The following is a 144,179-nucleotide window of genomic DNA, read 5'->3' on the forward strand; positions in this document are numbered from 1 at the left end:
GAAGTTACACAGTGCAATTATGATTTATTGATTTATATTGTGGAAGGGTAACAGCCTTCTTGGCAAGACTTTACTTTCTTAGTGGCTTGCAAAACATTATTAGGCAATGACTAATATTATTATAGCTCTAATTCAACATGATTAAATAGTTGTATTTTAATTGGCAGTTGCTGGTACAGTTTGGGAAACATGAAATATCTTAATTACTAGAGTGATTAGTGTCTTGGAAAGCCCTAATTGAGGCAGGCGGGAAGTTTCAATACTTTTGTTTCAGTGTGTGTGTATAGCGGATGTTGGATAGTTTCCTTCAATATGGAAATTCATCATGCGTCATTATTCATATTTTAGTTGGAAAAAATAGGTTAAAATCATTTTGACTCACCCATTTCAAAAGAACATGGATATAAACCATCACAGATCTACTACCATGCATGACATCCTTTACACAAATTTATCCCAAATATTACTGATACTGCTAAGAAATGGTAACAGAGTCCAAATTCCTGGAAAGACCAGTATGATCTAATTCAGCATCAATTTGGTTGCTTTTATTGGCTGTCCTCAATCAAAACAAGTTGGTCATCTTCACATCCAGCAGACATATGCTCTCAATGAAATACTTAAGGAGGAACACTGGAGCAGAGAAGAGTTGGAGAGCAGTGCAGCACCCTGCTGACATCCAGGAGTCATGCTGTCCTGCAACGGGTTAGCATGAGGGACTGTCAATGTGCCTTGCTCCCCACTATCACCATCACACCCCCATAGCACTGTGAACTTTTCCAGCCCAGTGGCACTTGTTCAAAGTGAAAAATCTGCAACTGAATGGAAACTGCAAGTGTCATATGGAGTGCCTTTATAAGCAGTTAATTCTGGCTACATTTCATTAGATGTATATGGAAGGCACATAACAAGATCTTTTGAGTTGTTTGTTTTCCAAATTAGTGATTGAATATGCTGACTCCTTACCATGACACAAAACATTTCCCTGCAGTCAAGGGCATAGATAACATCTTCCTTCTCATTCAATCACTAAGTCTAAACAAATATTACACTATTACCTCCAAGCACAAATAAAACCTCTATCTTTAGATGACGTTAAAGACACTGTGTTTGTGTAGGAGTGCACTCAGCAGCATCCACTGCTTACTTCAGTAATAACTTAGTTAGATATAAAAGAATCAAAATGAGGTACAGCCACACAAAACCCCCTCAAAATTAACTACGACTTTTCCTTTTCCTTTAAGAAGCATGTTTGTTTTTAATCAAGATCAGGCATTACTGATCATATGTCAAGAGAGGGCACTAGAGCAAGAGACTGTTAAGCAGACATTAAAAATGAGGTATCTTTCCATCTTGTTGACACATAGAAAAAACCTCATATTTTTATGGCTTTATAAGCAACAACACAACTAATTTGGTACTACCGGTACAAAAATTGCAATTTGTGTTACACATTTTAATTACATATTCTTCCCTGTGGGGGTGGTGAGGCACTGGCACAAATTGCTTAGAGTACCTGTGGCTGACCCATCCCTGGAAGTGTCCAAGGACAGGCTGGATGGGACTTTAAAAAGCTTGGTCTAGTGGGAGGTGTCCCTCCCTGCCCATGGCAGGGACATTGAAATGAGATGATTTTAAGGTCCTTTCCAACCCAAACTCTCCTGCTGTTCTGGGTTTTTGTGTTTGGAAGCAGGTGGTGGGCAGATGGATGAACATGATCTCTTATTAATTTAAACACAGAGTCACAATGGAGTACAGTCTTTCTAAAACTGACTATCATATCCTGTCACATTATCTGGGATTGTACAGATCCCAGTTCCACTTTGAATTCCACACATTTTCTCCCAGGTCACTATTGGAAACCTGGAGATACAGTTTTTCCACCTGAAAGCCAAAAATAACATTTATATTCACAACATAACTCAGTTAAGACCAGAGTTTAATGCCTGCAAATACAAAGTATAAATTCCTATCAGTGAAATCTGATGTTTAGAACTATCATCTGAGAAGCTGCTAGATCAGGATCTGACCTTAAGAAGCAGTAGAGCAGTCACTGCTGACTGTATCCTGTCAGAACAAATGAAAACAGTCACCACGGGAATAATCTTACAGCTGTTAGTAGTCAAGCTAAGACAATGACTCCCACTATCGTGAATTTGTTTTCCGTGTATCCAGTTTTGGCCTACAATGGATCTTAATAGGAAGGCATGCTTCTTTGTTTTTTTCACACTTAATGGGACTAAATATCCCCCATCCTTTCCTGCTTTCTACATTCTTTCTGTAGAAAAGTAGACAGGCATTCCAAATCTCTTTTCCAAAATTCAAGAAGCATTACTTCTTTAAAGGTTTATTTATTTACTTAATTCACAAAATACTGAGCTTCTCACAATAGAGAAGCTGTCTCTGTCTGGTACAAGGAAATAATTATGCCTTTATTTCCCTTTCCCCCAGGAAAGCCAGAAATTATGAACTTAATTTTGAGCAAAACATACATTACCACCACTAATATAAAAATCATAAGACAAATATAATACTTGTATAAGACAAAAAGGGAAAAAAGGACTTTAATTAGTTTCAATGTAAGAATTTTCCTTTTAGTAAGGTAGAGTACAGATTAAAATAAAAAGCAGTTAAGTTAGAGGCAATGAATTCTGACCACTTGTGGTATAGAGGCACTATGAGTCTATGATCTAGGTGTTAACTTACTTTGTATGATATGTAACACACTGATTGTCATCTAGTACTTCTGCAAAAAAAAAAAAAAAATTCTAACAGCATTTCCGAGGGTATAAATATATATAGAAAATGCACATTCTCTTTTTTTGCTAATTTACACAGTTTCACATTTTTAAATCATGGTAGCCTCAATCTTATGAGGAGAAAACCTTAACTTCTGTTTCCTCTGAATAAAACATAGTTTTCATGAATACTCAAGGCTCTTTTCTGGGTTAGAAGAGCAAGTTTTTCCATTTACTTTCTCCTCTAAAGCACACTTATTTCAAAAACAAGGTCTGTATCCCCATGTCAGCTGGCATAACTGTGTATACTGGCTCTGAGGATTTAGCTAGCTGTCCATCTCCTGAGGCTATGTGGAATACTTTTACATGCTCCAAGGATTATCTTCAATATTTATCACCCAGTGTTTGTAATGGACCATTCCTTTACAAGTCAAAAGCCCTGTTAGTAAGTGCCTGACATTTGCGTGGCTCGTTCTTGCTCTGCACTCTGCATAATTTTTAAGATAGGCAGGTTGCTTCCTTGCTGGTGACACAGCAGGGGTCCACATGACTGTCATAGGTCAGACTTTATCTCAATCCTTAGTACACTAAAAACCAGGATGTGGAGTATTCTAATCCTAATGCTTAGTTCTTTAAGGATCAGGATTAGAGGCCTTCCAATGTGCAAGTGGTCTTCCGCCAGCAATGAATTTAATGAGTAATAAACTCTTAACTCTAAAAAGCCTATTAGCAATGCAAAGTAAAATCATTCTTATTAAGTCTGGCTCTCAAGATGCAAGAACAATCCTCAGAGAAGGATCAGAGCACTTGTCTTAAGTACTCTGGGTTGTTACACACTGCTGCATCAGAAGGCAGAGCATCACATTGTAGAAACAGTAGGACACAAGTGGGTGATTAAAAATAAAAAAGGAAGACAAAGAAGCACTCAGAAGTTTATCCTCTTTGCTTATGTTTCTCAGCTGCAATCATTATGGCTCCACAACTGACCATGCATGTTTCAAAACTTGCAGGAAGTCCCAGTTAAAATGGAATTTATTAAGTGCACAACAGATAACAGCTGGACTCAGGATCCACGTGGGTGGAGTCACATCAACCAGTGAACTGGTTTTGCCACCTGAATTGCCAAAACAGGCACATGTTCAACCACGAGGATGCTCTCAAGTGTATTTTGCTGGAGGAGTAGGACATGACTCCTTAGGACCTTAACCAGCTGAAGATACAAAACATGGTAACTGCAGAACAATAAAAAATTAGAAGGAAACATTTTACTTCTTAGAAGACAGAAACATAGAAGATTCTTAATTGGCATTATGTCCTTACAATGGTCTGGAAGGAATAAGTGAATACCGAGTCTCTTTGAGAAGCAATGTGGGTAGGCAGGAGATCAGAGAGGAAGGTCACTTCTTCACCAGAAGTTAGTTGTGGGTTATTTTAGATTTCTGCTACAAGGAGCAAAAAGTATCTGTAATGTGGAGAACAGACTTAAACAGTGCTCATTTAGGCTCTGAAATAGTAGAGACCAAGTCCTGTTTGAGTAGCTAGTGCAGACACTGCTTGTGTGTCACAGCAGAGGGGAGCTAGTGGTGTCATCCTCTTGTACATACACAAGGAGTAACAACTCACTACCCCATTTTGTCAAGATTCTTCAACGATTTGGAGAGAGGTCAGTGTTGGCCATTCTTTCCTCTTGCCCTGTCCCAATCTCCAGGACATGCTGTTCTCTCAAATCAAATAGAATTATGTTCCTGTGTGCACATCAAGCACTAATCCATTCATCTGGTCCTTGCCAGATGGTAAATCTTTGTTTCTCTTCTTCCCTATCATGGGGAACAGACAGACCCAGGGCACAAACAGGCTGTAGGTTGTGCAGCACATCTATCACACAGCCTGTGGGCTATGTGAGGCTAAGATCAAATGGAGATTTGGGGCATTCCCTTACTTTGCTCCCCTTTTAACAACTCAATATCCCATGACTGACTCTTTCACAGTTAGGTAACTAGGAAATCACAAGCTTAACTTTGGTTCAGAAATTGCAAAGCAGAGGCCAAGAAGTTTCCAGAGAAACCACATACATGTTTCATAACCACAATGTTTAGCTGCCAGACTGAAACAGAATTTATTCTTATTATCCATTTATCCATCTATGTCTACGTCTACATCTACATCTACATCTACATCTACTCTACATCTACATCTACATCTACATCTAGCCATATCTTATCTACCTATATCAATACCTGTATCCACATCCATATCTATATGTCTATATATCATCTATATATCTATATCATTGTATCCTACAATTATTTTTTGTCTGTCTGCACATGGTGGCATGTACTTGTTCATGAAGAGTAAAGGCACACTGAAAATGACAGCTTTTGGAAGTTAGAGTTTCACTGGATAAAATCACTGTGTGCTCAGATTAGTGGTGCTATAGCACAGGCATGAACACACTGTCTTCAAAGCCTACCTGCTGAGTTGGGGAAAAACAGCTTCAATAAAAACCCTTCTGTTTTTACCCTGGACATTGTTACAAGACACAGGAATATGTATTTCCTTTCAAATCTGTTCTTCTTGTAAAAATGCTGCATCATGAACACAACTTTGCAAAATCATTCTTAGGGTTTTTGGCCTAAATTTTAGGGTGGTTTACACAAACTGCTTTCTCAGTTTCAGTATATTATTAGTCTCAGGTATTAGATCAATGCTTGAGTATTACATTGCAATTATTTCCATTTATTTATTGTGTACCAGAGTGTTACTGTAATTATTACAATGTATTTATTGTAGAGAAGATGATTCTGATTCATGACATTAGAAATGGAAATTCTTCTTGAATGTTTTTCTGTGAAAATTAACAGAATAACAAATTGAACAAATAAGCCCAAACTTGCATATGCTACTTTCACATGTTACTGTCAGCCAAAGTAACACAGGAGCAAATTTTGCTGCCAGCAAACCTGAAATACATTCTGATTTCTAGTGATTTCTTACACTAGTGCTGGTGAAACAGAATCTACAATAGTAGCTCAAGGGCCAGAGCTTAAACCAAGGTATAGTGAAATGCATCTGACAGCTAGATATGCCTGAATTTAAGTAATTTTCTAGCCTAACCATGATCCTGACATGATCAATCAATTTAACATAATTTTATGTTGAGCACATAGGCATTTTACTGGTGAAAGCTCCTAATATAATCTCATCCTTTAGCAGATCAAAGCTTTCACTGTGGAGTCCTCAGCAAGATGACTTTAGTGCAGAATACTGGAGAGTTATCATTTGCATGGCAGAGAAAGAAAGAACATTAATACATTGGGGCTCTCAGCTGGGTTCTAAAAAAAATAGTAATCTGAATAGATCAGTTCAAGTCACTGACATGGAGCTTTATTTTTGTGATACAGCAAGGAAGGTGAAACCAGTGGCTTTCTCTAAAACATCACCTAAAAGATGTCTGTTGAACTTAGTATTTTTCACAGTTATGCATTTGAATATGAATACATTCAGGCATCTTTCAAAAGAGGTGAATTATATTAGCATGTGAGCAGTAACAAACTCTTGAAACATGTCCTTTCATCCATCTGATCCACATATATATGTAAGCAGTTTTAAGTAAAATTTGTCCGGAAAAGGGACCTCCTTCACACAGTGAACTGTAAAATGTTATATATTAACTATTATCATAAAACATTAAATTATAGCAGTATAAGAAATATAATAAATTATAAACAATCATACAACATCTTAGTATTGCATAGAGCATAGTATCATATTATTAAATAATATTTGAAATATAGATACATTCCATTAAATATTGTAGTAAATGTTTTTATTTACTATATTAAGTATTCATATTAAATATAGTAAATATTAACTACAGCTCCTCCTACACTTCAAGACATGTAAAATGGCTTCTTAGAGAGAAATTATCTATTTTTATAAGAAAACAGAAGAGGCAGCAAGTGTTTTTTCCCTATAGAGGAGAAAAGTAAAGGCTTGTATGAGTCAGTCAGCAGGGCAGGTTGTGTGGTAATGCTTGGTTTGAAAGATACCTAGCTGCAGATTATTTAATCTCATAGAAACAAAGAAATGTTTACACTCTCAATTAAATTTTAAATAATTCGTCAGATCAAGGAGCCACAGGAGGTATTCAGTGTGGTTGGGTTGAGTTACACCAAGAGTAAAGGTACTGGTCCTGCCCAGGTGTGGCTGCTGGGTACACCTGACTCAGAGCACACAGCTGCCCTCCTCCTGGCTCTGTCTTTGCCTGTCCAAATAACAGCAAAAAGGGGCTGAGAGAAACTCTTTTTATTAAACCACTGAATCTCCTACATACAGAACATTTTCTGCTAACAAAAGATCAGTTTTAGAACAATTACAAAATTCATCTCATGACCTTAAACCATGTGAGTACCACCTAGAGATGTAAAGTTCAGAAAATGCTGGCAGCAGATGCCATTCTACTAATGTCATCCTACTGCTGATCTGCTCTGAAAATGCTGATGCATTTACAGTAAATCTCTAAGCAGGCCAGTTGTGCAACAAGCTGAAGTGACATAAAGTATTAACATTTATGGTGATGAGTCAAATCAAACAAACATCCTCTTTATAAACTTTCTCACAGCATGTAGTAGCATGTACTGTGAGTAATGAAACATCTGTTACAGTCCTGACTTGCTCACAACTGAGTAAGTGTTGCAATAGTTCTGTAGGGCCAGGTTTCACATTAAGCCTTTAGTGGGTAGATGAGAAGGATCAACACTCACAAGATTTACTTCATCTCAGTTTATTCAGGAGGAATGAGACAGGTTTTTTGTGAGGTCAACAAAAAGAGTGCAAAATATTGCAAAATATCCAAAACTAATGTTAACTCCAGACTCACATACTTCAATGATACTTGCATTTCACTCAAGTGCTCAGAAAGTCCCTTTTCATCAGGCAAAAAACTGAATTACAAAATTTGCTTTGATGGCTCACTTTTGCATAAATTTCCCACTTTATACATCTGTATGCATCTATGTATGTATTGTGATGTACTGCACTCAATTTTAACCCCCTTCTGCTCAGGGTCTTCCTGCCCATCCTGTGTATTTCCCACAGTAAGGAAAGGTTCATCTACTGTCCCCCACTCCCACCTTCTAACTCACACTAACTTTTGACATTTATCAAAAAGACTTGGCTTTGTTTCCTCTATACCATGATCAGTATAAAAAGACAACAAAATTCCTGTGAGTCAGAAATTTTAGACTCAATACAGCAGATCATATACTAGTAATATACAGACATATTCTTATTTTCCAATTCAAACATACACTTAAAAAGCACTTATTTAAGAGCTTTTCTGACTAAAAATAGTTTCCTGTGTCTGTCAAGGCTTTTGCAGCATTAGACCTTAAAGTTGGTGTCTTGTCTTGGGTACAGATAATGACTATAAGCTGTGCAGTCATATTAGCTGTTACAGAACTGTGACGCAGAAGTGGGATTTGTTTATTTTGTTGGTTTTGGCTTTTTTAAAGCTCAACAGCTAATTCGATACAGCAAAATTTGGATATCATTCTAGAAAAATTAATGGAAAGATTTTTATAAGAAATGTTTTCTTTTAAAGGGAGAGGTGTTGCCCAGCCCTTACCCAGTGTGAAGCATTTAGCAAGTTCCTGAGGAATGCATTAAAGACTTACATTCTCATTTACTGTACATCTATACTACACTGAGAAACATTCACAGGAAAATTCCCTTGGTCTCCTGCTTTAACGTGTTTTTCTTCCAGACTGTCTGTGCACAAGCAGAGTTAATGATTTCTACAAGATCAGCCTGCCTCCCCCTCTCAGTTCTGAAATACCTCCTCTGCTATTTTTTTCTTCCAAGGGAGAAACTTTTCTTGTTCATTTATGGTCCCAGATTATTCATCTAACTCTGTAATGCAATACTTGAACCCTCCAATCAGAACAGGTCTATCAACAGAAAATTCAGCTCTTTGGAATTCCTCCTATTTTTGCCTGTGAAGAGTGAGAGAGTTTCATATATGAAACCAGCAAGGTAAAGAAGCTAAAAGCACATAGCTGCCAGTGGTTTCACTCTTGTTCTTCATCTGCCCTCCCTTCTGTGTGTTTCAGATCACCACATATTTATCATGTCACAATTTAAATTTCAAGCTCTTTGGCTCAAAGCTTGTGTCTGTATTTGAATTTGTTCAAAGATTTGGGTACTCACAAAAACAGTGAGAAGAGCACAGCTTAGGAAACTTAGAAAAACTGTGCTACTAGAATGAAAGGTGTCTGCACCACCTTTCATCTTCATAAACAGTAAGGAGAAACAGACCGGTTTGTATCAAACAGACTCTATTGCTTTATTAGTCAGTGTTAATGTACAGGTTAATTTAAAAAAAAGCTACAGTTTATGAAATGTACCATCTACTTACAAGATACAAATCTAGGCCAATTGCCATAGTATCTATTGATGCTCACCCACTATAAAACCTTTACAGTTTTTTTCCTGATATCCAAGACCTCAAGCAAGCATTCCTTGTTAAACATTCATAAAGGTAATGTTAAACATAAAGGTAACAGCATTCTACTACAGTTTCATATAATGTTTTAGTGCAAAAGGAGGTACAAATATAAAAATATTGAGGCTTGAATAAAAAAAACACAACAACAACAAAAACCCATCAAGCTGTGGAGTTAGAGGTGAGTGTCAGCTATGGGTATTCTTCTAAGCTCTACGATCTGGGAGTTAGCCATGCTGCCACCATCCTGGCTGCCATGACATGACTCATTATCACTGACACTGAGACCTGCACCTGAAATAGAGAAAAAAAAAAAAAAAAAAAAAGAATCAGTGAGAATGAAATTTTGACACAAAAATAGGAACATTCTGTTCCACTCTGTTTTATTCTGATTATTGAAAAGTTTCCCCAACCTGCAACCATGTGGCAAGTTTTCTCATACTAGTCTACCATTCTAAATTAATGGATCATAACATTAGCTGAGATAGTTTTGTACCATCCAGATATGCGTTTTCATAATTCCACTGTCATTCACTTTATTTGTCCCAGTAAGTGGTACAACAGATATTTAGAGGTTGCCTTGAAATCAGAAAAGCATAAATCGAGGCCAGGCTTGGACTGGGTTCATGATTGGCTGTTAGCATCTGGTATTTCCAAGGAATTCTTCATAAATAAATGATTTTTAATGATACAATTTCAAAGTTAAATAATAATTCCAGCTGTCTTAATAGGACAGTAATTTCAACGTGAGAAAACATGTTGACCAAATATTCTTTAAACCCACATTTGACATAAATTGTGGCATTAAGTTTTACTTCTGCCAGAAGAGAATACAAGAATTTGCTCCAAGGGAACCTCCAAAACATGTCTAGAAGTGACCTCTGGAGGCTACCTTCTCCATCCTTTTGTCAGAGGACTTCTGCTAGCTTTCTGCTTCCTATTTGTTTGATGGGGATTTAATTTGGGCTTTTATTGTGAGGGAGGTTTGAGTTGATTAATGTGAAGATTCATAATCCTGCACTTGTTTTTATGAAATGCAAATTTTTTCCAGACCATTGTGTCACAAAAGATCTGTTGAAACTATAAACTTCAGTGCTTTTTCAGCTCCTCTCCTTGAGCTATAGAACAAATTCTACACAACACATGAGTTTTGAGGGCTTAGGGTGTCTAGGCTTTAAATTTGTTGAGAGCTGCATGTCAGTATAATGCGGCATGAGGATATCAATACAAATCACTTTCAAGTATGATCCTGCAATGACGTCATTTACAAATTATTGGGGAATTAATTTGTTTTGGGCAGAAGCAGATCTGTAACTACATGCAGTTCAAGGCAGTTACAAAGGAATGACATCTGGCTCAAAACAGCCCTGAACAGGGTATGCTGGGAGAGGCAGTGACTTGCATTTCATATTGTAAAATATTCTCCAGAGTTTCTATCAGGCATACAGTGCATCTCTTATTTCTATCTCAGCTGACACTTCAGTTTTTGGTTTCTTCGACAAAAGAGTAGTTAAATTTTTTCAGTTTCTTCACCTTTTTCTATGCTCTCTGTTGTTCCACTTTGACTAAGTTTTCTCTTAGCACCCTTCCACCTGCCACCCCCCAGGCAGAAAAGAACTACAGTAAAGCGGACAGCAGTGAGCTGCTGCTTTGCTGTGGGAAGTCAGCCTGCAATCTTGAATATGGAGTTTGGTCCAGAGAACCTGCAGAAGGTCCTGTAGGACTAGGCTTCCCACAGAGGTCTGGACGAAGTCCTGGTAGGGGGCAAACTTGGATCCATGTCCTGTGATCCAGGGGAAAAGTGGGTAAGCTGCACCATGATCTTTCTTACACCTGGTTTTGATGTTTGGGTCGTGGACGGAACATGCATTCACTGACACTACTGAGTCCTTAAGTCTGCATGATCCAAGCTCTTGAGAAAACAACAACTACTGCCAGAGCATGATAGGAGTAAAAATCCATCAAGATACAGAGATACAATAAAAAAGTCAAGATTAGGATCTGAATTATTAAAATACTTGTTTATAAATGTATTGAAGTTGATTTAAATTTGTTTGCACATTCAATCTTTTAATAAGCCAGATCCTAATATCCAAAAGGTGCTTGAAGGTCCTGGGAAAAACAGCAATTTTTTAAACAAGTTATTTTGATTGTTTGATATTTGATTATTTTAATGAAGAAACCTGACTGTTATAGGGAAGAAGAATCAGACTGCTGTATTTACCACATGGAGATGGACGATCAAGTAAAAACCATGAAGTAAATAAAATACTTCAAATGAAGAAAAAACACAACACTTCTTATGTAGTATAAGAAGAATAGTCAAATTCATTCAAGACATTTAGCCAGTCTGAAAACAGTACGAATTTCAAAAACTGAACCCCCATCCCATAGACACTACTAAAAAACATTTGCAATCACACATATGATCACCCTGGGCTCAGATTTCAAGGTGAACACTGAATGTTGGTGTTAGAAAGATATTTGTCTTACCAGTGGCTATACTGGTAATGTGGCAAATTAGCACAGCGTTTCTTTAAGAATCTTTTGCTGGGCACTAAAAAGATCAGATCTTGGTCTAATGCTACGTATATTCTTATGTATTTTCTTAAATGTCATATATGTGCAAGTTTTGTCCATGCTCTGTGAAAAGTCAGAGATGATCTTTTTTGTTACATAGGTTCTTATAAGGAACTTGGTAAGTCAGAGACTGAAACTGGGTACTTTAGGTTTACAAGGGCCTTGCTCCGCTGATGCTGCAAAGACAGACTGTGTTGGAGTTGATCCTTTTTAGGAATAAGAACTGAAATGTAACCAGGATACCAGCTTACCAAACAGTCAGCAGGCTGGAAAGGGTACGACTGTTTACACAATTGAGTTTCACAGAGTTCATTGGTCCATTGTGTTCTCAGATTAGAGTGGAATTTAAACTCAATCAGATCCCAAAAAGCATGCACTCTTCTAGAGATCCTAGAGGTGGATGGTAGGTATGTAGCAGGGAGTATTAATTTCCCCAGTTGGGGAAGAAAAATAAGCAAGAAAATAAAGCGTTTCTTTCTTTCTTTCTTTTCTTTTTGTATGCAAGGACTAGCTGTAAACGGAAAAGTCTCAGCTCAGGCTTCAAACACAGAGAGGTTCCTCCCCTGACATCTGCTGGTGAAGGGCTACACCAGCGCATCCCTACGTGCCCTGAAACACCAGCTGTTTTCTTCTGCTTTCTCAGAGATAGCTCAGACTTTCACTAAAACATTTTAAGGGAGAGCGTTTGTTTTGTAAGTATTGTACTCATATCACTGCGAAAACTTTCTGTCTCTCAAGCACTTATATCTTGCTTAATCAATCATGATTTTATTGTATGTGTGGGATGTGTATGAATAAGCTACACAAACCAAATTTAATTCTTCTTTCAGGGTTTTAACTTCAGAAAAATGACACCAACAGACATCCAGCTTCTATAAATGAAGTTCATATTGAACTAAAAATGCTTGCTGGGTATTGTGCAGTCATATTCAATAGCCATCAGGTAACATATGTGTGACAAACACAGATGAGAAACTGAATGAATATGCAAACTTTCCTTACTTTATTTTTTTCTTTGAAGTGCAGTTTCAAAACAGAGATTATGTAGATTGATAAGGCAGGAACTTTGCCACCTACAATCGATATGCCCTGTAATAGAGAGTCTCCAGGATGCTGTACTGAACACCTTCCAGAACTGAAATTTCAAATGTTTCCTCAGGTTCAGGATGGACATATGAGATGCTTTATTCTTAAACCAGGCACCTTTAGTGGGGTCACCAAGGTTTATAAAATGCTGACTTTGGAACCCTAGCTGTATTAAATTGAAAATCATGAATAATTTTATATAACATTGTTATTGTAACAGCTGTATTTGTGTAGGGTTTTTAACTTCGATTTTTCCAGGTATTTTCCATATCATTAGAATATTTGCATCATATTAAAGAAATACTGGAATATTTCTATAATATTTATCACAATTGCCTCTATTAAGATTAAAAAACCACTGAGGCATGACTGTAGCAGTATTCTGCTTAATATGCATCTGGATACTACCATGATGGGTCACCCGTCACCTCTAGAGGAGTTTGGGCCTCCCTCAAAGGCTTTGCTGTGTTTTGGTTTCACATTTCATCCAAAGGAATAAATTGCTTTGGTTTTGTGCTTCACAGAAAGGGAGAGGACACGAGTACTTGTAAGATATAGATAGAAGTTCAGAAATCAGTAAAGCTATCATGCATTTATTCATGCTTTAATGCCTCTCTACCAGAGTACAAGTCCTCAGGGAATTCTGGTATATTGGGCTTTATCCTCAATTACAATAACATATGACTGTCACAATCTGGAAGGCAAAGGTCTTACTAAATTGACTATCAATATAAAACATGCACAAGAAATCAGAGGGAAAATGAGATCAAGTCCAAAATTGCAGACTTTTAAAATTATTAGTGAAATCAACAAAAACTAATTCACAAATAACTAATTTTCTCAATAGAAGATGTTTGAATAAGAGCCATAAATGAAATACAATAAATAAATACAATTTAATAAACATTTTTTAAAAACCTTTTAGCACATGTCAATGAGCAAGACATGTCCCTAAATTATTTTTCCTACCCTAATTTTTTTATTATTTCCTTCACATAAGCCACCTTGGAGCTGGCCTTTCTTCCAAAAGATCTCCAAAATAAAAGAAATGACACAATGTAGTGAGCAGAGCAAATCCCAGCTACGTATTTCTGTATGGACATGAGCATATTCAATGGAAAGAAGGAATTACTTGGTAAGGCATTCAAATACAATGGCTGTATGATATAAAAAGCCCACTGGATTTCTCACACAAAACAGAAAAACCCTATCACCATGTGATGCTTGTACAAAGCTAGCATAACAGGTAGCTAAGAAACAGCACACTGCTATCCACCTGATTTTCTAGAACTGCAGCTGTATGCCTCCATCTGAGCCAGCCTGTATTTCAGGTTAATCTGTAATTAGGCTCAGAATTAATGACTGTGGAACCAAGGGCTAAATGCACAGTTGTGTGACACATTCCTTTAGCAACATGGCTGAGTGTGCCAGCACAACTATTTATGGGGCTGCACTGCACATTGCAAATTACTAAACACTGACAAGTTAAAAACCAAGTTTTTCTGTAGAGTATTAGTTGATTTTTTTTTAACCTGTCTTCTTTTCTACAACTGAGAGTAACAGAAGGGCAGGAACAAAATATTAGCTTTGCTATGATTACACTCATTCCCAGTGATCCTGGCTGCCAGGTTAAACCTTGTGGCCACAAAATTATTCCCTGTGAGCATAAGTTAGTCACCTTCAGACAGCTCAGAACGACATGAGCAGAAAGAACAGATGAAGTACAAAGGGGCATAAAAACGTTTTTACATATTCCTCTACTAATCAGTGCTGATCCTCAGTCAGGCCTCAGAGTGGGAGTTAACATTTTAGCACCACTATAGATAAGTTTTAGTATAGATTGACAGTTTTAGGGAACACAGATAATGGAAGGTTCTGTTTCAGTTTATCAAAGGTAAAGTTCAAACAATAGTACTTCTAATCTTCCTCCAAAAGCAACACCCCCCCCACATTAGCAGTGATAAAACTAGCTAATGTGGGGGGGAAAGCACCTTCTCCCTGCTCTTCCAGAATGAGGAATTCCCAGCCTTCTGAAATAAAGTCTATTCTAAAAGGGTTTGAGAAGCTCCTCACACAGCAAATTGCAGGCAAGAGCAGTTCAGCAAAAAGGCATCTGAGCTGCCTTTACCCTTTAACCTGTTCAGATAAGAGGTCCTTGTCTTCCAGTTGGCAATGACCACTTCCTTGGAGCAAGGGCTGGTACTCAAAGGGCCTCAGACTAACTCATGTAGAGTGGGAGAGAGAAGGGAGAGGAAAGAAGAAAAGGAGAAATCTATCCTGATTTCTTGTGGTTTCATGTGAGCACAAGCAATGATGCAAGAGAGGAAGAAATGTGGTGCTGAGAGACTAGGAGATAAGCTCATTTCAGTGCCTGCTAGCTTAACTATTATCATAAAACTCCTGTTAGACTGCAGCATAGTGAATACTTTAGTAGCATAGGTCCATATTGCCAAACAGAGAAAAAAAAAAATCCAGCTTTCCACCACCTCTTCTCTCTTTTTATTACTTCCATGTGATTCCCTGCCTCCCTCTCTTAGGCCATGCACTTAACTGAACTGCAGAATATGTCAGGATGAAAATAATAAAAAAGATTTTTAGTTACATAAAAGCTTGCTGGTTTTTTGTTTGGTTTTGGTGGGGTTTTTTGTTTGTTTGTTTTTAAGAATAATATAGGTTGAGCTAGAGGTTGTGTCTGAGACAATAGCTGATAAACATTTACTTTGCTGGTCAAAGATGCTCTAACCTTCCACAGCACCTCTTCAGGTCATCTTGTTCAAATATGAGGCTGAAACAAGATGGGACAACTGGTTTGGTTTAGAAACCATGGGGATTTTTACTCTTGTAACACCATGGGTGACACCATGTGGGCACATGAATAAGCATTGGTGTAAAATTGTCCAGCACTACTCGAATCAGTAATATAAACCAAATATTTTTCTCCAACAATGGCCTGAAGTCACTACCTCAAATCACATTAATATGAAATGCTCATTAAAAATTATGACAAAATTTTAATAAAGAAGACAATAATATAATTTAGGCAAGAAAATCAAAGGTTGATTTTAGACCTATTTTCTCAAAGAACTTAAAACAAGTTAACTAGGGATGGAGCTTGAAGACTTAGGAAAAAGTAATTATATTCAGCAGTAAGTGCTGAATATGTGTTAAATTGTATTATATTTCAGCTATAGCTGTTGCTTTGATTGTTCTTCATGCCTTAAGACTCAGTCTTCTACAGTTTACTGGTGCCAACTGATTTACTTAAGCAGTAAACATTGTGTACTAACAGAAGTGTTAGATGTGGATTGTTTCATGTTTTATTAACTATCTATGAATTTCCTTCTTAGTGTTCAAGAAGTCAAAAAGTAAAATCTACCTTCTTACATACCTAAAAAAAAGGTTTTCAACTGTAACTTCTGCACCTAACTTTGAAAGTCTTGAAAAGTCTTTGAAAGTCTTTGAAAGTATTGAAAAAAAAATTGACAGTTAACAAAGTAGAACTAGTCTGCAAAATGTTTAGAAAAATTAATAAGTATAAAACAGATTTTCACAAAACATGGAATGGTTTGGGTTGGAAGGGACCACAAAGACCATCTATTTCCAAGCCCCTGCCCCTTCCACTAGATCAGGTTGCACAGAGTCCTATTAAACCTGGCCAGGGATGGGGCAGCCATGGCTTATGCGGATAATCTGTGCCAGGGCCTCCCCACCATCACAGGGAAGAATTTCTTCCTAATATCTAATATAAACATGCCCTCTTTCAGTTCAAAGCCATTCCCCCTTGTCCTGTCACACTATACCCCTGTCAAAAGTCCCTCTCCAGCTGTCTTGTAGCACCTTTAAGTATTGTAAGGGACTCAAAGCTCTCCTAAGTGCCTTTCCTTCTCTAGCTGATAACCCAAACTCTCTCAACCTTTCCTCATAGCAGTGACTCTCCAGCCCTCTGAGCACCTTCATGGCCTCCTCTGGAATCAGCCCATGTCCATCACATGTTGAGGGCCCCATAAGTAGGATATATTGCATTATGAACTTAAATAAAAATACCTGTTTATTATCAGCATTCCCAGTCTTCCATCCAGTTTGACTTTTCTTGATTCACTGAAGGGAACAAGCTTCTGAAATTGAGTGTGCCAGGTCACTTAATCTGCTACTCCCACAAATATCTTGCTGTTGTCTCTTGCAAGGCTCAGTGGTCTCCCTAAAGATCATTTAGGTGACCTCCTGCTACCAAGCAAGTTCACTTGTACTTTACCTGAGTGGTAAGTGTGTCACATCTTATCAGGTAGGATTCCTTTCACTCTTTGGTTGTCCTAGCAGACATTCCCATGACAACTGATCTTTAAGATTTTCGTTGCAAATCAGATTATATTAGGAGACCTCTTTAACTGTATCTCGTGGAATGGTGGCACCATTAGGATGAATAACAACATAGCAATACAGCAAACTTTGAAGGGCAAGGGGAAGAGTCACTCACCAGTCTTTAAAGCAAATATTAGGTCATCAAACTCTTGTGATTCCTCATCAGCAACTAATGAGCTGGTACTGAATCCTCCAGAAGGGTGGAAAACATTACCATTTTGTGGACTCTGCTTAAAGGCAGCACCAGCTTGACTAGCAGGCTGCAAGGATGCCCTCTCCCAGTCTGCAGGCACCTGCAGAGTTTAAAAAGACACAAAAATTCAGTAATCATCAAAACTATCTGGAAATTATGACCAGAGCTGAACTGAAGGCCAATACACTTTGGAACCAGCTATTCTGTTACTTCTATAATGAAACAGGAAGCCTTTTTAAACTTTTTAATAAATTGTGTCTCTATATCTATATCTATATCACAGAATCACAGAATAATATATCTATATCTATATCTATATATCTACATCTATATCTAGGTCTATATCTATATATAGATCTACATCTAGATCTAGATCTAGATCAATCTGTATCTCCCGTTCCCTTGCCTTTCCTTCCCTTCTGTATTGGGTTTTCATGACCAAGTTTTGGTAGTGGGGAGGGTACAGGGGGGCCTACTGGGGTGGCTTCTGTGAGAAGCTACTGGAAGCTTCTTCCATGCCTGGTGGAGCAATCCTTGGCAGCTGCAAAGATATATCCACTGCCACATCTGGGCCAATTAGAAATGGTGGTAATGCCTCTGTGATAACATATTTAAGAAGAATAAAAAAAAATAAAATATTATTGTGCAGATGCAACTGTGGCTGGGAAGAGCAGGGTGACAATTTGTGAGAGAAACAATTCTGCAGACACCAGAGTCAGTGGAGGAAAAGGGAGAAGGTGCTCTGTATGCAAGAGCTGGGATTCCCTTGCAGCCCGTGGTGCAGACTATGAGGAAGCAGCTGTGCCCCTACAACGCATGGAGGAGCCCCACGCCAGAGCAGGGGGGTGCCTGAGAGGAGGCTGTGAGAGGTGTTCAGAGGCCACACTGGGGCCTGTCCATGGAGGATTACACCCCTTGGAAGAGAGACCCATGCTGCAGCAGTCTGGGGAGGACTCTTGCCTGTGGGATGGACTCCCACTGGGTAAGTTCATGAAGAACTGTCTTCTGCTCGAGGGACCCCATGTTCAAGCATGGGAAGGACTCCTCTCCCTGAGGAGCTGCCGAAGCTATGGGTGATGAACTGACCATAACCATAACCCCCACTCCTTGTCTCCCTGTGCTACTGAGAGAGGAATTAGACCTGGGAAAGAAGGAGGGTTGGTGAAGGGGGGAAGGTGTTTTTAAGGTTGCTGTGGTTTTTTGGGGGTTTTTTTTTGTTGGTTTTTTTTTTGTTTTTTTTTTAATTATGCTGCTTGGATTTTGTTAGCAATAAATTCAATTAATATCGCTAAGTATATCTCTAATCATCCACTTTAGACGGTGCCTGGCATCCAGGCAGGGTATACCCATGACACCTTCCCTTCCCTTTTCCCTTTTTTTTTCCATTTTCCCTTTTTTTCCCTTTTCCCATTTCCACTCCTTTCCTTTCCCCTTTCCATTCCATTCCATTCCATTCCATTCCATTCTAATTTTATTTTAATTTCATTGCAATTTCCAGAAGTTTTGAACATCATAACTCTGAGAAATTATCTACTTAAAATCCATCTAAAATCTATAGTAAGCTGAAAGAATTAACCTAATACTTTGATTTCTCATGGCCTACTTTTGACACTTCAACTGACCTCCATACTAAACTGAAGACTCAAATGTAAAAGGAGAAATTCTCTAGGTGGGATGTTATCAGGGCACAGTAAGTTCCAAGAATAACATAGATAAAGATAACTATTTTTGTTATTAAAATAAATTAAAAAGAAAAAGCTCTCCCCCTCACCCATCAAACCTATAATATTTAGCATCTTATTCCCATGTATTACACTTCAGAACTAATGCTGAAATCTCTAGGTGCATTTCATAAACAAGTTAATGACTATAGAGAACTACAGAGCACTCTTACCTCTTCCATAGCACTGATGAGGTTCTGTGTGGACTTGCTGATCTCTCCCCCCACAGCTGGCAGACCACTGCCATGTGTGAAAAATGCTGATCCTGGAGTTGTATGCCCATTCATGTCAACAGTGTAACTTGCTTTCACAGGACAGCAAAGTTGGTTGTGCAGGATAAAATATACCACAAAGACGTAAAGACCCTTAAACAGAGATTGAAAGAGAACAGCAGGCTGTGAAATGCAGGGAGTTTGGTTCAGAGCTTTCTGTGCAAAATAATGGATGACATCACTGTCCATCAGAGATCTGAAAGTTACAAGTAAGTTCATATCCTGAGTTCTTCAGCTAAAAAACACACAAGCACACACACAAACACACACACACACATATACACACACACACACATGTACTTGAAAATTACTATTTAGTTTAACCTACAGAGCTGCAAAGGAAAGCCATGACCCCAAAACCAACAAAACCAACTTGAGTTTCACAGCTGTCATAACAGTGAAAATGAGGTTTAAAGGCCTCCCTTATAATAGTATTTGGCAGCTGCTCCTTAGCCACAATTCTTCATTTTCTTCTTTTCTGACCTGCTGGCTTTTTGTAATCTACCTCATGCAAACCACACTGATGCTGTCACAGATACCATAGCTATAATTTAGATGTTCTGTGATATGCACTAATTCAGCACTGATTTTCATTTCTGATTACAACAAAGGCTCTGCTGTATGCTTCTGCAGTTCTTCTTTAAAACCTGCTAATTTTGACCTTTAGTCTGAGCCAAGACAAATAATATAACCATGTCTTGTGCTTATAAAGAAATCCAGTAATTGAACTTCTCAGTAAGAATCACTAAGTCAGATGACTTACTTTAATTTTTAAGTTGCACTAATACTGAAGGAAAATAATCCACTCCACTGTTAAATCAACCTGTTCAATAATTACTAAAGAAAGGGTTACGAAAATAGTACAGAAAGAAGTCTTCTGCATTCTTACCAATTGCTGCAATACAATTCCATTTGCAATGTTTTTTTTTTTTTAATTCACATTTTTCTCTAGAACCCTGAAGCCAATTGTACTAAACAGAACAATTAATTTTAAAGGTATCCACTGACATGGAAGTACTAACTGGGATTACAAATAGTAAGGAGTTTCGTCTAATTATATTAGTGAATTCCTAACAAAAGGAATTTTGAAAATACTTGAAAAGAGACTGCAAATACCCAACAGCACTTGATGATACATAAACTGATAATTTCTTTTACCAAAATGATATGACAGAATCATCTGGTCTCAAGTGACACATAAGAAAAGTTAATGGGATTCAACAGGATTTCAACCTCAGATGGTTAAACACTGGAAATACTCTCACACACCTGCTATAAAACCATATAGCTCTGCATGTGAGTTTTTTTTAACAGAAGACTACCAAACAAAAGTGCTAAAACCACTAAAAAACTGTTTTGAGAAAACATGTTCCTGCTTTTCCAGATTTTTGTTTATTTGTCATGTCAACTCAAGCAGTTCACTGAGAAGAAATTTCTTTGTGATACATACAAGCAAATACATTCTATAAAATAGATGTAAACACGTTTGAGACAAACGTTAAAAGGCACTAAAATATCCTTTCATTCTATAAACAAGTTCAAGGACTCTGATATATATCAAACATAACGGGGCTAGCAAATGAATTTATTTTAATTTAAGTTGTTATGGATATGAAAAGGATAAAACCCCCAAGAAGAAGAGATTATAGTGACAATACAAAATTCAGAGTAGTCTCTGGCAGTTCAGTATCTGAGGGTCTAGCCACAAAAGTTGCATAAACATTTGAAGTGGTTTTGTACTTTTTAAGAAAAACCATTAGCTGAAGATGCTGCACAGCCCTGTCTTTTAAAATTGCAGAGACACAAGGCATTGGCATACAAGGTCCATGACAAATCACTCTCCTGTGTAGCCTCAAGTGTGGACACCCAGTTTTCTAAAACAAATACCGATGGAATAAAATGTCACAATTATCTCCTTAATTTGGTCTGTGTCCTGATGTAACTCTCTGCAGATGGATGATGAAACAACTCCTCTGGGTCCTTCCATAGTAATCACACAGACACAGGGAAGTTATTTTAATACCTAAGAACAGGAGAAGTCAAAGGCTGAGACAGATAGCAGAACCAAAAACTATCTTTTACTTTTCCTGTCTTGTAAATTGTTAGAGCAATGTCTTACAAACAGAAGCTTATACCTAATGAAACCAAACATTCCTAAGAAGGCAATACATTTACACAGGAATTCTTGCTGGTCAGAGAATTCCTAGCTTGGCTGGACAAAGGATGGATCTGTCTTTCACCTATATTCCTCTCCAAATCTAGAATCTCAAGAAGATAATGCTCTGTAGATGTGAGTTTCTTTGTACCATCACTGTAGTTTTGTTTGAAGCACCAAAAGGGTTTTGTGGTCATATTCTGCTAGTCCTGTGTCCTTGTTAAGAACTCCCAGGAAGTTGGTTAGGAAGCTAAAATAAGTCAAATGGTCCTGCTCAGATAGCACTGAGTTCCAAAGACCATACGCATGATGTCATGCAGTAAATCATACGGATTTCTGTTTCTTTTCAAGACAGCAGCTACAAAGGTGCTTACTCTGAAAGAGAATGAACAGCGTGAAGATACTTAGGTAGTTGTCAGGGCAACCACAGCTTTCACAGTTTCAGTGGGTTTTTTCAAAAGCACCAGTCTGAGAATTGAACTATCTCTCATCATGCTTTTGACCCATATTTGTTTTCACTTCAACCTTTAACACTGTAAAAACAGTCATAAATTGCTATGAAAATAAGGTTGTTGGCATTGCAATATATGTTTTTGTGTGTTTATCATATAAACAACTCTAGCCAAGCTGGAACTCCTGTACTTTTTCAGAGACTCACAGACTTTGTCCTTGCTGGCTGGACTAAGAATGAAATGAATACAATAATTAATTTCTGCTGACAGGCCTGCTAGGAACCTACACCCTCCAAAATGATTGAAAAGAGGTTTGTCAAGGTGTGGATATTAGTTAACACTGGCAATGACATCTCTGTTAAATTTATGGGTGTTGCAGTTCGTTTTGGGGGGGGGGGCCGGGGAGGGGTGGTATCCTGGGGAGTCCCCGGAGGGCCCCCTAGGCTGTGAGTTGGCTGGCAGCAACAGGCAGGCAAGGAGAATCCACACGGCTTCTGAGGGTGCGGATTAGATGAAGGTTTATTTGGGGTCCTATCCCTGGGAACAGCATGGTTACTGAGGGAGAAGGGGGAAAGGGGGAGGGGGAAGAAGGGGGAGAGAAGGGGCAAGAAAGGGGAAAGGCTAAGAGAGCAGAAGGGCTAAGAGAGCGGCTGATTTAACTAGCACAGCTTAAGAGGGAGATTGAAGTGGGCGCGGAATCACACTGGGCCAATGGGATGACAGATACAGGATGGTTCAGGGCAGGACCACAGGCTTAGAATATACCATACATTTCGGAGGGGTGAGACAGGGCATACCATTTAAACAAAATGCAATACAACATATGGGAAATATTATTTTTTATTAGAAGTTCTCATCAAAAAAACCTAAACCTAACCTAAAACCTAAACCCTAACCCCAAAATATCAACCTAGTGCCAGCAACCTCTGCTGTTACATATATACTGGGAGCCGTGCTCCTCAACTCACAAGCATATGCTGGGGCACCAGGAGAATCTCTTGGGTCCCAGATTACAATGACTGACTAATAATCTAAGAGCTCAACCTGGGCTCCGTGGAAGCACAGTGAACAACTAAGCTAAAGAACTAGGACTCTGGAGGATTTAATAGTAATACATAAATTCTGTGCATTGGGCCCACAGGACCACTTAGAAAACATTTAACCCTATTTCATTTATGGTTAAATTATGGTAGTAATGTTAGTACAATGGCACAGTAAAAGATCAAAGAAAAAGGCGGTAGTAATGTATTTCCTATAGAGGAAGGTAGGAACTGCACAAACAGGTAACTTATAGTTCTCAAACATGGTGCTTATATTAAAAAAGCCCGCAAGAGACTGTCTGAAAAGACTGCTGGTTATTTTACTGATATTTGCTGATGAAAGACAATTAAGCTCTTACCATTTCATCTCACCAAGATGGTCTGGCTCATAATCTCTTTTGTAGTGCTATGTCAGGGAAAAAAAATATCCATACAAACACAGGTGCAACTGTCTGAAAGAAAGCTCACATGGAAAAGTTTGATGGGATATTTTTGTTCAGTGAGATGTGACCAGCCTCAGTGCTGCTCTAGGTTATGCCAGGTAGTTCACCTTACAAGAGACAGTCATGGAGAAGGCAGTGGGAAGTGACAGGAAGAGAGAGAGTGGTCTTAAGTTGAAACAGGGAAGGTTTCAAGTGGATATGAGGAAAACATATTTAATGTAGGGGTAACTAAGCACTGGAGCAACCTGCCCAAAAATACTCCATAGAAGAAAGGAGTTTTTAACCTTCACTGCACACTAAACACTCAGAGTTTCTCTGCCTCTGTGCTCTACCTCTGTGTTGCAACATGCTGTGATGACACTAGAGTACGTCTAAATTTGAACACTGAGCTAACTCTGTTACTAGTAATGAGTAAGGATAAAACAATCACTGTAGGCAATCAACAAACCTTTTCATCACCTCCTTCATCACATACAGAGAGAAAACCAAGATGTTTACTGCATCACATGATTTTTGTTCTGATAAACACAAACACACCAAGGCATTACACTTATTTTTGAAGCTAATATACATCATATTTCTCCCACAAGTATTTAACCATGTCTGAGATACCCTACCCTGAAAATTGTATAACCTGTTTTCCACAGAGAAGTTCATTTAGATATTATCATCTGTTTTAGAGGAATGGTATTTCTATACATAAAACGAAAGTATCTTAAGAGGATTTTGTGAACAAAAAGTAATTTCATCACTCCATTTTAGCCATTCCTCAACCTGCTTCTGGGTATATATCAGCACTTAAAAAATCCTAATTTAACTTCAATTAAATTAAAGTTGGAAAATTTTGTTTGTTAACTACCATCACATGACTGTATCACTAAAAGCTGCTTTTCTAAAGGAGAATACTTAAAGCAAAATCAAGGCTTCTGAACAAAGCTGACCTCTTGGTCAGACCAGAAATTTCAGTTGCCAGAAATGGCTCATTCTGATCCTTAAAACACAGTGGCTAAAAAACACACTATTATTTTTATAGTTACACCTTTATTCATGCCAGGTGGTAAAAAAAAAAAAAAAAAGCCAATAAAGCACACAAACGTATCTTGAACCACAGAAGAACTGTTCATACTTGGATCAGCTTTTGACACTCTTTGTCATTACTATAATTTCTGTATGCTAGTTTATGCTTTGGTTAGTATTACTTCCGATTTTTAATTTTATCAGGGTAAGATTTAATTTCATTCTCTGTCTGGTCTGTGCTAATTTACTTTTAACAGTTAATTTACTGGCAACCAGTCATAGGAAGTCCTTTCCTTGTTAATTTAGTGGTCACACTGTTCTTCGTGGTTGGGTGTCAATGGTCAGGGGTGCTGCTGCCACTTCTGGTGGTGGACTACTCAGTGCCTTGGTTGATTTCTTGTGAACTTCCCTGGGTTTTCATTAATTTATGGGAAGTTCTGTATGTTGTTTTCCATCACCGGCTGGTCAAAGAGTGCTGTGGATTAACCCTGATTTACATAACAACTGCTTACCTCTTTTGGGAAAATTATCAGTCTGATTAGTATACATAAAATTGCATGTTTCACTAAGTCCAAAAGCTAGTCTCTGCAAAACAAAAAATTACTCACAAAATTAAAGGAATCATACTCAAGGAATCATAATCAATGCTGTTGTGCAATGCATGATATAAATTTGATAATATCATCTTTCCTAATAATTTTTTATTAGTTATGGAACTGAATATTCATACATGCAGTAGTATTAATAATGTGAGCCAAGTGGCAAACACAAAACATATAATTATCTATTTCTGCCAGGAAAGCTTTCCTTCCTTTCTTTCTTCCCTTCCTTCCTTGTTTTTAGAGATAATTATAATAAATTGCAGGCATGGCATTTTTCTATGCATTTTTCAATGTACATTTTATTTTGCCATTGTTTTCTTCAATCATATTTGACTTTAAAAGCAGATTGAAGATCTTTTATTCTTGACATTACGACATCATATTCTTGATATTGATATCATCTTAGTCATATGACACATCTGAAGCCATCACTTAACATCTTCCACTCATGACTCTTCAGAAATAATAACCAGTGAAATATAAATCAAAGATTCTTTGTTTATATGTGGTTCTGTTTCTTAGCATTCAAAGTGATTGTTGTAAAACTGTCTGTAGCAGTGCAACTCCATCAGCTGATGATTGCATTTAGTAAGTAGACTTTGGACCTGCTGTGTATCAAATGTTAGTGTTTATTTGCCGTTAAGTGTCGGTTTTGATGAAACCATTGTAATTCTTATCAGTCCTGCAATTTATCTTATCATGGTTTCAATGGTGAACGTTTACTGCTTATCTGCACTTTGGTTCCTTACGCATTTATACCCCATTTTGCTCTGTACAAGATTTGTGCCAGTTACAGCTGAAGACCTAAAAATTAACATCAAAAGCAAAAACACAATAATAAATGTAATCAAGGATAAATAAATGTAATTCAGGACAGCAAAACCCATACCATGCCAGCAGGCATCACCTGTTGAACCAGCCAACTGCCACCACACACACACAAACACACACACAAGAACAGAAGTCACCTTAAAACATGGAATGAAGAAAAGTAATAATTCAAGTATCTATCATTAAATTGAAAGTGCATTTACAGGTCTGCCCTGAGATACACTTATTTTGAGTGCTTTCAGGTTTTGGTAAAGTTTTAATTTCACAGATAAACAAGTTACAGGTATATTCTGTAATAACAAAAAAAAAATAAAATACTGTGCTTTCAGCATTTTGAACAAGTTTTTCTCATACTAATGTCTCATTTGAAACTTTAGTATACACTGCCATGTTTCTCTTTATGCAGAGCCAGCTATGCCAACAAAATGCTGAATCTTGCAATTCCTGCTCAGAGCCAAAGCCAGAACTTCCTTTCTGGCAAAGTGCAATCATCTCAGATTTAGTCTAAACTTGGCTAAGTCTTATCTGACAGGTTCACACACTTTGCTACATCTTTAAAAAGCAGATTTTCTTGGATATTCAGGATTCACTATAAATATTTTGCATAGCTCTCAGCACACTTGTAACTACTCCTACACAACTGCCATTTTTACCTCTTATTTCAGCACTGTAAGTAGTGGAATAGGTCTTGGGGGCTTTTATTCTGTTTTTTAAAGGTTTTTTTTGGTTGGAATTTTGGGACTTGTTTTGTCAGTCGTTGTTTGTTTCAAGAGCACAGATTCAACGTTACAAGAGGGGTGTTAAGCTTGGAAATGACTGAAAACACAGATGGTTAGCCAAAATTGCCAAATGTGTAGATTAAGATAGAATAAGATTCTGTCCCTTCTTTCTAATGCAGTCATCCTGGAAATACAAAGAAATCCCTATTTTTGTATTTCAAACTTAACTGAGAAAGAAGGAAATACTGAGTTGAATGCTGAAGGTAGGAACTTGGGATAGGTGTAGGGAAAACATGGGAGAACCAGCACTTAGAAGCAGCTTGCAATTTCCCCCACAGCTCTGGCTGCAGCCACTCCTTACAGAGAGTCAGTAAGACTCTGTGAGAGTCAGCAAATCTCAGCAACCACAAATGGTGGCAGGAGGTTAAGAACAAATAAGAGCAGACAAAGCAGACAGGCACCCCATTGCTCCCCATCTCTGTCCCAATTATTAGCCTGTGATTTTTTCCCCCTCTGCTTTTTTTCAATTTTCTTTCCTGCAAAGGCAACAGAAACTGAAGACAACATCCTTTGAGGTCCTCTTTACATAAGTTTCTTCTTGTGCTTTACCCTATGAGGAGGACCCCTCTGGTACCAAAAAGTATCCAGATCACATACCAACGAAACCAGACTATTTGTCCACTGATGAACCTTACACAAAAAAAGAACAAACAGGAAGACCAAACATGGGAAGGTTATGCTCATACATTTTTCAAGTCCTAGAAATATCAGAGGTCATGAGTTTTAACATACACTTAGTAAATATTTTTCAAATGTTTACTCTCATACTTGCTTTCCATGGCAAACATTTATAACTAAACCGACATACCTTCCAATCTAAGCCTACTACTACTTTTATTTCTTTCCCAGAGAAGAAAAGTTTGATGAAAAAGCCTTTGCAACCTCTGCTCCTAGTTCAAGAGATTCTCTAACACTTTCAGAACAATTAATTCTTTAGTTATATCTGAAAGCAAGTTGAAAACTGAAACAAGAAGCTAGCAATTGAAAAAATTGCTAGCTACATTCAAAGACCAGACAAACAAGCATCACAGTGCACAGTCAAAAAAGAACTACTCCTGCAACACATCATTATTTTTATTGCTATTTTTTTGTTAAAACAGTAATTTCTATTTATGTGTATTAATGACTGATATACAGAGATAAAAGAAACAGGGAATAGAAAGTAGGATTTTAGTGACCAGAAGAGTCAAAAGCTAACTTTGTGCTTATGGCTGATCTGTTAGATGGCATTAGAGAAAAATCTCAAAGAGTTAAGCTAGAACTTATAACAACATTTTTCCCCTTTAAGGAATTCTTTCAGTGTTATAATCTCTCTTATGCCTACTGTTGTCTCTTTGATTCTTGTTACTCTGACTGACAGATTGGATAATCTATTTAGGAGCATTTCATTGCAGTGCCATAAAAAGCTGTAACAAGAACTCTGCAACTTCAGAAGCCATAAATGCAAGAAACCATAAAAAAAATTCTGTCTTGGACGGAACTGAAGCGTTGTAGATAACCAGTGTAATTATTTGTCATATCTTCTGCTTGAGTGTTTTAGAACAAGACTGATGGGACTAAGAGTGTTTATGTACTCCAGCATTCTCTGACCATTTGGAAAATCCTTCAGTGACTCTGCAGCCAGTTAAAGAGATACAGACATGCAAGGCTGCAGGGAACCAAACAGGTTCTCACCACGTTCAACCATCCCTTAGCTAAAACTGACCCCAGCAAATATCTTACAATGATGTTTTTTATGACTTTTACATCCAGAATAACAGATGTGTAAGTCATTACAAGAAGCAATTTTGCCAGACAACTGACTTTTTCAGAACTAGAGTTCTTGTATAGCAGGCTTTGCTCTTAAGTGATATTCATGGGAACTGTCAGCAATTTATACTCTGTATTTCCCTTGATTTTAGTGAAAATATCATATAGATACTTACTACCTTTCCACAGATTCAGAGATGACAGAAGACAAGTTTTATAAAGCAGGAAGATAAAATTGTTTTGGTTAGGTATGCTTCTCAAGAAAAGGGAAATGTGGGCAAAAATGAGGACAAAGACTAGATGTCCTTCCATATCTGACAACTCAACAACAAGAGAAGGCACAGGCATAATTTGGCTCTGTCATGGAAATCACCCACTTCTTGGATTGAGATAACAAACCCCCAGTCTGTGCAAGGAGAGAATAAAATGTACCTCAAAAGAGCACTTCACATCTCTTTTCATAGGAGTGCTACTCAGAGTAAAACAAAAAACAGACTCATACAAAATAGGGATTTGATCACAGAATCATACAATGCTAAGAGTTTGAAATACATATTAAAGATCATCTGCTCCTGACACCAGCTGCCATGGACAGGGACACCTCTCATTAGACCAGATTGCCCAAGGACTTATCCAAATTGGCCCTGAACAGTACCACGGTTGGGACACTCATAATCTCATTGGGCAACCTGTTCCTGTACCTCACCATCCTCACAGTGAAAAATTTCTTCCTCATACATAACCTAAATGTCCCCTCTTTCAGTTTGTACCCATTATTCCCCGTCCTGTCACTACAATTCCTGATAAAGAGTCCCTCTCCAGCTTTCCAGTAGGCCTCCTTCAGTTACTGGAAGGTTGCTAGTAGGTCTCTATACAACCTTCTCTTTTCCAGGCTGAACAGCCCTAACTTTGTCAACCTAGGAGAGATGCTTCAGTACTCTTATCAACTTCTTGGCCTCCTCTGGACTTGCTCCAACAGTTCCATGTCCTCCTTCTGTTGGGACACCAGAACTGTACACAGCACTCCAGGTGGGGTCTCCCAAGAGATAGACAGAGGTGCAGAATCACCTCCTTCATCCTGCTGGCCACACTCCTTTGGATGCAGCCCAGAACACGTTTGGCTTTCTGGGCTGCGAGCACACGCTGCTGGCTCATGCTGAATTTTTCATCAACCATCAGCACCAAGACTTTCTCCTCAGGGCTGCTCTCACTCACTTCTCTGCCCAGCCTGTAGGTATGTTTGGGATTGCCACGACCCAAGTGTAGGATCTTTCCCTTTGCTCTGTTGAACTCCATGAGGTTCGCATGGACCCACGTCTCAAGCATGTCAAGGTCCCTCTGGATGGCATCGCTTCCTTCCAGCATGTCAACTGCAACACACGGCTTGGTGTTGCCAGAAAACTTGCTTGGGGTGCACTCAATCCCACCACTGTCGGTCTTCTACTAGAAAACATTGTCTTGAGGCTTTTTTTAGAAAGCTTTCGAGAATTTGCATTTGTGTGTTACAACTGATTTTTTTGGAAATGAACATTGCCACAAAAATTTCCATCAGGATTTTTTAGACAGACTCAGACAGAAACACCAACTAAACGTAAAAAAAAATATATATAAAAGAAGGAAAATTTACAGAAAATAGAAAGCAAAATAAATTAACATTGAGGGAATTCCAATGGCTCTAAATAGGGATCTCTCTGTATTTCTGAGACAAGTACAACACTTGGGAGAGTAATGGCCTATATAACATAACTAAATATGTATAGTACAATTAAATATTATTTAATATGTTATATAGTATTTAGTAATTAGTATTTAGTTATTAATTGTACTAATAAAAGCACAACTTGTACGTCAAGACATACCAATGTAATAAGAAAGGATATATAAATATATTTCAAAACTAAGCAATTGGAACATTTGGTTTCCATGTGTTGGTACATTCATTGAACTTTGCCAGAAAGTAGCTTTACTCATAGTCAGCAAAAGACAGTGTAAATCATGAAATATATATCAAAAGTGTTGGAAAATGAGAAGCTCCCTTCTCCTTCTTGGAAATTTTCCGCAATGGATTAATGCCAGAAATTACCTAAGACATGTTTGCAGCACTTAACAGAAATGTTTTGAGATGACCTGGTCTGTGACCCATTCCTGCTATCTGTGCAGGATTTCTTCAAAGAAAAGAATTATAGGAACTGTTGAAGGATGGACTTTCCCATGTTTTTAAAAGCAATACATTTCTCAGCTGTTTTTTGTTATTTTGTTTTTGGTTTGGTTTCTGAGGTTTGGGTTTTTTTGCTTGTTTATTTTTATTTTAGCTTTTATTTTCCTATTGCTTAGCATATATGTCCTTCTGAGATCTTCTGCTTTGTGCGAGGGCTGAAGATTACCATCTATTCTTTTCCAGCACCTTTCTATGGCCCTGCTGGCCCTGCAGGATCATGTTTCCTCATTGCCTAATTATCCAGTGTTTGACAGAGCTGTCTGTGCTGCATGGCAAGTCCAGTGCAGAGCAAACACAGACAGCCACCAGCTGCAGAGCTGTAGTGTTAGTCAAAGGAGAGTGCATGGCTCTGAGAAGTGGTTCTTTAGATTATTTTGTTTTGTTTTTTACTTTAGTACTTTTTGACTTTGAAATCCTTTGCACTTTTTTGTTCCCAGTGGCAGCAAGGCAGCTACCAGTTCTGCCATTATCCCTCCACCAATCAGAGCTGGGAGAAAACTCCAGCCTTGTTCCCCCCTGCAGATACCTCCCAGACAGAACTGGCTCTGACTGCTGAGCAGGACCAACACAGAGAGGTGAGCTCCATAAGCCTGGAGGTACTAATAAGTCACACCTGATGGGGAATACTGACCTAACTGAATTTCCACCTCCAAAATCTGCATGTTCAGATGTTTGCAGAAGCATTTTGGCTCCTCGCTGAAGTCAGCAGAAGAAATGGGCTGATAAGGAGGTAATGAAAAGCCTCGTGAGATGTAAAAGCAATCTCCTGTGGCATTTGCCAGAAATTCTGAAATGAGACTGGGAAACTTTGCCAGGCAGGTGGATTTTGAAGCAATTTTATGTTAAACAGATTAAACATAATCTATATAAAACCAGTGACATAGAGAACTACTGGAATTCTCATAGGCTGGTGTGGCAGTGACATTTAATGTATTTAATAATCACAATAATTCATATAATTTAATGAATGCAGAAATTTGTAGGGTGATGTTCAATAATCCATTCCAGTGACGACACTGGGAATGGAAAGAACCTGAGCATGTTTTTTCTTTTTCTGCTCTTATATTGGGCATAATGTCTTCACCATCAACACCAGGGTGGTGGTCCTTGATGCAGGGTCCCTCAGAAGACTTCAGTGTAATGTAACATAATGACACTATTTAAGTCAGCCAAGCCAGTTTCTCCAAGGCCTCTCTGTGTAAAACCACAGCCTCTCTCTTCACACATACCTCACAGTCAGTCCATGTTTCTCCTGAAGTCTTTCAAAGTTTCAACAGCTTGTGAGGGTTTTTTACAGTGCTGTCTGCGGTGACTAAGACATAAAAATTATATTCAAATATTTATATTAATATATGTATATATATTTGTATTTATCTGTAATTATCTATAACAATATAAACAAAACTATATAATGATGTTTCTATAAAGGTAATTTAATATTGATAAACTAGGCACAAGGCACAATTGTTCTCTGAACATTCAGCAAAAATGCAAGTTATAACATTCAGATGAACTTCCACCCTAGATGTTAAGTAACTGCTTTCTACACAGAACCTTCCTCTGAATTCAGATACAGAGGTCCTCAAAGCACGTGCATTCAGTTATTTGCAGCTGCACTCACTGCCCTAGGTTAAGGTTCATGCACAATGAATTACTACATGCAAAACTACAGGTAAAATTAAACATAAAATTACATTACCAGAAGTAAAATTTGTGGCAAGGATGATAACACCAATCTCTTCCTTGTAATTTTATCTATTACAAATAATTTTTAGAAACTAAGCCAAACCATGTCAGAAAAGTGGCTAAACAGTGTGTGCTAATGCTCTTTGTCAAAGAAAATGAAGGTGGCAATCTAAAAAGAGACATTTCCAGGAAGAGGGTCTTTATTTAGATTGTCCTGAAAATCGTTCATCCCACAGCTCCTTCTACTTTCTACTGTTACAGGAATTTAATGCTGTATTAGAAATAAATTTGGTTTCCAATTAGAAAATACAATCCAATCCAAAAAATAAAGTACTTGAGGCAATACAGACTGAGAGTTTAGTGGTAATGTGGTTTAATAAATTAAGATCAAACCGGAAATGGAGGAACCATTAAGTTTGCTTCATATTGCAGTTGTGTTGGCCCCAGAAAAGTCACTTATCTTCCCGTAGTTTTTATTCCGGCCATCTATAATGAAATTATAATACCCATCTCTGAAGACTGACAAGCTGGTCAGACAGACATGGCTATCTACAGGTGAACTAAAAAAAAATTGTAAATAAAAAATAATTTAGTCTCTGTTTTTCATATATTATTGTATGCTATTGTGATGATTTGCACAAGCAGAAAATTATTATTTGTGTGTTCCTTGACATTTCTTTACCACACATGAACTTAAAATTTATATTACATTGGTAAAAATCCCACATTTCCAAGTTTTCATTTTCCATATTTATGTTTCCAAATTTCTGTAAATTTGTCTAAATATACCAAATAATTATGTGGTTTACTACAAACATATTTGCTGCAAAACTATCAAAATTTTCATTAATTTAAATATTTCTAAAGTTTAATAAAGAAACTACTCTAAAGAAACTTTTTCAGTTGGTTTTCATGTGTCCTCAAGGAAAGTATGACAGTTAAACTGTTTTTCAAGGGATTAGTATAATAACTTCAGACGAAGTTTAGCACACAAAAATACATCTTGGTTAAAAAATTGTTTAGATTATTTCTTAGAGTTTAGACTATGACTTTAGAGAGTGACTCCTAAAAAAACCCTTCAAGTGGTCCAAGTATCTCATCATGACTCCATGGCCTTACTTGGAGCTTTGTGAAGGACTTCTACACTGTTGTTATCTGCAAAGCAAAGGCTCTGTGGAAATGCAGATCAAAATTATTTTTTTCTCCTTCTAAGATTACCTCTTTCTTAGGGGAAAATAAAAAGGATTATGAAATAACCCAAAAATTATTGGGATAGGTGATTACAGACTTTCTGTTTTCAATGTAGGCAATGTCTAGATTCTATTTTTTTAAAAATCCAGCCAGAAAGGGGCAAAGATGCTTAACAACAGCATTGTCTTTGGGATGAAATCACAGAGCCTAAATACAGAAATGCTATACTGAGTGAAAGCAGGAACATCACATATATCTGGTGAAGCATCTTCTGGAATCACATTTCCCTCCTTACTGACCACATAAAAACTCTTTTGACATCAGTGTGATAAATTAGGTACCCAGTGGTGGGGAGTCTTTTCTGTTCACTAAAAGAAATTAAAGAATTTAAAAGAGAGAATTAGAGAATTAAAAACAGATCTGTAAATACATATTCCTTTTATGAAGTAAAAATTTCTGTCACATACATTGGCCTACTTGGTTAATAATGGGGGAGACAAGCTAGTGTGAGAATAACAAAGCTCTAAAGGAAAACAGAAGTCTCCATGCTGAGAATCAGTTTTCCTGTTACCTTTCAGAAGTCAGGAATGAGGAAAAGGTTCTGCAAGATCTGCTGGTTCTGCTTTACTCAGAATGAAATCCTGCAAGACCTGCTGGCTCTGCTTTACTCAGAATGAAATCACTCTGTGTATTATGATGACAATTTTCTCTTTTCTGGAACTCAAAAGCTTAATCCCAAAGGGTTCTGGGGCATAAGAAATACCAAAATTTCAAAATCTACCACCAGTTATGCAGAGTATTTGAATCTATATAAGGATAAATCACAATTTTCACCTTGCTTTCCTCTTTCATATTTATTGAAGCCCAATCAAAACATTAGCAAGTCTCCACCAGGTGATGAGCTTTATTTACAGTCACTGGCACCCACACACAGAAAATAAAATGGTAGCCCTCTCAAACTAAATCTCCTGATCAGTCTTCTTTAAGAAGATATAGAAAGAAAAATTTTCAGTATGGTTCCTAGTTTTATAATAGAGGATATTTGTCACTAAAACTTTTCATGTCCTGTTGCAACAGCAAAACGAGGTATCTGAAGATTTAAACAAACAATCAGCTGTCAGTATAAGCTGATTTGATGCTTTTTTAAATCAATTTGACCTTTGTAAAGGCAAAAGCAATACTTGACATTTTGCTGAAAATAAAGAAAATAAAGAAAACATAATTTAGCAATTTTCACCCAACTGTGGTTAGCTCCAGCTTCATAGTTGCTCAACTCCTTCCAGACTCAAATTTGCAGTCCTCATATGCATCAGAAAACCTCCTGAGAGGGCTGCTTCTAAGCAGTTATATTCAGACCTCACACCTAACTGTTCACATGTTCCATTTTGGAGAATATAATCCATCATCAAAACTCAATATGGAAAGGAAACACTGACAAGATTACATTCACATACTTACAAACAAACTGACTTATAATTGATTTACAACAGTTAACACTGCAGTTAACACCTTAAATTAATGGACTTTTTTAACAGATGGAAACATTGAATATCTTGAAAAACTCTGTGGTATGAGGTCACACCACAATCAATGTTTCTGAGCAGGTCAGATGTTTAAGTGTTTGTCCCACAGCTGTCACTGCTATTAGATGCAGACAAAGTCAAAGTAACTAGGAAAGATGCTCAATGATTTGTCTGTGCCATCACATCACACTGGCTTCTGAACAGAACCGAGATGCTGGAACTCAAAATGTTGTTCTTACTGAGACTAAATTCTGAAAACAGACTGAAGTCACTAAAAAACTCGGGTATACTATTTTGCATGCAAGACGGCACAGTGTGATTATATAGCTACTTGATCAAGGCTAGTAGTGACACAGGCAATAGATGACAGATAACACGTGAAATTCTTTCAGGCTTCTGAAATAAGATTTTAAAATTCCTCATGGGTTTTTTCCCCTACTGCTACAATATACAGAATTCATCTATTTGACCAATTGCCTTAGACATGTCCACAGGATCCCAAATAATGCATCACCAATACCCTTTACAATAGCATCTAAATTGCTCTTGCTTACAAAGTGAGCATCACATTTGCTTCTTTCAGATCTGTATTATACTGCTGACTTGCATTTGTCCTGAGATAAGTGATACATTCATCCCAGTTTCTACTTCTTATATGTATATACATATATACATAGCCTATCAATTTATAGCAGAAATTCTTTCACTACTTGTATCTTAGCGCATAATTCCGCACTTAGTGTCATTGTCATATAATTACTACTAAGTCATTCTGCAGACTAAAACTCATCCATTTCATTGCGTAGGATACATCAGTCCTCTGAATAAACAATAATACCTAAATCTCTGTAATAAGACAGCTATACTAGCATTTCTACTGCCATGCACACAAGGAAAATTCAAGTAAAGGTTTATATCAAGATCCAGTTACTATTTTTTATACGATCCTCATTTTATTTTCACCATTATTTTTTCATTAAATCTTACTCCTTCAATTTTGCAGAGAAACTGTATTTAAACGCCTGCTATGAGTTAAACAGATCTGCTGCTTTTATTTTGTCCAGGTTAGAAGATAGCTTGGATAATGTCAATACATTGAAACCAGGTATTATTTTTAAGTATCTGATCTTATAAATAAGATGCTGTTGAACTTATAAATAAAACTGCTATTGAACTAACAGGCTTCTAGTAGTCAAAATCAAAACACAGAACAGTGTAGATGTAACTGAATCATTGTAGTACAAGAAGTTTTGCTGATGTATAGAAGTCTGCCAGGCTTATTTCATGGATTCTTTCTTCATTGTGTTCCACACCACTTTTGAGTTAAAGACAACCTATTTTGATATCATGCCACTGTTTCAAAGAGTCAGTTTCTTTTGGCCACTTACCGTATCTTTAGTCCACACCAACAACAAAGACAAGAGGATACAGTCTTAAGCCATGCCAGTGGAGTTTTAGGGAGGATATCAGAAAGAAGTTCTTTAGAGAAAGAGTGATGGGGCATTGGATTGGGCTGACCAGGGAGATGGAGTCACCATCCCTACAGGTGTTTAAGAAAAGACTGGACATGGCACTCAGTGCCATGGTCTAGTTGACAAAGTGATGTTGGGTCATAGGTTGGACTTGATATCTAAGGTTTTTTCCAACCTAGCTGATTCTGTGATTCTTCAGAGGAAAACACTTCTAAAAAATATCAATTGAAGATTTTATTTTAGGCTAATTTTGTCCTGCTTTGGACAACTTCTGATTCCTTATTTCCTAGGCTAGCAAAGTCATTATCAACTGCACTTAAAGTACTACTCTGTCTTCACGTTAAATAAGCATTTGCACTGATGAGTGATTTGTTACAGATACCTAACTAACAGGGCTGTTATTTTATTCTTCACAGTAAGGAAAGTCGATTCATATTGACAGAGGTGGAAAATGAAAAAAACCACACCTGATCCCAAGTCTTTTTCAGCAGATATATTTCCACCAATTGCAGCAGTTGCATTTCTTACTTGTTATGTTCTACATAATTCTGGCCATTACTACACCTCCCATGGAGAACGGTTAAAACTGCTTTTTCACGTTCTGTTGCAAAAAACTGGTGTTAAGAGATTTTTACTGAAATATGTTAATGTAAAATTCTTCAAGAATGAATAATGGAACTTCATAGAGACTGGAAGATTAAAAATGTTATTTAATTACTGTAAAAATGTATAATGGTCACATTTTTCTATTTTAAGCGTATCACTGAAAAGTCTAAATGTTTTTTTGCAGTGATTAGTTGAAAATCCAGTAAATCAAAGCTCACTTCAATACACTTTTTCACTGTGTATTATTTAAACACATTATAAACACAGCTCTAAACACAAAGTACTCTTCTGACATACATTTCTCATGTATTTCAGTTCTATCCTAACAATGTTTTCTGTTTTGACTTGACACTGCAGACTTTGTTTTGTCTTCAGCTATAGACTGATTTGGGGTCCATTATGTATGGACTTGAAGAGCTAAATGGAATCTTCAACTATAATTTCATAATTACAGAAATAACATATTAAAGTATTTTTCAGGTGGTAACTAGGAACAGAGAGGACTCTTCTTCAAGAAAGAAGTTGTAAGCATAGAAAAATGGATATAAAATTGTTGCATTCTCTTGATTCACAGTGTAATCAAGCCTCGTGGAAAACTTATGTTTACACAGCTACTATAATGCATACCAATGCTGCTGTCCAATCAAGATTAAAACTAAGAAATTTAGAAAGAAAAGAAAAGTGTGAAGTCTCCAAAATTACATGTTTTCTTTACTTGCTTTATTGTAGTTATTTTTACTTTAAAAAATTGCACATAGTGAACAACTTTCAAGGTTAAATGAATGGTTCTAAGTATACTATTGTCTTTCCTTCCAGGTAAGAATCCAAGCGACCAGAAACAGCTTTATTGAACAGATGTCAAAATGCAGATGTGAATTGCTTTGGATGTATATTTTATTTTGTATCTTGGGTAGTATTTGAATTGTTTGGCCTGTGTTTTAACTGTGTTTGGTTTGTGCACTTAGGTGACAGAAGATTTGGTTGGACTGTATCTACCTGAACAAGTGTATGTCCTTTTCTTGATAGGCTTGATATAAATTGTAGTTCATCTTATCTTGGCATTACTGTGAGGGCTTCATTGCCTTTTCTTGGGCTAATTTGCAGTGTAGAATCACCTTTTGCAAAATCTGTAGGCAGCCTTCTACATTTACTTGCATCTCATGTCTGTCTAGTACTGGATTCTGTTTAGTTTTGTGTGGCTTTGATAATCTGTACCACTGCATGGGATCTTCTAGTTTACCTCTGACTCATCAGAGCAGAGAAGCTCTCAGAAGACGTCATAAGACACAGGAAGTGAGCCTATATATAGTGGTGGCCCTCTCTCTGTCCCTGGGTTACATCCCAGAGTTGAATAGTATGTTCTAGGAAAAAATACATAATTCATTTGTGACTGGTACTGGCATGAGCTTTATAAACTGTGTACTTTTGCTTTCCTGCATAATGTAATGCAGCAGCTTACAGAACAGTGTATCTTTACTCATTTTTTACTATCACAATATGTGGTACTTTTAAAACTTTATTTCTCCTTCTAAAACTGTTTCATCTTGATTTCTCTTAGTATATTTTCTACTGTTTCATTATAATATTTGGGGTTTTTTTCAACATACTAGTTTTCTTTGATATCTTATCTCCCTTTCTACTCAAGCTAGCTTTTCCTCCCATTCTGGATTGCTACTATTGTCACTATTGTCACTGCTATTTCAATTACTTTAATTAATTGGTTTAATTAATGAAGTTTGGTTAATTTCATCTTCTCCAGTCAATGTCAGGTTTGGATGTGCACCTGTTCACTTGTTTTCTGTATGCCCATATTTCTTGTTAAAGGCTTTTCAGGTATTTGTACCTGAACTTATGAATTTTCTCTTATTGCAATCTACTACAAATAACTTGACTTTTAGAATTTTTTGTGATATTTGTTTGTAAACTGAGACATTACATTAGGCAGTCAGCCCATTTGCCCAGTTTGTAAAACCACCAGTCAACTCTTCCAGATTTTTCCTGTGTTTCTTGAAAAGAAGTACTTTGCATATAACACTGATGCTTATTACATGGACATGAGTTGTCCATTATGCTCTGAGTTGTCCATTATGCTCAAACACAGAACAAGCAGACATTTAACCCTTATGTGCGTCATCCAAAAAAAAAAACACAAAAGGATTTTTTTGAATACTGTCATTAATAATGGGCCACCTACCAGTTGCCATTTATTTTTTCCCCTGATATTCCTGAAAAAATTGAGGTTTTATACTGCTGGTGAGTAGCATCACAGTCTTTCATAAGAGTGAGGTTTCAATTCAAAATTCCTTATTAAAAAATTAAATTAATTAAATTATTGCTGAGAGAGGGGAGTGGTGGGACTTATTGCAAGGAAACTGTGACATGGGTAGCTGTGACATACCTAGTAACTTGTAGTTTGCAGTGCAGATACGCTCTTATGTTATAGAGGATGGAAGTGTATAGAGCAGTTTGCTGGAAATATAGCCAAAGAAATATCTAGATTATACTAAGAAAGTCGGCTGCAGAGAATAGCCTTGGAACAGGCCTGAAGCCTCTTTTTGTCCATTTTGCAAACAATGGGAAGAGATCCACCCACTGCCCTGAACTTTGGATCCATCAAATGCAAATAGGCCTTTGTTGATGTCAGCTACACAAATCAGAAACACGCCCCTAACTGCAGGAAAAACATGGTGATTTTTAGATGGGTATAGTGCATGTAAAAGAGCTTGTGAAATTGCAAATATTTGAGAGAAGTACTCAAGATAGCAGCTTATTCTTTCACTCCTGACCCCAGAAAAACACATTAATAAATCCACAATGACAATTGTGAGTTAAGAAAAGAGGTAAACGTTTTTTCTGTTTTGCAAGTAAAAAGATGAGGAGCTGAGGCTTATCATGCAAGAGCAATGGAGTATGTTTCTGCATCACAGATGCTATCTGGGTAGGACAATTAGGTGCATACTGCTAAGGAATTCAAAATACCCAACACACTTCTTTTTCTTTCATGGTTTTCTAAATGTACTTTTTATTTTGTAAATCAGCTATTGCCCTCCCATTTGCATATTTATTCCTGAAGTTACAGGGAAAGGGTTACTTTCCCCTCCATGTACTAGAATAGCTCCTACTATAAACTTGTCTCTGATGAGAACCATTTCCTGCAGGAAGTGCTTGGAAACAATTTGTACTGAGTGGATGGCTTTTCAAGCAAGTGCATTTCCTGGGAAATGCATGTCATAAAGCTAAACAAACACAATGGATAATATTCAGTGTCCTTTCAATCTCCTGTATTGAATCCGTTTGAATATCCAACACATTTTAATGGATCATGTTCTGCTTCTTTACACTGTCCACAGCTTCTGGACAGCAGGGAACCAGGCCTCTACTTCTTGTAAACTATTTCATCTCCTCTTTTCTGTCATGAAAAAAACTCTTAATGAGCAATGAATTGCTTTCCAGCTGAAACAGAGCTTGTTGTATAACAGAAACGCTCACCTATACATGGTAAACCCAGTTTTTATTGCAGAAAAGTAGGCTTGTTCTAACAATCACCAATTCTGAGAGCTGACAAAGACATGAGAATAAGATGCCAACAGAATGCATAACAAAGACAGGTAGTTTCTACTGTTATCATTATGAAAATGTGTTATCCACTATCAAGTCCCATTTCCTTTCCCAGTCACAAAGAGATTGGCTGAGATTAAATTTTCAAAGAACACTGGACTGTTGGATACACATGGCTCTGCATAGCCTGTGGGTCAGAATGACTTTCAGCAGGAAGTGTGTACTCCCCAAGACCAGCCCCTCATCGGTGAGAACATGGTATAAAAATCCTTTCTGAAGCTGCACCTGCCCACAGAAAAACCTTCATTTTTATTCAGTATTGGTAATACATAATTTTGTTCTACACAAAGACTTTGCATACTGATATTTTCTCTGAGTTTGTTAGTTGCATCTGATTATTTGATGAGCAGCATAGATTAAAGAAATTTGCAGACTTTTCACCTTGTTCCTTCCCTGTTTTTCATTTCATGCTTTATGTCTGATCACTTGAATCATACATCAGCTTTTCCGTTTCTTGACTAGATAAATCGTAACTTTAAAAGAGGAGAATGGTCCGTATGGGATGGTTATTTAAAGTGTGGGGGCATTCCAGGAAATATTTTTAAAACTTCTTTTATTATGGAGATTTACAAAGCAGTGAAGACAAACATCTACTAAAACAAACAAATCTAATAATTGTAGAACTGTGAAAAAACTACTCTTTTTTTTTAACTTCTCCCAGGGTAGGCAACACCAAAAAGCTCTTTTCCTTTTAAGTACATGGTAGCTTTATACTTCAAAAAAGCAGTTAGTAAATAGTTATAAAATGTAATGGATACTGTTCTATTACATTGTACATGACAAAAATACAACAAAGGATAATAATCCACTTTTAAAGCACAGAGTATAATTTATTAAGCTCCTCATAGTTGAAAATAAAGTTTTTGTTTGCTACTGTTTGAGTTGGAGCTCCAGCCATGCATGTTTTAATTTAAAATAATAAACAGGAAGAGACTATGCATTTGAAATGTTTTCACCTCCTTTGAATAAAGAAAAATATTACTATATATTTTAGATTTTACTGATTCTCTTGGGCCAGAAAGAACAAAAGTAAAAGGTTTCTTTTCCTCATGTGGAAGATCAATACTGACATAATGTGAATAGAGATGCTGCATTAACCTCTGCAGGCCTGTTGACATATACACTTATTTCCCAGATGTTAGGAACTATCATTAAGGCAAGATGCCAAAAGAGACCACATCTACTGCTGAAGCAGAGCAGAAGCACATATTGATATGTCAATATATATATATATAACAAATAAATGGCAATATATAGAGAAAAATCAAATATATTCCAGGGAGAATAAAGTACATATTTTTTCTCAATTAAAAAAAAATTATTTCTGAGATGTAATTTTAAAAGTATTTTAACACTGCCTAAGGAAATGCTCACATTTTCAATTTCAAATAAATCCATTTTGTGAAAATATGCCTTTTTAGTTAATTAATTTTTATTTTATGGGGTATACAGATTTTTAATATTGGGAAATAAAAGTTGTCACAGAGTTTTCTGTTCAAAAAAAAAAATAACAAGGGCATACTGGAGTCCAGAAGTACTTGTCCTCCAAAGTTTTTTGTATATAACTTTAAATCTCCCACTAATTTCACTGTTTTCAGACATCAGAGGTATTTTCCCATCTCTGATACAATAACCATTATTCTATAAATAATTCAGCAATATGCAGTACGGTATTAAATGCAGTGTAATGCACTAGAGAACCCAGTGCACTGGGTTCTCCAAACACTTATATGGGTAAAATTTTGGAAAGAGCTATTTACATTTTTTATTATTAATGATGAACATTTAGTATTTATTTGTTTCCTTTTTCAATAAAAGTTATTTGCTGTATCAGAAAAGATAAGCTGTGGTGTTGCATTTTAGTTAAATGGTATGCTCTGTTCCCCCTCAAAAATGTACAGTTTATCTCAAGCCTGTGGTCCTGCCCTGAAGTCTCATGTATCTGTAATCCCATTGGCCCAAGTCTTACTCCATGCCCACTGCAACACTAAGCCTCAGGCCTCACCTCTTACAATAGAAAAAGATTCTTTCTTAGGGCTAAAGAATTTAAAATATTTGTGTGATTACTATTATTATTATCATCATTATCATTAACATCTACAGAAAATTGAAATAGTGATTTTGCAAAGGCTGCAGGTACTTCATTTTTACTGGTATAATTATCTCAGTAGCATTATACATACAGAAGCAAGCAATTTTCTTTCTGAGTGTATTAGCTATGACATGAAATCTCTGCAATTATAGTGCTATTGTTTAAAAACAATGCTTTAATATGCATTCCATATGTCAGTTTGAGAAATAAAGAGAATACACACTTCCACACTGTGACAGTGAGTTACCGGATGATGTTCAGCTGGTGAAGCCAAAATGACAAACATGAGAAAACACCCCCAGGTCAGCAAGAAGACCAAAGGACCAGATGCTGGCTCTTACCTGCAGGCTGTTGAAGATGATGAAGAAGACTAACATCCAGAGGTGCTGGTAAGCCATGTGCAGTCCTCCCCACAGCCAGGTGATGGAAATCAGGGCAAAGAGGTACAAGACCAAGGGGATCTCTGCAAACCACAAACACAGTTTCAGCTGCTTCACGCTCGGAAAAAAACACTTTTTAACGAATTACTGACACAGAACATAGTTTTGCTCTGTGTGGCTAACATTGGAGCTTGTTCTCCCGTCGTGGACAGACCTTGTCCTGCTCTAGTTGGGTGGGGGTTCCAGGGCTTTTATGACCCCACCCTGGGATCAGAAAACCCGCAGAAGGATGCTGTCAGGGGTCTGGGAAGTATGAAGGGCAGAATGAGCACAGCCCAGCTCAGCAAACCAAGTGGTGGGAAGAACACACATGAAGTCAAAAAACATGCTGAACTTTGCAAAATTATAGAACTCTTGGCAAGCTCTAGAAATTTTGAGAGAAAATGGATTTCTAAGAATTTAGAGGAAAGGGAAAAGAAGAAAAGTATTACAGTGTGTTGGTTTTGCATGACTTGATTTTTTGGTGAGGAAGGAAGAAGCAAGTCACAGAAGTAATTTTTCCTGTGGGAAGCTGCTAGAAGCTTTCTCTATGCCTGGCAAAGTCAGTTGTGGGCTGGGTCTGAAAATAAGCATGCTGCTAAGCCAATTAAAGGAGCTGGTAATGCCTCTGTGATGACATACTTAAGACGGAAAAAAACCACATGCAATTCCTCCTTCTCCTCCTCGCAGGGGTGGCAAGGCAGCCTCTGGGGCCCTTCCCAATGTGGCTGGGACCGTGTGGCCAGGGCTATCTCAGCAGGGTCCACAGCAAACCATGCTTGCTTGGCTGCTTTTAACCATGCTGAGGGCAGAAGGGCAGAGGCAGCGGCAGCAGCTTCTCCTTTCAGCGCCTCGCATGAAGAGAGGTGCTGAATGGAGCTGGCACTGCGGCAGCTGGCACCACCTGCGCTCTGCCAGTGGGGACCACGTGGCCAACAGCAAGGGTCATGAGAAGCAATTCCCCAGTGCGGAGCCTGGACAGGATCAACCCCATAAGTACCTTTCAACTGACAGAACTTGGTAACAACCAAACCTACAGACACCAATTCTCTCCTAAGTCAGAGAAAAGGAAAAGGTGAAGACACATGAGAACAACATGGGGACACCAAGTTCAGTGAAAGAAGGGATGAGCAGGACGTGCTCCAGCTGTCAGAGCTGAGATTCTTCTACAAGCCATGGTGAGTACTATAATACAACAGTTTTCCTGTAATTTGTGAAGTACATGCAGGGATGCAGAGGTCCACTCACAGCCCGTGAGAAAAGGTGTTCATGCTGGAGCATGTGGATGCTGAAAAGCTGTATTCTAGTAGGAAACTTGAAGAAAGACAGAAGACAGTTGCTCCTAGAGATAGAGAAAGAGGATCCTTGCTTTCAAAGTAGACAGCTCATCCTTAAAAGACTACATCCCATGAACTAATGACCCATGCAAACAGTTGTGGGAAGACTGCTTTGTCCGTGGGAGATACTCACTTACAGCAGGTCGGGTGGGACTGCTACTCATGAAAATTAGAACCATGTTAGAGAAGTTACAAAGAACTGTTTCCTGTGAGAAGGACCTCACAATATAAGAGAAGAGACTCCTCTCCCTAAGCAAACTGAAGAAAGATTTTTTAAAAGTAACGGATGGACGAAAAAACTGACGAATAAAACTGACCCCATGTTTTGTCTCCCTGCACTGTTGGTAGGAGGGAAGGAAGGAAGAGCTGGGGTGGGGTGGGGAAAGGGTGCTCTCAGGGTTTATTTTAGTTCACATTCTCCTCTTTTAATTCTGTTGATATTTTTTCCTTTTGCCTTTTAAGTTTCGAGCCTATTTTGCCCTTAAAGTGTTTTCTCCTAATCCTTATTTCACCCCATGAGCCTTTCAGGTTTTTTTCTTTCCCCCTTCTCTGCTCAACTATAGCAGAGGACAATGAGTGAATGGTTTTTCATGGCAGCCTGGCATCTAGCCAGAGTCAAACCATGACATATGGATACGTAAATGGTCCCAGCTCCGGCCACTTACAGGGTTGTAGAAAATTATAAGAATAGCTTATTCTTTGATTTGTTGTTATTTTCCTCTTCAAGTAAAACATAAGACATCTGACCCCATAAAAATTAGAGTGACAACCTCCTCTCAGCCCAGGAGACCCACAAGATAGACTTTGAAACAGTTAATTTTATTCACCTTCAAAAATATGTGCAGAATCTGTCCTTAAGGATGCACACATTCTCCATTTTATGTTCTCCAGTGTATTTACAGCATAAAAGATTTAGGGAATGCTGGCAGGAAGATGTCTGCCTGGACAAAGTTTGCAATACAGAAAACAAAAGTAAGTTTTCACGCCCACATGTTTCTCCTGAAACTGACAAGAGCCAGCCCCTGTGTTACCATGTTTGCAGCAGAATTCAAAGTCCATGTTTGCCAGGTCTGCACACTCAGGGGCAGAGGTGCTTGGCCAGCCATTGCCCCTCTCCACATTAGTTATGCAGCATCAACAAAGAGTGGGGATGTATTTTTACAGGCATTGCTCCAGAAACAGCAGTCTGCGAGCCCTTTAGCCATTTTTTAAAATATTGTACAAATAGTAAGGGCCTTCTGAATGTAGGCAATACCCCACATCAAAAAGACATAACATTTTAACAAGAAAAAGTGTAAAGATACTGGCTTTTTGCCACATACTGAATATTGGTACAGTTTATGGTTCTGGTTTTTTTCTTCACTGGTAACAACTGCCTTGTTATCAGTATTGCAAAGAGCTAATACAGAGTTGAAACTTTGGCATCATTTAAAGCCTTGGATCTTCAAGTTCTGTATACCCATTTGTTGGATTTTTGATCCAACAATAGCTCAATAATTAGAGCAAACATTTCTGAAAAAAGCAACAAATTCTTTTTAGTTTGTAAAATCAGAATTGCACAAAGGAAGAGAATGCCAGAAAATAGTTTTGATATGGACCAAAATAGTCTAATTATTTGTAGTTTTCTTCATAAGAAAATAAAACCAACAACCCACCCTCAAAGAAGTCCCAAAGGGTTAATCTGAGCCGATGAACCCTCCCTGATATGACTTTTACTCCTAAGTCCAAGTGTAAGCAGTTACCTCTTGGCTACCTGAATAAACCTTAGTAGATAAGACTGACTGTGGAGAAGTCAGCTCAATATTACTGTGATGCAACTGAGACACTGACAAGCAGTTCTGCTGGGTATTATATAATCCAGCCATGCTGGTCCCCATTTTTGGTATACTTATCACATGGTTTTTTAATCCTATGAGTGATGGAAGATTTTATTTAAGCAACAGGTAGTCCACACTCTCCTTAAATACATATAAATGTATATATGCATGCATATGTCATGTCCTGACTGTTCAGGTCTTTCCTTGAAATATGTCCCTGTTTCCTTACTGTGGTGCTGCATTTTAGTTAAATGGTATGCTCTGTCTCACCCCTCAAAAATGTACGGTTTATTCCAAGCTGTGTTCCTCCCCTAAAGTCTCATGTATCTGTAATCCCATTGGCCCAAGTCTTATTCCACGCCCACTTTGAATTTCTCTCTTAAGCTGTGCGAGTGCCACAAGCTCTCTCTTGGCCTCTTCTGTCCCTAGGCTCTCCCTCTCTCCCCCTCCCTCCCCCTTCCCCCCTTCTCCCTCACAAACCATGCTGCTCCTTGTGGGATTACCGAGTGGGCGGGGGAGAGTGCACTTGACTGTCCTGCTGAGCGGACCTCAGCTGGGCAGAGAGAAAAACTTTGTAGATAAGAAATAATAAACAGGACTGAAGACCGAAAATCTGAGAGTCCAGACTCATCCTTCGAAATCGCGGCCGCCCAGAACCACCTTTCCCCATGTCGGGGCAGAGACATATAACAGCGGACCCTGACACTCCTGAGGGTGGGGCCCCCAATAAACCCTTATTTAATCAGCACCCTCAGAAGCTGTGTGGAGTCTCCTTGCCTGCCTGCGGCTACCAGCCAACTCACAGCTTAGGGGGCCCTCCGGGGACTCCCCGGGGACCCCCCGCAATGGAACTGCAACAAATGGCGACCAATGTGTGGCAAGAACACTGACAACCCTAAGACAAAAATGTATCTCCATCACCCTGCTGGCACAGCGCAGAACCCCGCAGAACACTGCCTCAGCGCCACCTTCGGTACCATGAGGCAGCCGCGTGGGGCCACATCTGTGGCCCTGAGCAGCCTCTTCACCACCATGCAGAGTCTCCGCGAGACACCACACCGCCATCCCACCACCACCAGCCCGCTGTGGCCCCGGCCCTGTCCCCAAAGAAGCCGCGGAGCACACTCAGCCCGCCGCTCGCGGCACCGTCACCACGTGGCTGCCACATGGCTCCTCAGAGCTGCTGCTCGCCAGGACCCGCCATGGCGGAGCCAATGCCACCTCCCCCTGCCCAGAGGTGGCAGGGGGGAGGGGGGTCCCGCAGAGCGAGTGGGCTGCACGGATCAACGAGCCCCAGCAGCTGATGCCCTGGACCACAGCAGTGGGAAAGAAGGAACCAAAGCCCATCAGTTTCTGTGGAGGAGCCACCAGATGAGGAAGAAACAGTTTTCAGCTTTGCCCGATCCCCGCACCTCCCCAAAACTACTTTCATCATTTCTGTGACCTCCTTCCTTGGTCTTACTCTCTCTCTCCTCACTGCTCCTTCTCCCTAACTCACCTTCCCCTTAACAAACCCCCAGGAGTCCATCCTGCTAAGCCCAGCACAGCAGCCACACGGCTAAGGCTCAACATTTCGTTGAATTGAATTTACTGGGGATGGGACTCCCAATAAACCCTCATCTAATTAGCACCCTCAGAAGCCGTGTGGAGTCTCCTTGCCTGCCTGCTGCTACCAGCCAACTCACAGCTTAAGGCCCCTCCGGGGACTCCCCGAGGAGCCCCCAGTCGAACTGCAACACCTTACTATAAGCTTAAGAAACACTGACAGCATTGACAAATTCAATTCAGATACATGCAGTTTATTCAGGTCTAGTTACAGCTTGTTAGAGCTTGAAAACTCACCATAGTCCAGCTTCACATTTGACTAGGTGAAATTGCATACATTCAATTTACCAAACAACTGGAAGTGTCCCTTGTTTGTCATTCCTTCATTGTTGATAAAAGATAAAAGATAATTTCCTTGTTAATCTGTGAAATTAATTTTCTGTTCTGTGGGCTGAAGTACATTGTAATAAGTTATTAAGGGTAATAAAATTGTGGTTTACTACAGTAGGAGAGTCCTTAGAGTGAACACAAGATTTTGTAAGTGATTCACAGAAAACCAATGACTGTGAGAATTTGAAAGATAGGCTGCAATATTTTCATTATGAGTTTGGATTAGATTACAAAATTCATTAACCAGGAAAAATATAAGGATGATGGAAAAATTTAATCACCTCATCGAGAACCTAAAAGGAACAGTACTAGGTACATAAAAAAGTTTGTCTGGCCTTGCCTTTAAGAAGGGTCAAAAAAGTTGTATGGATATGATACCTCTCCCAGCAATTCTCCCAAACTCAGGAGCTTCCCTAACCATATACAGGGCTTTATTTTCCTATTTAGTAATCTTCAGGGGACTTTTCTTTCACAATATCAATTTGAACTTTGATAGTTCAGAAGAACTATCAGCACAAGGAACTCTACAGTAACATCATAAGATTCAGGTAATAAAATGCCAGATTGCCCAGCTAAAAAAGCTGTAAGCCTTGTGTTTGTTGTTTGGTTTCCTCATAGTAGAAACAACAAGAAACAGTAGGAAACAAAACATGAAACATTTCCAAACAGTTATGATTTCATCTACAGTGTTTTTAAGATTGTAACAAACTAAACCCTTACAATTCTGTATTTCTGAAATAAACCTCACAAAGAAGAGAAAGACTGGCGACAGTTTAAAGTTTCATTCTCTCTTGCACTATAAGGCATCTGAAGATGTCTCTGCTCATTGCAGGGAGGTTTAACTAGATGACCTTTAAAAGACCCTTCCAACCCAAGCCTTTCTATGATTCCATGGTTTGTAATGACCTACTGAGAAAAATAATTTAATGATCTCCTATATCTACACCCACACCTACTGCAGCCTAAGCAGGATGCTTACTGATGTCCACAAAGAAGTTCAGCCCCAAAGGACTGTGGTTCCAGTGAGCTTGTGCACACTTCTTCAGAAATAAGAAATGCAACACTTATCACATTTGTGTGCCTGAAAGGACTGTACAAGTGGTGATAGATACTGAATTTTAGAACACAGGATGAAACCACCTAAAAAAAAAGAGACAAATTATTTTTCAGTACTCAGTGTATCCTGTCCATCAACTCTCTTCGTATGCATGATACACCTCTTTTGGAAACCATGGGAAGGGGATGTCTGCAAGCCTCTGCATGTGGATGTCTGCCAGCATCTGCTCTTAGAGCACTAAGAGCCAGGCCTCTTGGTAGTCCAAGACTGGGCGGACGAGCAGCATTGAAGAAGAAAGAAGTGGAAGCAACTGTGAAGATGAAAAAGATGAGGAGGAGCCTTGCATCATGATGCACTGTCATACTTTCAGTAGCTCACGTAACAGCAAGCTGAAGATTGAGGTGGATTCAAGTATGGCATTGTAACTTCACTAATGAAGTGACAGTTCCCATTCTTAACCTCTCATTCCTGTGTAGTGCCTATTGATTATGAATTAATAGTTTGATGCTGTCTACTAAAACCTATTTTACCAGGCAGAAGATACTTACAGAATCACAAGGTTGGAAGAGATCTTCAAGATCATTGAGTCCAACCCGCTCCCTAACACCTCAACTAAACCATGGCACCGAATGCCACATCCAGTCTTTTTTTAAACACATCCAGGGATGGTGACTCCACCACTTCCCCAGACAGACCATTCCAGTACTTTATCACACTTTGCATGAAAAACTTTTTCCTAATATCTAACCTATATTTCCCTTGACACAGCTTGAGACTGTGACCTCTGCTTCTGTCAGTTGCTGCCTGGAGAAAGAGACCAATCCCCACCTGACTACAACCACCCTTCGGGAAGTTGTAGAGAGTGATAAGGTCACCCCTGAGTCTCCTTTTCTCCAGGCTAAACAACCCCAGCTCCCTCAGGCGTTCCTCACAAGACTTGTGTTCCAAGCCTCGTTGCCCTCCTCTGGACATGCTCATGCGTCTCAATGTCTTTCCTAAACTGAGGGGCCAGAACTGGACACAGCACTCAAGGTGTGGCCTCACCAGTGCTGAGTACAGGGGAAGGATGACCTCCCTGCTCCTGCTGGCCACACTATGCCTGATACAGGCCAGGATGCCATTGGCCTTCTTGGCCACCAGGGCACACTGCTGGCTCATGTTCAGCCAGCTGTTGAGCAGTACCCCCAGGTCCTTTTCTGCCTGGTCACTATCCAGCCACACCATCCCCAGCTTGTGATGTTGCAGGGGGTTATTGTGGCCAAAATGCAGGACTCAGCACGTGGACTTATTAAACTTCATCTTGTTGGACTCTGCCCATCTGTCCAACCGTTCCAGGTTTCTCTGCAGATCCATCCTATCTTCCAACAGATTGACATACGCTCCCAGCTTAGTGTCATCTACAAATTTACTGATGAAAGAGTCAATCCCCTCATCCATGTCATCAATAAAAATATTAAACAGAACTGGCCCCAGCACAGAGCCCTGAGGGACACCACTGGTGACTGGCTGCCAGCTGGATGCAGCACCATCCACCACCACTCTCTGGGCCCGGCAATCCAGCCAGTCCTGAACCCAGCAAAGAGTGCTCCTGTCCAAGCCGTGGGCTGCCAGCTTCTCCAGGAGTATGCTGTGGGAGACAGTATCAAAGGCCTTGCTGAAGTGCAAATAGACATCCACAGCATTTCCTGCACCCACCAGGTGGGTCACTTGGTCATAAAATGATGCCACGCCTCGCTCATGGGAGGAGCGGATGACACTGGTTGCTGGTGAGCTCTGACCCCCCTTTCCCCTCGGCACGCATCAGAAGTGGCTGCTCCCCTCCTCAGCCACCAGCAGGCAGAAGGTAGTGGTTTGGTCACAAGCTGAGGTCCCATACTGACAGAAGCAGCCAATAAGTGTGGACCCATGTTGATGGATTCAGGCAAAGGAAAGAAGGTAGGACCCCTTGCTTGAGTTTCTGAACTGTCTTTATTCCTCCCCATGAAGGGAGCGGTACAGGTGACACAGCATAGCAGCTCAAAGGGGAGGTAGAGGCAAAAGGGCATGAAATAGAGAAAAACAGCAACTTTTAAAGACAGGCTATCCCCCATGAGGACACAGCCTAACAACAAATCAAGGGCTAGATAGGAGGAGTGTGAGGGGATATACATAAACATAGGGAAGAAGAAGGAAAGAGTGCATAGGAATGAGTGAAGGGAAATATCATAACTGACAACAAAGCTTCTAGATAAACAGGTGTAGCAAATAATGGCAGACAAGCTGCAGGGGCAGGGTTTGGAGGATGGACAGGGAAGGATCTGGAAATACCAGGACTGACATAGAGGAAGGCGGGAAAACAGGTGGTAAACAACTTTAGGGAGAGACTATTAGGAAAACTGAACAGGGGTGAATAGAAACAAACCATTACAACATTTTAAACAATTTCTTAAACTCATAAACTTCAAAACCCCACTGCCACAATAAAAGGAGACGAGGTTGGTCAAACAAAACCTACCCCTCCTAAACCCATGCTCACTGGGTCTGATACCCTGGCCGTCCTGTAGATACTGCATGATGACACTCAGTATAAATTGCTCCATTATCTTGCCAAGTACTGAGGTCAGGCTGACCTGTCTATAGTTACTAGGATCCGCCTTCCCACCCTTTTTGTGAATGGGTGTCACATTGGCCAGCTTCCAGTCATCTGGAACCTCGCCAGTGAGCCAAGACTGTTGGTAAATGATGAAGACTGGCTTCACAAGCCCATCTGCCAGCTCTCTCATCACCCTGGGATGGATCCCATCTGGTCCCATAGATTTATGAACATCCAAGCATATCAGAAGTTCTCTGACTGCCTCCTTTTGGGTAATCGGAGGACCATTCTATTCCCTGGCACCACCAACCAACCAGGAGGACAGTTGTGCTGGGGACAAGCCATCTTCCCACTAACGACTGAGGCAAAGAAGGTGTTAAGCACGTCTGCCTTCTCCTCATCTGCAGTTACTAAGTTCCCTCCCTCATCCAGTAAAGAACAAAGGTTTGTCTTACCCTTCCTTCTACTACTAATATATTTGTAAAAACATTTTTTATTGTTATTTACAGAAGTTGCCACTTTAAATTCATACTGAGTTTTGACCTCCATAATTTTTTTCTTACATGCTCTAGCAGCCCCCTTAAATACTACCTAAGAGACCTGACCCTCCTCCCAAAGATGACACATCCTCCTTTTATTCTTAGGTTCCTTCAAAACCTCCTTACCCATCCAAGCTGGGCATTTACCTCGTCGACTCATCTTTCAGTACACAGGGACAGTCTGTTCCTGTGCCCTCAAGATCTCTGTTTTGAAGCTCACCCATCTTTCCTTAACTACTTTAAGGGCTGCTTCCCAAGGAATTCTCTGAATAAGTCTCCTAAGTAGGCCAAAGTCTGCCTTTTGGAAGTCCAGTAACAGTCTTATTGGTGTTCCTCCTCATTTCATCAAATATCGAGAACTCTATAATTTCATGATCTCACTGCCCCAAGCAGCCTCCAACCACTACATCTCCCACCAGCCCATACCTATTTGAAAACAACAGGTCTAACAGGCCCCCCTGGTGGGCCCACCCACCAGCTGTGACAAAACGTTGTCCTCCATATACTCTAAAAATTTTCTGGACTGCCTCTTTTCTGCTGCATTAAGTTCCCAGCAGATATCTGGCAGGTTAAAGTCACCTACAAGAACAAGGGCTGATGATCCTGAAATAGTATCTAGCTGCTTGTAGAATAAGGTGTCCACCTTTCTTTCTGGTTGGGTGGACGATAACAGACTCCCAGTAAGATATCAGCCTTGTGGGCCTTCCCCTTAATTCTCACCCACAGGCACTCAACTCCACCTTCATAAGTTTCAATACCTATGGCATCAAAAGCTTCCTTAATATAAAGGGCCACCCCTCCCCCTCTTTTCCCTTTCCTGTCTCTTCTGAAGAGTTTGTAGCCATCCAGTGCAGTGCTCCAAATATGTGAGTCATCCCACCATGTTTCTGTGATGGCAACTACATCATAGTTCTGCTGCTGCACCATGGCCTCCAGTTCTTCTTGTTTGTTACCCCTGCTGTGCACATTGGTATACATGCACCTCAGCTGGGCTACTGACGTCTCTCCTAACTCAGGCTTACCACCCTTGGGCCTGCTTCCAGATAGCCCAGACACATCCCCTTCCCCCTTCAGACCTAGTTTAAAGCCCTCTCAGCAAGGTCTGCCAGTTTATGAGCTACAAACCTTCTGCCCTTAACAGAGAGATGGAGCCCATCTGGTTCCAGTAGAGCAGGTGCCATAAAAGTTGCCCCATGATCAAAGAATCCGAAATTTTGCCAATGCCACTGACCCTTGAGCCACTTGTTAATGTGAGTTCTCCTATTTCTTTCATCATTTTTCTCTGCCACCAAAGGGACTGAGCAGAACATAGCTATGCCCCTGTCCTATCAACTACCTGAACAAGTGCTGTAAAGTCTATTTTAATCACCTTGACACTCCTCTTTTCAATCTCATCACTGCCAGCCTAGAGTATCAGCAGTGAGTAATAATCAGAGGGCTGAATCAGCCCAGGAAGTCTCTCAGTGATATTTTGTACCCAGGCCTCAGGGAGGCAGCAGACCTCTCTGTGGGATGGGTCTGGTTGATATCTGGGGCCCCCTGTTCCCCTCAGAAGGGAATCACCCACTACAATTACCCTTCTTTTCTTCCTGATGTTAGAGGTGGTGATCTGTTTTACAGATGAGTCACAATGGGGAGACTCACTGGGCAGATAATTTTCTTCTACATCATCTGACTGGCTCGCTACATCTAGGGCCTCATACCTATTTTGAAATGGCACCTGGCTAGGGGATGGGGGTCAGGAGGAATTTTTATTATTACCTGCCCAAGCAGGGATCCATTTCCACTCTCCTTCATCTACCAGGTGCCCTTCTATTGCCTGAGAGTGAGAGGTATATGAGTCCTCTGACCCTTGGTGGGCCTCCCTTAAAGATGTAAGGACTGAATTCCACCAGTATATTTCCCTTTCACTATCCCTGATACTCCTTAATCTTTCAACTTCCTCCCTAAGCTCGGCTACCAGTGAAAGGAGGTCGTTCACCTGTTCACACCATAGGCAGGCCTCCTCCACAACACCCCCTGAAAACATCGATAAGCTCATGGCAGGAATGGGTCTGTACAGACACATCCTTTTTGGAGGGCTCCACTTGGTCAGATACACTTGTACGAGACACAGTTTTCGACCGTGTTAAAATTAGTAGCAGAAAGCCCAAAATCAAGGAGCCAACAGAAACACCTCAAACAACACACAGCACACCTTATTAGCAAGAAAACCTGCAACTCTACCTGCTTACCCTGCCTGCGCAAACTGCTGCACAAACTGCTGTGACCATGCCCCAGAGACGTGCCACGCCCGTTTGCCTGCTCCTGGTTGTCGCGCTCCCCAGAGGCCTCTTATAATCAGTCGCTCAGGAACAAAGGAAGCTCCACTTCCCATTCCTGAACAGCTCTCAATCGAAGAAGCCACAGAAAACCTCCTATACAATTTCAGGCAACAATAATTCAATTATTTTTCACTATGCTCATAGTTGCATAGTGAAAAATTATTGAAAAATGCCTTCCTGTTAAAAGGGGCTTTTTTCTTTAAGGTTAGGAAAAGCAATGGGCCAGCACTTAGAAAATCTACTAACTGAATTAACCAACAACTCACTTAAGCAAAGGCATAAAAACAGAAGTCCTTCCTTCCTTCCTTCCTTCCTTCCTTCCTTCCTTCCTTCCTTCCTTCCTTCCGACACTTCCTTCCGACACTTCCTTCCGACACTTCCTTCCGACACTTCCTTCCTTCCTTCCTTCCGACACTTCCTTACGACACTTCCTTCCACCACGTCCTTCCTTCCTTCTGCCACTTCCTTCTGCCACTTCCTTCCTTCCACCACTTCTTTCCTTCCCTCCTTCCCTCCCTCCCTGATATTAGAACAACAAATATGAGCAAGGAAAAATATTAAATCAAATAGAAATTAAGAAAACTGAAAATTATTAAATAATATTAATGCTTTGATGTATATTGCAGAACGTATCTTTGAAGAAAATACCTATATGATTTAACTGTGAAAAATAAAGTAAGAACTGTGCTTCCATAATGTATTGAGATATCTGTATTCTCACCACTGTGCTGGTCGACATTGTTTTTTAATTTTTTTCCATTTTCTTTATTCTTTTTAATAAATAAGAAATTCAATAAAAGAAGCAATTGAATAATACAGCTTTAATTATCTTCTGAGTTTACCTATAAATATTTACTATGTGTCCTCTCCTTAGGCTGTTAAACTGCAACTGATAATGCAAATTTAATAGTTTTAACAGTTTTTAGCCAAACATGAAGACCAACCTAAAAGATCTCTATAAACTTTTTTTTCCCAGATGACTGGGGAGAGTTGCTTCACAGAGTTTCAACAATTTGTGGGAGACCTAAATTAGTAAAATATTTACAGGCTATTGCTTAAGAAGTCATCAGTTAAACTTAGCTATGTAAATATAAAAATGCCACAGAAACATTTTTTTTAAATAAGCTTGATAAACAGTGTTACAAATCCTGCTGGCCTGGTTTTCAATTGGTTTTGACAGCTGCAGAAAAAAAAAGGAAAAAAAAAAAAAAAAGGGGGTTTGGTAACAGGATTTTGTGGCCAAAATAAAAACCAAAACAAACAAAACAGATTTCTCTCATAAAGTTCAAAGAAGGAAATACACAACCAAGAAAATGCAATCAATGAAGCATAACAAAACCACTGAATCCTGACTGGGAATGTTAAATGTGCAGAAATTAACTGTACCAGATACTGAAAACAAGAAAGCTGGTAGATGCATGTCCCTGAAATTGAACTAAAAAAAAATGTTCACTGATAGTTTGCAGAAATAGGAAGTAAAAAATATGTGTCAAAATACTTTGTTCAGTTATATTTTTTGATCTGCTGATCCTTGTGGCAAGGAAAATTTTGAAATTAAAATATACTTTCTAAAAGAAAAACACATGTCCCATTAAGTGTAACAAATACCTCACTGCTCCAAAATCATAAAAGACTAGCCTCTCTAACTGTTGCACTAAATCTCAGGGTTTTGGCAAACTTTCACATACAGATTTAAGACACCTTGTGTTTTAATAAAAGGAGAAAAAAGGGGCATTTTATCATAGCTTATGCTATTACTGTTATGCAGGGAACATGTCAAATCCCAGAAAAGTAGCAAACCAAAAGAGTAAAGAAAAATATGAGTCTACTTTTTTCAACATAAAATTATTTAAATGCACAGTCACAAAATATTAAATGAGTGCTAAAATTGCAACTGTGCAGTCACAACTCATGGACATGAGCTTGCTTCTGCAGATTTCTTTGAAGGAAAAAAGCTAATTTGGACATGTGAAGCACAGTGCAAACAATCTAAATTATATGAGTGAAGAGGATGCATTTATGTTATTACCTTATTCAGATCTTAGTTCTTTATTCCAGTTCGTTATATCTAATTATGCTTGTGCATTTTGTCCTAAAAGAATTTGTAAAAAATCTTGAAGGCAAAAATTTGTTTTTCTCCTAATCACAAAAAAGAAAAGCTTCTGGAGCATTATGAAGACTAAAATATTATATCCAGTGTGTGCGCTGAATACTGTGAATGCTCTTAGTAGGTGTAGGCAGATTATTCAGCATGTTCTGTTGTGACTAGGAATTGCATACTGCTAACACAATTGATATATCTGGAGACTGGAACTAGATGATCTTTAAGGGCCCTTCCAACCTAAATGATTCCATGATTTCATATTAAAGAAATTTATATGAAGGAAGATGAAAATAGGTAGTTAAAATTTTACAACTAAATATCCATTATTGAAGTTCTATCTTGACAACATGAAGTTTAAATCTTTACATTAATTCTGGCACTTTTGCAATTATGATATCTGATTCAGGTAAGTTGTACTGCATATTTATGAGCAGGGCATGCTGGTGAAAATTATGTCAGTTCAAGATTCATTCAATAAATGAAGCTTATCTTATTTACCGTTATTGGGGGGGAGGAACAATCAAGTTGTTCTGTTACATTTTTAAATCTTTTTGTGAAATTAGGAAAGGTTAGCAAACAGAAAATAAAACTATTTATATTAGATTGCTGTCCTGTTACTATTCATTTTCTGTATTTGCATATTAGAGCCTGTCACTAGTGGCTCCATCCTCAGCCGTGTGCACTTCGACATCTTCATAAATTACTTAGATGCAGGACTGGAAGGTACACTAAGCAAGTTCACAAATGATACAAATGTGGGAGGATCTGTTGAGTCTTGAAGGCAGAGAGGCCCTGCAGAGGAACCTCAGCAAATCACAGGAGTGGGCACAGGAATGGGCAATCACCAACCGTATGAAGTTCAGTAAGGGAAAGTGCCAGATTCTACACCTGGGGTGGGGCAACCCCGGATGGATTGACAGACAGACTGGGGAATGAGATGCTGGAAAGCAGTGCGATGGAAAGGGACCTGGGGTCTTGGTCAAATACAAGCTGAATATGAGTCACCAGTGCCCTGGCAGCCAGGACGGCCAACTGTGTCCTGTGATGCAAACTTAAATATTAGTTAGCCCAAAGGCTGTTTATCCAATGAATGCTCTGACTTGTCTCCTGTCAAGGATAACTTTTGAGAAGGCAGTTTCTATATATAGGAGGACAGTCAGCCAACAGAACATGGCTGCTGAAAGGCTGGAAAACAGAACGAATACAAAGGGAGGATGCTTTTTAAGCAATCTCAAAGGCTACTTCTGAAGAACCACAGAGATAGAGCTAGCATTCCTTGAAAATCATCTTTCACAGTTTTTTCAACCTGTCACACTTTTCTTTCCAACATTCACTTTTGAGAAGGAAAAGGTGAGTGCTTTAAGAGAGAACTAATTCTTGACTCTCCCACTGACCTTTCTTGAGCCCTCTACTGTTGAGGAAAATTCCCTGAGCTAAGTAAACTATATCAATCACCAAACCAACATGACCAGTAACAGAAATTCTGGAACAGTAAAAAAGAGCATGAGAGGGCAAACTCACATATTTGGTGCTGCACACTGGGTACTGAGAAGTGTGCATACTGCTCAAATTAAGATTTGGCAAACTATTTACTCGTGTTTATTCTACACTAAAACCTTGTTTTAATTATATTCTTTTACAGTGATAATCTAGTCACAACTAAAGAGTATAAACACCTTCTAGGAAGATTGCAGACCACTGCCAAATGAATTGACACCAATTACTAAAAGAGATTTTTCCTGGGCTAGCTGTCTATACCATAGCTGGGCCATGGTATTTTCTTGAAACTACCAGAATAGGGTATGAAAGTTGAGAACTTACTTAAGGGTACCCAGGAAAAATATAGAGGACTGGGAAGAATATATGCATGACAGAAAAGGAGGTACAATAAAAAATGGGCATTGTATAAACAAAAGTAATAGAACCTCCATTTATACTCTATAGTTTTCCAAGAAAATATTTATCTGCCTAGAAACAGATCATCTTTGCAGCTACCAAATTTTCTTTTAGGCATGTATCGTGAAACCCAGCATTGTTATTCTGCTCTCAGGAAAGAAAAAAATACACAGGAGTCTCCTTTAGTGTGGGTAGTAACAAACCCTTCTCCTAGGACAGAAAAAAAATAGTAAACCACCATGCTACTGCCTAAGTTCAGCAAGATGTTTTATAGAATTTACAGAGTTTAATCTAATAGCTATAGAAGAATAATATGGTGGCTGTCTATAATGGAGTGAATGTATTAGTAGAAAAGGGAAGAGCTGGTGTCATCTGTCCTGAATTCTCTAAGGCCTTTGATATAGATAAACTGTTCCTTGGTGGCTCCACCTTTCCTCTGGTTTTGGATGAAAAGAGAGATGGCATATTCATATCTTATGGCATATTCATTGCCTTCAGAAAACAGAAAAAATAATGCACATCTGTGCAACTTAAGGAGGGAATATTGCCAAAAGACTTACCTAACACATAGCATCTTGTAAGCCAGAATTTAGTGCAGGTAGAATACAAGTGCAGGTACAATACAACAACATATTGTTTTTTAAAAATATGTTTAAAAAGTAAAATATCATCATAAAACTGACTGCAGACAAATTCACTGATGTAAAAAATGTTTTTTTCCTGGAGCAGCCATTTATGTGGTTACAATAACAGAAGCAGGAGCAGTTCCCAGGAATTTTGTAAGGAGATAGAGTCAGCTGAGTGAATGTCAAGATTCAATATGTATTAGTGATACTAGGCCTTACCACTGCAAACTGCCTTTGACTACATCTTACAAGCACAATATACACAGAAGGCATTAAAAATTGTGTAAATATACTGCCAACACCTTTAATTTCAGAAGACAAATATTCAGTCAAAAAAGGCAGAGACCTTCATTCTACAGTTAGCACTGTGTTATGTAGTTATAGGCAATGTTACAAACTACAGAAATCACCATATTTTCTCTCTAGAAGCTTAAATCATAAACACAGCTATATGGAGTCCCCTTATACAATTACAGACACCATAAATTGCAGGAGACAGCTTGTTTTTCTCTTTAAAACAGCCTCTCTTCAACCTGCTCTCACTGTCACTGTATGCAGTATTCAATTTGTGTTTACAAAAGCTCTCTGGTAGCAAAACAGGAGTTTGCCTTGCAGGTGCAAAAGTAAGTGACTTAAAAAAATTTTAAAAAAAGGAAGGGATCTTACTGAATTTTTCTCTTTCTGATTTTTTTTCTTCTTTTCTGAGACTGGCATTCTCCACCCTATTTTCTAGATTCTACTGAACAAAGAAAGAAAACACCCTGAATTCTACGCTAAATCAAATATTTGTTTTAATCCCACTATTTCATGTCTTTATGTCATGCAGTTATAATTTCTGTTAGTACTTTCTGCCATTTTGCATGACAACTTTATTTATGGTATTAGTCCAATATTCTGTTCTGTTTTTCCTTTAGTTTAACCATTCTGAGACAAGTCTTAGCCCTAAACGTATTATTAGGAATATCCCTAGAGATACCCAAATAAAGTTAATTATAAGTAAATTTACTGAAAGACTGACAAGAGGAGCCACCCCTGTGCATTTATATCAGAGAGAAATGAAAGAATGCAACTAAGGTCTTGAATATCATCAGACCTTATCTGAATTCATACAGATCTTAGTCAAGCTAACATTGTGTCATTAAAAAGGACAGAAATATTTGCAGAAATGTCCAGATTATAAGTACAGAATATGTATTATAATTTTATCAAGAAAGGAATATATCTCTGTACCCCAAATATCAAAATATTATTTATTAGGTTATAAAGCTCATTTTCTTTTTACTACATACTGTGAAGACAACAGAAGTATTCTAAGCTTCCCACAGAATGTCCTATTATTATTACAGTATTGGTCTAAACTGCCACAACTTTATTTTGGGAACATTGTAGTTGAAATTGTTCTGATAGAGGAGGCCGACTGAAACTTCCTGTTTTTGCACAAGACAGATTTTTCCTTTCAAGCACGTTTCAGTTGCAAGTAGCATAGGAAATATCAAAACAGAGGCATTAACTCCAAATAGCCCAGTGCACAGAGCACCCTGTTCATGATTTCACAGCCACTGCAAAACACAATGACCAAAGCTGTGCCCATCACCTGGGGTTGAGCAGGAGGTACAGCCTGCATCCATAGGTGATCATGCTCTGCAAGTGGGCAATCATTGCACCTGAGCAGCCGCAGCCCTCCCTGGGATATGATGTTCAGTACCTCCAGCCAAAATCTAGCATGAGGACACAGTGCGCCAAGGAGGGCAGGGCATTGTTTGATTTCTGTTCTTCTCTTTAAGTAGACTAAACTTAGTCACAAAGCCAGTGATACTAATTTCTTGTTCTAGGTTTTACGTATTTTTAACCCCCTCAGACCATTAAGTATCTGCATAGCTTTGATCATCAAAGTACTTTCACAGACTTCAAAGGGACTTAGCAGGTGTAATCTTAAAGTAAGTGCGTAGGTATCTACTGAACTATGGTTTCAGGTGGGGTTCTCTGATCTGGCAAGAACAGTCTGTAACATTCGAAAGTACAACTTGTTTGCATACATGTAGCTGACAAATCATACCTGCTGCATTTGTTCTTCCTCTGAAAATATCGTCATATGCCTTCCATTGAGGAGTCACCTGGTAGGCGTGGATGAACACCACAAAAACCACCACCAGGCACATTAATGGCACCAGAGCAGCGGTGAAGAGAGCAGCATATGCATTTGGAATGAAACACCTGATGGAAAAAAATGGAAAAAAATGCTGTTGATGAGCATAAGAGACTCCTCAAAAGGCCATACATAGAATACAGAAAAAGGATGTGCTTTACAAACCACAAATTCTTTAACTCTGTTCCCAGAATAACCTTGATAGGTTCCTTTGTGTTCTGTTGGTTCTTATCTCATCATTATATCTTAAGAAGTATAGCTTTTACTGTTCCAGTATGCATGTTATATTTAACTTAACCAATTTTGAAACACTTTAAACTTGAAATGAAAAATACTGCATTTTAACCAACTACATGCTTCTATATTCATTTTAAGTGATCATTCTTAGTCACCAATTTCTAAAAGGACATTATGCAATGCCCTATACTTAGCTCCTGAAAGAAGAAATTAAATTTTGAACAAGATATTTTTAAAATAAATTTACAGGTCCTAAAGACAACATAACTATTCCTTCTCAAGTCATTTGCTCACAGAAACCAAGTGCTCACTCCCTCCCCCTTCTTTTCTCCCCAGTTGTTCAGTCTCTCCTTGGCCTTCTCATTTTTGTAAGTTATAATTATTTTTAAAGATGTGTCAAAAATATGAATTATTCCTGAAAGAGTCAAATTAGGCATATATGATGGTGACTCGTAGAAAATGGAGATCGTTAAAGAGAGCTCTCAGGGGTATGAGAGATCAGGGTTTTCTGTACTCTCCCTGGAGACCAGAATGTGCTTTACAGCCACTGACCCACTCTACAGATGATGCACAACAGAGCAGCCCAAGGGACTGTGCAGGAGTCAGTATGTCTAGAAATTATGTAATCACGGCTATCCCTATTAAGAGGGTGTAACTTACAGCCCTTCTGTTTCTCAGATCAGCTCATCTAAGTAAGCTTAGCATTGATGCTGATATATGTCTGAGAGAGGCCTAGGTATGTGTTTCACTGATATAATTGGTTGGATAAACCTTCTGGGTTTGCTTAGGTGTACTTTCATATACTGCCAGAAAGTCAAGATTGCATCCTGTGTTGTATCTTTCAGAACAGCAGTCATGCACACTCAGTGAATCCCAAAAATAATTTCCAGCACAATCTAGACACCTTTCCCAGCTCTCTGCAGAATATAGAGGCTCGATCAGACACCAAGCTTAGATATCATCTGATAACATAACTGAACAACTACACATCAGGGAAAGTAGGAACTCTGCATTGCAATTCATAGTGTTTGTTCCTTTCCTCATAGAAGAGATACTTCAGTCCTTTGCTCATCTTGGGCGGCCTTCACTGGACTTTGTACACTCTGTGCATGTCCCTTTTGTACTGAGAAGACCAGAACTGAACCCAGCACTCCAGGTGTGACTTCATGACTGCTGAACAGAGGGCAAGGATCGCCTCCTTTGACCTGCTATCAACATGGTTAATGTGGGACACAACATCCCATCCACTTAATCTTTCTAATTTTTATTATTTCTTAGGTATGAAAGTTATCTTTTTTCCCCAAACGCATTCTTGAGTTGGCACAATTAGCACTAAGAAATGAAATCGTATTACCACAACCTATGCTGCTTTTAATGATGATACTGAAGGCAAGAATCTTAGCATAAGAATACTTCTCTATAAAATCATATTTATGTTCTCAAATCTGTATTTTTTTCAACTTGATGAATTTTTATGTTTCAAAGATAACATACGCTCTGTGGTTGATGCTTTGTGTGAGGGGGCTCCCGGGACGAGTGAAGAGACACGAATCTTGACTCCATGTTTCAGAAGGCTGGTTTGTTATATTATGATATATATTATATTACAATGCTATATTAAAAACTATGGTAAAAGAATAGAGAGAAAAGGATTCATCAGAAGGCTAGAAAGAACAGGAATGGAATGCAATAACAAAGACTTGTGACTCTCAGAGTTCGATGCAGCTGCATCTGTGATTGACCCTTAATTAGAAACAATGTACCAATCACAGATGCATCTGTTGCATTCCACAGCAGCAGATAGTTATTGTTTGCATATAAACAATATATATTTATATATATTGTTTATATGCAAAACATATAAACAATATATATTTGTTTATATATAAAAAATATAAACTGAGGCTCCTCAGCTCCTCAGGAGAAAAAATTCTAGCACAGGTTTTTTCATAAAATGTCATGGCTACACCACTCCAAAAAACTACCAGAGTTTTTTGAAACTTTATTGTGAACACTCCTTTATATTCAGTTTAAAAAAGCCTGTATAAAAATGAAAATCTATAAAGACAGATCACTTTTACTAATAACCTCAGGTATTTGCTCTAAAAAATATACTGGAAAGTTATGTAAAGAAATACACAAAGCTTACTTTGCATTTTCTTCTTGAAGAATGACAATGACAATGACAACCACATCATTCTGTAAGATTTATTCATATATGGTCATGTGATGACATATGTTGACAGATTTTATAATACAAAATATATTTTATTATAGAAATCATATGGGATTACATTATAGGGACCAACTGCAATTATTTATTGTACTTAATATTGGGGACACAGCTATTATTCCATTACCCTGACACATTTGTCACATGGAACTACTGCGTCTTGCATATTCCTAGCACTGGATAAAAATATTTTCAAAAATCCCAAAATATCAGCTAAGTCAAATTCAGAACAAAACTACTCTATTTTAAAAGGCCTAGAAAGACTGATGTAGAAACTTGAAAAAACTACATAATTATAAACATTATTTGTCTGAAGATGAGCATTATTTCCTGCAGTACAGCTTTCCAGCAAGTTCCTTTTTTTCTTTCTTTTTTTTTAAGACTCTAGATTTCTGTAAGTATTTTGTTTTGTTTGTTTTGAATTTCAATGATAGTAAAAAAACCAACTAAACAACAAACAAACCAAAAAAATCTATCAACTGAAATACTGCCTTCTGCAAGAGAGACAAAAAACCAACCAAAAAAAAAAAAAAAAAAAAAAAGCCAAAAAATCAGAAAACCAGCATTTTTAGCTTCTTCTTCAGTTCTCATTTTATTACACAGATACCATGACTTCCTAGTAACACTCCTTTTTATCAAAATGTATTTTTTTCCTCACCATTTTGAGAATTTTTGATCCCAGCTTAGGTCTCTTCTAGCATTCGAAAGATAGCTATTTAGCTTTTGTCCCAAGCAGACACAAGTCTTGCCTTTCTTGAGTATTGTTATCTGACTGGAGGGCTCAACTTTGGTTCTGTGCTGATTGCTTTGTTTTGATCATTGACTTTATTGATGTCTAATTTTGTTTTGATTGCTATAAATTTCTTTAACTTTGTGCAAGGACTTAAAGAATGCAATTGCATGTCGCAAAACACTGTCCCTATGAGAAAAGCCATCAACAGGAACTTGAGATAAGTACCTTTTTATAGAAAACTGATAACAGAAACTGATGGAACATTTAACTGGACCCCATAATTCCTTGTACTTTCAGTTTATAAATTTTTCTGATTTGTTTGTGTTTTAATTGACAGGAATTTATTGGGAGACCAAGTATCAGTGAGATTACATAAGAAAAAAACACCGAATGTCCTGTTAGTTTGATTTTTGCTGAGGTTGTCTTTTTATTAGAAAATAAATTGTGTGGGAAAAGCTTTTACTTTTATCTTATGGATGTATTCTTTTATTTCAACCAGTTAAGAATTAGAAAATTCAACCAAATTTAGCATAGGAGTTGGTTCAAGAATTTATGCATATTGGAATCATGCAAACCTTCCAAGTTCTGCCCCAGAAGGCTTTTATTCATCATGACTTGGCATAATTTTTCAGAAACATAAGAAGTATCCATAAGTAACCTAAACAATCTTAACAAAACAAAAGAAAATATAACATGGGAAATAATTGAGTCCTCCTTCCTAAATTAGAATGATGGACAGCCATGGACTAAAAATGGGTCATGGATAAAATTCAGAAAAGACTTCTACCACCTATCAAGACCTGTAACTGTTTTTGAAAATACTTGTATTCTCAAATTAATATGCGAGATCTACTGTTAAGTTTTCTAGCATGTGTCCTAAGAGATTATTTTAACCTCACCTCACTTCTTTTATCTATTCCAATCAATATGGTAACTATAGTACACTGTGGACTACACGCTTCCAACTCATGGGTGCAATTTCCTGTAGTAGTAATTGCAAAGGAATGTAATGAGAGTAATTTTCCCCCTGAAAATAAAATTAAAAAAACAATAATAATTTTTAAAAAGAGAGAAAAAAAACCCAAATAAATTTGAAAGGGAATTAATTTCACTTATGACGCCATCAACAGTAGCCACAGCTTTTGTTTTGTGTCAAAATTAAATCACAACAGAGCTTTAATCTATCCTCTGGAGAACTGAGTATAGGCTCAATTTGATGATGCATTTGTCTGAAAACCTTTTTATATAAGAACTTTTATTTATATGAGAACTTTCTGTATTTTGTATGAGAACTTTATGTGCTAAAACTTAATTTCTCATGGTGTGTAGAATTACACAGTGGGACAGGAATGTGAGTCCCTTTCAAGTCTACAAAATTTCTCAACTATATGTTGATGTGATTGAGAAAGAACCCTATTTGGAAGCCTTTAACGTATGTGAAGACACATCCTCAACAAACACATTCACGCTTGTTTCCGTGTGCAAAGGTAATCATCAATTGTTCTGCAAGACCTGGTCATCCCCTTGAGTCTTGGCTGACTTAGAAAATACATGTCATAATATGTAACATGTATTTGTTTGGGGTATCTCTGTATGGAATTTAAAAATCAACACTTGCTGTGTAATTCTATGGCTAATTTCAAGTCTTGATAAACACCTGAACTTACAAGACAAGCCACTATAGTAGATCACTTGGATTAGTCTGGGGATATTCTGATGAAAAGTGACTGACCCTAACTCTGCATGCTGGTCTAAGGTACAGGATAATAGTCCCTCCCATTTGCCCAATGTGTCTTTCACTATTCATGAGCAGAAAGGACATGACAGGAACTTAATTCTCCTGAACAAAGCTAAGAATAGATCAGTAATATATGTGCCCCAAGTATGATGGGACAAAATATAGGTTTTAGGTTTAAGGTAGCTTTTACACAGCACCAGCAGGTCTAGGAAATGTTATGTGGCAGGTACATTCCTTCAGTAATGGACCAGATACGAGTTATAGATCTTAACTTGCAATTCTAACAAGTGTCAAAAATGGTTTTGCAAAGTCAGTTGGCATTAGATATGTTACTAAGAAAGGAACAAGGAATATATGGAATAAAACTTACTGAAACTGAATGCACTATTACCATTTGCAATATCATCAATTGAAAAAGCCTGAGCCACAGAAACAGCTAATCAGACACCAGAACTTTTTCAATCACTCTAAGATTGGCTTCAGGAAATTAGCCACAATACCTAGCTAAGATCCATATTCTAATAGTTGGGACTCAGAAATTGGGAGCTGTGTCTACTGAGAATTGGGTTGATGATTGCAACTGGATTTGTATATTTAGTTATTGAAATAGCTGTTGTACATTTTATGATTACTGGCATTATTAATTCTGTTGCTTCTGTCTTTTCTATGTATGCATCACACCCATGGAAAATGCACAAACTGAGGAACAAGTCCCTGGAAGACAGTACTTGAGACATGGGGTGGTGTGAGGGCTTAAAGAATGCAGTCACCTAGCCCAGGACACTGCCTCCATAAGAAAAGCCACGACAATGGAATTTGAGATAAGCACAGATGGCAAAACAGGAAGACATTAACTCCAGGCCTGACGAAGGTGAAGATCTGGAATTAGTATACCAGGCAAAATTCTGATGTACAGACTGTGGGGACATAAGACTTATCTGGACAAAAAGTACACAAAGTGAAAACTGTGGGAAAGGATGCATATGTTAGCCAAAGTTGTGGAAACTGCATCTACACCCTGTGGACACCCTGAACTTGGACTGTATCGAAGTGGTATCTCCAGGTGAGCAACAGGGAGACCCCCACCACTGAAGATAGGGTGGAGAAGGACCAGTGGGATGCTGCAGGAATCCTTGTGGTGAATATGATATCTTTTCATCTTCTGCTTAATCTCTCACTCTATTTCTTTCCTCCCTATCCCCATCCCTCCCACCTTCCTAATTTTTTCTATCTTTCTACTTCACATTTACTGTTAAATTTAATTTGTACTACTGACTTCAGCATAAGGTCTCATTTACACCTTGATTTGGCCAAAAGCATCTCTTATAATCAGATCATAATACTTTGACAGTAAGATACTCCCATTGGTTTCTCTTGCACTACTCCTATCTAAACCCAATCAATTTCATCATCTTCAAGACTTCACCCTTGTATCCTCCCAGACCCCTATTTCATGCATGGTATCACTTTTTTAAAAGTACTTTATTTCCATCTCAAATGTTTCTATCATAACAGAACAGGACATAAAGTATTTTATTTTCAAAAGCTCTGTGTATGTCTGCGTCTGTGAAAGGTCTGTTCCATGAAAGAGGCTAAAAATAAATTTAGAAAGAATTGTCTGTAGTATGCTTCTCCTCCAAGGTATAACTCCATACTAGTATGCAATGACTTGTTAATAATTTTACAACTGGAAAAAAAATTTTGAAACTAATCAGATATTTTTCCTTCAATACAAATCAGACATTTGATTTATATGTTGTTTTTTTCAGGCATAGAATGATGAGAAATAGCTTCAGTATATAAAATAGTTTTCTCATTGATGACTACTGCAGACGTTAATTTAATTTAAATTGCTACTTTCAAATACAACAAACACAGAAAGATTAGGGGAACTTAAGAGACATCTTTCCCATTGGAAAAGATGTAACTTTTGAAAATCATATACATTTAAAATCTACACATTGATAAAAATTACTTCACTTATTGGCCAGCCAGAATCAGTGTTTTACCTTGATTTTCCTTTTTTCCCCCCTCAAATCTGTTAAAGCAGATTCTTCTCAAGGGGGTGAAGCATGTTATCTGACACTTCAATTGTTTTTGTAAAGTCTTCTGTAATCTCTTAAAACATCACACTTCCTAAAATCTGGAGAGGTATTTCAGCTACATATGATATGAAAGGCCATTCTTTCTCTTTGTTTTTCCTAACACTTTTAAAGGAAACACAAGAAACAATTGACAACATGTATACAGGAACTACTGTTAGCACAATTACATAATTAATATTAAAAAAGGAAAACAAAAATAAATAACAAAAAACATTGCTAAGGAAATAACAATTGTTAAAAAATGGAAGGACTGACATTATTTGTTCCCTTCTGAGCAACAAATATTTAAAATTGTAAAATTTTACAATTGTTCAATGTGGTAAAAATGGTTTCATTCCATTATTGCATTGCCTTGAATTCCAAGGACAATCTCTTTTGACTGGTTCTTGAAACTATAAAAGGCTAAATTTGACAAAAAATTACAAGCATCTTTATCAATCAAACATCAGGTGTTCTGAGACACTGAGCTTTACAGCAAAGCATTTTACAGGAAAACAAGAACAATATTTATTTACTTTAAAATGGCATTCAGGAAAACAATGGGTTTAACAACTATTTGAGACCAAGTCAGTGGTGGACAAACCCTCCAAGGAGATAAACTTATTGGCTCTTGCAGTGTCAAAGCCTATTCAGCCTGATGAATCAATTTGATCAGATTATGGAGTTTCACTCTACTTTCTTTCATGTTGTAATAGTTACCCTTTCCCATAAATACATGAAACAACAATATAACAATAGATTCACAGAATCCTAGAATGGTTTGCATTGGAAGGGATCTTAAAAGTTCATCTTGTTCAACTGCGCTGCCATGGGCAGGAACACCTTCTATTAGATCTAGTTGCTCCAATTTGCATCTAACGTGGCCTTGAACATTTCCAGGGATGGAGCATCCACAGCTTCTCTGGGCTATGGGTTCCAGAATGTGTTTCAGTCCCTTAACAACCTCACAAGAAATAATTTGTTCCTAATAACTATTCTAATTCTCTTTTTTATTTTTCCACTCCCCTGACAGAGAATGAAATGTGGACATTTTTGTTGTGCAGGGGTGTTTTTTGGTGGTTTTTTTTTTTGTTGTTGTTGGTTTTTTTGGTGTTTTTTGGTGTTTTGTTTTGTTTGGGGATTTTTTGATCGCTTGGGGTTTTTCTGTTTGTTTGGTTTTTGTTTCTGTTTTTGTTTTGGTTTGGTTTTGTTTTTGGTTTGGTTTTTTTTAAAGAAAAGCTTATGCATCTGTGAAATGATGTGAGAAAACCATAGGGAAAGGGTATCATTTGGGAAGGTAGTCATTAGTTTTTGAGGAATTTCAAGCCACATGAGAGAAATTTCTGTTTCGACAGTAGGCAAGATTCTGGAGATTTCTACATTATAAAAAATTCATACTGCTGAAAGCACACAGGTTTAGACTCGTAGTCATCAGTCAACTTCACACAGTCTTTTATACACATTAACAACAGTTCACGCAACACCCTGGAAAAAGACTGCGTACTTTTTCATACCGAGTGAAACTGAATTAAAGAGTGTGGCCAATTTGATATCTTTATGGCTTCCTTGGAGGATGGAAGGTGATCTAGCATTAATTGGAGGTTTTTATGAGCTTTACTACACAAATAAAAACTAAATGTTTCATCAAGGCAGATGTTGAAAAATATTTGAAAGTGACTTTAAAGTAATTATTCCTTAAAACATTTCATCTAAGATTTCTGAAAACCTGAGAACTGTTGACAGTCTTTTTCAATATGTCTTGGACTATAGTGCAGAATTTGAGATTACTAGATGTATATTAATATTTCACTAAAGTCAGAAACCAAAAAATAGGAGACATGCTAAAGTGTTCAGCTCATGATCAAGATTTTTTTGGACAATGGACTACATCAGGCAAAATTCATTTCATTATTTCATGAGTTTACAGGTTTGGTTTATAAGTGGACTTGAGACTTTTTATACTATTTAAATTACAAAGAAGGAGGCAATACAAAGAAAGTAATGCAAAACACACTGCATACCTAGTGCACTCACTAGCTAGTCTTATTTCTGCAGAATAGAATCTGGAAATTACTACGGACTGTAGCAGCGTGCAGCTACAAGATCGTATCCAGGGAGGCCAAACCCAACAGTGGGGGAAACAGACGAGACAAGTCTCTTCATTGTTTAGAAAGAGAGCCCATTGTATGCCCCCCATCCCATGCCGGGGGAGGTGGGGGCAGGAGGCAGAGGCCCGGGAGCCTGAGCAGAGCCCCAGAGAGCTGAGAGACAGAGACCCGAGGCCGGGGTTTTACCCGGAGTCCCAGGGCAGGAGTCTTAAACTCAGATTACAGCCTCCTGAGAACAGGAAGGCTGCACAACGGACCACATTAACAATGACAAGAGTTGTAATTTTACACTGTTCCAAAGAAGTAAAGCTCATACTTGGATCTATAAAAAATTGTCTACTCTGCAACACACATGAGGTAAATGTTCTGCTCTAATCAGTCTTACAAATACAGTGGCATGCTGAGCCTGCGTTGTGGTTTAATCTTAGTTAGCGGGTAAGGACCATTGCTCACTCCCCCCACCTGCCCTCTCAGTGGAGAGAACTGGAAATTAAATGTAAACCTTGTGGGTTGAGTTAAGAACTATTTAATAATGAAAATAAAATAGTATTGTAATATTGAATATGATGATAATGACAAGACGATGATGATCATAATAAAGATAATAATAGAAATATTAACAATAATAATAAGAATGACCGATAGTAACTGAACCTGGAAGAAACAAGGGATACACTATACAACTGCACATCACCACTGACTGATGCCCAGCCCATTCTTGAGCAACTATCTGCCCCCTTCCAGGTGACTCTCCCTGTTTATATACTGAACTTGTTGTTCTGTAGTGTGAAATATCCCTTTGGCCAGTTCCTGTTACCTGTCCTGGCCATGCTCTCTCACAGCTTTTTGAGCAGCTCCTCACTGGCATTAAATGAAACACTGCAAAGTCCCGGATTTAGGGTGAGGACTATGCAGCAACAGCCAAATCATCAGGGTGTTAACAACATTATTTTCATCTGAATACAAAACACACAGTGCTGTGTACTAGCTACTATGAAGAAAATTACATCTGCACCAGTCAAAACCTGAACAGTCTGGTTTTAGCAAATTTCAAGAACCAAAATTGAATGAAGAAAGCTCACAATAGAGCTATGAAAGCCACCAGAGGTCTTATATATTTGTTCTGCTCTGAACACATGGGAAAAAAATATTTCTGATATGTTTTGGTTTGCTTGTTTGTGGGGTTTTTGCTAATGGGAAAGGACAATTACTGGAAAACTACAAGTAGGCAAGGAACTGGCAATCTACAAGTAGACAAAAAGAAAAATTAGAACACTCCATGTTGTAATATATTTTGCTTGCTGGAAAACACAAGCTGAAGAGCTTAAACTATAACAGTATTGGCAGATGGCTATCAGAGTAGTCACAGGAGGGATTAGATGTATTTAGCAGACTGAAAATGATCAGGATTGGGCACCTTAGAAGAGCAACCAAACAAAAATTAGAAATGTACTTCCAAGCCCAAAAACTAATGCTTGGAGGAAAAAAAAACCACACACACACAAAAAAAAAAAACCTTAAAGCACATGCCTTACAATGAAAGATGTCAGACAGCTCTTGTTTCTTCACTTGAAGCATTTTTTTCCAGTGTAACCTCTGAGGTTCAGTTCTAAGCTTTCTTTTCTGGTAGATTTGTTAAACATTTCCTAGGTAATAGAGAGTTAAGACTAGAATGAAAATCAGCTGAGCTTTCTTCCTTTCCACTGTAGATATTTTCTCAATTTTATTCCTTTTCTTTTCTCCTTTCCTTTCTCCCCTTCCTTTCTCTCTTTGCCCTTCCCTTTTCTTTTCTTCATTACCAATAACTGCAAGCTATGCACAGGCATAGGATGGACAAGATATGCACCTGCACATACACACAGAACTTGTCTAGTTCTAGTTCTAGGTTTTTTTAACATACTTTTTTGCTATTTGTAGCCCTTATCAGCTAAAATATTGCACAATCCAAACTACAAAGTAGAAGATTAATCCTTCCAATGTCCAAGGATCAAAACCGCATGTACAGCTCCAGTCTAATGATGCAGTATTTATTTTAACAAGTACCCAAAATAGCATTTACCAGAAACTTTATTTTCACTGCTAATATGTATTGCATTCTGATGCTGGTTAGACAATCTCTCTCTAAAGATTGACGTAAGACACCAGAATTCTAAAACAACCCATCAGCAAAGATTTTCTTCTTTTAGTTTCTTTTGAAAAGAAACTAAAAGAAAACTATTGAAATTGTGTTCCAATACAATAGCCACAGAGGCATCCGAAGCATTACTCTTCCCCCTACCCCAAGCCTTCAGAAAGCAACCATTTCTTTTTCAAATGTGCTTTGAGTAACAGCATCATGCAAATAGTAGCACTGAGTAATAATTCTGTTATTTATACTTGTCATACATTAAGCATAGGCTAAAGAGTTTAAAATTACCAATTTGCATCACAGAAAGAAAACTTAGTGTTGTAAAATAATTTTTACAAGGCTTTTGAGAATGTTAGTATAAGGTCAAAAAGTACAATAAAGGGATTACAGCTACCAGGAAAGTACTTAGTCAGGTCTCTCTGTTTCTATGGAAGCATTTGCATACAGTATAGCTTAAAACAACATTTTGCAACCAAATGTTGGTCTAATGTTGGCACAATGTGTCTACTCAGGGAAGTGAAAAGGAAAAACAAGACTCTGACTTGGTGGGGGACACCCACTAGAATAGATCTAAGGATCTTTGATCAAGCATGGATCCTCTTCCTACCCAAAATTCCTAAGTCTCTTTTGCATCACTCCAATTTGATACTTCTAAAACAATGCCAAGGCACAGGCTCTAAGAGGTCATTATGGATGATTCTAGGTAAGTTTTGACTCCTCCTTATCTTCTACAGCCTGTCAACACTACTCAAACCCTATTCCACGCCCTAGAGCTTGCTGGTAGATTCCCTTTGGCAGTATGTCAGGTGCTCTCCAAGCTGCTCTATCACTCCCCTCCTCAGCAAGGCAGGGAGGAAGGGTGGGACAGCAGATAAAATGAAAAAAATCCTCATGGGTCAGATAAATACAGTTTAATAAAACAAAGGACAAGGTTGCACGTGGAAGAAAAAGGAAAAGAAAAGACTTGTGGTCTACTTCCCATCAGCAGGTGATGTCCAGTCAATTCCCAGGAAGCAGGACTTGAGTATGTGTAGCATTTACTCCATAGGACAAACATCATAACAATAAATGTGTCCCCTTCCTCCTCCTTTCTCTTAGGTTTTACATCTGAGCAGACAGGATATATCATGGAATACCCCTTGGGTCAACTTGCATCAGCTGTTCTGGCCATGTCCCCTCCTAGGACCTTGCTAACCTCCAGACAGAAAACTCCAGCTACTATAGAAAAAGTCATAATGATATAATGTACTGCATTTACATAATGACATGCATTAAAAGGAAGGCTACGGATACCTTGATCAAAATATGACTAAAATGCCATGTAACTGAAGCTGAGCACTAATGGTCAGATGTGTTCTGCATTTCTCACGTCTCATTATTCATAGCAACCTAAGTTATTATATTATGAATAACCCTGGCAAGTTTTAGAAAAAAAAGTGACATCTTGAGTAAATTGAACACTGTAAGGCAAAGCACAGTGGTATTGTGACTCAGGAAGACACAATATGCCCTCTTTCGTGACTCAGTACTTCAGTATGAGTGCACTTAGCTAGAACCTCTCACTGGGATGATTTTCTACAGTTCTAAGCAGGGAAGAATGATTTTTCATTGGTCAGCAAAAACTACAGCTGCATAACAATACTCTAAATTACACTCGGCAGGCTAGAGAAGTTGTCCAAGCAATGGAGGCTGACTGAAGTTTGTTCTGGGCTTATATTTTCATTATATTCCAATACACAAGGGTTTCTTTCAGCAAGAGGTTCCTCTCAGGAAATAGATTTCTTTTTTGTATACTCAGCAACAAGACAGTAGCTAATAATAACAGGAGTGAGCTATGTGATTTATATTTGCATGAGGTAACTCCAAAAAATGGTCTGATAGGGAGCTGAAAGGAGCACTGGTTTATGAGTGAATCAAACATGATGTGGGAGCTTTCAAAGAGGCACGACACACTGACATTGCCTCGGCAGGATATGGTTGCCACAGGCTTTCTTACATTTCTTGGAAAATCCCTGACAGTTCCTTTTTTAAAAAAAAAATTATTTTCAAACAAACAGCATGCTTATCCGATGTTGGTCAAGTTATATGGACTGTATCAAATTTTGAACTGCAGTCTGATTTTCCTAATTGGAGTTGCAGTACAGTATTATAAACAAGTTCAAATCCCAGATTAATTAGAAAAAAATCTTAGAAATGTATTTGTTACACACTGGAAATTTCTAATGTGACAATTTAAGACTTTTAAGTGCTATCTATATATGTACATGCTCTTCTGAGAAATTGTTTCCTGATCTCTTTCCATACAGTTCTAAGCAGCTGTGAGAACTGGGTCCAAAACACAAGGAATTGGATTCTAAAATCTGACTTCACTGGAATTAAGAGGTGCATGATGATTACAGAAGTTTAGGGGGGGAAAAAAACAACAACTTGGTACTGTGGTGAAGCTACATTTTATGAAGAAGAAAAGTTTTCTAATATTAGTGGGTTCAGTCATTCCTAGGAATGACCTACTGTGTGTAAAGCAGCTCTGAAATTTAAGGTGACAGAGAAAAAAGGTGCACATATTACACTTGTCTCTGTATTATATGTATCGGAAGCTATTAAAATGTCAGTTCCTTTTGCTTCTAGTCCTGAAAAAAATCTTATTTGCAATTTACACAGTGAATTTGCTAAAAATAAGTAGGTTTTCTACCAGACAGACATGATATTTAGGAAAACTATTAAAAAGTCAGGTAAAAGAAAATAGAAATTGAACAAAATGTACCAAGCATTTTAAAAGATGTCTCAGAGTTTTGGTTTTTTTAACCTAAACAATACAGTGTTCACTGAACTTCTACCATAAACTCATGCTGGTGCTGTTACTGATAAGCAAAGAACACTAATACAAATTAATGTTCTTGATGATAAGTGTTTTTTAAAAATCTTGTCTCAATTCTTAACATCAAACAATGCTACAGAACCTCCATCTCTGGATGTTACCAGAGGTTTTTTTCAGCATGTAGAGTTATGTATGTTTAGGGTTTTCATAGTGCCTTTTTTTCCACTGCTTTACAAACAGACATATCTCTCAGTACAGGGTGTTCAGGACACAGCACAGGGCGGAAACTTGTGGTATCTCTGCTTTGGAGGAAGTACCAGTTTGCTTGCTCATAACCAGCCTCAAACATTTAAATTTGTGAGCCTGCAGAGTGCAGAGGTTGCACCCCACATGTTACAGTTTGAGTGCTCCTGGACCCACCAGCTCTTTTTTAAGGGGGTTTTCCAAAGCTGTGCTTTGCTAGCCACATTGTTGTGCTGCAGGAACAGACTTGGAGCTAAGCTGCTCCTTGAAGCTGTTTGTACAGATATGTGAAACACCCCCTGTGCAAACACAGCCTCTGCCCCAGAACACCTGGCCAGCTGGAGCTACAAGTTCACTTCTGTGTAGCTTCACAAGAAATCTGTGTGAAGAAATCTCCGTATGATGTAATAAACACATAGCCATTGTGTTCTACCAGCTGTTTCCCATGCTATCCATCTTCCTCCATGGTAACAGCAATACAAATTTTGGTGTGAAAATGTTGAACATTTCTGATTCAATTTGCCCTATTTACATAAGAGAGAGAGTGCTTAAGAACTCAAATCAGAGGGAAAAAATCACTCTGTAATTTTAGCTAAACAATTCACTGAGGAAGATCATACATACCTAAGGGATTATTTTGAAATAGAAAGTGAAAAGGTGAGTGCTTTCCCTGCAGCTGCATCTAGAGAATTCTAGCATGATGTTACTCTTGGTTTTGTTTAATCACTTTTCCTCAAAAGGAAATGGGGATTTTCTCTGGAACACTGAACACCATCTGCTCATGGGTCAAGATAAGCAAATCTCAGCAGACTCATAATAGCTGCCCCAAAGAATCCCACGCAGCTGTGAAACAAGTCACACCGTTGTACAAATACATTTTGAAATGCCTGAAATCAAGTACTACTGCCCGAAGCTGAACACAGTTAGACTGATTGTTTTCATTCAGTGCTGCACTCAGCCTCAGTCACCTCACCAGGATGATAGGAAAATGAACAACTCAAGAAGTCTCTTACTGCCCATAAAATTGTGAAGGTTGTTTGGTAAGAAGAAAAATTAAAAAAAAAAAAAGCTGCATTTTTATTCAATTAATTGAAATTAGTTTTTGTCTCACGCAGATTAACTCAGAGATTGGTCCATATGTTTTATTTCATATATAATTCCACACTCAGAAAACAATTACTTTCCTTATTTTGCAAGTAAGTTTCAAGTGAAATACAAAATGTTTAATAATGGCTGTCCCGGATTTTATAGAGTGAAAATGTGGCATCAGCTGTTTGGCATTATTTAGTTTCCTTTTAATTTCTTTTGTCTATGCAGCAAAAGAAGGAGGAAAAAGAAAGATGGAAAGAGGAGAAGGAGGGAAAAAAAGTAATGAAAATACAGTTAGACTGTTTTGGTTAAGAAATGTAAGCTCAGAAACAACAGAATTAGAATTGCCAGGAATAAAAACTTGCCCATTCTTGTTCATGTTTGGACAGACTGTCCCAGCAGTTTTTTGAAAGCCAAATCTGCATCCATAGGAATTACTGCTAGAAATTTGATTCTATCATCTTTACTGACGTGTCAAAATTTATCATAAGTAGCACCATACTCATTAATGGAGGTACCCACAGAGTAAATACCAACATACAAAACATTGGGGAAAATCCAGTCCTCCATGAACAAAAGATGAAGAAATGCCAAGATGTTGTTTTGGAACAGCAAATAACAGAATCTTTGGAAGATTCAGTATGAGTCAGTGTGTGCAACAACGGACTTGTCAATAAACCAGACCTATTGCATAACAAAGCAAAAAAACAATTTCCTTGTTGCTCTCTCCTGCTGCTGTTATTGTAGAGCTAAACAGTTGGAAAAGGGAAAAATGAAAATGTCTAAACAATGCTTTTCTATAATGAGGACCCAAAAAGTCATCTGCTGTTGTTTTAGACCCCAGCTTATTTTGTTTCAGTCTTCTCATTATACGATCCTCTGGAAATTTCTCTGAACAGTTTTATACCTAGTTTTTTAACCTTTTTCTTTGTTTTTGTCTTTTTTTCTTTTTTTTTTCTTCCTGCTGTGAATGTTAATACTAAAGAAATACAGTTACCAAAGAAGAAGCAGCAAAGACCCTGCATAAGCACTCCATTAATACAGTTGAGACTTCAACTGTACTTCTAAGGCACTGGAAGCTCTGGAGTTCCCAGGCAGCTCAGTCCAGAAGTCCCAGAAGATTTGCAGCCCTCAGCTGCCTTCAGTTTGACCAGCAAACTAAGCTGACAGAAACCTGCTTGAAATCTCTCAGAGCATGGTTCTTGTTAACACTGCAATTTTAAAATGGCATAAGGAGTTATGTGTCTCATTTCAGTTAAGCATCTTGCTCCTGTTTAAATCTAAGTCTTGCTCTTCATGTGCATGAGTCATTATCAATGACTTTGAAACTACAATATATTGTAGTGGCTATATTCTTGGTTTTTTACTATTTAAGACTTGTTACAGTTTCTCCAGCACCAGAAAATATTTCCGTCGTACTATGTTTTAAGGCAGATACTCTAATGTTACTTTTCTTATGCATTCTCTAAGCCAAGGATTTACTACAAATCTAGCTAAAAAAAAAGACACTTCCATGTGCAAACTGTCAAACATAAATGAAGGTCATGTTCATAGTCCTGCCCTTTGGCAAGACAAATAACATCTACAAAATATGTTTTTTCATACTGACAATTAAATGTAGTACTAATAACACAAATCAGTCTGCTAAAGCTGCATTCCTTTTAATCATATGCATCTTAGTACAGGTCAGTGAGATATGCCTTTATTTACTGTGGCTTTCACATTGGGCAGACAAGAGTTTGCCTTCCCAAGTACAACTTATTGCACTAAATACACTAAAAGTTACTTAATGGAACTAAAATCTGAGTACAAAATTGAGTGGTTGTAGAACAGCCCTGTGGTGAAATTAAAAATACAAAAAAAACCCCAACCCAAAAAACCCCTCCACCCAACCATTTTTTTTCACCTCTTTTTAGAAAGATTAAATACAAGAAGGTATATATATACATATGGACTCTGTTTGTCAGTATTAATGGGGTAGTCAGAACTAGTGGTTGGTACTGATCTCGCTTTTGCTTATCTTAGCATTTCTCAATTTATTCTGGCATATTAGATGAAGGTTTTTCTAATTTGGTGGAAAACAGATAAACTGGGAATGATTTGGTTTAGTAGCAGTAGACTGCATTGTAATGATTAAAGATGACAGGGTAGGAGGGATGAAATTACTAGTTACTTGTACAACTTCAAAGAAAATATGAAGCTTTTAAATGCTATCAATGACAGGGATGCAAGCCTTCATCCTGCAGATGTTCTTTGATACTCCTGTTATAATACTACAGGGGCTTCAAAAAAGTTCCTGGGTGTTTTTTTTGGGGGCACAAAAAATGCCTTCATCTGAACCTCTTTGAAGGATCAGGCCTCACAGGCATTAGAGAGTGCAGCTTTCACCTATAACAACCCACCTTTTTAACTCTTTACCATGACAGCATGATACCATGATTTGTCAGAAATTAACCATCCCATAATGATTGGAAATTTTACCATAACAAATATTCTTTTCTACTCATGTTTCAAAATTCCATCAGTCAAAGCAGCCAGAATTTATTTTTCTTTATTTTAGTTTTTAAAAAGCATAGTACAGTGATTATGCCTGATTCTGATGTGCTACAAGAAATATTTGCCAATATATGAAAGACATTCAATGCCCTACCACTGTACCCAACAATTTCTCCTCACTGAAAACTTATCTTGGAATGAGGTATAAGTGAAAGGTAATTAAAGCCATCCCACCTAGAAGTGAGGGATTTTTAAATAATCATTAGAAGTTGGTAGCACATCAGACTACCTGTGTTTCTTTGGAAACACAGGAAAAGTTTAGAAAATTAAGCACAAGTACAGGATACAAAAAGGTCAAACTTTGTACTTTTATTAACTTTTTCTGTAGGTTTTTCCCTATATAAATATGTGTGTATATATATGTATATGCATGTGTATGCATATGTGTGTATGTATATATAAGAATGCCAGTAGTGTGGTGCTGTGTCAACATAATTGATGTAGCTCTGGTTCATCAGAAACATTTATCTTGCTGCTACACACTACTGCTGCTACTATCCACATTTATACTGCTACGACAGTAGCACTAGCAGTAGCAGTAGCAGTAGCAGTGGCTCAGGATGGTTAAATTTACTATGCAGAAACGTACAGAGCACAAATGGTGAGAAATCAGCAGTGAAAACTGCAGGCTTTTTGCCCCCCAGCTTCAACTGAGTGGTTCATGAAGCACTTGGCTTTGCATACAGAGAGTCAAGCATCATTCTGTGCTGAGGGCTAGCAACAGCAGTTTGGAATAGCTTTGAAATCCTAGATGATGTGCCAGTGAACTGAGGAGAGAGGAGGTGGCAAAACTGGGATAATAGGAAAAAGAAGCTGGAGAGAGAGGGCCATGCAGGGAGACACTTCTAGTCCAGGCAGAATAAAAAACCAGGCATTAGAGGATGGTAATTCCTCATAGATTTGTCACACAAACCTCTTTTCTTAGTATGTCTTTGAGTTAAATTAAAATCCCTGCAATTCTTAGCTATTTTCTTGCCTAGTCCTGCCTGTAAAAGTCTGGTAATTCAAACCTTGCCCATGGCTGAATTCAGCACTTTTGAAGTAATACAGAAAAGGAGACATGAGACTTAATCCAAATGCTTGGACAGAAATTAGCTCACTAAAGCTAAAATATTCTTGTTACTGGTCCTTGGTATAAAGAAAGCAGATTTCCATTTTAGGGAACAGCTAGTAAGCCTGTTCCTGGGATGTGTGCCAACACTGAGACAGTCATACAACTGGGTGAGACCCAAAGCAGCACCCAGTATATTTTTCTGACTGCGTTAAGGGTCAGTGCAACAGACTGACAGACTTTCGGTCAGACAGAAACCACGGCACAAAGTGCCCATGACTCATTGCAAAGGGCCTGGTACCAAGGCACATTTTCTATGGAGTTTATTATCCTAATAATGTTAACAATGGCTCTGCCCTGGTTTCAGTTAATTTATTCTCAGTAGATGGTACAAGTGCTGTGTTTTGGATTGGAATGAGAATTGTATTGATAAGACACTAATGTTATGGGGTTTTGCTAGTCATATTTACCCTAAGTCAAGGACTTTTCCTTCCTTGTGTCATACTCTGACAGTGAAAAGGCAGGCAAAATAAACTGGAAGAAAACATTGCTGGGACAGGTGACCTGAACTGACCAAAAGGATATTTCCACACAACAGAACTTCATGGCCAGTACATAATATGGTAAGTGCAGCCAGTCTGGGTTCAGGAAGGGGTGTTTGGCAACAGCCAGCCATATTGGAGAGACAAATTGCACTGTGCATCACTTTAAAGAAAAAAAAAAATCATTGTTATTATTCTAATTATTAAGATTATTATTATGATTGTTTTCAATTATTATTTTATTTTATTTTCAAACAGTAAGCACTTTTTATCTCAATATACAAGTTTCACTTTGATTCTCCTCCCCATTCAACTGCAATGGAGGAGGAAGAGAGGAGGAGGTAAAGCATGGTGTTTCATGTCCAGCTGGGCTTAAAACTATGGCAGGCTCATCTGTTCCCTGAGCTGTCCCTATGCATAAGATTCAGAGAAACTGCAATGTGAGCAACAAGAAGAGCTGTAACCCTTAATCACAGCAGAAATTTCACAGGTCGATCTTTCTTTAGCTTCTTTTCCCTGTCCCACAGATGTGTCTCCATAATCTCAGATTCAGTGATTTTCCTGCCAAAAAACTCTGCTTTGAGCTGAGCTGGACTGTAGAGGACATAGAAGTATTTTGGGTTTTTTAGAAAGGAATGTCACTGGAAAATCTTTTCCATTATTTCTCATAGATATTTCATGACAATGATACAAAGAAGGCATTTGAGAACATTTAGCTTAACCCATTTTTTGCTATGAGAAAATATGAAGCTGAATCCAAGTGAATGGATGTTTGTACAAATTTAAAGAGGAAAATAAATGTGTGGCAGGGATCCTCCTGACAAAGGAGATCAGTCCTCCCTTGGGCAAATAACAAGATTCTGCTAAAAGAGAGACATTTCTAGAAACTGGAGAGATTAACAGAGGGAAAAGAGCAAGCAAAAGACAGCCAAGACACAGACAAAATCACAGAATTAATTACGTTGGAAAATAGCTTTGAGATCATTAAGCCCAACCTATGACCAAACACCACGTCAACAAGACTATGGCACTAAGTGCCACACCCAGCCTTTCCTTTAACACCTTCAAGTGACTTCACTACATTCCTGGACAGCCCATTCCAATATCTAGTCATTCTTTCTGTGAAGAACCTCCCCTGGTGCAGTTTGAGACTATGTCCTCTCATCCTGTCACTGGTTGTCTGGGAGACTAGGCTGATTCCCACCTGACTACAGTCTCCTTTCAAGGAATTGTAGCAAGTGAGCTGAGACTCATTTTCTTGAGGCTCAGCCTGTCTTCACAGGACTTGTGCTCCAGACCCTTCCCCAGCTCTGTTGCCCTTCTCTGAACAAACTCAAGCACCTCAATGTCCTTCCTAAACTGAGGGGTCCAAAACTGACCCCAGCACTCGAGGTCTCACCTCACCAGTGCCCAGTACAGGAGGACAGTCACTGCTCTGGTTCTACTGTCCACACAGTTCTGACCCAGGCCAGCTGGGCCTTCTGGGCCACCTGGACACAACTCGCTCATGTTCAGCCAGCTATCGACAAGCACCCCCAGGCACTGTTTTTGCCACTCTATTCCCAGCCACTCCATTCCCAGCCTGCAGCTCTGAATGGGATTGTTGTGGCCAAAGTGCAGGACCCAGCACTTGGCCTTATTGAACCTCATGCCATTGAGGTTGGACCATCAACCTAGCCTGTCCAGGTCCCTCTGCAGAGCTTTCCTACCCTCCTGAAGATCAACACTCCGGTGTAACTTGGTATCATTCACATATTTGCTAATGATAGACTCAATCCTCTCATCCAGATCACCAGTAAAGATAATTAAATGGGACTGGGCCAACACTGATTCCCGAGAGAATGTGAACAAAAAAACTCCAACTTTCTGGGAACTAGAGGAAATTATAGAGTTGGTCGCAATTGGGAAAAAAAAAAAAAAAAAAAAAAAAAAAAAAAAAAAAAAAAGGTAGGGTACAGCAATATAGAGTATTTGCAAAGATACATTGGGCAGGGAGATATTTGCTTATAAAATTTTAAATTTTTATTCTGTCAAGTGCAATAATTTCTCATTTTCTCATTTTCAAAGGCTACTGTTTTAGCTTATACTCTAATAAATAAAGTCCTTTGGCCTTCTTATGCCAATTTGATTTCAAGGTCTACTCAGACTCAAGGCTTAAAGCAGCAACAAGAGTAGTTCCTGAGCTTTTAAAAGCATGCTACTGTAGGTAAGAGATTTAAAATACTCAAGTAGTTAAAAGATCAAGCTCACCTTTCAGAAGAATTTTTTTTGTTAAATAAAGAAAAACTTATGAACAGATGAGTTTACAACAAGACAAAATTCACCTTAAAATCAAATTCGAAAGCTTACTGTGGTTCCCAAGCTCTAGAGAGTTCAGCATTTGCTGCATTCTTGGTATATACAGCTAGTCCTCATTTCTGAAAATCTTTCCATTAAGGTTCTGAAAAGTTTTATCTCACAGTTAAACAGAATGGTGTTTTTTCTAACAGATCTCTTAAAGTACAAAGACACAGTTCACCTAATATGGTGAAAAACATAAGGAGGTAAATTCAAACTGTAGATATTGACAAAGAGATGTGTAGCACAATGGAGAGGTAAGAAGAAAGAGAAATCTGAATAATTGCATAAAATCTAGCTCTCTCCAGTTTCATCCTAGAAATCCAGTTGTCACCCTCTAACACTTACAGCACAAAGATGCAAGTAAAAGAGCTAAAGCAGAAATCTTTGTCAGTAAAGTAGCTTTCTAATTTCTCATGTGGCCCTGAAAAATTCAGTGCTGTTGAAAGTTGGTAAACTACACATATTTGCAAGCTTTGCCCTAACTCTGTTCTGCCTGATTGCTGTTTCTGAGATCAGAAGCCAGAATTGTTTAATGACAAGCATCAGCTTTTGTTCACAAACACAAGTTTAAATGTTAATTGTGCTACACTCACTGAGGGGGCCAGAGAGGGCCCAGAATTCTAAAAGATGCTATAAAAGTACTACTTTAAAATTGTACAGGATCAGCATCTTTTCTAGGCTCATTCAAAGAGACTTCAACCTTTGCAGCTGAGCAACAGGGGAATCAGCAAAGGGAGGAGTGAAAGAGCCCTTCTGTGTCAGTTAGGTCTTTCACTTATCACTAAATTCCAACCTTAAAAAAAAAAAAAGGCTCTTGGTGGCATTTATACAGACAAATATACCAGTATTAAATAAAATCACACAATGCCAAAGAGAGAACTGTTCACACCATATATAAACACTGCTAATTATTAAAGTAATCAACAGTATATTACTAGATTATACTGAGACATGAGAGTCATAGTATAAAATACAGGCATTTTTTGTCATATCTGGTGGGAAACTCTATCCTAATACTTCCTTTGAAGCATAAAACCCAACATGGCTGAACTCATTTTTTGTTCAGTGCAAGTATAAAATGAACTTCTCCAAATACAGCTATATTGTTGGCTATTAATTTTGCCCATGGCATACTGGTTAAGAACAAAACAGTTGGTCAGACACCACAGTAATGCAAAAATGGGTTGTCTGAAGGAGTGATTGCTTAGGAGAGAGTTAGGATAACAGGCTTCACTACTTCTGTTACTTTAACCAATTTTCCAGCTCTCATATGTGAGGAGTTCTTACCAGCACACTACTGTTTTCAAACTGTTTCTGAGGCTGATTCTGAAGTCAGTAAGCAATGAGTTTGGATTTGGAAATTTCCTTGTCACTTTTTCCACTACTGCATTCTGGCTTGGAGAAAACAAACCAAGTGCTGTAGTTCAATCTATCCCCTTTTCTACATTCTGTCTTTCAAAGTTGTCTTGTATAAATAAAAACAATCCTTACAGTGCTCTTCAAATCAGGAATTAGCATTGATGCTATTTATGAAAATTTTTTGCAGATATCTCTCAGAGTGTTCATGTTGACTGAGACAAAATAAGCTGCACATTCACTGAGCTTGGGATGATTTCTGGCATTTTCCCACCTTAATAAAATGCTGGAAAAGTTCTATATTTAATTTTGGCAATGGTTGGACTGAATAATTTTCGTCTACTTAATAATTTTATCAGAATTGTAAGGTTTTTCCTTGTTTTTCAAAGAATGAGACATGGACATCAAAAGAAAACAACTGGGAAACTGTTTCACTACATAATGATACCATCAACTCACAGTATGGCTTCAGTTGGAGAACCTGATTATGTTACACACATTCCTTGTGTGCACAAAGAAGCATTTTACCATAAAGAAAAAGACATGTTCTGTGAAGAAATATTGATGTGCATGGCATGGTATACACCTGTGGAGCACTCCCTGATATAACATGAACATCAGCAATGGTTTGTTGTTGTGGACCTCAGTCATATTTCTGAATTGAGCTGGTGTCTGTGAATGTGGGACTAAACTTCAGCCAACATGGTCACAGAACTTGTGGTACTCCATGTAACTCATTAACATCAAAATCAGGTATTCCTGCTTACCATGCACAGTACAGATTCACACACAGATATGCATATACAATTAACATTTATAAGGACATGTGTATGCATGTATATACTTGCATATATTTAAACATCAGGACCAAATTCAAGTATCTACTCACAGGAATTCCCTTAGTGCAACAAAAAACACAACACTAAATTTTGCTTTCCTATAATGGAATAATGCACACTGTATCTTCCTCTTTTATTAAAGAGAGATGAATATTCTCCTGCTGTGAGTCTACCCTGAAAGCAACATCATATGATGTTTTCATAAAAAGAATTTGTACATTCATTTTAAAAAGAAGATGTGTGTTTATTTTCTGCACATGAAGCATGTAATTGTGATAAAAAATCAGTACGTATATTATCCTTATATCCTAGAAGAGCTATCACCACAGATTAAGTTTGCCAGAAAAGAAGCCAGAGGAAAAAAAAGGTATGAAAGAGCAAAAATATTTATCTGTGTATCTCCACTTAAATGCATCTGGTTCTATGAAGATATACTGTTTTAATTAGGAGAGTTTTCTATGTTTATATATGACTCTCCACATGGAAGAAAAATTAATACAAACCAAAATAGACAGTACAATGCCTAGTTCATGGTTTTAAGGAAACACTTACAGATCACTGTAGACAAGGCCATAAATCTGTGCTGTGCTGTGATGGTAGATTCCTCTCAGGATAATTAGAAGGAGGATAACAACAAAAGCTGGAAGCCCCCAGCTCAAAAGGAAGTAAAGCAGATAGCGCCTTTCTGTGTGTTCATCATTCATCACAAGGACATACCAGAAATTAACTGCCTGGAGAATAAAGCACAAAAACAATCAGTAGACTTGCTGATTATAAACTATGCTAAAAAATTAATCACTCTGAAGGTCACAATGCAATGTATTTCTGCCCCGGTGCAGGTGTATGTATAAACACCATTCAACAAAAATACTTTGTCCTCGCTCTTTCTCCTTAAGTAATGAAAAGACATTATAAAAACAATATGCTTATTTATAAAACTATTTTGAATTAGACTAACGGAGAAAGAGACACCCTGTTCAGTAGAGAACACTATTTTTGAGATGTAAAAATAGCTTTTTGGGGCAAAAGTAACTTTTTTCTCTAGATATTCATACCTTCACATAGAAGACTGGCATATAGTATTTCTAAATCTTATCTGTATTTAATATTTTTATCTTATTGTTCAGCTGTATGTATCTTGTAGGAAACACACTTCGCCCCTTTGATGGTTCTGTTATCCTGTTCTGGGCTCAGCAGTACAATACAGACATGAAGCAAGTCCAGCAATGGTTCATGAGGATGATAGAGGGATGAAAAACTTCTCCCATGAGGAGAGGCTGAGGGAGCTTCGGCTATTCAGGCTGGAAAGAGGATGCTCAGTGGGATCATATCCATATGTATAAACATCTGATAGGAGTCAGTGACTAAGAATGAGACACTCTCCTCAGTGATACCCAGTGGTGGGGCAAGAGGCAATGGGTCCAAATTAACATACAAAAAGCTCCATCTGCATTAAAGAAAAAGCTTTCTTATTGTGAGGGTGGTCAAACACCGGGTCAAGATGCCCAGAGAGGTTGTGAAGTATGCATCCTTAGATAATCAAAACCAAACTGACCATGGTCCTGAGCAACCTGCCCTAGCTTTTTGAGGTAAGGTGTTGCACTAGACAGCCTCAAGGTACCCCTAAAACTTCAACAGTTCTATGATTCTGTGTAATATATGCATAACAGTTTGAGAATAAATTGCAAATAAATGAATGTAAACTCACAGGCATCTCTAAAACAGTCTGGGTTTTCTTATGATCAACTTATCATCAAACAGCACAATGTGGTTTAAAACCTTATATTAATCAAAATAGTGGAACAGCTGAAACCCCTTGGCGGAATTGATAGTATGAGTAAGGAAACCCTTCAAGTAAAACAGAATACTTAACATATAGTTTGGATATTTGAATTTTCTTCAAGATGTTCATAGTAGAAACAGTGTCATGGGTGAGCATTTTTTTAGAGCACATCTACACACTACTGTCTGATAAACAACTAAGCTATCCATAATACTTTTTTAAATTTTTCTTCACTTTCTCCACTTCAAAAATGTTATACCACCTACAGGTCCACATGCTATATTATGATTTCTGGCCTTTTGTATGGGGGCATAAGGGATTAATTGCCTTTTTCTGCACATAAGGTATCTAATTCGAGCTTGTGCCTTTAAGCATGTCTTGTCAGTCAGTGGAGACAGGACAGACACATTCAGGCACTGATTAATTCTAACCCAAGCACAATCATCTCTCTCTATGGCTCACACAAGGGTTTCATATAATAATGTGGATTTACATGCTTCATTTTCAGCCATCTATTGTAAGGATAAGTAAAAATTAATATATTGTGGCAAGGCAATGCAACATGATTATTTTATTGAGGGAAATTTTACACATTTTCCTCAGCCAGGGGCTTGTCTACCTCTTTGTTCAGGAATATCTAATTTTCCCATTAAAGTGCTTAATTAGTTGTTTCTGGATTCCTATGTAGGTCACATTAGTTACCTATAATTTCAGATTTTTTTCTGTGATTTATATGGTATGAATATGCAATAGTTTTTCTCATTGACAATAAAGCACACTGCATAGTAGCAACTTGTTTAAAAAAGTATTAGTAACTGTTTTAAATGCCTTTTTTAGAGAATGAGATTTCATAGTAATATCCTGTGTATACAATTATATTAATTATATAATAACTATTATGCTTTTTTTGGTTTTTGTTTGGTGATTGGTGCTATATGAACAAAGGCAAAGTTTATTTTCTATAAAAGATCACAGGTAATCCCACCACATAATTGTAACTATCCTTTGTACGTTGAAAGAACACAGAAAAACTATTAATTCCATTGCTGGACATGCATAGGAAGAAAATATTAAACAGATGAAAATTGTATTTGGACAAAAAATCCACAGCGTGTGGAAAGATTTGGCTGTTCTGTTCTCTTTTATGTGGGACTGAAAACACATTGAAAATTCTGTTTGTCACTTCATGTCAGTAAACACACTTCAGTTACATACCTTTATAGTGCTGGCTAGGCTGTGTCTCACTGAAAGCACTTCCAGACAGCAAAATGCTTGAACTATATAGGCCATTACACTCAGGGACTGTTGGTTCTAACAATTCTGACAACCCGGTGAACATTGTTCTCAGTCACCCAACTGAAATTGCTTTCTATGAAGTCATACCTCATGTCCTTGTTCTGTGTTTGGTTAGCCATATTTAGTTATCTCACCTCATTTATCACAGCATAAACTTAATACCACAGCTGCTGTAAAGGTGTAAGTGAGGTTGGATTATCCACATTTTCTGCACAGTCACATATGTACTTTGATAATTACTAGTTCTTATATTCAACCCTTTTTGATACTTCAAAAGGTAATCAATTAAATAATACAGGAGCTAATTTTAGCAAATCCTTTCCTGTTGCCATGCTGCAACAATTACCAGTTCAACAGAAGAATAAAATGTACAGTCCATTTTCCAGCTGCTCAGGTGGAAGAACAAATGAGCAAGTTGTGATTTGTTCTGATATAGAATGCAAAATAATTGTTTATTCAACACTCTAATGAGACAATGTGAACTTCAGTGAAGGCTTTTTCTTTTAAAATGAAGCAATTAATGGAAATTACATTCTCAAATCTGGGGCACATTTATTTAACTGTTTAATCATTCATTCATTTATCTTTAGTAATAATCACAGAATTTTAGAAATTTTTTTGTTGGAAGGGGCCATTTAGTTGCCCATCTCCTACCTTAGGACATTTTCCACTGGACCAGTGTCCTGCTACCAGCCAGAACAGGGATAATTTTTGCAGTAGTCATGGCTGGGACCCAGAGGTTATCCTGTATCACCTCCCATCACTGCTGGGGGTTGGGGGAAGGAACTCTTCTGGGGAGAAGGGGCTTGTTCTGCGTCAGTGTAGTGTGGTGGAGGGAACAGTTGGGTGGTGCTGTTTCTGTGTGAATAGTTCACCTCTTCTTGTACCCTCTGTCAGTATTGTTGTTGTACTGTTTGTTCCCTTGTCTCATTGCTGTTTCTAGCACATTGCTGTTCTCTCAACCCATGCTCTTTGCAGGGCAGAGGGAGGGGGAGGCTGGGAGCAAGAGAGCAGGGCATGGATTCAGTGGGAGAATAAAAATTAAACTGGAGAATACCAGTCCTAAATGAGGACAACAAAGTTGCTCAAAGTCTGATCTCCAAACTGCCCTTGAACACTTCCAGGGATGAAGGAGCCACAACTTGGCAACCTGGGCAACCTGTTCCAGTGCCCCACCACCTGTGATAATCTGTAGATAGCTGACAAAGAACAGGTGCAAAATACTTTATTTAAAGTCATTTCCAATTCAGCAGGAAAACTTCTATTTTCCTTCTTTCTTCTTTTTACAAATAGTTGGGGGTGTCATTTTATAATAATTTTATGCTTTTATATAATTCCTTTTTTGAAGCTGTTAAGCAGTCTACAAATTATTCTTTACAAAATAATTATTATTTACAAAATAATTTAGAGTTGTTAACCTACAAGAACATAATTTGCCAAGCAAACAAGTTTCTCTATTGAGGCCATCTACATGTAAATTGCTAAGGCTGATGAGAACATCTGAGCTGTTGGAGAGGCCACTGGGGCCTATATGAGCCTGACATATCCCAGGAAAATGCCACATATCACATGAATATAGGGAGAGAAAGCTGCTTTTAGATGCATAGATATATAAAACTATATGCTATAACAACTGTGCTTGGGGCAAATCCTCTTAAATTAACAGAAAAATAAATCACTTAACTCAAATACTGGTGCTAAATATACATTTCTAAATGAGAGCATAATAATGTATTTTTTCTAGTAACTCCACAGCTTGTTACTTTAACTAACTTACAACTAGTAATTTTCCATAACTAATTTGAATGTTCATGGAATTCCATATTAGTTCAATTTTTTTTCCACCATTTACTTTTCTAGAATACATCAAATGAGCAACAGAGCTGTGAGTAGTCTGGAGCAGTAGACTGATGAGGAATGCTGAGGGAGCTGGGGGTGTTCAGCCTAGACAAAAGGATGGGGGGACATAGTTTAGTTGTGGACTTGGCAGTACTGAGTTAACAGTTGAACTTGATGATACTAAAGGGCTTCTTCTAAATGATTCTATTATTCTATTAAAAAATGGCGATAATTATGAATACATATATTGTATATTTTAATGCAAACTTGTGAAGGAATGTTTGTCATTTATACAAGTTTAATGACTAAAATACCACTGACTCAACAAACTACAGTGTAGTTTACATTTACACTTGACTTGTAAGAGACTGCTTCAAAAGACCAAATAAGAGACATTTAGAAAAACTGTTAAGAGTAAGAAAAATAATTCTTCCTTGCTCTGAGACAATTCTTTGTTGTTCTGAGAATGAATAGTTGTAATGGAAACAAGAGGAAAAAGTCTTTATAGTGTTTGTATATTTACCCTTGGAATTGTGTCACTGTAGATTTAATAAAAGTCATCTAAAGCTTTGGCCTTCCAGTAGCATTGAATTTCAGTGCTCTATATCTCTCTTATATATAGATATACAGATATGTGTATACATATATGCACTAAAATAAAATAGAAATAAAGTCTAAATAAATCAGTTACTTTTACAGGTGTTTTGGGAAAATTATAAAAAGGACTAAGAAACCAACCTGAATAAGCATCCAGCTGAACTGGCAGAGGTAAAGGTAATGGGTAACAGACGCGAGGGCAAAGCAGCTTTCCTCTGAGATATGCTGGCTCATGTAAGCAGAGGCCAGAAATGAAACCTGCCAGGGAAAAAAAGAATACATGCATATTGGAATTAAGCAGAATTAATTTAATATTAACAATAAGGGGAAAAAAATAGTTTGGAAGTAAAACATACACTAAATTATTATTCCAGAGACTCAGGAAATATATCTTGAATATCTTGGACATTTAATATTCACCCAAAAGAAGTTACGCTTAAGCACTGTCAACCCCTAAAGCAGCTGGATTTGCTGAAGCCTTAGTTGACAAGCTGTGGTCTTACACCTAGGTATATTTTTGGCTGGAATGGAAAAGAATATTGATACTGCACTGATGTTCTTGTTGTTGCTAGATAATGTTTATCTGAAGTCTAGGGCTTTTTTAATTTTCCATGCTCTCCCAGATAGCAGGTGCTATACCACTCTTAAGTTTTTGTTTTTTTTTTTTTTACAAATCTGACACCTGAGACTATGCTATGGGCAAGGGTCAAGCTTGAAGAATGAAGAAGCACACCTGAGAGGGAGGGTATGTGTGGGTAAAGAGTCAGGAGAGGCACCCATGGGCCCTCTGGAGCTGCCTGCTGTGACGGTACCCCAGTCCCAGCAGTGACAGTCTCAGGTGGCACATGTGTAACCCCTTAAGTGGTGTGAGAATGTTCAGGCAGTGGCCTCTCCACACACTGTCCCCTTATATGACAAGACTATGAGAGACTAAATATTTATTGTTTAAAATTGTTCCTATGCAACATTAGACAGGTTTTGCAATTGGGGTGCAGATTTTCCTGTATAAGACTAAGAGAGATGTTATCTTCTGATTTTAATAAATCCAGCTATTTTATCAAGTAAACAAACAAACTCGAGGCATTTACTGTCTTCAGGCTGTCAGACTTGTAGGAATATAATACATCAGCCCCTAAGATAGGGGCAATATCTTGTCCAATACTGGACAAAAGGGAAGAAGCAACTATTCCTTTGTCTAATACCATACCAGGATTTCACATAAACAAGGCAGTTACAATTTGGGTTTTTTCCACAGATATGCCAAATGTCAAAGGACTATATGTTGGCTGGATAAGTAGCCAATGCATTGTCTAAGGAACAAAGGTATTCCAACTCTGACTGCAAGGAATGAAGCTAGACAATTTCAACATAGCATTTTAAATTAAAACACAACTCAGAAACCTTAAGCTCTGTCTTCTGTAAATTTCTTTACAGAAGAAATGGCTCTACAAGCAAAATTCATAAAAGACTTAAAGTGTTCACATAAAGAAAGGTTCTACTCATCCACTGTGCTGATAATTTTCTCTTTGCCTGACAAGAAGTACTACTTTTTTGACCAACAGCCCATTGACTTGTTAGTACAGAAAGTAATGGGCTCTGGAGACAGATTTTATGTACAGTAGATGGGATAGGTGAGAAAGTTAAAGTAAATTAAGTGATTTGGGATACATGTGGACACTGTATTCACAACAAAATACTCATATGGTACTGAGTAACCCTTACACAGTCTCTTTATCATAAAAATACCCTTATAAAGACAGTATAATGTTACCTCACCATGAAATTGAAGAATAACAATGAACAACTGGGGAAGAAGTGGACTAAAAATAATTATGAGAAGCATTTCAAAATCTAAAGACAAAAAATGCATGTTCAATATTTTATGTGGCATTTATCAGCTTCTGCTGGGAACTGGCATCTAAATCATGGCCACATAATCATTCAGTTATTAAGAGGTTAACACACAGATTTGTAAGGACTAGTCTTTGTGAAATTCAGACACTGCTGAAAGAAATCCCATCATCTGGAGTAGGTTACACACAATTGAAATATGTCTGCAATAGCTGCCATCCATAAGGGATAAAAAAGAAGTGTTTGTGGAAACAACCCCACAGTACCAGCTCTCTCGAACACTACCAATAGTAATTTGTGTAAGACTTGAACAAATACTGCCTACTGACAATAAGCATCTGGGTGGAAAGGCTTTATAATCTTTTGCTCTCTGAAGGTTTGTGTATATGTCAAGGACAGACTGCTAGGCTAGAGTCAAATAGAGGATGCAAACACAAAAGCAGACTGATGGAGTCAGTCTTTTGGACTGAATGTTGGCTTGAAAGCATTTTGCATTTATAACAAAGAAACACTCCTAACACTCTCCTGTGCTTCAAGAAAAATAAGGTTTTGCATATTAAAAAAAAGGAGTATATCACTATATCAAAAGTTTTCCAATTAAAACAATGCAAAGAGTCTAAATATGTGCTAAAAGCGTATCTTTGTCTGTTCTTAAAGGAACAAGACAGCAATGGCTGGAGTAATCCCTCAGCTAAGAATTCACTGTACTTAGTGGCCTTAGAGTATTTTAGAAAAAAAAAAAGGCAAAAAATACAATTTTCATAGACTTGCTATCTTGTATCTTGGTTGGAAGCTACAAGTAAGAGTTTATAACACAAAAAAAAAACCACAAACCAACAAATATGCCTTCCCAATAAAGTGTTCCTTAGACTAATTGCCTCATGTCTTCTGTGCCTCACTTAGTTGTTAACTGTAGGATTCAACCTTTTATAACAAGGAACTTATTACTTTAATAACAAAAATATGTGCCATCTACTGGAACAAGTTGTTCACTCTTGGATCTTTAAAGTATATGCTTATTATATTACCAATTGTCCAGAGCTCTTTTTACAGAGAACTTACAGTTTAAATAGCCCTTTTCAATCTTTATATACTGACATTTAGTTCTATGCTGAAAAAATAACATAATACTTCTTCCTCATTCTTTTCAAGGTGATCAGTTGTGGTGGTTTTTTATTGGAGGCACTCATAGAAGTGACTTTCTAAGAGAAGCTGCTAGCAGTTTCCTCCATGTCTGACAAAAAGACCAATCAGTAATTAGCTTCAAGAATTGACAATCCATTAAACCACTAAGAAAACTGCACATGCCTCTGTGAATACGCATATTAAAGATGAAAAAAGTGCAGGAGGGTTTCTTTCCCTTCCAGTCTGGCAGCAGGTAACAAGGCCGGCCTGGCCCCCGTCTTGGCCAGCCCAACCCAGGCAACCCCTGCCCCAAGGCAGCACCCCTTCCTGGGGAGCCCATTGGGCCCCATGGCTCTCAGGCAGGGGGAGGGCAGGCCGTGGGGCCGAGGCCAGGCTACAGCTCCCAACATCTTGCCACTACTGAGCCCTGCCTCGCCACCAGCCCAGGCCGAGCTGGGGTCCGCTGGGCCCCCGGAGCAGCCAGGGCCAGGGTGGCTCAGCCAAGATTCTGCCGCTGTTAGGGTTTGCCCGCAACCACTGGGCAGGGGAGGAGAAGCCATCAGCCCTGGTGTGTTGCTGCTGAGTTCTGGCCTAGCTGCTAAGATCCTAGCTGCCAAGATCCTAGCTCCTGATATCCTAGCTGCCCTCCCCACGCCAGCTGCAGCTCCAGCCGAAAGCTGCTGAGTTTGGCCGGGGTCAGGCACCCATCTGCAGGCCCCAGGTGAGATATTAACACTTTCAGTGCTTCAATCCTCCCTTGAGTGAGAGAAAAAACAGACTGCAGGCACGTAGAGGAACAACATGAAGACACCAAGGTCAGTGAAGAGGAAGTCAAGTCCCAGATGGGAGAGATGAGGAGATGCTGAAATCCTCTTGTAAAGCTATGGAGAAGAATGTAATTGACACATCAGACCCTTTTTTCCCTATAACTCATTGAAGAAATATGGGGGAATGGATTGTTCGAACCTGTGCTGAAGCAGGCAATGTTGAAATAGCTATGAATTTGAGAAGTTTGAACAGAGAGAAGAATTATGAAAACCCTGCGCCCCCAGGGAGAAAAGAAGATCTCTGTTCACAGAGTTGAAGATAATCTCAGAGACAGATAAAGAGAACCTTTGCTTTTGAACAGTTCATCCTTAAAACAGTCCCCCATAACTTGACAAGGCCCATAAACACAGCTGTGGGGAAAAACTGTGCAAAACAGGAGGAACTTCACGACTGCAGATTTTCTGGGTGGCTACTATTCGTGAAAATTAGAAACCATGAGAGATCTATTTTCTGGTGGAGCAGTCTCCATAAATTAACAAGAGGGACTTCTCTCCCTAGGTGAACTGAAGAAAGACTATTCTAGAAGTGATAAACTGACTGAATTGTTTCTGTATGTTGTTAGTGAGAAAGAAAAAATTGTAGGAGGGAGGAAAAGTGTTTTAAAGGTCTTATTCTGATTCTTAGTATTCTTTCTTTTAGTCACTGTTAATAAAGCTTTCTTCATACCCTTTTTAAGTTTTGAGCCTGCTTTGCCTTCCTCCTAATTCAATCTCTCACAGTAAAAAAATAAGTAAGCATATTCTGTTGAGTGCACTGGGGTTCGGCCAGCACTGAAAACTTCCAAATCAGTCTTGACCCAAAATTACTTAAATGTTAATCCTTTAAATAGCTCAAATAACAGGCTGATACTTTTAATAATCTGACTGTGATGGTTCCATACCACATTGAAAATTATGGTGATAGCATATAATTCAAAAGGTTCCCCTTGACAAAGTAAAAAAAAAATAAATTAAAAATTAAGATAAATAAAGGCACTTCCATAAAACAGCAAAAAGCTCCTTGACAGGGACCCCATCTGAAAGTCATTTACTCAGTTAATCAAAGGACACTGCAATTCTTTTTAAACTTTAAGACATTTATCTACCAATTATTTGAAGGAAATTATTACCAGGCGATTCCATCTAAGTCATCAACACCAAACTATAAATGAGTAACATGAGATGATTTACAAAATTATATGTTCCTATATTGTCTTAGTTTGCAAATGCAAGATGTGGCCGGTGGTGTATATTCTACTGCCATCTGTTAGAGATAGGGCAGTTATCTTCTATTAACTGGGCCACCTGTTAAAACCAGGTGGGGCAGTTTTCTTTATCTCTTCCAGAACCCATCTTCCCTCCAGGGAGATATCTTCTGTTAATGGGCCACAGAGTGTCACTGCATGACTGACAAAATTACATCAGTCCATTGTGAAATGCTTCACCCAGGGGGAAGAGCCAAGCATTCCTAACTGGATATAATCTGATATTTAGAACACCACAGGATTTCCCCTGGATTTCCAGAGCAGTCTTTTCCTATTGGATTGCCAGAGGAAGACCAAGCCCATCTATACCACCACTGGACCTTCAGAGGAAAATTACACCCTTCTACAGGATCACTGCTCCAACAGAACCTGTCACTCCAGGAGGACTGCAGCCATAATTTAATTGGACTGCTACCAACACCCTAACCCACAGGGTGTCAGGTTGTAATCTCACTCTGTCAGTGTTGTTTTGTATTACTGCATTTTTATTTTTATTTTTCCTGCTCCCATACCTTTGTCTGAGAGCCCCCTTAATTTCAAAGTTATAATAATTCGGAGGGAAGGGGGTTTATATTTTTCATTTCAAGAGAGGGTCCTGCCTTCCTTAGCAGACACCTGTCTTTTCAAACCAAGACATATATGAAGAGTATTTTTGCACTGCTGTTTCCAAGTGATAAGCTGTATCTGAACATCACTCCTCTGCTAGCTGAGATCTGCTTCTAGTTTGCAGCCTACACTTTTTTTATGGTCAGCTTATATATGTTTTTATTTCTGTTTTAAATTTCTCAAGTTACACAGGATTTCCTCCTCCTTGGGGTTTGTACTGTCATGAATTTACAGAAAGCAGTAGTACTCTCCCTCAGGCTCCATTTTTCAAGGTTAATTGAGCCAGAACAAGTACTCTGTAGAGATGCCTAAACTGATCTGGACAGCAAAAGCAGTTTAGCTCCATGAATACACCATCTACCTAGATCAATTTACCTTGTTTCTCACAGTAAACCTACATACTGAAATGTATGTGAAAACTTGTGAAAACTTGTGAAAAATGTGAAAACTTGTCCTTGTGAAAAAAATCTTTGCACTTATGCTCCAATTTCATTGTCCTTTTCTTTTTTTCTTTTTCAGGTGACACATTGATTCTATCCTTCATGAAAACACTTAGGGTTGGATGGTGAAAAGCTGCAGAGGTTTCACAAGATTCTCATCCAGCACTTTCCTTATCTCCCTATATACCATGAAAAAACTTCTGATCACAGTCATAGATTCACAGAATAATTGGGAAGGGACCTTAGATATCATCTAGTTCCAAAATCTCTGTCATGGGCACTGACACCTTCCATTATACCAGTTTGCTTTAAACCCCATTCAGCCCAGCCTTGAACACTTCCAGGGAAGGGGCAACTACAGCTTTTCTGGACAATCTGTGCCAGTTCCTCACCACCATCACAGCAAATAATATTTTCCTAATATCTAAACTTACTGTCAGTTTTAATCCTTTCCCCTTGCTCTGTCACTACATACTCTCGTAAACTGTTTCTCTCTATCTGTCTTGTATGCTCTCTTCAGGTACTGGATGGCCACAATGAGGTTACCCCAAAGCCAGACTGAGCAGTTCCAACTCCCCTAGTTTTTCCTCGTAAGAGAGATGTTCCATCCCTTTAATCATCTTGGTGGACTTGTCCCAATAGGTCCATGCCCCTTCTGGGCTGGAAACCTCAGACATGACTGGGGTCTCATGAGAGCAGAGTGGAGGGGCCAAATACTGTCCCTCAGCCTGCTGGACACACTGCTTTGTGCAGCCCAGGATGCAGCTGTCTTTTTCGGCAGATACATAGTACTACCTCAGTGATCATCACTCAGTGATCATCCAGTGATCGCCAGTGGTACACACAGCTTTCTTTCCTATTTTTAATCAACTCCTTCTTGGTGCAGAATTTTGCTGGTAAACCACAAGTTATGACTGTTCAACTTGTTCGAGAAAATATTCCTTTATTTCATTCTCCAGTCTTCAAAGCTATTCACAGCTTTCTATATTCTACCCCACTACCCCTTAGTGTCAGTTCTTCTCTACTTCCCACCATTGGTGCATTTTGCCTGGGCATGTTATTTTCTGTCCTACAAACCAGAGCTTTAGAACCAGTGCAATACCTCTCTTTGTCACACTCTCGTTGTTTTCTTTTCCCCTCTCAGATCTGAGTTCCTAGACTAATCCTCCTCCATTATTATTTTACTAATGATGTGACACATTCCTGTCAAAGAAAATTATCAGATTTGTATGGTATGATCTAAGTATAAGCACATGTGAGTCCTATTCCCTCCATTATTGATCACTACTGACTTTTGACAGAATTTTTTTAAAATTCTTTGATGCTTCTGATATTGTATTAATGGGCCTCTGTCCTGCGTTTCCAGCACCAGAGAGACTGATCAGAAACTGAGTGAGCCGAGCTGCAACCCGGGGAGGGGACTGTTCTGAGTTTGCCATTTTTTTTTTGGAGCAGTGAGAAGTTTTATTGTTTAATATTGTTTGGGTTCTATTGTTTAATAAACAGGTTTCTTTCCACTTTTTCTCCAAGGAGATATTTTCTCCCGAACCGGTTGTGGGGGGAGGGGCAATTGAATCTGCTTTTGTAGAGAAGCCCCTTTGGGGGTTATTTCCCAAACTTGCCCTAAACCAGGACAGCCTCCACTTGCCAATATTATTTTTTTTTTACTATACATTACTCTTAATTTCTTATTTTCCAGTCACATACTGGCACTCAGAAACAAAATATTTTTTAAAAGCACTTGCTGTGAGACCTGCAAGATATTCTACAAGTCTTGTCAGTTAGGATTGGGAGCTATTCTGTTTCAAACTATGAATGCACCTATCCTTTGAATGTTCCTTCTCTCTTGGTGTCCATAACCTTCACTCCATGCTACTAACTCTACACCATCTTGACTGTATCTCATTGGTGACCTTTAATATCACTATCTTCACTCACAGTGTGAAGATTGAATTCTTTTCTGATTGGAGTCAAATCTAATGTATTTACTTTTCCTGCCTCACTGCAAATTTTTAACAGAATTTTACATTATTCTCTCTTCATTTATATAAAAGAACCCCCACTCAGCTACTATTGGGGCACACGAGACAGATAGCACTTTGGACGTTATTGGCATAAAAGATTTGGTAATCAGGATGCCTTGGCAACAGCAAACAGAACTTTGAGGATTTAATCAAGACTAGTTGAAGATTACATCACGACTTACTGGAAAAGAAAATTACATCCAGACTTCTGCAAGCAGGAGATGTTGTAAAATGTATGCTTGTTTATGTGGCAATTAACCCAATCATAGTAAAACATTACTAGTCTTCCTCAAATAGTCTATAAGCATATGTAGTCTACAACAGGATTGGATTCTTCTGACCATCTCAGAGTCTCCCCATCTGTCTCATCATTGCCAATAATTGGTACCGCTATGTGAGGAAAATTACTGGCCTGGCTAGCAGCAGTCAGCGAGCCCCTGGAACTGATCATCATGCTGAGAGAACTGTGTTTGAGCCCACAATCACCCGTCTGCTGCAACATGACATGAAACCATGCTCACCCTTCTGGGCAAGCATGGCTCCTCCATCCCAAAGCACGACCTTAAGTCATTTTTACGATGGTTGTCACACATGCTCCCCAACACCACCCCTTCTTCTGTATTTACTCTCTGCTTCTGGGACAAGGTCAGTGTAAAGCTCTATGACCTGGCTACACTGTGTGGCCATGAGCCAGAGCTATGAATGCTTCCTGCTTAGAGGGCAGTCATGGATGCGATTAAAAAAGAGGGAGGGAGCAAGGAAGCCTGTGAGGGTACTGCTGAGATGGTCCCGGCAACCATGCCGGATTGAAATCTGCCCAGGTCCTGCTCCCCATCCTCTATCCTCATGCCCTCCCTGAGAAATGCCAGGGATAGAACCTGGTCGCCACCTCCAGTCCCACCGCCACACCACCAGCAATCCCAGAGCCACCAGATGCTTATCACTTATGTGGCAGACACTGACTCTAGCAATGGAGGGGAGCTAAAGCCTTTTGAGCCCAGCCCCAAAAAAGATCCGGACTTATTCCCTTTGGATATGCATAATAATTGGCTACAGATAAAAAAGAAAGCCCTTAAGGACAGGGACTTTGACACGGCAGCAGAAATCTTTTTGGCCCCCGTGTGACTTATCCTAAAGTGGGAAAATCCACAATGGGAGCCCATAGGTCACTTGGAAACTAAGGAACTGCACTGTACCATGGTGGAATATGGACTGGGGTCCCATTACTTTAGTAATTTCTTAAGAGCAACTTTTACTACTCACCTCATGACTCCTCATGACGTTAAGTTTTTGACAAATCTTTTGCTCACACCAACACAATAAGCAATATTTATGGTGCAATGGAAAAAAGGACTGGAGAGTTTAATTACATGCAAACCAAGCCCTGGCTGCCTTAACTATTGATCACCTTGTGGGGAAGGGGGTGTATACCAATCCCAATGGCCAAGCTGCCTTACCATGAGAAGCCCTGGAGGGTGTCACAGACACAGCTCATTTGGCATTCCTTAAGGTTTCTGAGCCAAAACCCCACAACAGTCCTTCATAAATATCAAACAAGGTCCACAAGAGTCCTATATGCAGTTTGTGGACAGATTAAAACAAACACTGGAGAGAAAAATGGATAATTATCAAGCAAGGGAAATTATACTCCTCAAATTGGCCATAGAAAATGCTAATGAAGACTATAAACACTTTTTGAAATCTCTGCTCTCTGAACCCACTTTACTCCAAATGTTGCAAACATGCAACCATGTGGGGACACTAAACACACCACAGCAACCACATATCAAGCCATGGGGCAAGGCATAGCGGACGCTTTTGCTGCCCTAATTAACCTCTGGAAAGCAGGTGGTTTGTTTTGGCTGTGGGGAATCTGGACACATTAAAAGAGACTGCCAAAAAGCACAAAACCCCCTATACCCTTGCTGTTGGAAAGGCCCTCACTTTGCTAGTCTGTGCCACTCTAAATTTCACCAGAATGGCCAGCCTTTACAGGGAAACTCATCTTGAAGTGTGGAGCAGCACCATGCAATGACACAAATCCCACAGCCAATGCAGCAACCAGGAGCAACTGTCAACTTCCAACTGGCCCTGCCCCCACCTGCCAGACCACTGAGCTACAACCAGACAACACAGACAATACAGGAATGGACCTGGCAACCTCCAGGATTAATCTGCTCATTTGCTTCCCACAGGAGTTTTCAGACCACCAGGACATCATATGCATGCTTTGCTTTTGGACTGATAATCCACTTCGATAACAGGGTTGGTTGTTCTCCCTGGGGCTATTGACTCTGACTCAGTCAGGGAAATAAAAATCATGGCTTGGAGACCCCAGCCACCCTGTGTAGTCCCAGCCGGGAGCAATAGTTCAACTCATACTTTTCCCAGCAGCACCCCTATCTGCACCCCCAATAGCTGAATAGAGGGAAGGGCAGGTTTGGTTCCACAGGGGCCCACAGATTTTTTTTACACAATCTATCACATTTCAGCATCCCACATACAACTGCAAAGTGACTCTGTCTCAGGGCCATCATTTTAACATAACTGGTTGATACTGGTGCAGATGTGACTGTTACCTCAAAAAGGCAATGGCCCAGTGATTGGCCATTAACGACTGTGCCTCAGGTACTCTCAGGGATGGGTGGGAATAGTCAAAGGTTGCAAAGCCAACACTTGGTGCAAATAACAGGGCCTGATGGCCAGATAGCCACAATTAAACCATTTGTGCTGTCAGTCTCCCTGGTTTTGTAGGGTGGAGATATGTTGACACAGTGGGGAATTTTTATGCATTCAGATTTTCATATGGGGGTCATTGGGATACATGGCACCCCCAAACTGACTTGGAAAACTTCTGACCCTGTGTGGGTGAACCAGTGGTCCCTGTCGTTAGATAAACTGCATGTATTACAAGAACTTGTACAGATACAGCTGGAAAAAGGGCATATAGTCCCATCTAATACCTCTTGGAATTCCCCTGTGTTTGTGATCAGAAAGTGATCTGGGGGGTGGAGGCATGACTTGTGGAAAAGAAATGAAGTAATAGAAGAAATGGGAGCCCTCCAACTGGAACTCCCTTCCCCTTCCATGATTCCCCAGAAACTGGCATTGATTGATTTAAAAGATTGTTTCTTTGATATTCTGCTGCATCCGGACAATGCACCAAAATTCAGCTTTTCTGTACTGAGCATTAATATGTAGGCACCACTGATTTAGTATCATTGGGTGGTATTACCCCAATGCATGTGCAACAGCCCCACTACTTGCCAATGGTATCTTGCAAGGACCCTAAGTCCAATCCGGGAATATATGCGTGATGTTCTATAGTATCATTATATGGATGATATTTTTATCTCTGCAGAAACTGTGATTTGAATGGAAGAAGCAGTGCTGGCTGTCAGCCAGGCTGTTACATCAGCAGGTCTGACCATTGCTTCTGAAAAGGTTCAAAGGACATCCCCATGGAAATATCTGGGCTGGTGCATAGGAATGCACTCTATTTCAGCACAACCTTTGCAAATTGTAACTGAAACCAAAACCCTGCATGATGCACAAAAATTGCCAGGGACCATAAACTGGGTTCGTCCCTTGCTTGGAATCTCAAATGTAGATTTGGAGCCATTGTTTGCCTTTTAAAGGGAGAGCCTGACTGCTTATCACCTAGACATTTAAACACAAAAGTACAAGCTGTGCTTCTAAAAGTAACTGATGCTATCTCACAGAGCCAATCGGCTCACTGGGCTCCAGAGTTACCACTAAGGTTAATCATTTGAAATCCTGACAGGCAACCACGCGCCTTGATATTTCAGTGGGACTCAGAAAAAATCTTAACTCTGTTAATTATCGAATGAGTCTTTTTGCCTAATAATATGTCCAATACTATTTCCATGCAAGATGAAATGGCCATGTTAATTGTCAAAACTCATCAAAGAATGACTTCATTGGCTGGAAGGGATTTTGACCATACATTTTTACCTCTTACAATGTTCTATTTGGATTGGTTGCTACAGAAATCAGAGAAATCGCAAGTTGCTTTAACAGATTACCTAGGGCAGATATCTATCAATCCACCTAAGCACAAAATGTTAAGCTGTTCTTTTAAGTTGCTCCCAAAGCCAAGGAGAAGTGAGATTCCTTTGGAAGCTATGACAATATTCACAGATGGTTCTGGGAAAACCCATAAATCCGTGATTGTATGGAGTTATTTTGGAATGGGAGCTTATCAATGTGATATTGCTGTTGTTGAAGGGTCTCCCCAGGTTGTAGAATTAGCTGCTGTGGTCAGTGTTTCAGAAATTCAGCTCACCTTTTTACCTAATTACTGACCCTAACTGCTGCCTACATCACAGGAATTATGTCTAGAGCAGAAGCTTCTGTTTTAAAACAAGTTAAAAATTATCTTCTTTTTTATTGGTTGAAACTATTAGTTTTTCTTTTAGATCAAAGGACTGCTTCTTACTTTGTTATGCATATAGGTCACATTCCAATCTGCCCAGATTTCTTACAGAAGGCAACACCCAGGCAGACTTGTTAATCCTACTGGTGCAACATGTTTTACCAAAGAGAACAGAGCAGGCTCAAGAGAGTCAATAATTTTTTCACCAGAACGCCGGGGCTTTAGTAAGACTTTTTGAGCTCACTCCAGCCCAAGCTTCTAGTATTACTGATTGTCAGTGTTGCTCTATTCCTACTGTGAACACAGGGGTCAACCTGGGAGGTCTACAGAGCCTGCAGATTTGGCAAACAGACGCGACACACGTTCCTGAATTTGGCCATTTGAAATTTGTGCATACTTCTATTGATCACCTTTTCAGGCGATCTGTTTGCCTCAGCCCACATAGGAGAAACAGCAAAGGATGCTTGCCATCATTTCGCTGCTGCCTTTGCCACATTAGGAACAGATTAAGAGAGATAATGGCCCCACATACATTTCCCATAAAGTCTTAAATTTTTTCTCCTTATGGGGAATTACCCACAAGACAAGCATCCCTCCTCACCCATCAGAGAGTCCATTATAGAGTTGGGGCCATGGCTCCCTCAAGCATCTCCTGGTCCAACAAAAGGGAGGAGCTGGAGAAACACCCACTGAAAGACTACAGAAAGCCCTATATATTTTAATTTTTTGAACTGTTCAATGAAGGACTTAAATCCCCCTATGACTAGGCATTTTGCATCATCCACATTGCTTTCCTGCAAGAGGAAACCACCAGTACCCAGAATCTCGTAAAATCCTTGGCCCTTACCATTTAATCACATGGGAAGAGTTTTTGTTTTTATCTCTACAAAGGGACCACACTGGATCCCCACAAGGAATATGAAATCGTTCCAGGAACCTCTACCAGCAGCTGACAGAGGCCAGGACACTACCAAGACCTCAGAAGAGGGAGGAAGGGAGGGACCACACTGAGACTGCAATTCCTGACTAACATCTTTTGTCCCACCAGTAAAGGAAACTGTGATCCTTGGGTTTTGTGTCAGTGTAAAAAGTGAAAATTGGTGGTATCACAGAGCCCTTTTGGCAGAAGCATTTATGATGTGGAGTTACAAATGAGGCATAAGGCCATTGAATTTTTAATTGTAGTAGGCCAAGAGGAAAAGGATAGACCTTGCCTCCCTATTCTCAGGAGGGAAGTTTTGAGGGAATCTGAAAACAGCCATATTTGCAAACAAAACAAATCGGTTCCTTATATCTGGCCACTCCCTGAACGAGCTAGGGCAAGAATAAAAAGGGAATGTGCTAAAAGATATGCTTGGAAACTAAAATCCAAAAAGGGGGGTTTTGCCACAACATAGTAAAGAAAAAAACATGTGGCTAAATTGTATGCTATGCTTATGCTTATTAGAACTGCTTGCTTTTATTTGCACAGCCTGGCCTGTTGACCAACACAAAACAAATGTTTGGATAATGCTGGCTAATGTAACAAAATAAGATATTCTATGCTTGGCTACTGCATGCCCAGAAAACCCACTTTCACCCTGTCTAGTCAGCTTGCCATTAAATGACTGGCCAATACCAAAAAATAATGAAAGCATTGTGTGGAGCTGAAATCCCATTGATGCATGGGATCAGTGGGCCTCTTACCTGCCTGAAGCACCCTTGGAGCCTCAAGAATTAGAGCTCCTGTGTTCTGTAAAAATGTATTTTTGTGTTAAATTTAAATACACGGGAAGAAATCAGTCTAAAGCTTGGGATATTTCTCTCTATCAACCCATGTATAAGAATCAAAGCTTTTGGTACAATTATACTTCTGGCAGCCCTTCTAAATCCAGTAATTCCCCCGTGCAGCTGCCATCAGGAATGCTTTTGGTTTTTGGAGATTGGGCCTAAGCTATTCTCCCTTCACATATAAAAGGAGGTCCCTGTAGTTTGGGACGACTAACTGTGCTAACACCTAATACATCCATCATTTTACAGCACAAATATCCTCACAGAATAAGGCACAGTTTACATGCATTTGATGAATACTGCAAAGATGAATTGTCTTTGTGGTCTGAGACCCAGATGAATTGAAGCAAAGAGGCTTTGGCCAGGCCTGGCTGTAAAAAAGGCTTTGAGTCAATTAAATAAGGTAGTTTGCTGGCTGGCAAAATAAATGAATGCCACCAGCTCTGCTTTATCAAACCTGTTAAGAGATGTTGACAGTGTAAGGCACACTACTTTACAAAATAGGTCTGCAATAATTTTTTGCTTTTAGCACAAGGTCATGGCTGTGAAGATTTTGATGGAATGTGTTGTATGAACCTTTCTAATCACTCGGAATCTATCCATAAAAGCAAAGAGCAGCTAAAGGATAGTGTGTTTAAACTAAGAGTAGAATCTGGATCTTGGCTAGATAACCTATTTAGTGGCTGGGGTCTAGCACCCTGGCGAAAGGATTTTTCTGGGATAGGTATAAATGTGATAATATTGCTATTAATTGTATTAATCATGATACCTTGCTTGCTTCAATGTGTGCAGAGATAAATGAATAAGACCATTAAAGGAGTGTTTTCAGTTGACACACAGGGGGGCTATTGAGGCACACAAGACAGACAGTATTTTGGGCGTTATTGGCATAAAAGATTTGGTAATCAGGATGCCTTGGCAAGAGCAAACAGAACTTTGAGATTAAAACAAGACCAGCTGAAGATTACATCACAATTTACTGGAAAAGAAAATTACATCTCGACTTCTGCAAGCAGGAGACGTTGTAAAATGTGTAAGTTTGTTTACGTGACAATTAACCCAATCATTGTAGTAAAACATTACTAGTCTTCCTAAAATAGTCCACAAGCATATGTAGTCCACAATAGGATTGGATTTTTCTGACCATCCCAGAGTCTCCCCATCTCTCTCATCATCACTGATAACCTACCAACCAGCTAACCAACCAACCTTCACAAAAATTCCACACAAGAAGACAACACTCCTGTCAAACAAACCAAATGTACAAAGTTTATTAATTGATGCCAACTATAGATGATGTGAACAATTCAATGAGCTTTCTAATGATTATAGAATTTATTAAACTCCAAGTTCAAAATTAGGAGATCTTGGCCTCAATTAGTAGAACTTGGCCTCAAACCAGAAATTTACAGAGAAAACAATGAACCTAAGTTTTATTTTTAATATTGTACAAAAGAGAAAAAGGAAAGACCAGAAGACTGAAGAAATTCCATACCAATCAGGTAAAAAAAATCAACAAAGAAGTAAGTAGTCTGAAAACTGAAATAAGAATTATGTACGAAAAATAAATAAGTGCAATACAAAGCAGTAGTAATTCCAGTTTGTCATGGTTAGTGCTGAAATGCTACCATATATTAGATTTTAAAATAAGGATATAGCACATGACACAAGGAAACAAGTCTTACCTTTGCATTGCAACAAATGTGGAAATACTAAATGTGTTCTTTGCCCCAGACTTTTCTAGTAAGACCAGCCTTCAGGGATGCCATGTCCCAGAAACTGGGGGATAAGGCTGGAGCAAGGAAGATATACCCTTGGTGGCAGAGGGTCAGGACAGGGAACAATTTACACACAGGACCATGGCACCTGATGGGGTGTTCACATGAGTGTTGAGCTGGCTGTTGTCATTGCAAGGCCACTTGAGATAACCTTTCAACAATCAGATGACTAGGAAGTGCCCAAAGATTGGAGGAAAGCAAAGGTCAAGAAGTGCAAGGAGGAGGATCAGGGCAACTACAAGTTGGTCAGCTTCACCTCCACCCTTGGGTATGTGACGGAGCAGCAAATCCTGCAAACAATTTACAGGCACATTAAGGATGAGACAATTGCTAGAAGTAGCCAGCATGGTTTCAGTGAGGGAAAGTCATGCTTGACCAACTTGATAAACTTCTGTGATGAAGTCAGTGGCCTGGTAGATGAAGAGAGAGCACCATATATTGTCTACCTGGACTTTAGTAAAGTCCACCTAGACTATTTGTCTACCTGGACTTTGACTTTTTCTCTGGTAAGATATTCATAGATGAGCTGTTGACTTGTGGGCTGGAAATGCAGACAGTGAGGTTGACTCAAAACTAGTTTGAACTTGCTTGGAAAGTACTGATTTTAAGTGGTTTATGTGACAACATTTCAGAACTGTTCAAAGAACTGCAATGAAGCTGATGAATTTGAAGCATCGTGACAAAAGAAGGAATATTCCTTAAACAAAACAAAACAAAACAAAACAAAAAAAAAACCAAAACCCAAAAAACCCACAAAAAACTAAAGAATATATTTTTCCTTGCATTTTGCGGCAAACCATATCACAAAATGTATTTCTATTCAGAGAATGAGCAACACTCAGTGAGAAGGACCAGAATGTTTGTCTTTTAAAAACTATAGGTAACTGATTTACCATGTTCCAGACAATTCAAACCAGTCTGTCTTAATGTTCTGTCCCAATTTTTCAGCCTGACAATGCAGTAAATACTGGAAAGTATATTTTACAAAGAACCAAGTCTATGCGCTATTAGCCATACAAGTTGTAAACCAGAAAGTTTCAGCACTGATACTGCAAGTGTTAAAACCCTGAGAAAGTAAGTAAAATAAAAGGTAAAAGAAAATAATAAAGCAGTAAAACATAATTTATGGTTTTAAGAATTGAAAAATGTTTTCACAAGGGGAGAATAAATCTGAGAGGAATAATCTTTCCCAATTGCAAGAAGTGACAAAAGGGCAGCATTTTGTGATGGGACAAGAAAAAAGAAAGAGAATGTCTTGCAATACTTTAGGGGAGGAGCTGTGGAGAATTTAACCCTGGTGAATATAAAAGCATCAAGCAGCTGAACAAGCACTTAGCCCTGGAAGAGGGCACAGGCATAAGGTCTGACAAATCTGCTCATAATAGCTTTACTTTCCCATTCCAGCAGGAAGCACTCTGCCTCCTGCAGCTGAGACACCTGATCCTTCCCACCTAGACAAACCCATAGAGCTACTGGTCAACTCTTTTAAAACACTTTGGAGCATGCCTATGAGGAACTTGTCAGTATATTTATGCCACGTTTTTGCAATTTATGTAAAATGCTGTTTCACAGTATGAACTTACAAAGCTTTAGACCTTCTCTTCTTCTAGACAGAAATGGGTCTTACTAAAATGGATCCCAACAGTGGCCATCTAATTTCTTTTCACATTAAGTAATTTTTTGTCTTTATCAATTTTATTAATTTGTCTGAAATGATTAATAACGTAGGAAAATAAACATATTTAAACTCTCATGTCCTCACTGAATTGCTCTCTTATGCTTTGATTTTACTTTATACGGCTAAAATAGGGGTTCCCTCCTTGAACACAGGGACACTGCTTAGTACATATGAATCATACTTTTTGTTGCTGCTTCATAGGACTGGACAGCACTGATGTGAGCCCAGTATTCTTGTGTTTTGTGTTCTGATATTAAATGCCAGGAGAAAAATACCAACACTATGGGATGATAAAAAAACTGGAGAGATTCATGGCCACCAGCAAATATTCTAAATCATTCTTTCTGGAAGAAGTAATAATACAACATACAGCATGTATCAGAGCACAGAGGAAAAGGTTATATAAGTTAGAAGATTCAAAACACAGTATTTAACTGTGTGAAAAGTTCCATAACTAGCTTTTCATTTCATATTTATTCTGCATTAATATTTTTTAAATAACCAGGTAAAGTTCCTTTGAGAATTTATGTGAATGTTAAATGACTTCACTGATCATTAAGAGCTTTATTTGAGAGGAGTGCTTTGTAATTGACACCACAAAAAAACCCCATATATGTGGGTTAAGCTTGTTTGTGTTTTCAGTTAAGTCAATGAATATAGATATTAAAAAATAAGTACCTTTTAAACAGCATCATCATAGTCGTACTCTATAATTTGTATGCATTTTGTATTTTAGAGCTATTTCATGTTTATAATTTATTTGCTTAGATTGTTTATTCTTTATCACTGTAAACTGACATTGTAAGAAAAACCAAACAGCTAACTGAAATAAAATACTTTGAAATGCTGAAATTATATTTACAACAGTGACCCACAGTGCTTTTGTAAAGATGTTTACACTTTATTAATCAGCAGCAGAATTGGAAATCATTTTCAGTAGTGATTAGACATCAGTAACCACCTCTCCCCTAGCTGGGCAGGAAGGTAGTTGGTTTTATGCTGTCCTCTTTGCTTCCCATTTCTAGGGACATAGACTTTTTTTTTTTCCTCTCTGAGCAAGGAGGTAGCAATCTGAGGGTGCAGGATAGAGGTAGGAAGATGTGAGGCACCATGATGCAGAGCACAGCAGCACACAGCTGGCTATGCAGTAGAAGTTAGCTGTTGGGGAAAGACTGGGGCAGCTCACACCCCCCTCAAAACAAGCCTGACACAAGCACCCAACTGCATGAGGTCCTCTAACACAGTTTGTCTTCTACTCCAATCGAACTGTATCCTATGAATAACATGTTGAGGAAAAATAAATACTAACATGCTCTTAGAAGTTCCTAACCCATTCAGTTTTACAACCAGATTCAGAAAAATGTATCTGGCATAGTACCCTATAAAAAGTTTTTGTTATCACCTTCATCTAGATCTGCAACAAAGACACATGTTGTTTTCGTTACTCATTACAGAACAAGGGCCAGACATCCTGTCCTGCTGCAAGATTCACAATAACATAATAGTTTTAATGTAATGATGCAAAGAGAAGCTAACAAATCTTCTTTGTGAAACTAACAAAAATTTATCTACCTTCTCCCAGGTTCAAGTACTCATACAGAGTATGAATGTGCCGATTTGGCAGGTCCACAACAAGATCCTCTGATGGACTTTGATTTTCTACAGTAAGATCTGTGTGACATTGTTTTCTATCTAGAAGCTCAGATAAGACCCTAAGCAGATCTGCCATGACATATTAATTTACTTTAGAGGTTTCTCAAGTTGGATCTATATTCACTTTTGGGGTTTATCAGGAAAAACTTTCAATAATATGCCTTCTCACTTCCTACATTTCTGGATGGAGCTTTCCTTGAAGTTCAGGTATAAGTTTTCAGCAAAAAGTATTTGCCAAACAAATTTGATGACATGACCACTTATGAACTTGAAACTGAATATAGGATTCTATCCAGGTCCAACGAAAGGTGATGTTGGGAAAGTAAAATACTGCAAGAGAAAAACATCTGATGACCTCTGATCCTTTGTGTAAATAGTTCAGAATGGTCGGTGCCCCATGTCCCATGGTCAATGCCCCAAGCCTGTCAGTGTTTGGGAGGCATTTGGACAACACCCTTAAAAAAATGCTTGAGCAATTACTCGTTCTTGAAGTGATCAGGCCATGGGACTCGATGATTATTGGAGGCCCCTTCCAATCAGAACTATTGTAAATTTTTTGTAGTCTACCAAATTTTCTATTTCTCATCTGAAGATGAGAAATAGAAAATTACTCCACAGAAACTAGACGGTGGCTGGAGTAACGTGCAACTCTCCACCTGCTTGCCTGTAGGAGTCACCCTGTAGGAGTCATAGCACAAGGTAGGTAGGGCAGACTCACCATAAACTAGGGTCAGGATACAATCAGCATACAGCCATGCTTAAATTTGTATTTTAAGCATTAAAAAATACCATGTATTTTAAGCATGGTAGAAAAGGAATCTCATGTTCCTCCACAAGGCTAGTCAATCGTGAAGTATAAGCTGTGTGCTGTAGCCACACACTGGAGGATGCAACCAGCTATAATGCAGGGTGTCTCTACTCACAACAGTGGGGTTGAAAATAAAAGAAACCTTAAGGTCCTTCTAACTCAAATTGTTCTATGAGTCTATAACTATTTATTTGTCTTATTAAAAAAGAAATAACCAAGATGTAATTCCAGACAAAGAGTGTCTTTTGGTTTCATAATGCTTCAGTAGCAAAACTCTGCCTAAATATTAGCTCCTCTATACAGCTCTGAAATCTTGAGTGGCTTTTCCTTTCATTTTTCAGTTAAAAGACAATGGGTTAAGCAAAAACTCCTAATTTGAGGTAATCTGAGACATTTATAGAACCAGTGGCTGCATACAAAGATCAAAATGCAGGTATACTAAAAATGCAACCCCTAACAGAAGGTTGGTGTTAGTAAATTACTATTATTCTCAGCAGTACCTCTGTTGGTAGTGTGCATGCTGTCTACAGCCTCAAAAAAAACCCCCAGAGGTTTACATACATAGAAAGAGATCTTTACAAGACCATGGGATCTGTCTTCATCTATTAGTTAGAAGAGCTTCCCTAACATTAAATCTGGTGTGGAGGGAAAGAATATTTAATTGATGAAATTCAGGTTTTGCCAGAAGCTTCTAAAACATAAGCACATTTACTTAACATTTACTTACAAACAAAGCATTCTTCAACAAGGGCTAATAGGTAATTTACCTAGTTCTACTATTATTTTTAACTTATGACATCAAAGAAATGTTCACCCAGTCAACCAATTATGACAAGAGACAGTCTCAAACTCCAGCAGGAAAGGTTTATGTAGGACAGCAGGAGGAAGTTTTCCACAGAAAGGGTGATCAGACATTGCAATGGACTGCCCAGGGAGGTGGATGACTCACCACCTCTAGAGATGTTAGAGAAAGACTGCATGTGGCACTTAGTCCCACGGTCTAGCTGACACAGTGGTGTTCAGTCAAAGTTTGGACCTGATGATCTCAAGATTCTCTTCCAGCCTAAATGGTTCTGTGATTCTGTGAATTCAGTGATCTGTAGAATTTGTTTTGTTTTGTTTTGGTTTTTTGTTTTTTTTTTTTTTTTTTTTTTTTTTTTAATGATACAGGAAACTTTATTTGCTGTTTTCACTGTGCAAAAGACTTCAAAATTGCAGAGCAGCAGAAGGTTTCCCTGCCTAACAGAAACAGAAAAAAAATCCCTCTAGATTTAGTTGTGCTAGTGGAAAGATTGAATTTTTAATCCATAATAATCAATGCCACTTAGAAATTGCAAGAGCTTTAACAAGCAGTAAAGATTTAAGGTGATGCTACTTGAAGACAGGGGTTTTCAGATGTGTCCCAAAATCACTGGGACCATGCCAGCTAATATAAATTATTAAATAACATTAAATAATGTCTTGGTAGACATAGTTTATCTGTTCTTTACAGACTCATCTCTAAACAAATGCAGGAAACAACTGGGTCACTAGTGCTCTGAGTATTAACTTAGATAAAAACAGACAAACAAAGACAAATACACAACATATGCCAAAAAGATAAGGATCCTAGAATTGTATCTACCCCAAAGCAATAACATTGATTAGGTATTAAGAACAACTTTTAGTACACACACATTATTGTAAAAATAAATTTCAGAAATGGTTCAAGTATTTATAGAATTCAGAAGGTGAATCCTCCTGCCACGGACGTTGTTCAGGGGTACAGACTGACTGACTTTTTCAAACACAAACACAGAAACTTCCTCATCTAGCTAGAATCTCTGCTCTGTGATTCTGCCAACACGTGAAAATGAACTGCAAAGAAAATCAGCTATTCCCACAATCATTGTTATTCCTGTTGTCTCAACACAATAAGTTATTTAAAATACACTTGTGTTTATTCTGGGATAAGAGCACAAGCCTATGAAATTGGTCTGAAAAATTACTCTGTAGTGTCTGCTACATGATTTTGATATTTAGGGGCCAGAACTTCTAATGAACACTACAGAATATAATGTTTTTATAATAGTTTCCATAGATGTAATGAGAATATAGAACACATTGCCACATTATCTTCTTTTTTTAAGTAAATGGGCTTGCAGATAATAGTCCTGCTCTTGTTCGGGTTGCTGGTGGCTTGTCAGCAGTGCCCAGTAGGGGACAGAAAGCACTGAATGGGTCCAGCCCACTTCTTCACCCGCTGTGCCCACTCTGCTGTTCCCCGGTGAGGAGGGTGCTGACGCTGGATGAGCTGTCTTCATCTGCTGCTGGAACTGCTCTGTAAACTCCTTCCTTCCTGGGAGGGATCTAACACCACCTTTTCCCTTTGTCTTCAAGCTACGTGGACACACCTGTGTCAGGTGCAATCTTGGGAAGGGTATTTCCAGCATTTCGGCTCTGACTCATATCCAATTTGTCACTGACTAGGACCCCCAGGTCCCTTTCCATGGCATTGCTTTCCAGCATCTAACTTCCCAGTCTGTCCATACATCCAGGGTTGCACAGTCCTGGCCAGGAGGTCTATAGCAGACTCTTGCTTTATTTGTTTGCCCCTTGGTTCTAACCCAGAGGCTCTCGACTGCACTACTAACTGTGAGCTCCATACATTCTAACTCTTCTATTACACACAGTGCCAACCCCTCAGCCTCTTCTGCCCTGCCTATCCCTCCAGCAGAGCCTGGAACCATCCAATAGGGCACTCCAGTCACAGGACTCATTCCTTCACTTATTCCAGAGATGTCAAATCTCTGGGACACAGAAAAGGCCTTGAGCTCCTCTTCTGTGTTCCTCACCACTCTGTGCATTACTGTAGAAACATTTCATGTGTAGTGCATTGTACCCAACACCACCTGAAGCAGATTGAGAGATCCCATTGCTCATCACCCTTGAGCCTGGTATTTCCCTTTCCAAGCTAGAGCTCCTTCTTCCCTCTGATAAAGATGTACCCCATCACATGTCAGTAGACTAGATGTTGAATAGATCATCCCATGATAAAAAAGCCCCATTTTTTTTTCCAGTTACATCAGCCTCAGAGCCACACATTGCCTATTCCTATCAATATTATTCCTAAGAGGGCAGCAATTTCCGAACCACTTTCTGTTTGTGTCAAACTGAAACCAGAAAAAGAAACTGAAAACAATTCAAATTATTTTCCAACCAACCCTCTTGCACAAAAATTGGTTTTAGATAATAAAATATTTAACAGGTGATTAAAACACTAAGGTATTCTCAGGTTCAAGTATTATATCTTCTACTGTACATTCTACAACAGTGAGGAAAGCTTGCCATATGTAATGATCATACTGTATTTTTAATTATAGTTAAACTGGTATCCAGACCACCCCATGTGCAACTAGTTGAGTGCCAAAAAATGCCCCAAGAATAGAAAATCTTCTGTGACTTCATAGAATGCATATTGTATACTGCTGTGCACTGGAAAATTTCTCTCAAATCAAAACTCACATACAGCATTCAACATGAGAAGGATAAATACCCATGGCTTAATAATTTTTTCTGGGATCGTTTTAAATACTGGATACGCTCTTGCAGCTCATTGCACAAAGACTACCTTTTACTTGATACAACAGAATCAAAGAACTTCAGATCTATGTTCTTTAAAAAAAGAGCTATTTGTAAACTGATAGCTGCCTAGCCCAGTTTACATTCCTTCTCTCAGATGACTGCAGCTCCTCTGCAGGTCAGTTGCTGTAAAACTTATAGCTGTTAAGGTTCAGCAGGCCCAAAACGATGAATATTTCTCATGCATGTGTGGTAATTCTGCAGGCAAAAAGAAGTTGACAGAACACAGAGTTCTGAAAACCAGCTTTGCACAGTGTATACTTAGATTATATATACAATGAAACCAGGCTGAGCAGAACAGCTTTGTGTATGGGAGCACATGTAAGAAAGCAAACAGCCTCTGTGCTTAACTGATAGCTCTAAAACAATGTGGTTACATTTACCTTCAAGACAGGAACAAAAGCACTTTTTCTGTAACCTCTCTTTTTCTAGGAACGTGCTATTTTCCTTATCTTTTATGCAATGCCAGCCAAATACAGAGAATATTTTTCTTAAACACTCACACGTCTCAAACCTGTCTCCATATAGAGTTCATTCCTGTACTTAGTTTCAACATTTTTCTTGTTCCTACAAAAACAGGGATGCTTTTGCTATGACTAATTATTTCAAATGATTCCCATGCTTGGCTATACTAATAATAGCAACTGCTCTCTTCAGACCCCTCATGTGTTAAATTAATCAACACCAGAATGTCAAATGTACATAAAGGAGCTCATTCATTTATTAACTGAAATGACCTCATCACCATGTTTTGGTTTTCTGTTTCTTTTTATATGTTCATGCAGTCAAATACTATTACAGAAATATCATCTGAGCTCCAAACTTGCATTGATTACATGCTACTTGCTTTTTGACACCATAGTAAAACTGAATTTTGTCATTTCAAAGAAAACAATTTCCTTAGCTCCTCAGTTAATCTCATCTGTGGAGGCACCTTCCAATACTCTCACTCCCTCCACCTCCCCATTATGCCAACCCCCTGCAGGACATGTTTGCAAATAGCCTAAATGCATAGACTATAAAAATTCCACAGGCCCTTTGGAACAGTGAGGAGAGAATTTCTGCCATGCATAGTCATTGCCCATGTTGTGTAAGATGTGTTTTAATTTGTACTGTATCTTCTACACAGATGTGACCTATCTGCCTTATGCTTTAAGTCAGCTGAATATGAGCTAGCTCCAGATCAAAAGCTGCACAGTTTGGCTAACACTGTGTAATACTTGAGAAGATAAGTCTTGTTGAGAGGCCAATCCATGTCATTTTGAACACAAAGCTACTCTTAAGATAAACAGAGCTGCCCTGACTCCGGTTTGAAGCAGGTTATACACTTTCTGCCAGGAAAGGACTTCACAGGCATATCCTTGCTTTCCAAGGCCTGATGAATAAAATGTCCCTCTGTAAGATTAGGTTCATATACTTCATTTTTCACATTGCATGGCCACCTGGATGGAAATTTTTAGGAAACCAGGACTTGTTCAAAAGAACCAGGTGGGAATTAGGGGAGGACAAGGGTGAGCCCATTGTTGGTGGGATGGCCACTGCTTGTCTTGGTCCTCTGGTGCCTTAAATGAGTCTCTGGTCTGGGCCAAAATGGTGCATGCTGACCAAATGGCCCTGCTCAAAGCATTAAAGTGCAGGTGCATGCCTGGAGGAAAGTACTAGTGAAGAGGAGCAGATAAAAGAATGGTGACACGTGCTAAATTTGGGTGTTCCACTGCCCTGGGCTTAAAAGCAGCTGAAACCACACTGGATCCTCAGGTAGTGACTATCTGTGGTGGCAAACAGCTGGCCTGAAGGCCTCACAGTTATAAGTAATCCTAACTATAATTTTATAACTGAAACATAACTCATTATATAACTAATTATGTAATTACTTTGATTATATAATTTGACCAGTCTGGGCTGTTGGGGACACAGACAGCTATTGACTGGTTGGTCAGGTGGCAACTAGTTCAGCCAATCAGGATTAACCATGAGGATCCTCAACTGTATATAAGGAGAATAACACTCAATAAAAAATGGCTGCTGTCACATGATCCTTGGTGTGTTTTGTTGCATGCCTGTCTCAACTATCAGTGAAAACTAAATGCATTTCTCTCTACTTTTTCTCTCCTTCTCTCTCTTCTTTTCCTAACTTCTTCTTCACAAAATATACTGTAATCTAGACTATAAAAATTCCAATCAATGCCTTGTTAAGTGCCTTGTGTTTCGATAAGTTAAAGTTTGTGAAGTGCCTACTTTCTCTGGGTTGTTTTAAAATTTGCCAAGTTACCTTATTCTGCCTCAATGTTCTAAAGTTTGCAAGTACAAATTTGTTTTGAACCTCCTGAGAATTTTGTTGGTTTTCCAGAAATTCTCAAGAATTTTGTTGTTTTCACCTGGACACAGCCCACAGTAAATCAAACCACTTTCTTCTAAACCTGCCAAGTGGACCAAGACATTACAGAGCTCAAGAACAATTGGTTAAAAAAAAAAATATATATATATATATATATATATATGGATTTCCTAAAGTTTCCCAGCAATTGTACGCTTCCACAATGGCTCCTTTGGACAAAACAGACAAAACTGGCCATTTGGTGAAGTAGCAAATTTGTGCAATATACCTAACCGGTAAAGAAATGAAGAATTTGGGGGATGCTATCTGCTGCTTCAGTTCTTCATCACTAAAAATGTTGGCAAATTAAAAGCCTTACCTAGTTTGTCCAACTGTGTTGCTGGTGTAAAAAACATCGTGTCCTACAAATTGTGCTGTGAGCAAAATATAGCTACAGCAGTATAGCTACAGTAGTATTACTGCAAGAATCGTTTGCATATCTCTCTGAATGCGTACATCTCTGCCTTTGACTGGATGTAAACATACAACAGTCACATTCTGAAAATACAGAATTAGGCAAATGTTTAAAAGACCTGGTGTACAGCATATGCCAGGCTAAACCTTTCCTACACAGACCCAGATCCCTGGCTGCAGATTTTCCTTCGCTTCTCTGATTTGCACACAGACAACAACAAAACTCAGAGTCTTATTTGGAAGCAATGTGAATGTAATCAAAAAACATAAGTTCTACTTTTCACTCTACAGGATTAGTCATTTAAACCTTCTGTCACTGTGAAGTACAAATTTATACAATTGATAAAGGTACTATTTTTCTATGTTTCACTGAATTTTTGAGTCTTGAGTAGAAATGTAAAGCTCTAAGGTTACAAAAATTAGTATCAATGCAGAACAAAAGATCCCCAAATCCTGTTCATAGTTTTTCCCTTTCACAATCTCAACCCCGTTACTTACTTTGTTTGCTAGTATCTGTACCATATTAGAGCTATTGATATGACTGCTTAAGACAGAGCATCAATTCAAAATGTTTTAAAGACTAAAATATCAAGTTCCCTTTCATTATCTCCTTAGTCAAATTACTTGTAAATAAAATCAACATGGAATAAGTATAAAAATCCCACATGAGTGAAATTTAGGAAATGTCAGTCTTGTGAGCATTTGGATTGGAGTGTGGGTAAAGACTGCCTCTCAGTGGGCACATTTCTGGGCATCAAAGTGAAAGTCACGTAAGTAACTGTAAATCCGTCACCATATCAAACTCTAGTAAGTTTGTCACTAAGCAAATAAACCTGAACAAGACTGCCATCAAGCATTCCCAAGAATTTCAGGAATTCCTATGATTTACTATACTTTTGTGCACTATTACATGTGTCATAATAGGATCACAGAATCACACAGAATCACAGAATCAATTAGGCTGGAAAAGAACTCTGACATAATCTGTGACACCAGCCTCTGACTGAAGACTACTATGCCAACAAGACCATGGCACTAAGTCCAGTCTTTTCTTAAATGATTCAACCACCTCCCTGGGCAGCACATTTAATGTTTAATCACCTTTTCTGTGGAGAAATTCCTCCTCATGTCCAACCTGACCCTCCCCTGGTGCAGCTTGAGTCTGTTTCCTCTCATCCTATTGCTAGCTGTCCAGTAGAACACACCTGGCTAGAAACTGGAGTTGCAGAGAGTGATAAAGTCACCACTGAAACTCCTTTTCAGTGGTGACTCCACTCCAGTTACTCCAGGTTACTCCAGAGTAACCCCAACTTCCTCAGCCATGCCTCACAGGACTTGTGCTCCAGACCCTTCATCAACTCCATTGCACTTCTTTGGACCCACTGAAGCACCTCAATGTTCTTCCTGAGTTGAGGGTTCAAAACTGAACCCAGTTCAGTGACCTCACCTATGCCCAGTACAGCAGAACAGTCACTGCCCTGCCACATTATTGTTGACCAGGATGCCATTGGCCTTCTGGACCACCTGGACACAGCTCGCTCATGTTCAGCCAGCTATTGACAAGCACCTCCAGGCACTTTTTTGCTAAGCCACATTCCAGCCACTCCATCTCCAGCGTGTAGTCCAAATGGGGTTGTTGTGGCCAAAGTGCAGGACCCAGCAATTGGTCTTGTTGAACCTCCTACCTTTGGTCTTAGTTCATCTTTCAAGTTACAAGAAATGGAATTCCTGCACTTAAAATACAGGAGGCTTTTCTGGGAATAAAAAATATTTTTTTTCCAGCTACACACATAAATAGTGACCTTTCTTTTGTATTCAAGTATACTGTGGCTAATTTTATAGCCTTTTTTTTTACCCCCAGAAAAGATTACTGTCAGCAAAGGTCTTGAAAAAAACATCATGAACTGATCATTTTACCAGGAGTATTAACTCATTTCCCCTCTACCAAGACCATGGGTAAATAGCCAGTACTCTGCTTGCAGAACCCTTAACTTACACTACATGTCTTTCAAACAAAATTAAAGGATGTTTGCTTTGACTGGAAAACTAAAATAAAAAACAACAACAAAAACAAAACAACAAAAATAAAACCACCATAAAAGTCTAAGGAAGTAAATAAAAGAAAAGAAAAAAAATTTTAAAAAATCAGGAGGCAATCTGTAAGGTATTCTGTAATACTCTGATGACAGAGAGTATGCGAAAACAAAGACAGTTCTGAAGAGAATACTATGAACTAAATATAGACCAAAAAGCAGATTATTATCATATTCTATTATTTGACAGAACAACATATTTTATTTTGTGTTGAAATAAGCAGTTCAACAGCAATGACATAAAAGTGAAATTAGTACGTTTTTCTAATTATAGGGTTATTTTTCTTTATGCCCCAATTTTGACTTTTGCTTATAGCAACTTTATTGCACTAATCTCTGTCTTCTTCCAGAAATGTAGTGCTTTGAAACTTTCATGATATTTGATTCCCTCAGTTGTCCCTGAGACAACTTCTTAGTCTCAGGAAGCACTTTTACAAATATCTACCTTCATGCAAAGGTGTTTTTTTTTTACTATTTTTAAACAACATGACAGAACATGCCAAGCAAAACCAAAACTGCTGTTTGCTTTGAGATGAGACTAAATGGTTGGTACAGAAGTGGGAGAGGAAAGAGGCATTAAGAAAAAATTAAAGGGTGAAATGAAGTTGCAGAGGATTGGAGGAATGCTAATTGGAGAGTTTGCAATACAGTATTTCTAGAAAGTCTAAATCAGAGCACAGAAGGAGAGGAAAAGTCATAGGTTATGTCCTTCAGAAGGAAATCTTGGAAGCCCACCTGTTTTCTTGAAGACTATGTTTCTAGGTTCAAGTCCCACGGTTACAAGACATTTTTGAAATGGAGTTTGGTTACGTTCTTTGTGCAAGACTGACAAAATCAGTTTGTGAGCTGGCTGCACCTCTGAAAGATTGGCAAGCCACAAAACTTGGAGAACAGCACAGTTTTAGCATGCACTTGGTATTAGGACACTGCTGGGGAGTGAACTCTCACGATCTATGCTCCAAGACCAGTCAAGCAGGTTTCCATATTTTTTATTCATCTAAAAGCCTTTTTCCTCTAGTCCTGAACTAACCCTAACAAAGGAATTAAGTCAGACTGTTGAAGTATGAGTCACACAGAAGCTGACTTGAAAATGAATATTCTTTGGCTTCTCCTTTATTCTCTCTTTTTCCACGATCTGACTTAAAGTCCTTGATTTCTTTTCTTCCTGATATCCAGTTTAACAATGAAAATATTTTATTAAAATTAGGCATAGAAGCAAAATACTTGGAAGTATAAAAACACCAGACGTAGATCCAGGAAAGGGCTACAAAGAAGTAAACCAGAAAGGGCTTCAAATGACACTGAAAATTAATATTATTCATGTTTTGAGGAACCATACATAAAAGGTTACATAGCCCTTAAAAATTATGATAGAAGTACTACCATTAATTAATAATGGTTAATATTGTGGAGTTGGGACAGCTACTTTTCATGTTTAAAGAACCTAGTAAAGAATTAATTCTCAAGCTGACTATCCTCTAAGACAAAAAGCCTTTTGCAATGTCATCGAAAGTTCAAAACTGTGTTGTATCTTAGTTAAAAAACACAACAGACTTTCATCCAAAACCAAATATTACTAATTATTAAATTATTAGGTGCAAGATAAGTTAAGATTTAATTCCCAATATATATATATGGGCATATATATACAATATATATGACAATATTATATAAAATTATTCCAATATTTTTTCCTTGCAGGACAGCTGAGAATAAACATAGCCATGCTGTGAGTCTGCACTTGGCACCTATGCTCATCAGAGAGGTGCTAGTCTTTCTATATGGAGCTTTAAGTTATTTTTATTTGAGAATCTTTTGTGTTCTCTGTAGAAGAACCACTAGCTACAGCCAAGGTAAATAATTTTCTCTTTGTCTTAAATATTTTTGCCAGATAATCAGACAACTATGGTACAAAATATATTTGAAACTTTCAGTATAGAAGCAATATTATTAGCTTTATCCAGTCAGTACATTTAAATGGTTTTCATACTTAAAAATGTGTGCCACTAAAGAGAATTGCTTCACAGCTAGAGGCTGGTTTATCAGTTTGGAGACACTGTAATAAATCTGTCATGAATGCCACCACAGAGATATCTTTCATGCTCTTGATAAGAATGTTCATTTTCTTTCATTTATAATTTTCATGTATTTACAGTTGAAGGAAAGACAAAATTACGAAGACCAGTTACAAAGGACTTTGGTATCATTTGCAAGCAGAAGGTGGAGGTGAAAAGATTATTAACTGCTAGCAGACAGCACTTTCCAAAGGAGTGGGCACTGGGTCTGTCAGTGGTGCTCTGGGTATAAAAGAAGAGCCTAGCTGTCAGCAACAGACAGAAATTAACAAAAAGGAAGACAAGTACAGTTTATCAGTGATTGGTAAAAGTGCAAATATCTGAAGTACATAAGCTACATGGCATAGTATTGTGTGTTTTGGTATTGTGCAGTGTAGTGTAGTATACTGCAGTATGTAAGGAGGTAAGATATATGTTCTACTGCACCATCTTCCATTTCTCCCCATGAGTAAACTGAAATGAATGTTGCTTTACAAAAGAAATAAAGAAAGACCAAGCAACTGAAAAATATTTTTTGCAGCAATATGCACTGAGTACAGGTATCAAATTAGGAAGTGAAATTATAACAGCAAATGCTGTCAGTGCCAGACAAGAGTTCATCTCACCTAAAAATTCAGTGATGAGTGAATTTTCTCAAATTCCAGTAAAGATTAGCATGGAAGTATAATTGGTTTATATCTGCACTGTGACTTCAAATATGGATTTTGCTTACCAATTTACAAAACATAACCCATAAGTCTGCTACTTTTTGCACAGGCTGGTATAAACAGTAGATTCCTTATCACCATTTTCCCCCTGACTAGTTTTTTCTGCTGCAGGTAAGATATGGCATCCACTTACTAAGGAACAGAGTAGTTTGGTGAGCACAGTCTACCTCTTTATGTAACCTGAAAATAAGTCTTAAATATTCAACAAAACTCCATCTCATCCCTGCCTTTATCCTAGTAAACTGTATTTTTTCCCAAGAAGGAAAAAGTGGAAGAGCTATTTCTGAATCCAATGTTAACTAAACACTCATAGTTTCTGATTATTATTTGCAGAATCCATAGGGAGAAATGTTTTTCAGTGTAATCAGACAATTATTTTCATAATTTCATACCTTCTCCTACTGTCATGTAGTTTGTCTGGAGACTGGGCACTATGGCTGTTTCACTCATTAATTACCTCCAGTCTTCACAACTGAAGTTGAAAATATGATTAGTTCTTAAGATGGATAAATTTTTTAATGGAGTAGTTTGTATTTTCCAGCATGAAAGAAGAACAAGAGACTATTTGAAAAATTACGCTTGTGGACACAAATTAGCATTCCTTAAAAATTATTTCCTCCTGTTCCTTTTGCCCCCTTTCCCTCCTCTGGTTAATGGAAAAACTACCAATGGAACCACTGCACCAATTCTTCCTGCTTCTGTTCCAGTCACTAAGAAAAAGGAAAAGTCTTTTTTCCTGTGGAAAAAAGATTGAAGCTTCTGCCTCCAACATAATTTTTTATAGCTCCATAAATATTCAACTGCTCACTTCAGTCTCCATAAATTTATATGAAGAAACAAAAGGAGATATTTATATGTAGCCACAGCATGTTTTTAGCACAGCAGGGGCTACCATAAGTAAAACCTCCTGGGCTTTATGGTTTCAACTTCTTTCTCAATGGAGAGCTTTTTCAGGAAAATAATTCACTACTTGAGTGGAGGTTAATGGCATTGTTAATTTATAGAAAGTCATCATCAATATTTTAAGAAATCTTTCCTTACCCAGGTCAATCAGTAACAGCTAAACCACATTATGAGACAGAACTGTATAAGTGATTAATTCCAAATCTCCAATAAACTTCTCAGTAGCACATGGAAAATTACAAAGTGTCTGCCCTGCGGTAAGAATTTAGCATCCTATCTACTGTGTAAAAACCTAGGAAAATACACAAGAAAATGAGAAAGAACTCAGCAGGCAGGCAGAATTTTAGACTTTCAAGTGAACTGTTTTGAAAAACATAAAAACTCCCCTATATTTACATTAACCTATATTAAATTTCAAAGTGGCTACTATTATTTAAGGAATGTTGTTTAATTATTAACATCTTAACAACAAATATATAACATTGGTTTAAAAACAGGCAAGAAGAATACTGCCTGTTGAATAACAACCCTGAGTAAACCTTCAGAGACTTGAGTTCCAGCAGATAGTCTCAGAGGGTGAAACTACTTCTTAATGGAAAATTTAACAGAGAATTTGAGCTCTTGTCAACAGCAGTCTTTTAAAGTATAAGATGGAAATGCTTCCTCAGAGTGAGATCTTCCAAAGAAAATCCCAATTGACAGAGAACTAAATTTCTGGAAAAGTAATGCAGAATGTAGTATAGATCTTAATTTTGGTTATTATCTCAAAGTGGGATCATAGACTTGGTAGACAAAAATTGAGATTTTTTTTTTTCCTACTAAGAATATTCTTATACTGTGATTCTTTTCACATTATTAAACAGAACATTGGACTGAGGCTGAAGGAACCCAGGTTTGAATCTATCCAGGTTCTGCCCTATCCTAATGTAAGGACTCACAGAAGCTAAAGAATGCTTCTCTGCCTCTCACTGTCTCTATCTGCAACACAAAGATTTCAAATATTTTTTAAGCACTTTGCAGTGGGCTACAAAAATTACACCAAGTACTACATGCTGTAGCTGTGCTTATTTTTAAAGCCATCTGTCACTTGAACTGAGAGACAAGTTGTCATGTTTGAGCCATGCAAATCTGTATTTCAGACCTCTACTGACTTAATGCTCCAAAACTTTTAAGTAATATTATATTTATGAACAGTGGCTAAACAGAGTCTAGATTCCAAAGGCAAAATATAGCTCTCTTTCATGTATTCAAACTTGCCCCAAATTAAACAAACTAACTTCAAAGGTCTACAAGACCAGAACTTAACATTATCTCCTTTGAGGGTCACTTTATGGACGTTGTTCTTGATTTGTTAAAGTTCACTGAGCTACATTCATACTGTTTGTTATTAAACATGAAATCTGATTCTGTGAAAAAAAAACCCCTGTATTTCTGTAATGCTAAACCCTGTGCTAGAAGCTTACAGCTGACAGCTCTTTTGATACCATTTAGAACATCAGCCTAAAAAATTAGCATACTATTTTCTAGTGGTGCTTTCACTTCTGTTTTTCCTGCCATAGCAATAGAAGATATCAAGGGCCTTCCATCCTGGGAGGTTTTCACTTATCTTCCTCATAGTATTTGACTCAAGAGATGCCCAGCTGCATCTAACTTTTTATGCCAAAACATATCAACTTTTGTCTAGAGTTATCTTTACCATGGATACCATAGGCATACCTGCAGAAGGTCTATGCTGACACAGCAATATCAAGAAAAAGGTATTTATGTAATGTATTTTGAGTTTGCAAGGTGTAAGTAGAGCAGAGATTGCCTGATTGATTGATTCATTGATTAACAAGGGTCAGCAGAGGGAACGGTCACACACTATAAGGTAAGTATCTCAGAGAGGGAGCTGAGAAGTGGTGCATCTTGCTGGCCAGTGTTGTTACCATTGGTGCTCCTACCTAATGAGTTCCCCTTTTTAAGTAATTTTATCAGTCTGGAAAGCTCAGATATGGTTGTCTTGTTTCATTCTGCTTAGCTATTTACAGCTCTATAGAGTAAGGGTGCTAAGCATTTTTTTAAAATAATTTTTCTTTTCCTGTCTGAGGAAAGTACCTTAACAAACCACAGTGTATATGATCATTTCACACATGATCTAGGTTCACTAGATAAACATCAGAGTCTCGCCATAATGATACTTTCTATAGAGTTGAAAAACTCCAGATTTTCAACAATGGCTGGTTTGAATCAAGTAAAAAAACCATCCTACCCATTAAAAACTTTGACTAAAATTTTGGGCACAGCATTTTGATAAGAAAATTACTAACTTTTTTTTTTTTTTTTTTTTTCCAAAGAGCCCTACTTTTAACCTAGAAATGTCTCCTGGAGATAATTAAGCAGTGGTGCGCTTATGCTGCAGAATGGCTATTCAAGGGTGTCACAGTGTGTCTGTGTCACACATCCCACACAGAAGCTGCTGCACACTAACAGCCGTTCACATGGGTGAATGAATCCCCTTGAGCAGGCAGGTCCTAGCCACCACACAACACAAGAAAAGCCACAGAAAGCAGGAAAGCTCTATTGGAACCCAGGACATTCCTCTGACTGCCCTGGAGGACTCGAGACCCTGGCAAGGGGCTCAGAGACCTTGGCATGGAGTCAAAAACACCTGTGCTTTTGATTTTAACCCATGGAATAAATTACCAGCTTTGCATGAAGATGTACAAGCCATGAGAGTTTAAGGAGAATGATAATTAACCTGTCACAGGGCGAAAAAAGTAGAATTTTGAGGTTTTTATAATGGGGGTTCCGGAGGCAAGATGGAAGGATTTGGGGGTGCCCTGTCCTTCCTCTTTCTCCTTCTTAGCCTCCGTCTTCTATGAGATGGTGGCACTTTCAGATTGGTTTAGAGTAGAGACAGACTGTCTAACATAGATGATAGATATTGGAAAATTACTGTAAATAAAGTACACATAGTTTTTAGTATAAAAAGATAACACTGCCCCAAGGGTGGTCAGAGTGCCACAAACTGATCTGCTGGACAGACCTCCACAGGTTAGAAAAAGAATGTTGTGGATAAGGAAAAATAAACAACCTTGAAAACCAGAACCGACCCATCTCGGCTTCTTCTTTGGTCGTGGGGCTGGGAAAAAGGACTCTTTAATACCTCGGGATCCATTTCAGGAACACAAAACCTGAGAAACTCCATCAAAAAATCTCTGGTGCTAGACTGAAGGGATTTAAGCAAAACTTGATTTATTATCCAGTTATTCCTTTTATTATTAACCCAAAAATGCTAACTGCTGTCTCCTACTTGTCCCCATGCTTCTATAATTCCTCTTTTTCTTCCAGAATGACTCACAGAAAGACATTCTCTTCAAAAAGCCACTCACATACTGTATCCTCATTTGACTTTTAATCTTATCTATTTCATTGCTGTTAATCACTACTTCACTGCTTTAAATCTCTGATTTTCACTGTGACTTTCTGGTTTTAGCAATCCTGAATAAATACATACCTGTTTCCAAGCAAACTGTGTCCAAGTATAGATGGAATTTATACATAATCAAAATTTCAGTTTATGGAGTAGACACATCCTTCTTTCTATTGTTATTTCATTGTTTTGACAGTGTGAACAACCAGCTAATTTCTGGTCTCTTCTAAAATGATAAAAGTTCTTTGAACATGACCACAAATTCCCTGAAAAATGGTCTGTTAAGATTCAAAACACTGCACTCTTTTTAACTACCCTGGTAAACTTAAAAAAAAAAAAAAAAAAAAAAAAAAAAAAAAAAAAAAAAAATTCAAAATCCCTCCCTCAATAATCTCTGCTTAGTTGTGAAGTACAATTTGCTTCTTATTTACCCTTGCCCTTTATACTCTTATCTTCATATTCTTTTTGGAAACATAAAGCAGAATCATACAAGGAATACAGGTAAGGCAACATCTGCCAACCACACAGGAAGGATTGGTGGCATATTTTTGGAAGAGAAGTCAAAATGGAATTCTGTGTGTGCTTAGTGAAAAAAAAAATCCTACATTTCTCCAGAATTCTAACAGAAACAGTTATTTGGTATTTTCAATCTATAAAAAGACCCTTCAATGGTGCTTATACAGAGCCAAAGAAAAACAACATCATGGGCATACAATGTAGTTTACCATCAATCACGGTTTGGGAAAATCAAGCTGTTTAGGAAAATGCTATTATTCTACACTGTTCCTGTTTCTCAGGAAACACAATAAGACTGAACACAAAGCAGAGTTCAGCTTGAACTCTGGAAAGGTACAGAGGTGACTTTCCCATGCACTCAGCACATGACTGCTGAATGAGAATGTTTGGGTCTGGACACACTGTCACACACCTGTATTTACTAATGATAGTAATAAAGCCGAGTGTACAGCTTCCAACCTTTCTGCCTGTGAACAATTACCTACGATGCTCTTTTTAATATTTTTTGTTTGTTCTTTTGAAAACTGAAATATTCACGATGGTGAAAATTAACTTTATGCCCCATTTTTACCTCTCTCTCTGTGATGCTTGCAATGGAAGTATGACAAATAGGTAAGGCCCTCAGGTCTAAGGTGAGGCCTGTTTGTTTGACTCTTAAGATTAGGTAACTTCTTTCTTAAGGAGCAGAAGTGTTACTGTTGTGCAAAACAACAGTGTCCAACTTTGCCTTGTTTGTGAGAATGCCAGGTAACAATCTCCAAAGTATTAAACTGTAGCACCAGAGAACATATTTAGTAGTGATGGCAGCCTCATACTCATGAATACACTCATGTTTTATTTGCAGATTCCTGCTTCTATCTGCCAAAACATGGGAAAATTCTTGCTCTTTGTATTTAATAAGTAAATCTAATGCTATGGCTTAGACCTATTAAGTTTCATCAAAAGCACCAGGGACAGAATTGCAAGAACAAATTAGAAATATTTGACAACAAAATAATGCTATTGAAGTGATTGAAAAAATACATTTAGTCTACAGCCCACCCTGCATTTGCCTGTTGTCTCCAAAGCCTATGACTTTGAGGCACATAACCCAGAAATCAAACACAGCAAATTACTTTCCATACTGGATACTTAAAATTGTGTTCACAACTCTAAAACATTAACACCAGAACTGATCTCCTTCATAATGAAGAAGTGCACCTTCATTGAAAGATCAGGCTTTTCTCATTAGTGAAAAACAAGCTGAAACATACTGTTGTAAACAGTTCTAGTACTTCTGTTTATCACAGCCACCAATGTTATCACACCTAATCCTCAGAAATTCATTCAATTTACTATTTCTGATTGCAGAAAAATATCACTAACAATTGTAATCCCCCCCTTCTGGAAAATTCCACATGCGGGAATTTTCCGTTATTGTTTGCTGAAATTAATACTTAAACTAGAGCTGGCAAGAAAATAAAATCTATTCAAAGATAAGTGAATCCCATCTGTGGAATATTTAATAACCTAGTAGATGTTCAGCTAGGACACAGTAGTCAAAGGTACAAGGATCTTGCTCTTTCTCAGTAATTAGCACTAATTCATCTAAGATTAATATACCAATAATGAGGTGCAAAACATTTTATGCAGAGTAGAACAGCTTAAGCTCAGAGAAGGAGAGACACTTCAGCTGTACATGTCACTTCCATGAAAACTGACTTCACTGGAAAAAAAAATTTCCTTAAGCAAATTCTTAAGCTAAATACAACTTTTGCTATTATACAATAGAAATGCAGTCCAAAGGGAGAAACATTTTAAGTCACAACTGTGAGGTTCCAATGAATGACTCTCAGCTTTAAACAACTCTTTCAAACTTTAACTGGAGTTCAGACTCTACTTTAAACTTAAGCTAGTCACATCACAATTCAGTTCATTTGCAGCTTTACATGACTTTTTTAGAGCTACATCACCACTCTGCAATTGTAAGTATTTCAATACAGGAAAGTCCAATCTGAAGTCAATTAGGGCCAGACTTTCACTGCCTTATTTCCCTGTGTGAGTCATCCCCTTGATTTTAGCAGCAATAATATGATGGATATATTACTAGCAAAAGTATGAAGAGCTTAAACTGTCCTTTACTGCTTTCTTTATGTGATATGAATATTTATTTGTGTGTATTTTACTATCCTTATATTTACTAATACAATACTTAAATTACTTAAATTAATGTATGGGATTGTACCTATATGCTAGAAAAGGATAAAAGTTGCAACAATAATGATTTTAAACTCACACATGTTCTAAGTCTACTCTAATTTCCACCATCAGCTATTTCTAGCTACCTTTCCTGTTTTCTGTATTTCTATACAGAAACTGCATCTGGTTCCTATTAGTTATCAGAATGAGAAGAGGTAATTTTATCATGCTATATCATTTTTTTATGCACCCCTGCACCAGATTAGTGGATTCATCTTGGTATTATTCCTTATGACTGGAGTATAACTGTGCAGTAAGCCAGACTCTATGGTAAACCAACATGCATTGATTTTCAGAACTAAGTGCCACATTTTCTGATACTCCCTCTATCACAAAAGTATTGAAAGTCTGCTTTGAGATACTGTATACTTTGCAGGAAAAGCAAGGGTGCCATTAAATTTCAACATTTTAAATTAAATATATAATTATTGATTAATAATTCATCATAAGTTGATGAAATACAGATTTCAGGAAGCAACTTTAGCCACCAAAAAGATTAAGTGCTTTTCTTAGCTTTCTAGAGTTTTTGTTAGAAAAACCAAAACAGAAGCATATTCTACTTCCCATCTTCAGCAAGACCAACTAACATGCCAAGAAATTATGAAATTACTATATTTATGTTTTTATCAAATATATTTCATAAATCTAATCAGCTTATTGCTACATAGTGTCAGAAAAACTGAGCATATCCCTTCTACTGAGCAGGGTGTATGATAGTCCTACACAGGTTTTTCTTCACTTTGAAAGAGAAAAGCCATCCTAAAGCTCACTCAATAAATGTCTGCAAGACAGGCAGCTTGGAAGCACCATGCAGGTCAAGGAAAATTTCAGAGTAACAGCAGAGATAAACATATTTTGTATTCAGATAACCATGTTCATAATTAAAGCAAAGTGTGCCATCAGCTGTCATTTAGGATGCTGTGCTACAGTGGCTGAGCTAGAAGTGGTACCATATAACTGGAACTCAGGGGATTTAAATGGACCTCCCCCAAGCAGCAGTATTATAACAAGAAAATAAAAACATAAATTGAAGAACCTTTATATGGGCTTGCATGGCACACAGCAGAAGGGAAACAATATTAATTTTTTCAAAACAAAGATCTAGGAACTATTCTGGTTATCAAAAGTAGAAACATTAGGAAGCTACCTGCAAACAAATTTTTTGAACTTTCTGGGATTGCAATTCCAAGTATTTATATTTAACTAATATTATATTATAATTATAATTATAATAATATTGTATTTAATTTCTGCTAACACCGTTTGCTTCAGGAACATTTGTTATTCCTGCCAACAGCAAAAATTCCTGTCATAATAAATGAAGGCAAATTTGTTTTGTTTTCACATTAGATTTTTTTAAAAATATATATTATTACTAGATAATTTTCAAGCCAGGACCATAATAAAATGTTTGCTTTTGATCTATGGTATACCCATTACATAGTGAACACATGGCACTCATGCTAAGTAAACTGGCAGTACAGAAAAAAGGGTCCTAGGGAAAACAGAGTACAAGAAAATGGTGTGGAAAGATGCCCTCTATGGAGGCAGAACAGGAAATCGGGATGAAAACACAGGTTCTGAGAGAGATAGCTGTGGAACTGAAGCTAGAGACCAGAGTCCTGTTCACTGATTGAACAATTGCCTGGATGGCCAGGCCCAAAGTGTAGTGGCAAATGGAGTTTCATCTAGTTGCTACCTGGTCACAAGTGGCTCAGTATTGGGACCAAGTGTCTTTAATGTCTCTATCCATAATCTGGATGAGGCAATCAAATACACTCTCAGACAGTTTGTGAATTACATGAAGTTGTATGGGAGTGTTGATCTGCTGGAGGGCAGGAAAGCTTTGCAGAGGGACCTGGACAGGCTAGTTGGTTGGCCAACACCAATGGCATGAGATTCAAACACACCCCAGATGCATTTGTTCCCCTCGTCCAGATTATTGATAAAGACATTAAAGATACTTGGTCCCAATACTGAGCCCTTGGGAAGAGGTGCTGGGTCCTTCACTTTGGCCACAACCCCATGCAGAGCTACAGGCCGGGGACTGAGTGGCTGGAAAGCTGCCCAGTAGAAAAGAATTTGGAGATGCTGGCTGACAGCATCTAAACATGAGAGGGTTGTGTGCAGGGACCAAGAAAGGTCAGTGGCATCCTGATTTGGATCAGCAATAATGGCCAGCAGAACGAGGAGAGTGACTGTCCCCTTTGTACTCAGGACTGGTGAGGCAACACCTTGAATCCTGGGTTCTTCCCTGCAAGAAAGACATTGAGGAGCTGGAGTGAATCCAGATAAGAGAAACAGAGCTGGTGAAATTATTGGAGCACAAGTCTGCTGAGGAGCAGTTGGGGAACCTGGTGGGGCTCAGCTTGGAGAAAAGAATGATCAGACGGAACCTATTACTCTCTGCAGATGCCTGAAAGAAGCTTGTAAGTAGGTGGGGATTGGTAACAAGTGACAAGAGGAAATGTCCTCAAGTTGTGCCAGGGGAGATTTATCTTTCATATTAGGAAAAATTTCTTCACTGAAACTGTTGTAACACTGGAACAGCTGAACAGGGATGTGGTAGAGTCAACATCTCTGGGGGTATTTAAAAGACATTTAAATATAGCACCTGGGGACACGGTTTAGTGGTGGACTTGACAGTGCTGAGTTAATGGTAGGACTTGATTTACATGTCTTTTCCATCCTAAATAGTTCTATTGATTTTTACTCATTTCAGTCAAAAGGAAACAGTATTCTTTTTTTTTTTTTCCCCGCTTATTTTCTTAATGAAATTAATTTTTCAGTAACTTATTTTTTTTCAAAGAAAGTACATCTTTAGTACATCTTTAGCAGATAAAGTAACTGTTTTCACTTTTCATAAGTTGCTTGATTTTATGGCATAATGTTATCTTATTTTTGATATTTTAATATTAATATATCACTTACAGAGCTGTGTGATGGCCTCAAATGATTAAACAGCTACACACATTATACAGAATTGAATGATCTTCCTATCTAGGAATTTTTTGTTCTATCAAAAAATGCTACTGACTTAGTCACAATCTGGGATAAAAAGATGATTCATGATCTTTTTAGCTAAGAAAGTGGAACCTTGACAGTGAATTCTAGGAAAGTTTATTTTACTTTAAATTATTTAACACTTTCTAGAACTTAATTACTGGTGTTTAGAGAATGAAGTTGGTTCTGATCTCATAATATAAAAAACAGCTACTGAAATGCATGTACACAAGTATTTCTGTGTACGAAGCAACATTTTTTTAACAGCTTGATATTGTTTGGGAGAGGGAGTTGAGGAGACTTGACCATATCTGAATTTTGCCAAAGGGTAGACTTAATTATTTGCACAAGAAATTAAAAGCCCCATTGCAAATTAACTGAGACTGTCAATTTAAATAGTAAAGGCAAAAGCAAATATGTGTGAAAACCAAAATGTTTCAGAATTATCAAGGCATCTTAACATAGTCTAAGAAACCTACAGAATGTACTATAACATTACTCATATTTTATAAACTATTGAAGCTATTATCGCATGATATAGAGACTACTGCCAAACATTCGCAAAACTAGGCTTCATTACTCTCTTTAATGCTCATCAGAGTCAGAAAAGGTAGGCTTTTAAATGCAATTAATGCTTTGTGTTATGAGGAAAGTATAGTTAAGATACTAGTCTGAGGTCTAGGAGTTCAGCAAATGCCGAATATCACCATAACTATCATCCGTAGTCCAAAGTAGGCAATGCAGCATTAAAACCTAAGAACCGTATTCCAGGCCTAACATGTAGCTGCCTGGATCTTGTACTGGGTCCCTACTTTGAAATACGTGTCCGACTTCTCTGTTGGCCAGTCTGCATAAGACCTTGCATAAACTGATCCAGTGGGAGGTGTCCCTGCCCATGGCATCGGGGTTTGGTACTCAATAATCTTTAAGGTCCCTTCCAACCATTAATGCTTTTTGATTCCGTAATTCTATATAATGTATTCAGGAATTGATTAGGGCTCACAGATGCACAATTTCTTCTGTACTTGGCAGAAGACTTATTTCTTAAACCCCACACATTTTCAGATGGTAGCTATGACTTTCTTTTATATAACTGGTCAGTGGTTGCAGGATCTAAATAGGAACAGGAGAGGTTTGCCTTTCATGTCTTCCTCAACCTATGGGTTGGTGTGAGGGGTGGACACACGTGTCTGAACTCCAATAACTCTTTAATATAAGGTTTTCATGCAGTCTTTTGAGCAGAAATCAGAACTGGGATCTCCCCTCTTCTAAATAGGTGTCCAAGCATTTAGCCACAGCCATGCTCTCTCTTGCTCCCTCACTTTGACCTAAGGAAATCTGATATAATTGTTTCAAGCTGGCACAGCATCCAGAGGTGATGTGAAAAGAGCCTCCCACACAGACTAGCCTATAGCCTGGTAGTCAGGTTCCAAGACTAAATGAACCATCTTTATTCATACTGAGAACAGGACATGCCAAAACATCTCATATTAGGGTGTGTAATTATGTGGAACTGTATCTCCAGATTAAAGTTTCACTCTTAGGGAATTGGTTATTTATGACTGTCAACATTCACAAATCCTTGCTTGGAAAAATGCTGGTTATAAAAATGAATCTCCCTATTGATAGGTAAGTGGGGAAGAGGAAAGAAAAATCAAGCAGGCAGCGGTTTCAATAGCAGCACTGGAACATTAACATCTTTACTGCTGCACCTCCCTCAAAATCATAGTTGTTTGATAAAGCCAAGGAATGCAGCACTGTTGACAAAGTCCTTCTACAATTGTAATAACTGGAATGGAAAGGAAGAGAAGTTGAAAACTGGCACATTTTGTCTACGGCAAACACAGCTGAAATATTAGCTCCTGTGGCAACAGTTTGAATGAACAGGACGTGGTATGCTAAATCCTAGTGATGTTGGCAGGTGAATAGTGCTTGAGGTTTAAGGTGGGGCAGCTTTTGTTTATAGACATTGGCACACATACCTTATTATCTCTCATTTACAGAACCTGGCACACCTTGAGTGTGGGTGGTTTTTGTGGGGTTTTTTTGGGGTTTTTTGGGGTTTTTTTTGTTTTGGTTTTTTTTTTTTTTTTTGGTGTTTTTTTGCTATTTTTGGAGGCAGGTAGACTTTTTTTGTTCTTGTTCTTGTTGACGTCATTTTTAAAGAAAATTATCAGATGAAGATATATGAAGACATATATGTCTGAGGCATATATGCTAAAAGTTTAAGAAAAAAGAAACAAGTGAGAATCAGATCACAGTATCTCAGCAATATGTGCTCAGTGAAAAAATTTGAAAACGTTTGAATCCAAGATGAGAAAGAAAGATTAAGCATTAAAAATTATGTCTGTAGGTTCCTCTTTAAGCTACAACCCCAGCACAATTTTTTATGGGTAACAAAAACTCATATCTCTCATACATTTTGGTATGTTACCACAGCATGTCACAGTGCAGTACAAGCTTGCTTTCCTGGTTCACCTGTTTCTAATATCCCTCTAAGATGTGTGCTATGTTATCCAATGTGGATATTGCATTAAAAAAACCATCCTGAAAACACCCCTCCCAATTTCCTCATATAATAGTGACAATACACATCCAAAGAATGAGTCAGAAAAATTCACTGAAATCTATCTGGCAAAATTAAAAGCTGATAATACACTGTCAAAGAAGCACCTGGATAATTTCTAAGCTTCTCTTGCATTTGTGGGTCAGAAACAGTTATTAAACAGACTTTTATGCATAACTCATGAAAAAAAAACCTACCTTTTTTTATGAAAAGGCAAAAATAAAATAAAATAAAACCATATTTCAAAATATTTCCAACCTAAAGACCATCTGAAGTGCTTTCAGAGAGGAAATGAGAGTTATAGCATGAGAACTGAAGGAGATAGAGCTCTTATTTACATGTCTGCTGAGCCATTCTTTATCTAAGAGGGGCACCTCAACCAATAAGTCTCTGCCTCCTGCACAGGGTTCCTAAAAGTCTTTCCAAATTTAGCCTTCAATTTTTTAATAATGCTCATTAGAGCCAGGTTTAAGCTCAACTTTTGTATTTCTCTGTAACTTTGGTCAGAAATAAATCAAAGTTTTAAATTTTAAATACAAAACAGTGAGCTTTCAGAAAATGTCTATGTGCTCTCATTTTTAGTGAAGATGATACCCAGAAATTATGAAAAAAATAGCTTGACTTTTTCCCCTCAAATACACTGCAAGGCTTATTTTTAATCTAACTCCTAAATCAACATTACGCTAATTTTAAGCTTATATTTATCAAGCAATTATGTAATTATTTGCAGTTTTCAGAATTAATAAGAAAAAAATCTGCATATTATACATGATACATATATTTGGGGGTTTTGCTATTCCATGTTTTCATTGACAACTTTGCAAAACAGAATGGCAAGTTATTTCTGTTGTCTGTTACTATATCAAATAAAAATGTAGTTTTGTTAACTTTACAGCCACTTAAGGGAAAGTAAAGGTAAAAATACTAATGAGGATGAAAAAAGGTCCTTGAGAATTACATGTAGTGTACTTTTCAGGCAGAAGTAGACCTTGAAAAACAAAAAGAAACCCCTGCATTGTAGGCAAGTGTGATTCAAAGAAAAGATTTTCTAACCTGTGGGCAGAGGAAGACTGAGGGAAATTAAGGCATTTGTGACAAGACCTTACAGTAATATTTGAAAATCCAGAAATATAAAGAGTAAAAGGAGTAGGAGGCCTTTACTGCTAACTACAGATTTTTTCACTGAAGTAAAAAAATATATTTCTCAATATTGCAAAGTACATGTCCAAGTCTGGCTGGTCAAAGATCTGGTGAGAAAATTCTGTTGAAGTTATTTCAAAAACCTGTATTAAGGTAGATTTATTCACTGATACATAAAAATTAATCATAAGCATGATAATAATACATTTATTAGGATAGATTTAGTCCTTTTTCTAGAAAATTAAAGCATTAATCAGAGTGTTTATCACATATATAAAAGCCAGTCAGGGTGGTCATTATGATTTCACTAGGAAGACTGTTTACTTCTAGAAAGAAAGTATTATATACTTGACACTAGGAAGATAATGATTGTTTTTCAGGAATATTTCCGTAGGACAAATGCTTTTCCTGCAATATTTCAGTGATGTTATAGCTCTGTGTTTACAAAGAAAACCTTCTATGATTGCTACTCTTCTTTCTAAAGAACAGGTTTTCTTTAACCAAAATATCTGCTGCAAGATAGTAGAAAAATTAAAAACAATAAAAGTTATAAAATTAGTGTAAATTTTTAAAATACTTTACTCCTTAGCTTTTAACTAGGTCATATTAAAGCAATATGAATACTAATAATATGAATGAAAAATTAATCGTTATAAAGACAATTTTGTAAATAAAGGAAAGAGAATCAAACAAGTGATACAAAAGCAATTATTCATCAGCTTCCACAACCAGACAGATGTCCAGCCAACCTCCAAGCAAGGCTAACTCCTGTCTCTCAATTTTTATTTCTAAATATGATGTTACATGGTACTGACTACCCCTTTGGTCACCTGGGTCAGCTGTTTCTTTTGTGTCCCTTCCTAGATCCTTTCCCACCAACAGCCTACTTGGGTATTGAGGCAGTGGGAAAAATAGGAAGACTTGACACCATCCATGACTTTCTCAGAAACAGCCAGAACACTGGTTTGTTATGAACACTGCATTGTAGAGACTTTTATCAAGAACATTAACTTCATCTTGACCACAGCCATTACAGTATACTGAAAAGAAAAACAACACAAAGAGAAAAGCACATTGGAAGTATGACTTGTATTTCAGCTATACAAACATACATACAAAAATACATAGTCTTTTATATGATCACTATTGAAACACCATGAGACAACAACATCAAACACAGACAAAGAGATACTTTTTTTTTTCTGTCTCACTGTATATAAAATTGGGAAGTAGCCCAATTTGCCATAAATGAGGTTCAATAGTTTAGAAATTATAAATTCCTGACATTGGCAATTTCATTAGTATATGTTGTTTTATTTCTTTCCAAGTTACTGTTATTTGTAAATGTTGTCAAATATCTCACAGAAAGATGTCATACATCTAGGAGAGGGCATTAGATCCTTCCTAACTATCAGATTGTCCAATATGATTCACTAAGTAATAATGTAACTTGCTAATTCTTTGTTAGCAATATTAAAACGATTTGTGTACAGCTCTGTAGACAATGAGAATCAAAAATAGAGGCTAGTGTAGAGCAGGTAAAACAGTATGTGAGACTGAGGAGAAATGTACATTATGCACCACACTGCAAATCTGAATGTCAAAACTTGCATCAAAGTGTATTAATGACACATGCACACTTGCTAAGTTGTTTGGCACGTGGGTCCCTGATAGCCAAGGCCATTATGCCCCAGCAGTGCAGTACAGTAGTACACAAATACTGGTCGTGGAAGAAAAGTTACATCTTGTCTAGATGGAAGCAAATAAGCCTTGCCTCTGGGTAGAACTAATTGGTTTGAACTGAATGTTACACTAGCACACCTGTCTAGTTTGCAAGCTTAAACCAGGACTAATTAGTGGGATCTTTGGGCCTTTGGGCTCTCTGCCTTGTACTGCGTTATAAGGTAAAGCATTATAATGAAATTTAACTTCATAATAAAGGTCAAAAGCAAATACAGCTCAGAAATCAGAGGCGAGGAACTGCTTTACAGCAAGTGTCTGGATACACTTTATCGGGAGTTCTAGGCTTAGATTATTTATTTTATTTGTCCCTATTTTTGAAGCAAGGCTTATGTGCTTATGAAGTTAAGATTAAAAAATTCTGTTAAAACACAGACATGTTGAACAACAGACAATGATATTATTTAAGTCACCAACATGATATATGGCTAAACAAAGAGCTGAATGAGCAAAATCAGTATGTTCAAATTTTTAAGACTTCTACATGTCTCATAATAAAAAGCAAGCAGTTTAATAAATTAAGAGAAAACACAGTATTTATTATTTTATACTTAATTATAAGTATTACATATCAAAATATCCCAGAAATTTTACAGCTCATTTGGTGTTTAACTTCACAGCTTGTAAAAAAGAACTGAAAGTTGTATTACTTCTGTTAAAACTTAGTCACTCATTCCCTCATGTTCCCCTACAACAAATGTGTTAGTTAAGAGTAAAAAAGTTCTGAAAAAATAAACAGTTGAATGTAGAAGATTTAGGGAAAAGATGACTGACTGATCATCTCTCTCCAAGCTCCTCCTCTTTGCTATTTTCAAATTTCTGAGTCTGATTGCTCTTCAGGTCTCAAACTCCTACCCTACTGCTACTGCCTGCAGTATGTCAATTTAAATCACATGCCATTCTAATGTTCAGTCATCAGAGTTTATTAGGTATGCAAATCATGCCTAAATTGTGTATGCCCCATTCATACACACAATTAATGCAGACCAATGAGACAATTGAATGAAGAGGACTTCTTTGCCACAAGACAAAAGCTGAGTTTGTATCTGAACGGCATCCTGCTGCAGCGTTGCATGGGAATGGACAAGACAAATTTCTTATGTTCATCACTATAGCAAAGGCATTTGTAACTGAGCACATTAAAAGGAGTCCCACAGAATGAAAGAATGAGATTACACTGTCCAGTAACAACTGGTGAACACAAAGAGTTTAAAAGGGCTACCATTTAAATAAAAAGGAGCTGGCAGAGTCAGCTTAGCTAAGTGCAAGTTTCTGTTGAGATTAGTGTGGGGAATAACAGGAGCTGCAGGGAGGTATCAGAAGGAGAAATAACTTTTTTGAGAAAGCAGCAGGGAGTCAAATGACAGTATCCAGCAGTCACTCAGTGCTAAGGGCTAGATACGACAAAGTTATGGATGGTAATGATCAATGAAGGATTGGAATGGGCTTAGACGGAGAGACTGCTGAAAGAGAAATGAAAGAAGAAATCAAAAAAATACAGTATTTCAGCATAACAAGGGTAGGAAACAGGAGGGGATGGAGAGATTGCTATAATGAGCACAAGGGTGATACAAGTAATTGTTAAGCAGTAGCTGATAAAGACTGAAGAAAGGAAATCAATGAAAATTTCCCTAGCTACTGTGGAGAAAACATAATGATCTCTCTGCTTATGAAACAAATTTTGCCTGGCAAAGGTTAGTTGTAGGGGCATTCTGGCCTCTGAATCACCCTAGGAGAATTCAGAGGAAATGCCTCCTGAATCTAAAAGGCTTACAAGAAGCTAAATCACTAGATTAACGATGGCATGTGTAATCACATGTAAGAGAAGATGACATTTCTTCAATATTAATCCATCTTGGAACACAACTAAAATGCTTGGAAAATATTTTTTTTTGTAAAGCTGGCTTTACAAAAACAGTAAGTATTCTCCTTCACAGGCAAGATTTCTTGATGAAATTGGAGTTAAGAACAGAAGAGAGGTGCCATCAACAGATTCCCACATTTGGAAAAAATGTTATAAAAAGATAAAATAAAATATTTATTTAAATATGCACACATTCTATCTAGCTAGGCTAGATAGATATTTTGCTCTCTGTTTTCTCTGTAATATTTCCTATGTGTATGTATAAAATATCTATGTGCATCTACACATGAATTTATATACGTGTGCACACAGAGAGAGGTCAGTTTTTAGTCCAGTGCAGTTTAGACACACTTTTAACATATGGAAAGTTTTACATACTTTTTACTTTTATACTTTATTTTTTACTGACATAGTGATCCTTGAGAAATGACAATGCACAGAAGATCCCCAAAGCATCCTTATTACAAGATCCATCCAATATCAGTGTACTAAATTCAGTATTTCAGTTCTGAAACAAATTCTACAACTAGATTTTCACATTTTGAGATACTTATTCCTAAGCAGGCCTGATTAAATAAATGAGAATACTTGAAAAGTAACTTACAGTAAGTGGAAAAGTTACAGAAATTGACTACTGACTGTAGATGTAAACTCTCTCTTTTGCAACATAAAACTTTAGTCAGATGAAAAATGCTTCTTAATTAAAAAAATTATCAAAGAACAACTTTTCTAAGCTTTGGAAGAAATAGTTTGGTAATATCTTCATTACCAATTAAGATAGAATGCTTGCTACAAAAAAATACAACAGAAAACAGCTTTAGATATGAATGATTTTTCCCCCTATAATTCTAGGATATTAAAATAACAGTTCTCAAAAATAAGGGGATAACAGCAGTGCCAACTGTATGTTGATGCTTCCCTCTCTACTAAGTGTAGAAGATGCATTCACAATTAGTCCAGAATTTCCTGGTTACCCTGTTTCTCACATTGGGAGAGTATTCTGCCACTGATCACTTGTGACACTTAGTACTATTTAATGGCACACTCTTATCAAGACAGCAAATTGCCACCTGGTATTAAGACCCACAAAACAAATAACCATCACTGTGAAATCACATGATAATTTCAAAGAAATCAGTGAAATCAGTGAAAACTGATGAAGCTTAGTTGTTTCCAGTTTCTTCTGTCATCTGAAATCTACATAATTTTCACCTTCATCAATGACCCAAGATTCCACATTCACTGTTCAAATGAAAAAGTTCCCAAATTTATAGTGACAGTAGGAAATACAAGACTTGGAGGGATGGAAAAATACAAGATTACAAAGCTCCCCAGAGCAATCCTTTAATGAAGGTTTTAAACTAACATGAGCCCATTAAATAATGGCACATTTAATGAGTACTTAAATAATGTCATTAATAATGGAGTAATTGGACCTTTTTACAAAAAGAAAATCTATTTAGCAATGTCATCATTTCCGGCAATACAAGGTACTGAATAGTGTCTTATTCTTAGCTGTTATTGCTTTCTAAACATAAGTCAGAAATAATGAGTTAGACCAGCTTTTACAGAAACTGCCGCGTAACACTTCTATTCTGTAAAAAAACCCCCACATTTTGTACCTCTGATTAGATCAGATAGTCATATAGAACTACTACTGTACTTTTCTTGTCTTGGAAATGACTGCAGTTTGGCCAACTGACTCAAGCAGGGTGTTATTATATGGAATTTCACAACAATTATAAACTCAAAACCAAAATCTACACAAAGACAAAATCTCTAACGAGCTTTTAGCACATGTAATAACTTTCTCATATGACCTAAATCGTTTATCATATGTAGTTTCATATAGTTTGCTATCAATGAATAAAATTTAGCATTGATCTTCTAACTCGTTTAAAAAAGTCCTAATTTGGACACCATGATGACACACAATATCAGCCAACCAAAATACATTTTTCTTTTGTTTTGTTCAGTCAAGTGAAAGGAATTTCTTTTTTGTTTTCAAATATATTCATTTTTTTAAAGAAATTCAAACCAATGCTTTTGAAAGAAATTCTAAATTCTACATATTTCTATATTGTTATTTCTCAAGAAATTAAGTGATAATTTAACGACAAAAACCTGGACAGCTAAAGAAATGTATTAACTCCATTACCCAATCTAGTAACTTTCTTTTAGTCTAGTAACTAATCTTTTTACAAAAGAAGTTTCTTTTATGTAATTTGAGTCTTGATGTCTTATCCTGTAATTTATTATATAACATTTAAATTACTGATCCAAGATGCATACACCATCTTTAGATGTCTAGATCAAAACTATCTATTTCTTCTTGTAACATTTTAGAAGCTACCTTAATTTTCCATTAATTTCTGAATTTATATGAAAAGAAAATTGAAATATTTGTTATTGTTAGATAACTTTTGTGACTATTGCTCATTTCTGTTTGTATGTTTTAGCACTCCAAAAGCTGATTGGGTTCTGCTTTGTTTTGATACCAGCAGGATGAAGACATCATTAACGAGAAGTGGGCAAATTCCCTTTTCTAAAGTTAAATGAACTGTGGCAAACATAATCTCACTATAGATAAGGACAAGGAATAGCTTCCCTCACAAAACTATTCAAAGCAGGAGTCTAACTTGACTGCTCTCATGGTGAGGAAGACTTTCTCACTGCAGGAAGGGAGCACGGTGAAGTTAGGCTCACAGAACTGGAGATAGCTTTTGTGGAGCCCTTACAACTAGAACAGTTGCTGAAAAGCTAAAGCTTCTGACACATGCTCATGCAGCTCCATCTCTGTCCAATCAAAACACCCAGAAAAGACAGAGCCTAAGCCAACACAGTAATTGTACAGATTACTGTACAATTTTGTTAGTGTAATACTCAGAAGTTATAGACTAAATTTGTGCTTTATTATTGGAAAATTAATTTTGTTCTCAATTCACATTTTATTAATTATTAACCATGCTGAAAACTTTTTGTAGCTGTTTATAGCAAAGATTTGCATAAAGATATGTTGCCTTCGGTCCCTGTGAGCAATTATTGACAAAGAATCTGAATAGAAAGGTGGCTCTACAGACTTCAGCAGCACATAGCTGGTGTAACTTGGCTTTCACATATAAGCTTCAGTTCTCATGTACACAGCTTGATTTACCAGAAGTCTTTTCTGATGTTATTCTTGATCCTATTACTAACTTTAACACAATGAATAAAGCATATGGTAAGTTCTTCTAACTTTTTTGCTTTTTAATTATTTTTAATGAACAAAAGGAGTATTTTTACTGTACCACACTGCATTGCTTTTCATCAGTTTTCTATGTAAAATAAAGGAAATATTCTGAGCATAGGCTCAAAAAAGTGTGAAAACTGAGTTGTTATAGAAAACAATTCTATCTTCATTTCACATGAAGTGGGATTTCATTTGCAGGAAAAATTAAATTAAACCTCTGACATTAAACCTCTTGATTCATATTCTAAATCAAAGTTAAATTTGAGAGGAACAAGTGATCACATCAATAAGGGCCATGTGACAGAGAAACAGACTGGAAAATTAAATGGAGATGGAGATTAGGCTTCTAAAGGATTTTGTGAGAGATATACAGTAGTCTTGCCTTAGTCAAATCTGCTCTGCAAGAAGAACCTCTAGCATGACATTTCAGCATTTCTATCTCAGATATACATACACCCATATAGCTAAACTGGGCATTTTATTAGACTGTGAGAGAAAGTCTGGTTTGGTTATTTCACTTGAATTTTTTGAAAACAGCTTGGAAAATAATATTAAAAAGTGAATGTAGCTGGTAACTCTAAGTTTTTATATTCAATAAAACTTAAGTTAAAAGCACATACCTCTGAAACTGAAGATATCACCCAGAATTATAGCTCCTACAGTAAAATTCCTTCATTATAACCACTGAAATCAACCAAATAAAAGTGTTTTCTAAAATTCAGGAACAACATGATATGCAGAGCTAAACCATAAGAGTTATCTTTAATCACA

At 38.0% G+C, this 144,179-nt stretch overlaps 1 protein-coding gene across 1 annotated transcript; it reads right to left on the bottom strand.

The window, feature by feature from the left end:
• Positions 1 to 9,415: 9,415 nt before the first annotated feature.
• On the bottom strand, positions 9,416 to 98,077 carry LOC121345383 (adhesion G-protein coupled receptor V1-like). The gene is made up of 7 exons (XM_041422217.1): positions 97,947 to 98,077; positions 94,692 to 94,991; positions 61,608 to 61,765; positions 43,267 to 43,388; positions 19,353 to 19,544; positions 17,381 to 17,558; positions 9,416 to 9,534 (listed from the first exon to the last, which is right to left on the bottom strand). Exons 1-7 carry the CDS (start codon positions 98,075 to 98,077, stop codon positions 9,416 to 9,418), a joined length of 1,200 nt encoding a protein of 399 aa, XP_041278151.1.
• Positions 98,078 to 144,179: the final 46,102 nt, after the last annotated feature.

Source organism: Onychostruthus taczanowskii, unplaced genomic scaffold, assembly GCF_017590055.1.
Source record: "Onychostruthus taczanowskii isolate IOZ18803 unplaced genomic scaffold, ASM1759005v1 scaffold72, whole genome shotgun sequence".
Lineage (NCBI taxonomy): Eukaryota > Metazoa > Chordata > Aves > Passeriformes > Passeridae > Onychostruthus > Onychostruthus taczanowskii.

Coding starts and splice junctions, on each gene's coding strand:
- LOC121345383 (XM_041422217.1), bottom strand. CDS start 98,077: ATGTCTGAGGTTTCCAGCCCAGAAGGGGCATGGACCTATTGGGACAAG. Junction 61,766..94,691: donor GGGCTCAGTAGTGGCAAGAT/GTTGGGAGCTGT, acceptor TTTTTCCATCAG/GTGTTTCATTCCAAATGCAT. Junction 9,535..17,380: donor AATATTTGCTTTAAAGACTG/GTGAGTGACTCT, acceptor TCTCTATTTCAG/GTGCAGGTCTCAGTGTCAGT.